The 132,878-nt window shown below is 39.8% G+C and overlaps 6 protein-coding genes across 12 annotated transcripts; 1 reads left to right on the forward strand and 5 right to left on the reverse strand.

Moving 5' to 3' along the window:
* Positions 1 to 372: 372 nt before the first annotated feature.
* On the forward strand, positions 373 to 21,840 carry bicdl1 (BICD family like cargo adaptor 1). 6 transcript variants are annotated; one of them, XM_067519806.1, is made up of 12 exons: positions 373 to 1,836; positions 3,016 to 3,231; positions 9,801 to 9,917; positions 10,466 to 10,477; positions 11,638 to 11,784; positions 11,981 to 12,160; positions 12,255 to 12,473; positions 13,405 to 13,548; positions 15,294 to 15,424; positions 16,850 to 16,995; positions 17,314 to 17,426; positions 18,260 to 21,840. In XM_067519806.1, the coding sequence occupies exons 1-12, from the start codon at positions 1,444 to 1,446 to the stop codon at positions 18,434 to 18,436; spliced, it is 1,995 nt and encodes a 664-aa protein (XP_067375907.1). In that variant the 5' UTR covers positions 373 to 1,443; the 3' UTR covers positions 18,437 to 21,840. The 6 variants fall into 6 exon arrangements, 5 of the variants coding, with proteins under 5 accessions (XP_067375907.1, XP_067375908.1, XP_067375909.1 ...); XR_010915465.1 differs by having other exon boundaries at positions 375 to 1,836; positions 16,850 to 16,970; positions 18,260 to 18,398; XM_067519807.1 differs by lacking the exon at positions 10,466 to 10,477 and having other exon boundaries at positions 374 to 1,836.
* An 866-nt stretch (positions 21,841 to 22,706) lies between these two features.
* Positions 22,707 to 33,569, reverse strand: rab35b (RAB35, member RAS oncogene family b). Of its 2 annotated transcripts, XM_067519811.1 has the most exons (6): positions 33,363 to 33,569; positions 31,029 to 31,079; positions 30,803 to 30,926; positions 25,481 to 25,605; positions 25,186 to 25,310; positions 22,707 to 24,857 (listed from the first exon to the last, which is right to left on the reverse strand). In XM_067519811.1, the coding sequence occupies exons 1-6, from the start codon at positions 33,412 to 33,414 to the stop codon at positions 24,729 to 24,731; spliced, it is 606 nt and encodes a 201-aa protein (XP_067375912.1). In that variant the 5' UTR covers positions 33,415 to 33,569; the 3' UTR covers positions 22,707 to 24,728. The 2 variants fall into 2 exon arrangements, with proteins under 2 accessions (XP_067375912.1, XP_067375913.1); XM_067519812.1 differs by lacking the exon at positions 25,186 to 25,310.
* An 898-nt stretch (positions 33,570 to 34,467) lies between these two features.
* On the reverse strand, positions 34,468 to 59,934 carry gcn1 (GCN1 activator of EIF2AK4). The gene is made up of 57 exons (XM_067519805.1): positions 59,889 to 59,934; positions 58,081 to 58,183; positions 57,923 to 57,986; positions 57,687 to 57,818; positions 57,107 to 57,215; positions 56,887 to 56,985; positions 56,576 to 56,710; positions 55,942 to 56,119; positions 55,773 to 55,847; positions 55,502 to 55,630; positions 54,879 to 54,929; positions 54,694 to 54,792; positions 54,318 to 54,491; positions 54,059 to 54,211; positions 53,865 to 53,957; positions 53,678 to 53,753; positions 53,190 to 53,349; positions 52,817 to 53,006; positions 52,573 to 52,697; positions 52,217 to 52,395; positions 52,018 to 52,111; positions 51,823 to 51,936; positions 51,528 to 51,726; positions 51,285 to 51,437; positions 50,991 to 51,172; positions 50,628 to 50,708; positions 49,784 to 49,927; positions 49,475 to 49,599; positions 49,102 to 49,291; positions 48,912 to 48,982; positions 48,399 to 48,564; positions 48,101 to 48,295; positions 47,686 to 47,932; positions 47,413 to 47,534; positions 46,363 to 46,477; positions 46,080 to 46,259; positions 45,307 to 45,527; positions 45,118 to 45,186; positions 44,885 to 45,023; positions 44,597 to 44,793; positions 44,343 to 44,485; positions 44,132 to 44,249; positions 43,832 to 44,047; positions 43,539 to 43,703; positions 42,397 to 42,558; positions 42,211 to 42,303; positions 41,981 to 42,124; positions 41,580 to 41,849; positions 40,749 to 40,862; positions 39,479 to 39,709; positions 39,157 to 39,350; positions 37,685 to 37,799; positions 37,279 to 37,375; positions 36,857 to 37,005; positions 36,153 to 36,263; positions 35,226 to 35,447; positions 34,468 to 35,122 (listed from the first exon to the last, which is right to left on the reverse strand). The coding sequence occupies exons 1-57, from the start codon at positions 59,904 to 59,906 to the stop codon at positions 34,997 to 34,999; spliced, it is 8,016 nt and encodes a 2,671-aa protein (XP_067375906.1). The 5' UTR covers positions 59,907 to 59,934; the 3' UTR covers positions 34,468 to 34,996.
* Positions 59,935 to 60,720: 786 nt separating this feature from the next.
* vamp5 (vesicle-associated membrane protein 5) lies at positions 60,721 to 65,400 on the reverse strand. The gene is made up of 3 exons (XM_067522002.1): positions 65,165 to 65,400; positions 63,028 to 63,171; positions 60,721 to 62,044 (listed from the first exon to the last, which is right to left on the reverse strand). The coding sequence occupies exons 1-3, from the start codon at positions 65,165 to 65,167 to the stop codon at positions 61,895 to 61,897; spliced, it is 297 nt and encodes a 98-aa protein (XP_067378103.1). The 5' UTR covers positions 65,168 to 65,400; the 3' UTR covers positions 60,721 to 61,894.
* Positions 65,401 to 72,116: 6,716 nt separating this feature from the next.
* vamp8 (vesicle-associated membrane protein 8 (endobrevin)) lies at positions 72,117 to 78,248 on the reverse strand. The gene is made up of 3 exons (XM_067521702.1): positions 78,058 to 78,248; positions 74,538 to 74,705; positions 72,117 to 74,197 (listed from the first exon to the last, which is right to left on the reverse strand). Exons 1-3 carry the CDS (start codon positions 78,070 to 78,072, stop codon positions 74,012 to 74,014), a joined length of 369 nt encoding a protein of 122 aa, XP_067377803.1. The 5' UTR covers positions 78,073 to 78,248; the 3' UTR covers positions 72,117 to 74,011.
* A 1,877-nt stretch (positions 78,249 to 80,125) lies between these two features.
* On the reverse strand, positions 80,126 to 91,107 carry ncaph (non-SMC condensin I complex, subunit H). Its single transcript, XM_067522379.1, has 18 exons — positions 90,970 to 91,107; positions 89,995 to 90,219; positions 89,375 to 89,465; positions 89,062 to 89,154; positions 88,532 to 88,649; positions 88,268 to 88,416; positions 86,365 to 86,554; positions 86,132 to 86,214; positions 85,748 to 85,941; positions 85,128 to 85,273; positions 84,730 to 84,836; positions 82,859 to 82,978; positions 82,350 to 82,457; positions 82,083 to 82,223; positions 81,696 to 81,806; positions 81,407 to 81,483; positions 80,766 to 80,841; positions 80,126 to 80,522 (listed from the first exon to the last, which is right to left on the reverse strand). Exons 2-18 carry the CDS (start codon positions 90,210 to 90,212, stop codon positions 80,463 to 80,465), a joined length of 2,082 nt encoding a protein of 693 aa, XP_067378480.1. The 5' UTR covers positions 90,213 to 90,219; positions 90,970 to 91,107; the 3' UTR covers positions 80,126 to 80,462.
* Positions 91,108 to 132,878: the final 41,771 nt, after the last annotated feature.

A 132,878-nucleotide genomic window follows, 5' to 3' on the forward strand; every position in this document is an offset into this window, starting at 1 on the left:
TATGTTTGAACAAGTAATAACCTTACCAATATGCAGAAAGTAACGTTTTTATACATGTTTTACCTGTTTTACCTACTTTTATTAGATTAAACTTTTGCCACCTTACATACTGTAGTATTTAAATTCCCAGGGTTGGTACTAACGTTAAAAGTGCGCAACAATAAAGCATCGCGATAACTCCCTTTGCGTAAGACTGCGACGCTCATGTGTTTCCGAAATCCCTCCCTCTTTACTTATTCACTATTCCTGATATAACATACACAAAGTTGTTTTCTTATTACTGAGCAATGGGTTGCGCACACTTAGTTACTAACCTTTGTCATACTGCGTCATCACTAACAGCCGTTTCAGCCAGTAAGTTTATCATCTCTACAACGAGGAGCATTGCATTGTGGGACTGTAAGCAGAATATAGTGTATGTGCCATCTACATTATTAGTTTCATATTGAAGTTTTGGCTGCACTATGTAATGGATAGATTTACACATTCAACATTCTACTACTACAAAATGGCGAACCCACTATATTTTATATCATATAGTGATTCGGATGACACAGTCAAGGTTCGGAAAAACGTGGGATTCGTGGCTAAATCTAGGGTAATGTCTATTAAGGATATATTCAAAGAAGTTAAATATTTAAACCATTATGTAAAATGTGTAAATTATTGTCTATTTTTGCACACTTTTTTATCCTTGTTTTTTGCACTAGTTTGTGCAAAATATAAAATCACGGGGTTTCAGAAACATCACATTTTTTTCTGCTTTATCATTTCTGGCGATGCCTGGTGCATCGTTGAGGCATCAGTCTGTTCTTTTTTTTACCTCTTCACGTGCTCATTTTCTGGGTGTCACAGATGTGTGTGTGAAAAACACCAAAATATGGCCCTATCGTTTTCAGCCAATGGGCTGGCCGCTTGTAACAGGTTGCGGTCGGCGTCACTACCGTGGCGCGAACGCGCATTCAACAAGGGAAAAGGATTCAGAAGGTGTCGGGATCGCGCTCATCTCTTGGCTGTCGAATACATGTGGTGTAACAGGCCGATCATTATGGGGGACCCAGGACCACAAGATGGGAAGGACCCTGATCGACCGACCACTGCGTTGAACTCACCGAGGCGATTCATACCGGGCTAAAGACATTTCGTGTGTCCAATAATAAACAGCAACAACAGCAAGTGAGCTGCAGAGGAGGCGGCGTTTGCTGGGATTCAATCAAAGGCAGTGTCGCGGCCGGTAGGTTAACGAGGAGACCAGTGACGTGAGGAACGTGAGAAGACAGCAATTTACAATCCAACCGGATCGAGCATCTGAACTGCGATGATGGCGGATGAATTCCCGATAACGAGCCGCTCCGGTCAGCCCAGCCCAGTCAGAGCAGAGTGGGCTCATCCGGAGTGAAATCATCGGCTCTTATCTGTTGGCTTCTGCTCCACCGGGCGGCGATGTCCGCTTTCTGCTTAGACCTGCAGACGACTGCCGTGGTTTCAGCACCACTGGAGCTGGACAGCGACTGTATGGAGCCCCGGACCAGCGCTGCCGCTCAGGAGCCCGGCGGCTTTCAGGGTCATCCGCTGCGGCATGCCGGCTCCGGAGGCCTCGGCATGGCCTTGGAGGAGGAACTGGCCATGCTTACCGGGGAGCGGGACGGCGAGGAGGAGCTGTCGGACCCAGAGACGCCTGCGGTGGTGCATAACGCAGACTTACTGTCGCTCTTCCGTCAAAAGGAAAAAGACTTGGTTTTAGCTGCTAAACTCGGCAAAGCATTGCTGGAGAGAAACCAAGACTTGACCAAGCAATATGAAAAAATGCACAAAGATCTCAACGAAAAATTAGAGGTAAACTAAGAACGGCAAATATAATGTACTAAGTTTAAAAGCCTCTTTTCTAGTTTGACCTCAAAAGGCCATTATCAAGTTTGGGCCTTGCTAATGTAAACTCCTGTAGGCGATTTCATTTAGCATGGTTCCTTTTTTATGGTATTATATACAGTAATCAGAGGACTGTGCTAGAATGAATTAAAACATGTTGGTCATTCTGATCCAAACATTAAGTCGCTCACTGTTAGTCACTACTGTTAAAGTAGAAGCAGTTTGGACTAAACTCCGTATTTACTATGAAAGATGCACAGCTGAGCTTTTTTTGTTTCACACCAAACCCACACGTGGTCTGAGAAACCCTAAAAACTAATCCTGCGGTATACTGTACATCTGTTCAGCCCTTTGATCCCTAATCATCCACATGTTACAGCTCAGAGAAATAAGCTGCCTCCTAATATCAAGCTCCTGTTATCACGGTTGTTGTTCCTGGAATCCTATGCTAACAGTGCTCAGTGTTGTTTTGCAGGCTTGTTTTGATCCCTCCTTTTGTTACGAGCTTTTACCCAGAGATGAAAATAGTGGGCACACAGATGACAGCTGCTTCAACTTTGGACTTAACCATTACAACAACCCCCCTTCCAAACTCTGGCAGAAACTGGTGGTGCAGTGCATCTGTCCAATATTCACTGAATAGAAAGAAGCATCCAATTATCTCAACTGTCACTGCAGGAGGCAGATTAGTTCAATCTAAAATCACTAGATAAATAATCTAGTGATTTTGCGTCCACCTGACTCAACTTGTGTTTTTATTTTGATGACAGTTTAAGTTGGTGCCACTCTTTATCCCTTTAATTCTTTGTTTTGTGGGAAAAAACTACAGTTTCTGGTTAATGGCACCATATTCAAACTGTCTTCATTGTCAGCTGGCTTTTCACTACAAGGAAAAAAGTTCAGAGTGGCAATCTAGGCCCTTAAAAAATGCACAGTAAAATTCAGTGAAGGGGTCATCTTGAACTTTTTTTGACATTCAGTAAAGTATTTCATTGATTGAGCACAACTTTCTCATTCTACTGAAGCACCAGGATCTTTGTCTCAGCCTTTGTTGTCTAAAATGTAGACAATACTGTAAGTTAAATCCAAACAAATAAAGGTACACAAATCAACCATATCGCCCTCTCTCCCCTCATTCACATGCAGCACTTGGAGCAGGAGAAGCATGAGTTACGCCGACGTCTGGAAAGTCGAGAAGGGGAGTGGGAGGGCCGTGTAGCCGAGCTCGAGACGGATGTCCAGCAGCTGCAGGGTGAGCTGGAGCGCCAGCAGGTCCAGCTGAGAGAAGCTGACAGGGATAAAACCAAGGCCATCAGTGAGCTTTCTGAACAGAACCACAGACTTTTGGAGCAACTCAGTAGGGTGAGAAGCAGTGCGCTTACATGTGTGTACCTTTGTATGTGCTTCAGATGTACTGTAGTGCTTCAGGCCTTCAAGGCCAATCTGCAAGGGACATTTAATTAGTCTGTGCTTTGAGTTGCTGTATCATATGTTCTCAATGCTGCTTTAAACACCTATCCACTTTAACAGGAAAGATTTTTCAAGGAAGTGCCAGTGTGTGCGATGTGTGAGTGGGTGTGTGTGTGCAGTATGTGCTTCTCCCTGACCTGGCCTCAAAGCCACTCAGTCCAGTTCAAGTACGCCTGGCTGACATGACATAAGGTGCTCAGCCAAGTGAGGATTCAACATCCCTTGGGTGGTGGGGGGTGGGAGTGATAGTCTTCCTCTAACATCAATGAATTATGCTAACTCATCAATATAAAAGGATAGCTTTTGGTCCATTATTTAATAATTTAGAATGATTGGACTGCGCACTTACGCAATAGCACTCTGCATATTGACAGGTAATTGTAGTGGAGCTGTTATGACTGGCAGAGATGAAAAAGCGGGATAGATAGAAGATAGATTGATGGACAGACAAACAGAGAAGAAACAGTGGTGTATATATGTGGAGGTTGTCTCTGTTCTGTGGTGTGTTGGAATGTTGTTTCACTGGTAAACAATAACATGTTGTGTTGTGATTTAATTTGAAATTGGAATCGCCATTTTTAACTCGGTAACCTTTAATGAAGTTGAAATTGGTTGTCTCATCTGGCAGGCGCAGGATTTCTGAAGGTCCGTTAATGTGACTCCCAGTCAACTCTAGGATGCTTCCTGGTGGTTGAGAGCACTGTGCTTTTAGGAAGACTAAAAGTTCTTTTGACATGCAGACATGTTTGCTGTGGGATCTTATATACACAGATATGGGCCTTTTTAAACTATGTCCATTTAATTCCATTTGCCACAGGTGGACGTCTGTCAAGTTCCAGACACACGTCAAGGATGATTAATACAAACATGATGATTTAGAGCGCAGTGGCAACAGATGTTAGTACTTTGCGAATGAAAAATTTATAGTTTTTGATTTTTAATAGACTGGCAAAAATGTCTCATAATAAATGTTCACTTACAAAGTGTTGATTGATGGACAAGAATGCCACTGGTGATGATGTGATACATCACATCATCACCAGGAAGCTGGACACCCTTCAGGGTAAACTGAGATTGGCAGTAGATGCAGCTTTATTGAGCTGAGAGTGTGAGTGTGTGTAGCTACTGTACAGTAATCCCTGCTAAGGAGCTCAGTACAATCTTAGTCCACTCGATCTATCTACACCAAAAAAAAAAGACAATATATTCACACACTATATCATGCTTATAGCCATTGTTGTACTAATTTGCCCACACTTCATTCCCGTACTAAAAACAAACATTGAAAACCATAGAGAATGATTGTTAATCATCTTTTCTATCATAGAGATGAACCTGTTTTTCACCAATTGCAGAACTACATGGTGCTGCCTAGCTTGTCAAAGGGATCCTCGGTGAAACAACTCTAGACCCATTATAACAACTTAAGAGCTGTGAATCTAAGTGGTGTTAGCTGTCAGCTAGGCTGCCAGTGGCTGTCCAGTCTACCTTTCATGATGCCCCAATGCTGTTTGTACAAAGACTGACAAGCCCGTACAGGTGCTTGATAACCCCGTCAGCAGTGCTGTCTGTGGTGACACTGACATTTGTGTGTGCTGTTACCCCTCCCAGGAGAAGATAAGATCTGCTGCCAGGCACATGCTGTTCGGGGAGGAGAAGTCTCTGTGTGGATGAGTTTAACCCCTAAGTCACCACAGGTCTCAGTGTTCTCTTGATCAGATTAGATCTGTTTGCTGGCCCTTGGTGTTGTCCCAACACCATAATCATTGCAAGCAAGAGATGTGCGTCAGTCACTATGGATTGTCGCATAACCAGGCACTTAGCACAATTACATTGTAGTTCATTTAACTGAAACCCGGAGCCTAGTATTTCCTGAAAGTGGTTTGCACATTTTTTGGGGTGGGGGGGGGGGATACCTTGTGGTCTTTCTGACTCAGTGAAATTCATTTGACCTAATTGACAGCATCGATCCACATCTAATGATTCAGTGTGTTGGGCTGATAGAGTGAGACCTGCTGGGTAATAGAATAAATTAGATTAGGCACAGTGCTTTCTCACTCTCTCTCTCACTCTTTGTTTCCCCTTTTCTCTCTTTCTGTCTTGCTTTCTTTTCTTTCTCTCTCTGTCTGGGCTCATTACTAAGCAATGGGCTGTGACTAACATTAACTGTTGCAGCTTTGAGTGAATGGAGGCACTAAAACTTCCCTGAAGAAACCCTGCAGTAGTGAGGCCGCTGGAGAGCTGCTATTTTCATCTGGCCTCCCTTTCTCTCATCATGGTTAACTCTTTAACTGGAAAAGAATTGCTATGAACTAAATCAGCTGGTATGCAGCCTCGTTCAAAAAACTATGAAAAAGAACATGTTCCCCTGCCCATCGAGCGATTATGAGCTTGTTAGTGTTGGCATGCCTGCTTGAATTCACAGTGAGCAGTGACTAGACAACAGACACGTCTACTAAGAACCAGTTTGATTGATTATGGAACTCAAAAACTGGCTTGTTAGTCAGTGAATGAATACCTAGCTGCTTCTTTTTTATTAATTTAAAGTATAACACAAAACTACATTTATATCCATAAATGAAAAATTAGGAATTTATATATTTATGTATGTGTTGTTTTTACTAGGTGTTTATAAAGTATACAGTACAATTATAATATTTGTATTTATTTATTCAGTATTTATTTAGTAATTTCTTATTATATATTGTTGTTTTGAAGAATGTAATATTAATTTAAAATACATATAATTGTTAAGGGTATTACATTATCAAAGCAAATCTTCCAAAGCTTAGATTTAGAAAAAAGCCTTCAATTGGCTGCAATGGAGTGACCTTGAGAGGGCAGGTCTTCCATAAGAAGTGATGTAAGTCTTGTGGTAAGATGCAGCACTAAGGGGATTAGGGTCTAATCCGTACTAAAACCCATGCCATATGCATTCAGTTAGGTACCGAAACAACTCCAAACCATACTCTAGTTGATTAATAACAGCAGGTAACTTAGATATTAGGGCTAAAAAATGCCTTATATCTTGAGCTGACACACATACTCCCTGTGGTTGTTCCTCTGGGGATGTGTGTTTGCAATGTCTAATTGAATTTCTGCCAATTGGCAGTAAAACTATATATTATATTTATGTTCGCACTGATTTAGGAGTTTAGGCTCAGAGGTCTGTGCTTGTCTGCATGGGTCTTTTAATATGAGGACAGTCTAATCTGATCAGAGTGAACCAGCCGGAACAGGACCTTTCATTAATTACATTACCACACATGGCCAGAGAAGGATGGGGATGCACTGACTCCAGCTTAAGTGTCTGCATGCTTTACAGCCATGATCAATTTGACTTCCCTCCAGTCTCCAGAATTTACCTAATTAAAAATTGACAACCATCTCCACTGACTCATCAGAGTTGTTTATTTAAGGCCACAGAGGAGGACAAAATATTTCTTTTAATTTCAAACAATTTAACAATCAAGCCATGATTTGAAAACACTTTTAAGAACAAAACTAGAAATTTAGGATCCTATGTTATGTCTGTGCTTCCCCATCACACTCTGCACAGGATTCAGTTTCACTCCTCTTTTTACAACTTCCAGCCAGCGTTGAACAGTGGTCAGCTTTTCAGCCATTCAGTCACTAGAGCCCATAACACCTGCCTCCCATCACTTTAAAGTAGTTGTTTCTCTTAGGATCAGCATTGTCATTGGCTCTGTTTGTCACTCTGTGGGCTTGTTATGCAACATGGGATTGCCGCATCTTCCGTAAGTCTAGACAAGGCAGCGCTCTGTGAAAGCGAACAAGGAAAATACCAGAAACATTGCGACCACAACTTGCAGCTCCACCAATCCGACTTCTCTCTGGTTGCTATGACAACACGAATGACATGCAAATTGAAAGTCCATGTGTTGTTACCATGGGAATGTGCTCTACAAAGTGGCACAAGGATACAGAGTGTTTGATGCTAGGTTGCACCACCACGGAACTGTGATTCACCTGCAGTCACAATTGCTAGATCATCTTCCAAAGTCACAGACTGCAACTGAAAACAGCAGGAGAGTTAGTGATGTTCTACTGTTCTACTGTTCAACCGTCTGCTCTCCTCCTCCTCCTGCAGGAAGGATGTGCAGTGTTTGCTCAGATAAATGTCAGAGCAAAGATGCTGTGAAGGAACACATCTTTCTGCTGAGCCCTACTTTGCTGCCCTGGATTCTGGTCGGAGCACTCTCATTTGCCCTTGTTTGCCATGTTGCGCTGATGACACATGAGCTGGGATAGCTGAGGAATTTATGCATAGATTAAATGACTATCTATAAATCACACAGCCTGCTGTTAAGTCTTTGTTTTTTTTTTCTGACATGATCCTCATCTGTCAGCTCGATGGGCCAGTGGGTCAAATTTCACTTTACCACTGTTTCATGCTGTAACACTGGCCACCACATACCACACATCTGTTTCCCAGGAAGAAGACAGCATGGTGCATCTGTCACACAGAAACCCACATCTGGCCGCTAAGGCTGAAATCCACAGGCTCACACCATTAGCTTGTAGTAGCAGAAGAAGAAGATGGCCTGAGAAACACTGTTGTTGCAATTGATGTTGCTACTTCACGTTCAAATCTAGAAACCAATGTAATAGCAACACAGTATAGTACATCCAAATACTACACATCATCTAAAATGTCAACATTTAGACACAAATTCTTTATTTTTATCTGCTTTTACCTTGTCAAAGTTTTGACAAGTCTACTGCAATTTAGCAGAAAAACAAAAGGGGATTTGGGACTAAAACAATCATTAACTGTGGAAGAAAACTATTTGATTTGATTTACTCAGACTGCTTAAGCCTCATATTGGGTTCCGATAAACTTTTGAATAAATTTTTGCACAAAACAGGAACTGTCGATTTGGTCTCCCATCATTCCATTAGAAGCACCCTTTTAAATGTCACACACAAATTATTATATTTGTGAGTGTAAGTGTATATATATATTTTCCTTTTTTTTTGGAAAGATCATCAGCTAAATTTCAAAAGCCAGTGTAATTATAAGAAGCAAAGTGCATTCAGCTTCTAAATGGGCATATGGGCATCTACATTGCCCCTTTTTCATTATGATGCATCGAACAGTGGTCCTTTGTCTCTTTTTCGCACCATAATGAAACATGCATGACATCAGTCATCGGTTAGGCTCATCATTCAGCTTGTGTTACACACACAGTGAGTGTAAATCAAACTTGTATCTTGTGAATGACAAGTTAACTTGCACCTTTTGACCTCCTCAAAGATCTTCTTGAGAAGATGCAGTAGTGCACAGTGACACCTAGAGGCTGTTTTTCTGTCTTTATTTTCACCTAGCACCAACGGACAAAGAGAAAATCCAGAACAAATTAAGAATTTAAACTCACTGTCCAAACTTAAAGGGATTTTTACTCTCCTCAGTGTTTACTCTGCTCAGTGAGCTGGAGAGATATGTGGTTTTTAGGATTTTCTTGTTGCCATGGCAGTGATGATATTGTGAATGATAGCCTCCTGAGAGCAGCTCTGTGCTAATGAAGCACAGTCTGGCACTGTGTGGCCTGATTCCACCTGTCCAATAAGCTCGACTGATGCACCGAGTCTGCTGGTGCTGCTGCTTCTGTGACTGCACAAAGAACAAACAGAAGACTGTTCAAGGCTTTTAAAAAGGTCCATGACATTTAGGTGAAATTTTCCTTCTAGTCGCACCATTTACAGGAACAGACTGGGGGAAGGGCTGGTTTACAAGTAAAGTAACACTATGCGTCAAGCAATTGCGATGTTATGAACATTTGTGTGATTACATGTCTACATATTTGTATGCTTACAGTATGAGTCAGAGAAAGGGAGCACGAACTAAAGAGTGGCTGTGCAGACCTAATTGAACTGAGCAACACTTTAATGGTGTGTTGTTGAATAAGCATCACCATGAACAATAACTAAAGAAGAATCTACCAATTTTACTAAAAAAAGCTGTTCTGCTGCATATGTGAAAATCTGTGTATAAAGACGTTTGGGATTTTAGAGGTTGCTGATTGTTAAATTTGATGCATTTGTTTGGCCAGCTGAGTCATTGCTGATGGGAACTGAAGACTTATGGGGTGAAGTTTGAAAAGTTATGAAATCTGGAGTGTGAGCCTAGAAAGACAGGACCTTAGCCCACTCCTTGTCTATGTTTGAGGCTCTGGACTAACACACCTGAATGTGCAACTGAACTGTCAGTGGTCAAGTTGCTTTGTGTGTATTTTAAGTGTCAGATTTTAACAAGGGAGGGGAATATGTAAATGAAAGAAAACAGCTATTGCTGTTTCTGCTGCATTGATTTTGATGTTTTTTTTTTTAACCCTTTTGTGATTCATTGGGACTCTGACAGTGTTAAAGGACTGCAGTGTTACTCCTGTACTCCTATACAGTAAAAACAGCTAGATTTAAAGTCATTTGTTTCTGTCTAGGCTGCAGAGGTGGAGAGGCAGCTGTCCACTCAGGTCCATTCATTACGGGATGACTTCAGGGAGAAGAGTATGTCTACAAGCCAGCACATGACACGACTAGAGACTCTACAGGCCGAGGTGAGCCACTATCCAAACAAATTGTACTTTTACAGGGTTCACATATTTACTGTAGCAGTCACCCACCTAAAGCTGAACAAAAAACCTGAGAAAAGCTCAACAGAAAGAATGAGTAGGTTATTTTAATTATTATTGCCTGTTTATAGTAGTTGGTATTTGCAAATAAAAAAAACACACCAAACGTCACCGGGAGACATTTTTGTAGCTTCCTACGAAGTTTCCTGCTTCTGGTTCCATCCTATCCAAAATGATCGGGTCTTTCAAGCAGCTGACTCGACAGAAGCCACGTAAATGAAAGAAAATCCAATGTGCAGTAATGCGGCTGTTGCTGTCTGGCAAAAAGTTACATGAAAAGTGAAGTCAATATTTTATGAAAAGTTACAATAAAGGCAAACGCTGGCTTAGTTTTCACAGAGATGTTCACCTTTGATTTGTGATGATACTGGATGCGGTTATTATGTTAGGGCACTTTTTGTTGTACTTTATCTTCTCCTCTCTTCTTGCCTGTAACTCCTTCTCTCATCTTTCTTCCCTCTTGGATGGAGCAGCAAGGGCTAGAAGTGAGTAGTTGGTAGTTGGTTGGGCTGCATGCTGCATGTTACGTCTTGTAAAATAATAGAAACGAGGATTGCACCATTATCTTCTGTTCAACATGCAAATTGCTTCCACTCTGTTAAATTAAATGACCTGATAAAAGTAGGATTATTTCATAGGATAGATTATTGAATTACTTGCTTTTTATTGAATGGAATGGTGACCTCATATTACCTTAATACTGTAGTATTTTTACATTTAATGTGTAGTACTGTTAAATAAAGTCATATCCTATGTCATCCTGTGACATTTCCACAGCAGTATGGCAATCCCTGTTTCCCGACATCGTGCTTGGTATTCAGAGCATGAGATGTGGTGTGACGTCAGCTGTATCCATGTATAATATCAGCCTGATATATTGTGAACACAGGTGCTTTAAGAGCATAAAAAACAGTTTTGAGATTTCCCTCGTAACTTCCCATCAAAGCCAGACAGAAAACACCCAAACTGCAGAGCCTGTGCTATAATTAGAAGAAAAAGCTACCAGTCTATATTTAGCTGAGATACTGCAATCTCTGGGTGCTCCCACTTTTTTCAATGCATTGCTTGTATTTGACATGTGCTGATGACTAATGGCTTTTTGACCTATTTGAGTAAAGACAGAGACTACGGAGAGTGTAGCCGTCCAGAAACATCCACAAACCGGTAATGTAGATGATCATAGAGTAGTGAAAACAACTGATCCTCGTTTAAGCTCCTGCACTGTGAAGTAGGTTACCAGATGTAGGTCAAAAGCAGGAGGGACACAAATGAAAGAGGGCTGATGTTTGTTTAACAGTTTTAGCCTTCAGTAGAAGGCCACTGCACAGGCACAGCAAGCCAGTATCAACTTTTGTAGAGGCCCTAACATATAACTAAAGACATTCCTTAAGACGAGGGTGGCAACTGACGCATACACCCGTGCTAGGCAACAGACATTCTTTAGAGTGGTGGGAGTTCTTCTTTAATCCTCTTTAGGAGCCCAGCATGCCCCACAGTCGGCAACAAAACAAAAGTTAGCCTTTTTAATCAGGTCCATGGCTGCCTTTCTGTCCTCTACCTACCGCCAGGAAAGTCTGAACAATCCTCAGGTTTAATAGCTGTTTCCCATGGCGTAGTAACTCACCCGTGATGTTTGACACGTTAGATTAAGTTGCTGTCGGAAAGGAAGATGGAGCTGGAGCGCCGGGTGCATGCCATGCTGGAGGAGAACGAGTTGCTGCAGAATACAGCAGACGACCTCAGAGAGAGGACACTGGTTTTGGAGAAGCAGTGCCATGAGAAAGACCTACAGGTATAGAGACAGGCAAAATATTTGTGTGTATCTACTCTGTCTCTAGATACTGTGAGTCTTGTCTTGCTAGTACATTCTACCAAGTCTCTTTTTGTTTACCCACTTACAACATTCAAACACTGCTGTCAGGCCTCGTGCCTGCTGGTTTTCTTACTTCGCACTAAGTTCCAGTTGTGCCTCCATTTTTTGTGTCCAGTTGCGACAGAGCCAGTTAGAGCTCCAGGAGGTTCAGATGTCCCATAGGCAGCTGACTGCTCGGCTGGAGGAGCTGACAGAGGAGCACAGCCTCCACAGCCTCACCCCTCACCCATCCAGCCTCCTGTGTGAGATAGAGCAGAGCATGGAGCAGGAGGAGCAGGAGCAGGAAAGGGAGCAGGTTGTTCGAATTATTGAGTCAATTCCTTGCTTGATCGAACCTGCTGTAAGCACCACAAATATCTGACCATTCTCTCTCCCACCTGTGTGCTTAGCTGCGTCTCCAGCTATGGGAAGCCTACTGTGAGGTCCGCTCACTCTGCTCCCATCTCCGGGGAAATGACGTCACAGACTCAGCGCTGTCCACAGACTCTTCCATGGACGAGTCCTCAGAGACATCCTCAGCCAAGGATGTGCCTACTGGCAGTCTCCACACTAGCCTATTGGAGCTACGGAGGTTAACAAAGAATCTGCTCGATGGCAATGAGTCCACGGTAATAAACAACACGCTCATCAACACTCATCACTGGCATAATAGCCTCTGTTTTAAAATACAATAGAGGTAATGCTTAACTCCTTATGTTCTTCCAAAAAGATCTATGCAATTCTGCACTATTATCATTTAAATGAATACAACAGTACTTGTAAACTTGCATTTTACTATTTAAGAAAGAACCAGAAAATGATAATAGTCACCACCAAAAACTGGAATACAGACTCTGGGAAAAGTCGTTAATCAGGGTTTGGATATTTAGTTAACGTAATTCTCAGTCATAGGATGTAGCTACAGTTAGAGTTTCCACTTTTCCAGTTAGTTTTTATGTCTTTTTCCACTTTCTATCCACTTTTCCACTTTAGTTTTACTTAGCAGATTAGTTTAGGTTTTTCGAAGAAATCTGGCTTGGATTATTTTTCGTCTATAAAAGTTGTTCTATTTTAACATGTGTATATTCATTATAAAAATGCTTAGGAGTAGAAGCAACCTCCTCTATAAACAACCTCCCTTATTCTCATGAAGTGGACTGATGACTAGGATAACTCCCAGGTTTATCTTTTTGTTTTTCGGTCTAAAATGTTTTATTTATTTTATAGTAAAGTTAGTGTTAATGTTAATTTCAGTTTATAAATTCAGGACCTGACTCTGATTTTGCAAAATTTGGGAGCCAATTCACTGTTGTAAGAATGTTGGCTGGAACTAACAAATAACAACAGATTGGCAATATTTCAATTACTCAGATGTATTTCAGGTATTTTAAATAAAGTCTACCTTTTAATCAGATACATTTTAATCAGATACAGTAGTTTACAGCTAACATAATAATACTTTGACAATAAAATCTCCCCGGACCTTTTTAAAACACACAATAATAAGCTTTGTGCATCTAGGCTGCATTGTTGTGAAGTGGTGTGTGTTGTGCATTGAAGGGCTCGCGGCGTAGTGATGAGGAGGCTCTGGAGGAGCAGGTGAGGAAGCTGGGAGAGGAGCTGAGGGAGGTCAGAGAGCTGTATGATGCTGAGCACGAGAAAACACACAGCAATGAACAGGAGCTGCTGCAGCTTCACAATCAGGTGACAATCATCACTGTGTAATATAAATGTATAATATAAATGTGCATGTTATTGAAAGTGTAGGTTAGTCGAGGTGAGGCGACATAAGATTATGCCACAACTTAGTTGGATGTGCATAGTGTTGGAGTGGCTGAGCTCCCTTAAATCGCACTGCAAAAGAGTACTATCATAATCATATAATCAAAAACAATTTCCAATGTATTATGAGCCTATGAAGGATATCTTGCACAAAGCCACAGAAAATGACGTTACACCATAGCTTCACCTGATTGGGAAGTGTGAGCAAGTCTCTTCAGTACCAATTAAGTACTAAGTAATTCAAAACCTTAGATGAAATATGACTGTCAAACATTTAAAGAGAGACATAAAGATGTCTCGGACCAAGTTTGCAAGTACCTCCACCAGACCAACCTCAGCCTCAAGGATGAGAAGTTGGATAATCTCGTACAATCTCCTGAACAAAGCAATTTCTATTACATACTGTTTATTTCCAGCCTGGGGAGGCCTGGTGGCTCAGTGGGAAGAGTACACAGTTCTCTGGGATTTTGGAATAAGGCAATAAAAAAAAAAAAAGGCAATGACCACAATCTTGGAAAGACTATAATTGTGCAAACCAAAGGCAGATAAAAATAAAGAATAAAGTGCCTCTTTCAAAGCTAGCTGAATATTAAATGGAATCCATAAAATATTTACCTCAAATATTTCGAAATAGTTTGAAACTTTTATTCCCAATGGATGAGAACAGATCAGACAGATTTTATCAAGGGATGAAATACTTAATATAGTATTAGGTGCACTCGGTTTTCCAGTTTGAACTCCTATAAGGTAAATAGTTCTCTGGTTGTCATGGGCATTTGGACTGAATGTAGAAAAATTAGAAGACTGGCATTTGATTTGTGTAGAAACACATTTCTAAATCCCCAAGAAATTTGGTTGGAAATTGTTAATTTGCTCATTTAGTCATACGTCACATTACAAATAAATGACTCTGCACTCAGCAGCTGTGGTGATTGTGTGGGCTCATAAATGCTAATCATTCCCACGTTTTCTGTTCATGTGAAAAGATGACCACATTTTGGAAGCATACATCAATCTATTACGCCTTAGAGACATTTTGGTTATGAGATTCCAAAGCAAAATGAGAGATTGTATCCTCTTGATAACTGAGAAAGCTGCACTATAAAGTGATCTGTACCTCTGCTGGCTGCTAACAAATAAAGCAGTAACTGAACATTAGTGTCAAAGTAATGGATGGACCCAGTGAGGGATATATTTGCTATGGAAAAACATAATCCATAAAAGCCAAGGGATAGGCTTGTCATCTCAGTAAATGACTGGATGCTGTCATATGTCAGTGTTGACAGTTAGTAAGTAAAAGATGTTTTCCTCCTTCGTTGTTTGTGTTTTTCTTCTTTGTCCTTCTTTTGTGATCTAGCCACCCTAAACTGGTATTTAAAACTAAGCACGACAGAGAGATAAGGTAACACTAAGGCTGCGTTGTGTCAGACAGCCCTCATTCATTTAACATCACTTCTAATCTTTCCTGGCGGGTTGACGTAGCATTAAGACTAATGACTATCTCTAAGAATAACATTTATATGACCCAATGCTGGAAATGTAGTCCTCACCAGTTTGAGCCAGTGTAAATGTGACGCTTGTGATCATGGCTTGGTACAACTTGCCTGGGAGCAATGTTTCATTTATAAGGCCCATCTCACGCATCTGTTTTTTTTTGTGACCTACAGATGGCACTACTCTCTGTAGAGATGTGCTCTCTCCGAGAGGAAAATGAGCAGATGAGGACGATGGCTGAAGTCCGAGAACCCAGCGAGCAGCTCCAGAGTGCTATCAGAGACAGAGATGATGCCATAGCCAAGTAGGATCACATCACATGATAAATACTGATGCAACTCCAGATAGTACATCAAATAATCATGCTATAGGCAAACCGGAGCAGAGGTTTCATGATAAATATACTACACTTGATAAATACATGTGTTTAAAGGACAGTCGTGGGTTTTTACAGCTTGGCCTACAGCATTGTACTTGCCATATTACATGCTGATTTCCTTAAAAAGAAGTACGATAAGGTAGGACACACACGAAGTTAATTCCTGAGATAAATCTTCTTACTAGGAAGAGAAAATTCAAAAAGTGAACAGTGAAATTAGGCCAAGCATCAAACTTTCCAACCCTCTGGAAATGCCCAAACTATGAAAACTGCAGATGCAGATGCAGAACAACGAGATTATCATTCTCTTTATTTGCTTTGTGCATTTGGACATTTTGGGGAAAATATGTTCAGTAGCAAATTTGGAAAATGAATTAAAAGGTTTTTAATATGTTAACATATGCATTCATAATAATGTGTTTTTACAGTGTTTGTTCAGTGATAGAATACCCAATACGTAACATATATATTTTATGTGGTTTACCATTTTGAAATCCAAATACTAACAAACAGTTGGGGACTATCTGCTTGCAACTACTGCCACCTTCCAATGTGACAAAATACGACTTAAGTGAACATAATAATAAAATATTATGAAAAAAAATCTTTTCAGCTTTTGATTTGGTCAGTTCTCCTGCTTCTTACTGCAGGTGGGTGGCACCTGGGGTGGCCAAAATATGATTGGCCACTTTTCAAATATAAGTAGCCAATAACGCCATACACATTATTACAGGGTTGCTACGGATGTCTTTTGCCTGGAACCATACTTTTAGGTTTTGTATATTTGTCAATTCAAAATATTAAAGCAATGTTAACCTTCAACCCTAACCCATTAGTTACTCACAATAGTCCAGGAGTAGCTGTCATGGTTACACAAACTCAAACAAACATGCATGTATTACAGTACAGTACATCCAGACACAATGACCACAATTAATGACTAAACCAATTAATTTGTTTAACCATTTACAAAACAAGCCAACATGAAATATGTTTGGTGTCCCATTTACCTGAACATGTCCTTGGAGTGAGGTAGAGGTTCCCAAAGATTTAAGTATTTTACTTGGCTACATAACTTCTGGATTGAAATACAGCAAATTGTAAAAGTAAAACAAAAGATATTCTTCAGAACTGTTTGTACTTTTCTTTGTAATCTACCAAAAAGTGTCTCAAATCACCTGACTTACCTGAGACTGGTTTCAACATTCTCATCACGATCAGCTGGAAAGTGAATCAGCGTATTTCTCACAACTAGTGTATGTTTATGACCATTTAAAGTCAACCAAAGCCCTGTTTTCAAAAGGCCTTGATACTAGCAGGACCCCAAAAGTTTCTCTTTGTGTCTTGCAGGAAGAAAGCGGTGGAGATGGAATTGGCCAAGTGTAAAATAGACATCATGTCTCTTAATAGCCAGCTCCTGGACGCCATCCAGCAGAAGCTCAACCTCTCACAGCAGCTGGAGGCCTGGCAGGTGGGTCAAAGGCCACGAGCGACACGTTAGTAAAAACCTCTTTTATTGTATTTTGGTAAAGTGTAAAGGTTGCTGCACAAAGACTGTCCTGTAAATGTAATTTTCGGCACAATTTTGTTCAGCCAACACCTTTAAAAAATGAATAAGAAAACTATTATTTAAGAGTGTATTCACTTTAACTTCCCTTCACTTTAGTGTTTTGTGTCAGAAAGTTTTAACAGTTTTACAATCCATGCTATACACTAAACCACTTTATTACCTTTTGAGGTTCAGTCTTTGTCCCTCTCCCCTCCCTCATCCCTAACTAGCAGCTCTTTCCTCTCTCTTATCTCCCTGCCCACAGTTTGCCTCCTCAGGGCTCTTTACTGTTTGGCTCTTGTGGTTTCTGATCTAGTGGCCTTTCTCAGCTTCTGTACCACCCTTTCTCCCCTGTGGTGCCCCCCTCCTGCCTTAGAGGTGAGCCAGAGCTGCGCCATCTAGTCCATCCCAACCATTAACCATCACAGAAACCCATCCCACCTCACACTCTTTCTCCACCTGCCTCTCTCTCCCTCTCTCCATATACCTGCGTCTACTAAAGGACAGATACTGGATAAGGATATTGGCACACTGCTGAGCCTGTCTGTTGAGAGACACAAACACAACAAACCCATGGTGTCCACCTCAGGGTTAAATGATATTAGATGACATTAAAATTCAAAAACTCAAATATCTAAACACGTTAGTTTAGATATTTGGCCTGTATTTTAGATGGTAGTATAATGAACTAAGTATTGATTTAGAAACAATTTAAAGAAGCAGCCATGATTCAGCAGCTTGTCAGAGCCCCCTGGTGGTGTGTGGTGCAACTTACTGTAGCCGAGATCCCACTAAATCTCAGGGGCTGCATGCTTCTGCGGCAGAAAATTGTTTTTTGATACTTTGCTCGAACATTTTCTTGAGCTACTAAATAATTTTACCCCCTTGTGCCTCGTAAATTCTTTGCCGTAATCTTAGAGGAAATCCTTATCCAACATACAGACATACCATAAATATATTTCTTTGCTTTTTTTAAGCCATCACAAGCTCACCCACTGCTTTATCTTTTAATGGATAACAGTTGTCATTCATTACAGTGCAGTTTAAAAGATAGCAACTAATTGTGGGTGAAAGGTGATTGTGGTGACTTTGTAATTATTGATAAATGAGCCCATTTTGCACAAAATGTCCAATCACATCCAACCATTTGGCCTGTTTGTGTGTCATTCCACTCCTTTCCCCCTCATTCACCTCTCTGTCCTTGGCTATAGGATGACATGCACAGAGTGATTGACCAGCAGTTGATGGACAAGCACCAGGACGAGTGGCTTGTGGCCCCTTCTGCCCTGTCAGGGTCGTTGAAGGCCCACGGCGGTCAGTCCTCCAGACGAGCTCATCGCATCTCTGACCGGGACAAGAGACTTTTCTCTTTCTTTAAAAAGAACTGAGTGTTATTGTACTGGCCCTGAGCATAGCAGACAGAGACAGACAAGGCGAGGGACCAGGAGGGAGTGACATCACAGTACGGGGGTAACCACACAGCCAAAGACGGGCGGTGGCACATGCTAAAGTTTGTAGGGGGGAGGGGGGGTCATTTTGCACTTTATCTGTCCCATCACTCTTCTCCTTACTATAAATCGGTGATTCCTGACAGTGAGAGATAGAAATATAAGAATATGACTTCCCCAGAGGCTTTGGCCTCAGCCCCTCTCATTGAAAGCTACAGTATCAGTATGACAGAACATGAACAGGGTCCCAAAGTTTACCTCCAGACAGGAAGGTTTCCTTGTAGTGCCTACAACCATCTCTACTTGCCCACTGCCAACTCTGTAGAGGGGGAACACTATGTAGAAACTCTTATTGTATGCATACCACTTATCAGGCCGAGGATTCTGGGGAAAGACGTATGGATATATGGGACACTGCGGGATCATGGGAAAAATATAAGAAAGGGACAAAGCAGGACACTGACAATGACGCTTCAGCCAAGTCCGATGGTCTCTCAGGTTTATTCATTTTTCAGGGGATGTTCAAAATGGGAGGCGATGACTTTATGCATCAGGATGATAGCAGACTGCTTATTTTCTTCCTAATAATCACTTTTTGTTTTTACGTTTTGAGATCAAAACTTACAGTGAGAGAGCAATGAACTTCCATAAAGCTGATGGGCTCAGAAAAGAGATACTAAAGGTGCATAAATTAATATTTTCTATATTATAACAATGTACAATGTGTAAAGTATTGTTCTCAGCATTAAAATCTCTCAGCTCTATGGAGGGTTCTTGTTTAAATTTGTTTTGTTTTATTTTTAGGGCTACAAATTGCTGTAATTTGCCTGTGGGGGTAAAGAATAAAACTTAGGACAAATGGAGTGAGTCATCTACCAATCACAGGGTCAGCTGTTAGATCCCCAACTCTTGCTGTTCACATGCCAAAGCAAATGCACCACTGAGCACTTTCTAGAATGGGTGCTGTGCTTTGTATCTGGTTCTGATCCAGAGAATTGTCCTGTAGCACCTGAAATGGCAGTTACACCTTCTTCAGGGTGCCCCAAGTTTCAAGTATGAAGAAAACACTTAACATTACAAACAAATAAAGAAAGTTAAAACCTTCTGCCACCACAAATGACAGACCCAGTTTGTGACTTGCTGGTGAATATACCCTCCATGGCCACTGCATTATGTCCACCTTTACCATTCAATGCAAAACCAATGCAGCAGCTCGGTCAGGATTTTTACTTTTACAATGTCACAATTTCACAGTTTTTAATTTGAAACTATCAGAAAGGTTATAATTGAGGTCATAGTGGGTAGTGGAGTCGTACTGGTGGGCATTTATCTAAAAGGTGGTTCTAATCCTTTGGCCACCCTATTTAAAATGCATGAGGAGGCCAAAACATCAGAAGCCCTTATTATATAGTGCAGTCCAGTACGACTCCACTATGACCTCACAGTTTAACAGGGTGGGAGGTTCTCCAGTGACTAGTGATAGGTCCCCCCTTTAAATTTGTTCTCCAGTTTGTCCCTCTAAGTGGTACATTTCATCATGTTTAAATTTCATGTCTTATATTGAAATAAAATAAACTCAAGCTTGAGCAGGGCAAAGGGATCCAGGGCAAATTAGCTGAATGTGCTAAAAAAAAATCAGCAGCACTTTTTATTTGGGTCTGCTTCACATTACCATCTGCTCATCTCTGATACCTGAATAAACCTTTGATTGGCTGAAGTTGTTGATCCTGTTGGTCCAGGTGGTATGTTCTTCTACATGTCATCATATTTTTAATATTTAAAATATTTCCCGAAGACATTGTCCCTCATGATGTCAATCATCTTCCTAGTTGACCAAATTCTTAAAATGTTTACATCAGCTTCAGAAGGAGGAAGGACTACGTAGAATGTTAATCTCCAGGTCAGTCAATCCAGCTCAACAATAACCCGTTGAATTTCACATGTCTTCAAGGGTGTGTTGGTGTAAAGAAACAAACTTCCTGCTGCTTTGTTTCACCACTAATAGAAAAGGTCTACCTCCGTTCTCATTGCATCCATTCATGGGCACTTTGATCACTTTGATTTCTTAGCTGTTGGGCTTCCTTTTTACGTCACATATCTGTAACTCCACAGGTAAAACAGTATGTGTTGACCCTCAGACCAGTGTGGCACAGTGATGTTTCATGTCTGTCTGTGTTCGGACTCACGTCTAATGCAGCTGTGCAAACCTATGCAGATGTCTTCTTGTCATCTCAGCTGGTTGTTGGGAAGGATCAACCCAAAGAATGATTTTTATAACAAGCTGAACAGGTTTGGATGAAATCAATATATTTGTAACAAGAAAATAAGATGCATACCTTTTGAATGACAACGTTTTTTAGAGAGATATATACATGTACATTGTTTTTTGTAGGCTCTATTTTCATGTGTGTGCATACAGTGAGTAAGAAATCCACTGGTGAGCTGGAAGTTATCATTCATACATGTTTATATGACTGTCTGGGCATTACGTGCATTTGAGATGTTATTCATTTTTTCTTCTGTCCAAACAATCCCAATGCCCCCCAGATTGGTAGTTCTTCACCTAGTTTAGTCTAGTTGGCAGTCCCCTGTACCTCTTTCTGATAAGTCACCCTTTATAAACAATTTCTAAGTGGCTTACTGATTGCTAATAAATTGTTTAGGAATTTTATTTAAGGGTCCGTTAGAAAACCTTTAGGTTGCCAGCTTTTACAGAGTTGGCTAACCTGCCTTTGTTCAAACATTGAAAAGGGACTATTTTTAAATAATCCATTTAAAAATCTAGTTTAAATACAAATGGATCACAGATAACGGGCCATAATACACATTATAAATCTTAAACAGAAAATGTCAATAAGTAATTTATTAGGGGTTCTTACCAAAGGCTAAACGGAAATCTGCATTTGTAAATAACTTAGAATTTATTCATTTTGGTCTGCGAACTTCAGGATGTGATCTATTAATGAGCTAAAAAAAGGCAAATTAAGTGTACTGCTGGAGGATAAACAGCAGATTTTTTGAGTTTTGTCAACTTAATATCCTCAAACTTGTTAATATTTTTTTGACCTCATTGAGATTAAAAATCTCTTCCGTGTATCCTGGCAGCACCAACAATGAATAACAAATTAAACGGTGATACCAGAATTAGAATTGAACAGAAATGCCCCACCCCGCTAAAATACCCTAAAACATATATAAATAACTAAAAAAATACCAAACAATCAATGTCAAGATTTTTAAATCTTCACAGGAGCCAAAAAGGGAGTGTCCACCTTCAGCACTCACAAACAGATCATTTGGATAAGAGTCCAGGCATTCATAACATCTATTTAAAAAAAATAAAATTATATATATATATATATATATATATATATATATATATATATATATATATATATATATATATATATATATATATATATATAAATAAATAAAGGGTGCCTTATTCAAAAGTTTAATAATTCTGCCTGAAGGGAAATGTTTCCTCCCCAGGCAGAAATAAACGAAGTGTGAAAATGGGTTAGATAAAAAACAATCTGAAATTTGTTTTGCGTATTTGTAGTGTGGGACTGAGTGGTTCCTGTTCCGTTGGCTGATTGACAGGTGAGGAAAAACTTGAATTTAACATCAGTCACTCCTGCCATGGCCATAGACTATAATTCGTCTCTTTTCATGCCACATTACTTTAGAGAAATATTTCAGTGTAATGTTTCTGTCCACATTTATGTCCTAATTGCTGTTTTGTGTTTTGTTGTTTTTATTGTTTGAGTCTGGCGCTCGAAGACTGTAGACTGTACTGAATCCATTTTCAAAACACCGTCTGCCGTTTTCCTTTTGTGGTAAACATCCTGATGCCTGCAGTGACAGACACGCCATTGAGTTTGTGTTTTTCCTTTCTTTTTTGTTTGTCTCCACTCAGTCAGATGCTTTGGAATTCAGTGCTTTCAGTGGACTCACTGTGCTCCATGTGAGTGCTTCCATTCACCCCTGACTAAAGGCACTGTTTCAGTTACAGAATGCTTAAAACTATTCAAAATATTTATCATGCAATTTTCTTAACATTTTTGGGATTTTTCTTTGTACAAATAAATACTTTACAATCCGTTTGTCTCCTTTGTCTGAGCCTAAAAGTCCACATACTTGATAGCTGTCACTAGTTTAAGACATGTCTTTCCAGTTTGTAAAAAACATCCCAAAGAGCAACGCACACTTCCTCCCAGTATAATTTTATTCACAGAAAGCAAAAAAACAAAACAGGTTCAATGTGAAGTTAAGCTGACAAATGAAATCAGTCATGTGTGTCAAATATTTATTCCTTTAAACGGTTTATTACTGATTAATTTCATGTCGGGAAAAATTAATAGTACATCTCTTTTTTTCTCCAGTGTACAGCAAACCACAGCTGACGAGTGTGTTTCAACCACAGCACACGCGGCATGTTGAACACATGCACAGTTCGTTTTGCTAATTATGTGTATGTGTTCTATGTTGAATATAAACACACATATATTTTTATATACATACACATAATTAATAGAAATCAAAGTGAGATACCATTTCTGCATCACAGTGACCCATCAAGATCTCAAACGGAGGATGACAGGTAAATGTTTGCAACAGAATCTAAGTTCGAGCTCTCTCCATTAATTACTCTCCCAATGCAATTGGTGATGCTTCCACCTCTGCATCAAATCCTCGCAGTGCACATGGAGAAGGAGACAAGCTCAGGTCCAAATGCACTTGGATCCATTCTCTTTGTTCTTCCTTTAACAGTGCCACTATCTGCCACACTCACTACGGATGCCAAAAAAAATAAAAAAATCAAAAACACTGTGTGGTAACACGTCCGTTGAACATGTGTTGGGGGGGGGGGGGGGGGGTAATTATAGAGAAGAGCAAAACGAAAAAATAACAAAAAAAAGAACAAGACATGTCAGACCGTCTACATACCCCTTCAAAAGAAGTGTTGCATGCTCAGAAAGCAATGAAAGTCACTTGACTATAATAAGCCAGTTTCCAGAGAAAGAACGGCTGAACTTTTATGACCAAATGTAGGTGCTGAATCGGTCCATGTGAGAGATGCTGGGGGTGGGCAGAGGCTGCGTGAATATATGAGTGCGCCTGAGCACTTCCTGGAGACCAAAAGTCCACTCAGACCCTGATTAACCCTGCTTCTCGACTAACCGGAGTACACTATGGAAACAGTCCAACGAGAGGAGCAACAGAGCTCCTACGTTTCTGTTTTTCTCCTTTATCATATTGGCAGTATTGTTGTTTAAAAAAGTATGGAAGAAAGGGTTAAAAAAAAACGTTGAGAGTTTTAAGACTGTAGCAAACAGTGCTACAGAGAGAGAGAGAGAGAGAGAGAGAAAAATAAAATAACATCAATAGTTTTTGGCTCAGCACTAATGGAAGTTACGGGGGTGAGGGTGTGAAGCTTGGCAAAACAAACAAAAGAAAAAAAAAAACCTGAAGTCACCAGTTCTGTCCATTGGATTAGTTTCTATAGGTCATCTACCAATTACCATCATTTGTGTGATTCCCACCCATCAAGTCAAATAAAACAACATCTAGCAGTTCATGATCTGCTGACGTGAGACATGGTAACGTGGTGTCATGGTTCTGAAATTTTGAAACTGTAGAGAGGCTTTACAGTAGGACCTCTGCTCTTGGTCAGATCCCATATTAACAATAATAACAATTAAAAACAACAACAACAACAAAAAATAATCCTGGGCAACCCTTCCCAAAAGACAAAACTAAAAATAAAAGAATAAATCCAGAAAGAAAAATTGCGAGCCCTCCTCCTCCTCAGGCATCGAGTCTAACATGACTCTGAATGTCCTGTGTGCAGTTGAATGAGAAGGAGAGATGAGATACTGATGAAAGATTAAGGGATTTTGTGGATATTAATCTGAGCATTATGGCGATCAGTTGTCAGCTTGCAAATCCTTTAAGAAAGGAGGACCTCGGATCAATAGTGCCCATTTGTTGAATTCCAAATAAAACTCGATCTGACGTCTAATAAAATCTGTACATTTTTAAAGTCTTCACGATGCATTTGTCCAAAAGGGATTTTTTTTTTTTTAAATCTTTCAACGTTTATATTTATTAAATCTTTATCTGCTCTTTAATTTAGATGCTCTCAGTCCCTTGGTGTATGTGTGTGTGTGCAATTATGTGTGTATGAAGAAAAGATGCCTCCGGCCTTCTGTGGATGGCTTCCAGTTTGCTAGCAGCACTTTTTCTTTCGTTTACTGTTCCGGGTGAGTTTGACCACGTCGTTCTGTTGCTGCTGCTGCTGCTTGGCTATCACCTCTTTCTTGGCTCTTAGCACTAGCTCTGTAATGCAGTTGAACATCTGCAGGAGAAGCACAGAAACAAGGAAGCGTTGTGAGCATAGCAATGGCTCATTTTCGACAGCCACAAAAAGTCTATATCACTCTCATATCTGTCCACTGAAAATGACGCTACAGCCAGTAACCTTAGCATGAATTTAGCCAGTTGAACGGTGACAATAACAATAAGACACTATTGGCACATTTAGCCCTACTGATCAGCATGTGTTACGTAAAAATTCACTCCACTTAAACTGCTCCACATTCCAGGGATGTCCCAGAAACTACTCCACACAAACGTGTCTGTCTGCAAACAGTCTAAGGTCAGAGACAACACAAATAATGAGATACCTCTTCAACGTTGATGTTCTCTTTTGCACTTGTTTCAAACAGGTTAATTCCCATCTGTTCGGCAAACTTCTGCGCGTCAGTCGTCTCGACCACCTTTGAGTTGGGGTCGTCGTTCTTGTTTCCCACTGAAAACAGAATACATTGCCAAAGGTGTAAAAAAAAAAAAATGGGCTGCCTCCAGTCTAAACAAAATTTTTTACACTGCTTCTTGAAAAAAAAAAAAAAAGGGGTAGCGGTTTCTTGCAAAACAAGTCAAGGTGGTAACATTGTCTGGACTGGACAGGAGCATTCTTACCTAATATTCGGCAAACATCGTCGCAGTTCTGGTTGATTTCATGTAACCATCGTTTGACGTTGACAAACGACTCTGCACTTGTGACGTCGTAGACTACTATGACCCCATGCGTTCCCCTGTAGTATCTGAACACAGAGAGGGTGAGAGGCAAAAGTCACCTTTTTTTTTTTAAACTCGAGTAGCTCAATGAGTTCAAGAAAGTCCAATTTTATTACACAAAATATATTCACAGTGTTGAAAAACTAAAAGCTAAAAGTAATAGAAAGTTCAAAGATAAAAATTAAAAACTTCATAAAATAATGAATAAATTGCTTATCTAGGTAAATGTAGTAAGACATTGTTTCAGTAGTTAAATGGATAAAAAAGTGACTTAGAAGTAGCTGAAATTGTTATACCAGATTTCAAAATATTAGATTAATAAATAGATAGGGGGCCTAGTGACTCAATGGGTAGAGCATTGGGTTGGGATGCAGAAGCCACACGATCGAATCCCACCCCAGAAGGTGTGGCCAAAAGTAGTTGAAACAGCTCAAAAGAAATTACAGTGTAGACATAAAATTACATAAAAAGTTAATATTGTAAATGGTTGAAAAATGGCTGCAATGTCCAGCTTTTACATCTCCACCAGGAAGCAATAGGATTCTAAACTCCAAAGCTGTAGTAACGACTATGCAGTGTTTGGGAATTAAACTAGCTGTAGCATGACACTATATAAAAGGAGTCCACTCATAGACACAAATATTAGTGCTGCATCAAAGTATCCTCCTCTGATGAATTATATCTTACAGAAAATATCTGTATAGATTATGTTAGTGCTGCTGCAAGGTGGCAGTGGCTCAGTTGGTAGAGTGGCAGCCTGCCGACCACGAAGTCCGAGGTTGTTGCCCAGCACCTTCCAACCACATGTCGAACTGTCCCTGGGCAAGACCCTGAACCCCCAACAGCCCATCCTCACCCCCCAGCCGTGCAGTGTTGGTCTCAAGCCAGAAATAAGAAACTGTTATTCAAACCGTAGAAACTGATCATTGAATTTTTTTTTTTAAATCTGGGAAGGATTTCTGAAAAAAGTCGGCGTTAAGAGATACGGATTCTGGTGACCCAATTTCCTCAGGCAGTTCACTCCAGTGCTTTGAAGCTCACACTATTCAGGGACAAAATGCCTCTGCCTGATGTTCACAAGTTACATATGTAGGTTCATATGGAACTAAGGGGTCAAATATATAGTTTGGGAGGACGTCATCTGTTTCGTCGCATGCTGGGGACCTATTACAACAATCTCTGTTTTCATTCTATCTAGCAGCAAAAATGTGACGGTTTTATGTGAGACACCATTTCTAATAACTCAGGTAGGGAAATGAGAGACCCCCCCCAAAAAAACAAACAAACAAACAAACAAAAAACAAGTACTCTGTACTGATTGGCGAACATTAGTACGTTTGACAGATAACTGATTTATGATTTTATTGTTCAAATAGGATTAAAATGTTCAGAATTCCTTTCAGCTGGAGGAGCAACAGTATAGAATAAAAATCTGGGGTTGTGCTAATGGGCAGCTATAAGATCAGGAACATGTTGTGCTCTAGTGTTGTTGAGTTTAATAGTGTAGCAGTTGTTGTAGCATCATAATCAATCTGGAGCCCAAATTTCTTCCATCTTTGCCGGCCTTTCCCTACATTCAGTCCTAATGCCATGAATATTACAGTTTATCCAAGGTTGAGGCCTATGTGTAGGCTTGTACCTGCCTTTACATGGAACAGTTGCTTCTTGTGCAAATACAGTATGTACATGAATCACTGGTGGTTAACAAGGTCATCAATATGTGACGAGGATGATCCACCTTGATTAAACACTGCAAAAGGTAGGAAGAGAATATAGCTAGTGACTGGCTAATAAAAAGATGTTTCCCAGGGTGTTTTTGAGTTAAAATGGTGGGATGTAGATAATGACTCAATGCACTTTACTTAAAAGCAACAGTATATTCCGTTTAAACGATTCCTACAAAAACACTAAAATACCTAAGTCTTTGAACGCTTGAGTGGGGTCCACAGAAAGGACAGCAGCATCTTTCCTCCACAGATGACTAAAGCAGGGTGACAGCTGGACAGTTCCAACCGTAAACCTGCAAGCTTCAGACAAGAGCCAGGCCCCAGGAAGGGAGCATCACCACTGTAGCTGGCTGCACTGCACCAAACACAAAGACCCTTTTGTCATGTTTGCTTTGTGCATGTGTGTGTCAGTGTTGCCGCCTGGTGTGATAGTGTGGAGATATGGTGTTGTCCCAAATGTCCAGCAGTAATGGGCTAACAGACAGCAGGCGTGGATCTTTGTGCGTGTGTGTGTGCTGATCACACGTGAATAGAGAACCAAAAACTGCCAAACACACACAGCGAGCATGTGGGCCCAAATCTGCAGGAAAACTCTGCCCAAACAGGGTAATGAACTGTTAATACAGTGGACTTCTCACTCAGAAATCATCAATCAGGATGAACCGTGGTGGCTTAAGTGTTTGAGGCACTGACCATTTGTCCACACTCCTCCTGGTATGAACTGAGTGGAGAAACACTGTACGTTTCCTGGTATCTCTTAAATCTATATCTATGGTCTGCACCTGTTAATTCTTTCCTACATTTTTGGGGATAAATATTTATAAGTACTTGGTGTTAAATGAGTGGTGATACTACAGTTCAAATAAAATTGGGAATATAAATGAGCAGTAAACTCACCAGAAGGGGAAAATTGTCTTTTAGAACATTAACGTTTGAAGATTTGGATAAATGGACCAAGCAGTTTTCAGCCCGTTAACCATCTCAACAGCAAAATTAACGTAGAACCTAAGGAGTTATCATGCAGGAGGGATTCCTGCAGAACCACTAGCAGCCTCACTTCTAAACTAGGCCGGTCATAATCCTCAGGGGAAGAAGCGTCAGCACTGCAGAAGACTTCAATCCTTTTGAATAATTTTTGGTGATCTGATCGTCCTCGTTGCAGTGTGGTGCTGGGGGGCTTATTTCCTAAGTACAGCCTTTTTCTTGCCCAGTCAAGGTCAGAAAGGATTGACAAGGTAAGATGATGGCGGTTTGGGCTGTAGGTCTTAGCCTTTTTTTCCTGTTTGTGCTGCCAAGATGCGGTCTTCTCCTTGGGAGAGTGTGGCAGAATGCACGGCTCTTATTTATTGCGCACCCAGTGTCAATTCTGTAATGTTATGTCAGGCCTGTCCATGTTAATTGCAAAGTAATTGTGATCGGCCAGGCACTTTATACGAAAAACGAAATCAGTCTGACAACTGGCATTAGTGCAAGACATATGAACACAAGTAATTGGTTGTCAGACACAGTGGGGAAGGGGAGGGGGGAGACTGGGACCATTGGTAAAAGGACAGGAGCAGAAGCAAACCATCCATTTAGCTATCGAGTTTCTCTAACTTAATCTCAAGCGACACTGAACAAACTAAATGCTGATTCATCACCACTGACTGTTGTTTAAACGTTTTGGATGTTGGACTTCTTTAGCTTGTTGTGTTATGTCAATCAGTGCAATCTTACAACAGTTTAGTTACTGGGATGAGACCATTTTTAAGCTGCTATAATACATATTCTCATATTTGTAATTACTTTGTGTTATGTAAATAAGGTTGTTTGTGGTGACAAACGCATAATTATTACCCTGCAAAATTGCAATTTCTTCTGTCTCTGCAAAGTTACCAGTGTCTGTGAGCTCACGTTTTGGTTTTACAGCGCTCAGCTGTACTGCTCATTCATGACATATGGAGAAAATATCAATTATAGACTGGACACGTTCCACAAAGAAAAACCCATGGGGTCTAACTACTGCCGCTTCTTCCAACGTCCCATTAAGACCTTACACGAATGTGATGTAATCCCATTTCATTTATTAGCCTTATGCTGTGAGCTGCACAGGTGGTGCCAAATGAAACGCTGTGTTTTGATAAGATTTCCCAACGGGAAAGAATGTCTGCATATGAGTGAAGGGAGCAGCTTTGCTTTTGATGAGCGCTGCGACTTTGCTGAGACCAAAGTGATCAGTAAAAAAAAAAAAAAGAAGACGACAAAATCAATTCATTTTAGCCATTTGAGCACAGAATACTGCTCAAATCAAATTTACATTTTAAACTTTATTTTGACAAAAAAACTGCCCTTTGCAGTAGTAGCTGCCTGACAAACCCAGGACATTCTGCAGATCTGTTTTTTTTTCTTCTAGAAATTCAGATGTGATTTTCTTCCAGGCCTTCTGCAAAACTTCTCAAAGATCTGCTGTGCTGGTTGGGCTGTGTTCCCAAACTATTTGATCCAGCTTCTCCCACATAGGCCTAATGAGGTTCAGAGCTAGCGACTGAGCTGGCCAAGCCATCACCAAGATTATTCCAGCACCTACTTTCTTCTACTTTTACACAACTGGGAAAAATGCATGGGGATCACCGTCTTCCGGCAAACAGAAGTTTTCCCCTATTAGTTGTTGACCAAAGGTAATGGCATGCTTCTTCAATATGGAGGGGTATCCATGCCGGTTGAGAAAGATTTTCCACTCTTCCATTGCCAAAGCATCGCCGGACCATGTTTTCACCTGCATGCTTCTTCGTCTTTTCGGCAGCTCTACATCTGACACATTCTTTCACAATTATTCTGTGCTCAAACAAGCTTAAGCATTAAGTGTTTTTCTTTCTTTGTGCGTTTTGCGACCCATTCACAGCTATGCAATTGAATAAACCCACTAAAGATAATAGAATTACAAAAGTGTATAGGTGTTTCCTGCCATTTTCCTACCAACTTGGCAATTAGATTTAGCTCACAGGTTTTGTGATACACATGCTTTAAAGTTGTGTTTCTACAAGGGGGAACTCCGGCTTTTGTGGTGCATCATAAAACAATTTATCTGTAGTGACAAAGATTGCGAGGATGATCTGTATGTTCGATACGGTCTCTCAAAAAATACTGAAGGCAGAATCCATCTCTGTCATCTCAGTGGGAGCCCAGAGCCACATGGATGCTACGGAAACACTCAACAAAAGTGTGACACACACCGCAAGCGTAAGCGGGTAAAGCTGCCCAGCCCTTGCCGGCGTGTAGCACTACAATATGAGACCAGGAGCCTCCCTCTCACATCTGTAATTAGGATCTGTGGGGAATTCCACCCAGTTTCACAGAGAAGCACTGATTTAGTCTAGCTGTCTACAAACTGCTTCCTCAAATAATACTGAATCTGAGGACGCATAGAGCCTTCTTGGTTTCAGATTCATTAAATAAAATGAAAACAACCTTAAAAGCTCATGCGGATGTGTGTTTGAGTGTGTATGGATCTACTTACGTGGAAGTGATGGTGCGAAAGCGCTCCTGCCCTGCTGTATCCCAGATCTGCAGCTTCACCTTCTCCCCGTTGATCTCCACTGTCCGGATCTTAAAGTCGACCCCAATTGTGGTGATGTAGCTACCTGTGAACATGCAAATGAACACAACAATCAGTTGAACGACCTTCAACGAAAACATGTAAAGCTGTAAAATACTAGTGCAGTCGTTGAGGTAGAACCACGCACCGGAAAATGTGTTGTCTGCAAATCGCAGGAGGAGACTGCTCTTCCCCACTCCTGAGGACGACAAACAAGAACAGAATGAGGTTCAGAAGTAGTTAAAATTATTGCAATAAATGAGTGAAATATTTTGTGCACCACAAAAAAAGCACTCCAGTTACCCAAATGTAAAACCACGTTAACTGATGTAGTCCTCATATATCTAAGGATTAAGCACTTTAAACTATACAAAGTTGTACCTGTTGCACAGTATACAAGGTGCAGGATTCAAAATACTCTTCATTTATAGCATTCAGATTCAGTATAACTGAAAAGAACAGCAACTGAAAAGGCTTACATCGACAGAAGCAAGACTTCAAAAAGGAACAAACATATTTAACTGGGTTCCTAAAATAATCTTGCTCAATGAATACATTTTTGGAAGCCATAACAGTTACGCAACAGATTAAAAGGAGAGGGGGAAAAACAGACAGAGAAAGGGAACGAGATTTAAAAGGGGAGGTGAGATGAGAAGGGTCAGCACTGTGTTTTCAGCACATCAATTGTCAGAGAACAACTTGAAGTTAGAAGGTGACTCTGCTACCCAGCCTGGGATAGGACTCAACCTGCAACTGTGTTCCTTAGCATACCTATTTTGTTATTGTCATTTTATGTATGACTGACGGCAACATACTCTCAGGAACCTGAAGAACTTTCAGGTACCTGTGGTCCCAACATTACAGTTTTTTTCAAACAAAAACAAACGCTTCAAAGCAGAAGAGGCACATACATCTGTGTGTGAACTTCTGCACCACTAATATGCTGTACCCTTCCTAGTGTTTGGCCAAAAACACACAAACACCTCACAATTATAGTCGTGCGTGTGTGTTTAATAAAATCCTTTACAGAACATTGTGTTAAACAGCTAAGCTAGTGTCACCCAACTCTACTTGACCAAATATTTCATTTGCTACTGTGACATGCCAAAGGTTAAACAAGGTCAGCTAACTCAGCCTACATGCAGCTCTAAGATCCAGTGTGTTAGACATGTCTGATTCTCGGCAGCTGCTGAACAAGGGGCAGAAGGTCACAGCATCTTTCCTAAGTAACGTCAATGCAGCACTACAGACAGTTGCATTTCCATGCTGCAGCTGAGGCGCACACTGGCCTCTGTGTGCGAGTGGTAGTAAAGGCATCGCTGTGCTGCCTGGGCCTCCAATGTGAGCATCCAGCTGATGGGGCAGTGCCAGGATCTGAGGGGTCAATGAATGCAAAGGCCACAAAGAGGTTCTGCTTGGTGAGGCTCAACTCTTACAAAGGGTCGGACCGTCTTAAAATGTTTTCACCTTAACAGGGAGATACAAGAAGAACCAATGTTTGTATGGAGCGAACACAAGCACTTCAGACATCTACATTGTTTTCCACAGCTTTTAAGATATTACTCCTCTTCAAATAATGGTCATATTTCAGACTTTTTCAATAGAACTGAAAAAACTGAACGAAAGAGTGTAAAATATTATTTAGGCAAGAATAAATCACTTTTTTGTTTTGTTTTTTTTTAAATCGGCCATCATTTTAAGAGGGTGACTATACTCAGCTGCTTGACAGGCACATGCACTGAATTAAGTTTCGGTGCATGTTATACTTTCCACTTAGCAAATGAGCTCAATGACAACAAAAGGTTGTTCTTTAGTCTCACTTCACTATAAGTTTGCCTGGATCGATGCAAACCAGACTGCAGTGCAGCCTTCGTCCACTGTAAAGCAGCTAGCAATATCATGCTAGCGGGCTAAATAACAAAATGCATTTCAAGACGTTCACCGAGCTCAGCTGATTTTAACACTGTGCAGCAAGCTGAAGAAATGCTTTGGGTTTTTTTTTTTTTTAGCTCATGTAGACAAATCTCAACTTCTTAAAATACCAGCTTCTCAATTCAGCTGTTAGCTTAACGTTATACCGTTAGCTAACATCACCAAGGCGTCAAAGTAAGATGTAACGTTAGCCGAACTTCAGGTTTGGGCACGCAGCTAGAAAAGGATACAAACACAGTATGTGGAACCGTGTAACGTTATAGTTATTCGGTTTCCAGTGCGCGTTTCTCCTTTGAACTGGAGGCGATATCCGGCCCGATCGGCTGACATGCCCAGCCCGGACACACAACCCCCCACCCTGTCACCGCCACAAAAATATGGCGGATTTGTACAGTTCAAATTCTTTCCATGCAGAAAATGTAAAAAGACAATAAGTTGTAAACGCGTCGGAGAAGTGCACTGCAGACCCGGAGCAGCGTTTCTGCTTCTCGCTCTGGAAAAAAAGACGGCAGGGCCCACTTCCCGTCCCGCATCCCCGGCGTCGCCTTACCGCTGTCACCGATGATGAGCAGCTTGAAGAGGTAATCGTAGTCCCTGGCCATGCCGGTAGCTGGTGGCTCACCCCCGCCTTGTGCCGCTTCTGTGCTTGCTTTGCTATCCGACCCCCTCGGCCAGGAAAAACTAACCAGCCCCCAGATCCCCCCGCTACGAAAGAAAACGACCGCTACAAAGGCTACAAAATATTAGCCCCCGAACCCGGCGGCGTTTTTCTCGGTGTCAGCAATCCTTTCCCTCCGTTGCAAACAGCCGGAAACGCCGCTTCCTTCTCTGGTGGAGCTGCGCCCAACTCTGACCCGGCCTCACTGCGCAGGCTCCTGCTACAGCGCAGCCATCCAGTCCCATTGATGAACGCTGGATTCATGCTACTAGAGGAGCAGTAGCTCCACGGTACTCGGTGGATTTACATGTACAGTCAGTGCCAATAAATAACAGGCTCTTTCACACTGCTTTAACAATAATAACAGCAACCTCTCAATTACTACTAATCAGCGTTATTGAAACCTCAGAAAATGTTGGGGTATAACATTTTTGTCTCGGTATAAAACTGTTTAACATAACCTAAAATGCATTTTTGTTTGGGAAACTTAAACATTAAACTCAAATCCTGTTTTCACGAAGTTCCTTTGGCAACAATAACAACTCTGCACCTTCGGACCAAGATTCCACGGGGGTCATTCAAGGGATGACCTTTGGGTCACTTGCCTGGTTACTCAGTTTGGACAGACGGTCAACCCTGGTAAGACACCTGAAGGTTCCAAACTTGAAGAACAATTACAGCAAGTGGGTTGAACCTGACCACAGTTTGGAGTTAGACCAGGTCTGTACTTTTGTAAAAGATACTCAGGTTTTTTAAAAATATGTCAAAACAGGTTTTTATTTTGCCATTGTGGATTATTGAGCGTTTGGGCTGCAGAGCAATTTTATCTACTTAAATAAATCTACAGCTTGCAAAAAGTGAAGGGGTCAGAATACTTTCTGAAATGGGTGTATTCCTCACCTATACAAGTACCAACATCTGGTGTGCGAGTTATAGTAAAACATGATTAAAGTCACACCAGCCTGAAAAAAGCATTTCCAACATTTCACACACTACATTATCAAATCAAAATCTTTTTTATTTTGTTTTGCCTTTTTTACAACCATAATAACTGACATAAGAATACTTTTTTATTCTTACAAGAGGTTGCCTTCTCCCCCAAACAACTCTCACACAAAGTCCAAATAAAAAATTAGAAACAGGGGTGTCACCTTATTACAGTAATGTCTTAAATGCTTGAAATCATTTCGGTAAAATAAGTAGCAAAAAGACTGAAACGTCAAAACCGATTTGGACTTGTGTCTTCCTAACGTAGATCAGCACAGGAAAATAACCTGCACACTGTTAAATAAAATAAAAGTTATAAATTGGCCACTAAAACAAGGATGCAAAGTGGGGGGGAAAAAAAAGTGTTGGGAAAATTAAGTAAGTAGTCAAAACATTGTCACTATCAGTCTTGGTCCATGAGGGGCAACATGGGCATGTGTGGTGAGTGTGTCTGGGGTTCTCAAACAGTACAGTTTTAGATGTTTTCTTTTTCCAGATGATTTCTGCAGGTACTATTTTCATTTCTCAGTCCTGCTCCATCATGTTAAGATGGTATCATCTATCTCTTCATTGTAATCTGGCAGGCTGGCGATTTTCTTCAAAGACCGGCGATGACACTCTGCCAGCAGGTCATTACTTGCAGAGTCCAGAATGGCAGTTATAGCCTGAATTGCAGAATGAGTGAAGAGTAAAATGAGAAATAATTGCCTTTTCCTATGTACATAATGTTCTTTTGTAAATTGTACTACTGAGTATTTGTAGTCTGACCTGCATGGTTTCCTCTCCCTGGCGGAGTCTTAGCAGGTTGACAATGGTGTGTTCGCTCTGGGCTCGGACGCTGGTGTTTTTGTCTTTGGTGTTGTCCAGCAGACTCTTCAGCAGGGGCTTGATGAAACTGTCCTCCATTGTGGGTGTAGTTGGGTCTTTGAAGACCCACCACAGTGCCCTCTCTGCCACCAGTCTGATATCACTGGATTGATTCTGAAGACACTGGGTGATTACAGAGACAGACATCACAACACAAAATCTCCATCACAATACAATACACAGTGGATACAGGTAATAGCTTTCTATATACACACTTATGGCCCCCTCGCCTTATTTATATAAACAGTAAATGGCCACCTATATAGCGCTTTTATCCAAAGCGCTTTACAATGTTGATTCCCATTCATACACACACTCACACATCGATGGCGGTGGCTGCCATGCAGGGTGCTCACCTGACGCACCGGGACCAAACTGGGGTTCAGTGTCTTGCCCAAGGACACTTCAACATGTAGCTTGATCCATGACCCCTGTGGTCCATGGACGACTGCCTTGCCAAATGAGCTACAGCCGCCCCGTATATCTCTTATATCTACTCCTTATCTGATATCGAGCAGCGTCATATTGAAAACACTGTGTGCACTGTACTTTTCTTTGGTCATGTGACAGAGTTTTTAATATTCAAGAGTAACAATTAGTGCAGCTTTAATATTTAGAGCAAAGGACCTAGTGAATTCTGCAGCAAGAAAATGAATTGATAGTGCTTTGTTAGACTCCAACAACTGCTCAAAGAAAATGAAAGGAAATTATAGCACTGGTAACTGCCCTTTTCTTTTAATGATGTACCATTTCCTCACATGCACAGATATAGAAAAAGGAAGTGAATAGCCCGTAATCACCAGCTTAGGTAAATGGTTCTAGTTTTACCTTAACAAACTGTGTGATTAGTTGCTGGGGAATACTACTGCCTCCTTCCGTTTTGAGATGATGCCTCATCAGGTATCCCATTGCTCTGATTCCACTAGTGGCAATGGGGATCTGGAAAGGGAGCAGAGTAACAACATGTCCTGACACAGAGGAAACCAGGATGGCCATACAAAGTAAGTGAACAGTAGAGGACATAGGAGTATAGCCTATACTAATTATGCTATATTTATATGTATATTACAGACATTGGAAGTTTTTGTATTTTAGAATATAAATGAATTGTTCAAATGCTGATTACTTAATGTTTCATTATCTTGTGATTCTTGAATGGTGTAATGTAATTTTTTGGTGAATACTAAACATCAGGTTAGGAAAACCCTGCCCACCGGCATCTCTGAAACTCACTAATCAATTTGTTATATCTTGTTTAACGTGCTGTGGGTTACGGGCTGGCGTGTCTCTCAGCTTAAAGCAGCAACTCCCCTAGAGTCTCTGCTGGTTGCCTGGCAACATTAGGACTGCAGCCAAGAAATTCTTATAACATGTAGCTCCTAACAGAAATCACAAAATGCGTATGCATATTTCTCGTGTCAATCAATGTTTATTAGGTAACTTTTAGAGTATATTCATTGCTGCCATGTGTATCAGTTTATGAGAAATGTATTGTTACAGAGCAGAGCGCCACAAGCAAACTCTCTCCTCACCCTGTCAGCAGTGGCATTGGCCAAAATGGTTTCTGTCACAGTATCACAGTATTCCTTCCCACACAGCTTCTCAGGAGCGGACTTGACAGCTATAGCAAGGGCCAAGCTGCGACCATGACGCACCATCCAGTCCACACCAGACACGTCCGCTAAAGACAGAAAAAAACTGTTAGTTTATTAGCTCATGCTTACTCATGAACAGATAGCAGCAGAAAAACATACCAACATATTAATACAAAAGCAAAATCACAGTAAAACTGTTCTGGTGAACAAAAAAAACATCGGAACGTGTTAAAAAGTAGTTCAGATAAAAATACTTTACACCATGCTAGCTGTTTAAGACAGTGAAATGTGTGCCCATTTAATATCCATTATATTCAGAGAAGGGAATGTAGTAACTGGGTATATAAATAAATACCAACCCAAGACGTGCTGAAGTAACACACTCCTTAGCTCCTCCTCTGACAGGAAGGCACACAGCTCACCAACACAGCCTGCTGAAGCCATTCGAGTTGCATCCTACATGTATAGACAGACAGACAGACACACACGCACACACACACCACACACCAGACCCAGACAGGTTCAGTGTCATTTATTCTCAAAATGACATGAAGGTTCAAAACCACAGTTTTAGAAAACCACATCCTCTGCCTGACTTCCGTTTTTCTAATGTGATGACAGGGGAAACTACACAACTGAACAACTCTCCCAGCACTCACATTTTATTTAATTGTTAATTACTTTGTGTTTTCAATAGCCTTGGGGTCTGGGGTTGAATAACTGTTGCCGCAGATTGAAAAAAATATTATGCTCCTTCTGTCATACCTCATCATGTCCCAGCATGCTTAGTAATGTTGTAGTGATGTTCTTGCGAATAGTTGGGTCCACCTTAGACCCAGCGCCTTGGATGACAAACCTTAAGGCTTGAAGCATAGTCTCCCTGTGAGGGGGTAAAGGGCAGAACACAACATGAGAACAACAACTTTACACAACAGAGTTAAACCAGTTATTTAAAAGTAGCTGCATTTTTGAAGAAGATACAAGTTTTATTATTTGAACCTTTAAAAGTTCCCAGCCAGACCTTCGACAGAACACAACATCAGCATCAACATTGGATCTACAGTAATTGTCCCCACTAAGTCGGCCAGAAATACAGGGGTCATCATCTACGACCAACTGAGCTTTAAGGACCACATCTCCTAAGTCTCTAGAGAATGCAGATTTTTCCTCTACAACATCAGAAAGATCAGACCCTACCTCACGGAATATACAACCCAAGTCATTGTACAGACGCTGGTTGTATCTCGTCTTGATTACTGCAACGCTTTGTTAATGGGGTTACTGGTATCCACAGTCAAACCCTTGCAGAATATCCAAAATGTGGCAGCAAGCCTCATTTTTAATCAGCCAAAAAGAACTCATGTCACACCACTCTTCAGATCTCTACACTGGCTTCCTGTAGCTGCTCGCATTAGGTTCAGAGCTCTGTCTCTTGCCTACAGGGTGATCAACTCAACAGCCCCTGCTTACCTCAAATCCGTCATTCTGGTCTCCAATCCCTCCCAACCGCTGCGCTCTACCAATGAACAATGTTTGGTGGTCCCAGCTCCACACACAAGACACGAAGCAAAAACTCGATGGGGGAATGAGCTACCAAACTCTGCACGCTCAGCCAACTCACTCCCAATAATCAAAAAGCGGCTGAAAACAGAACTCTTCTACACCTTCCTATGAACTTAAATCTATGTAAAAAATAATTAGATTGCTCTTTCTTGCACTTGCATCTTATGAAATGTAAACACGTTTCTGATAGGACTTTGCTTTGATGTTTTCTCTTTGACTTAGATTTTTGCTTGCCTTGTACCTCACTTGTAAGTCGCTTTGGATAAAAGCATCTGCTAAATGACTAAATATAAAAAAACACCACTCACATAATGTTAAACTAAACATGGGCAGTGTTCAAAGTGGGACAGTTGAAGACTAAATTTGTCAGTGCTCTCTGGTGGACAAATGGCAGTATGTCATGGAGACATTTTAAATAAACCTAAAACATTACTGACATTTTTTGTTATTCATCAAAACCAATCATTTTATACTGATGGTAAGAAGAGGAAGATAAAATTTGAGACATGTTAAATCACACAAATGTTTTGTGGTTTGTTGGTTTTTAGGGGTAGACCCATTTTGTGCTTGTGATCTCTTAAATAACTTCAATGTCACTTACAACCACATTCAAAGTAATAGTCGTGTCTGTGTTATGAAGAACTCAATAAAACTACTACTGTAAAAGCACTAACCGGACTCCAGAGTCCTCAGCGTTGCAGATGGCAGAGAGCTGCTCAGTGAAGAGTGGGTCCACCTTTGTGTGGATTGAAACTAGTTGGCCCAAGGCCTCAGCTGCCTTCAGCCGGACTGCACGGCTTGAATCCTGCAGGGCTTTCAGGAAGGTGGTCTGCAGCTGAGGCAGGAATGGCTTTAAGGCAATGCCAACCTAGACAAGGAATACAATTAACTGGTTAGGGCCAAACATTGTGGCATAAGATTCCTAACTGAATTATTGTATGTTCAAAACAGTATTTAATCCCTTTTTGTGTTCTATAGGGTGATGAAGATACAGACTTTGGCCAGCAGCAGGGTGAGAGTCTCCAGCAGAGCAGTCTTCACTGTCCAAGCAAAACGATCTCCCAAAATACGAATAAGGGGCCCAGTAATGTTGACAACAGAGGGCCGCAGTGCCTCAGGCGAAGTTAGTTTGATGACCCCTCCTAATGCTTTAGCTGCCTCTTCTTTCTGCTCAGGGCTACCAGTGAGAACCCCCTCCCTCAGGACAGGCAGGATACAAGTGACACCCTGAAAACACCACATATAAAATTTAAATCCATATATAAGAGGACTGAAATTTATCATTGCTGATTAATGTTCAAATCGTGTTAACTGCTTATTGAACACCTATTATGGTTTCAGAGAGCTAAAAGGTGAAATCTTTTTTACAAACGTTAAGCCAAAGATTTTTAATTAACAAAGATATAAACCAGACAATAGTTAGACAATCTTATATTAGTGAAGTTGGAGCCACTGAAGTTTTGATTTTTGAAGGATAAAAGCTTGAACTACAGTCCCTGGAGTCCACAAATTTCTACCTGGCAGATGTGGATTTGAGAAATGTTCATGAGTCTCAAAATGCAAGGCTGCTAGGAGCTGCATGGTGTCCAAGTCACGTTTCAAGTTCAGGGTTTCCGTTGACCATTTCAACAATATTCCCTCGGTTTGAATAAAATCCAGTCTACAAACTAGCAAGACTTCCTAGTAGACTAATGCTACTATTTCCCTATGAGATGTTACAGTTAATCCAACTTCTTCCTTGTGAATCTCGATGAAAAATAGGGAAGCTGAATGGAATACTATATGTACTTCATGGAAAAATTGAAAACTTTTAATCTTTTTGCAACCCTGTGATAAGAAACAATATTGATTTAGAAAATTATGAGGCGGCTTCCTTTGTCAAATTTTGTTACATTTTAAATTACAAGGGTAATGAGATTTGGGCTGATATCCGCATTCCGTGGCTTTGCACTACTATTAAAAAGTGCAACGTCAATGTCTTTACCCATTGTAATTTGTAAAAAAAAAAAAAAAGTATGTACATGTGATTATATATTGACTTTAATTTTTCTTTTCTTCTAATGTACATTGGCTTTTAAAAGTGTTTGCTTGAGACAGTACACAAACACGTATGTGCATGGTTTCTTAAAGTGACACTACCAGAACCAGAATATGAACCTGAACCAGAACCTTGCCCACAGTAGTGTAAAAGCAAAGCTGCCATATAACGATATGAGAGCTCAGAGAGAAAAAGAGTGTGGTAAATGGCAGAAATACATCTCCTTACCTTCTTTGGCAGACAGAAACCGGGCAGGTGCTGACCTTTCACCTCTGCAGCTGCTGATTTAATATCTCGATGCAGGTCATCAATTAGAGCCAGCTGGCTGCTCGCATCCAGTTTCTATAAAACAGGAACAAACAACACTTACTCTGGGTTACAAAATGATAAACAGGGTTCATACACATTTTTGACTTTTCAATGACTTGGGCTGTTGCATGACAGGATTTAAAAATAATGTTTTTACAAATCATGCTTATCATCTGTGATGTTTATGAAACATATAATAAAATTGAAACATGAATATTAATAAAAGAACTATTTACTATTATTATTCTTAACAGTAAATTCCATGATAGGTTTCTATACAGTTACAGTCCACTATAATTTTTATTAGTTAGGAGTGGAAGTATGTAGTCTTTATAGCACAAAAAAAAAAAAAAATTATCATACACTTACTGGCCACTTCATTAGGTACACCTGTACAATCCAATGTAATGCAATACAGCAGTACTGCCATTAATTCTACTTTTACAATGGTATAATTTCTCAGTTTTTTAATTCAAATTGGCAAAAAGGTCATAATTCACTATGCGTTTACTTTATTGATGTGACATTCTATATATTCTGACACCTGTGTTTTTTTTTTCAAGCTAACCTTATCTTGGTAAAGGTATACATTTAAATAATGGAAAAAGAGAAAAATGCCTGTTATCTGACTGTTAGAGAACAACTTAAACAAAAGCCCCACACAATATGATCAACTGTCAGTAATTAGTTTTTGGATATGCTATGCATCAAAGACATTTTTTGTCCAGTTAACTGCATTTTTAAACGCACCTTGGTGATAGAATTAATGGTGTCCCAGCTCTGAGACAGGACCTCTGGGTTGGAGTCATTAAGAAGGCGAATAAGGCCTGACAGCAGTGAGCGTGTATGGTTACTGTAATCAAGGCGTGTACGAGCAAAGTAGCCGTTGAGCATTGTGACAGCGGCCTGTCTGAGGCTTGGGACAGTCCCTCTTGAAGCCTCCAGCAGGTACTCTATGATGATGCGCTGACCCACTTCATCTTCTACTGAAAGGATCACTGTTTGGCAGCTGCACAGCTCCTGTGGTAATAAGAAGCACATATTGAAGAAATCAATAAGCACGGTACAAAAGGAAAAATTATTATCTTTTCAGAAGGTTATAATGAATAGAAGGAGCAGTATGCCTTATGGCTGGTAAAGGCCAGCATTACCTGGGCTTCATCCTCTGTTCCCAGTTTTTCTTTAAGCGAAGAGAGCACGGCTGGGAGGATGACCCCTAGATGGCGTGTCAGAGCATCTCCCGCCACAGCAGACAGGAAGGCCAGCACCCGGGTGTTCACAGGAGGAGCAGTTAACTTGAAAAACCAAACAGGACATTTAGTCAAACATACAGGCAGGCACAACAAGAAGCCTAAAAGGAAGCCCATGACCATAACAGTACCTTTGGAACTAAGTAAGGCAGCACAGAGCGACTCTTCACTGCCATGACCTGCTTCAGACCATCCAGAGCAAACTCAGCTGTGTCCTCATCATCCTGGGAAAAACATTCAGTGTATAAATGGCTACATTAATACACTTTTTACTGCAGTGTGGATTTTACACTTTGTTTGGGACCTCTCTCCCTTACCAGCTGTTTGAGCAGGGTGGGCAGGATATCATCCAGGGCCTGGTGACCGATTGTGCTATGGAGCTGCTCAAACGTTTTAGCTGCAGCCTCTCGAACTTCCTCCAGAGGGTCACACAGAGCTTTCCTTACTGTGGGAACCAGTGACTCAGAGAAGACAAGCACCTGCAGGAGAGAAATAAGAATTCATGTCCAACTCACACTGACAAAAAGGAAAACACATTTACATTTGTAATTTTCAAGCTGATGTTATCTTTGTTTTACTTTACAGATCTTGTGGTAGTGGCAGTTTTGAATGGTAATGAGCACAAGAGGCCACATGACCCTTTAGGGCTTTCTTTCCATTGATGGGAAAAACAAACAACAGCTTAACAGCATCTGGGCCTCAAAGAAAGACACTGCAGTGACATCTGGTACTTGGTAATAGTTACAGAAGCTTTTGGAAAGCAGATTTTAGCCCTGGTCTCACATAGCAAAGTCATCTAAAACGTAATTGTCCAAAAGGTCCAAAAAAATTAAATGTTGCAGACAAAAAAAAATCTTATTCTACCTCTTTAATCCTAGTTAACTGGTCACTCATGGGTTTTGATTTCATGGTTGAAACATGACTGGCAATGCATTTATTAAAACATTACTTGTGTTCTTATGAAACAGTAGCATCTGAAGCTTTCAGTCTTCCCTTGAAACAAACTCTAAAGCTTGTTTTTACAGGTAACAGTAGATTTCAAAATGTAATTTGTAAATCAATACTTACAACAACGGGCGAATAACACAAGAATTAATATTTTACCCTATTAAGTAGCTAAACTGTAAATGCTCTGTGTTTATTGTAAATAGTGCTAATTAGAGGGTTTACAGAGTAAAAATTACACTAACATTTGAAAGACAAATTCGTAGACTCCAGGCAAAAATCCTTTAAGCCATCTGTGTTATGTATTGTGCTAAAATCTTAAAACATGTCATTAATTTGGGTTGTAAGGATTGTAACTTTAAACACTGGGAGTGACTTTGTGGTCCTGTGTTTGAGTAATTCTAATAGTGTTTGTGGTGTCTCTGTGGGCATTAAAATAATCTTATTTATTATGATGCTACAAGCTTGTATAGTGGCAGAGAAATACGAGCGTTATAGAGTTTCTGTAACTTACTGCATCTTTGCTGGTGGACTTCATAATCTCACTTAGGCCAATGCAGACACCCTGTCTCTCATCACTCTTGTCCGATCGCAGTCCCTCTTCCAAGATAGGAATAATCTCAGGCAGAATCTTTTCTCCCAGCTTTCTTACAAGGTCACCCAGCGTCCGAGCTGCAATCTAAAAACAATGTGGAAACACAGTATCAGTACAATGACACTGCAAGGTTTCTGTTTTACAGTGTCAGAAATAAACTAATAATTGTTACCAGCAAGTACACTGCAACAAGAAGTAAAAAGCATTATTACCGTTCTCTTGTCAGGGCAAGTGGAGGCCAGGAAGCCTAGCAGCAGACTGAAGAGTGTTGGGAGGATCTCTCGAAGAGTTCTTGGGGTGTTGGACACCACAATCTTCCACACATGGAGGGACGCCTGTCGAACTACCAGCTGTGTGTCTGAACGGCCCATGTAGAGGCCAGAGAGGACACGGTTACGCCGCTCAGCACCCAGAGCACCAATGATAGCCTGGGAGAGAAAAGGTCAAAGGTTACTCTTTGACAATGCAATGTATGAATACCTTTAAGATCAACACCACACTGCTCTTCATACTTTATTGGATGCAGCTGTGCCAAAGTTATCATCCTCAGAAGCAGTCTCTGTGGTCATCTTTCCTGTTACTCCAGAGATATGGAACAGCAGATCCCCAAGTAGCTGCACAGAGCTGAATCTGCAAACCAACAGCAGCACAATGCCACAGTTATCCATTAGAGGAGTGACATTTATTCAATCCCTAATTTGTTGCAGTGAATGTGAATCTCACCTGATTCTCCAGAGGTCATCAAATAGGCCCTGCTCCAGCTCAGGAAGCAGCAGTGCAATGGCAGTCTCAGCATACATGCTGATGATTCGCTGTCCAGCTCGCAGTGCTGTGTCTCTCACATACTCATTCTCATCAGCCAGAGCCTACACACCAACACAAAAAGCGTAAAATATACTTATCTGCTATAGTACAATCTAAAGACTTAAACTATGTGTGATGACAGTTCTTGTGACCTACAACAGAGGAGCCACTACCTTGAGAATGCAAGGGATGATGGGCCCAACATAGGGAGTGAACTTGTCTCCAAAGGTTACGGGCAAGTAGATGAACATCATTATATAGCCATCTCTGACATGGGATGCAATGTCCACCTTGCTGGCTGTCTGCACCACATCTGGCATCAGCTTGTCCAGTTTCTCAACTCCCAATCCAGCCATTACCTCAGCCAGACCTGAGGACAACAACAAAACAACCATTCAGTGCCTCTGTGGAGAAATTATTTTTAGCACTGACAAAGCAAAGTTAGTGTGGAAAGAACAGACCTTGTGCAGCTCCAGAACGATCCACAGAGCTCTGCTCAGAGGCCAGCGTCTCCATCAGCCAGGGCAAGAGGTCGTCAAAACAGGATTCCCCCATCCCCTTCACCATGGCACCCAGGGCCTTGGCTGACACTGTACGAACCTAAAAAAGGAGAAGTAGTGGTGCAGCTACAGCATCAGCTTTACATGCACAGAGCACACATTACTGTAGAAGTGTTTATCATCAGTAAACACACCTCAGGTACTGGGTCCAACAGAGAGGCCTTCAGTCCAGGAATAACACTAGGCAGGTAGGGTGACAGATCCTAAAAAACAACACCACATTTTAACACAACCATGTCATCAAATTCCAATTTTCTGAAGAACTTGTAGAAATTATATTAGAAAAAGTTCATTGTAACGTTTAGTAATTATTGTTGGTGTACCTTCTGGTCAGTGAGGGAGTACATGTTGCCAATAATCTGAGCAGCCATCTTACGAGTGTCAGTGGAGCGATCCTGGAAGGCTCTCTGGACAACGGGCATAATGAGGGCCAGGGAGGGGGCATCAATAAAGTGTACAAACTTAGTGTCCAGCAGTGTCTGCAGACATGTCTGGGTCTTCCTGGATGGATCAGTGAGAGCGTCCAGCAGGATGGGGGTGATGGCTTAAAGAAGAACAATGGCAACTGTTAACATACTAGTATTAGTGGTAAGCAAAAGCAATCCTCAAAACATACTCTTACATAGCAAGTCTCATTTCTATGTTGTATTTAAAACTACAATACTATGTAATACATTTCTGTTTCTATTTCTAAGACAACTCATTTACATTCATTCGTAAATGAATGTAAATGAAATCCAAATGGCAATTAAAATAATTCCTAATCTTTAAAATAAGTTAAACCTTTTTCAGATTTGCAACAGTACTTCCCATTTGCAACAGTACTTCCCATTTGCAACAGTACTTCCCATTTGCAACAGTACTTCCCAGTACTGCTCTAACACCTTGCATGGCTGTCAACGCCATCAGTATGTTAGCGTTTGTGTAAATGGTTGAGAGAGAAGCAAAATTGTAAAAGCGTTTTGGATAAAAATGCTATTCAAGTAGACCATTTAGTTTAACAGCCACTTTTAATCAGTGCCTTCAGACATATTTAGGAAATTAGCAACAAGACTTATCTAAGTTGGCAGCTTAGTTTCATGACTGAATCACTTACCCAGGATTTCAGGGTTGCGGATGACTGAGCCAATCTGTCGAAGGGCCTGCTGACCGGCTTTCTGCACTTTTACATGGGAGTCAGTCAGCACCTCGGTCAGTTTTGGCACAATGCTGGGCAAGCAGGAGGACAACTGCTTGGGTGCACAATAGGCCATGGCACCCAGCAACTCAACTGAGCCTGGATGAAAGAAGAGGGGATTGAAAAGAAGCTAAAGTTCGAGTGAAGAATTGATTTGATTGTGTCCCCAAAATTAATATGTCTGGATGTGGGGCTTTCTTACCAGCTTTAGTTCTCCAGGACTCTTCCTCAAGGGCCACAAGCAAGGAGGGGAGGACCAGTTTTACTCCGTGGGCACTGAGGTTTCTCATTACAGCCTTGGCACAGTCATCTGCAGCCTGGGGGAGAAGAGAATGGGTAGGTTAAAAGAGAAAGCCCCCCCAAAGAGATATAAAGTGCCTTGCAAAAGTCTTTATACCCCTTGAAATTTTCCACATTTTGTCACTTTACAACCACAAATGTTAATGTATTTTATGTAATAAACCATCACAAAGTGGCAAATGATGCATGGTTTTCAAAAGTTTTTACAAATAAATATCTGGATACTGTGGCATCCATTTGTATTCCGTCCCCTTTATTATTAACTCTGGAGGGGCTCCAGAGATCCACAGCTCAGGTAGGAGAATTTGTCCACCGGACAACTATTAATTGTGCCCTTCACAAATCTGGCCCTGATGGAAAAGTGGCAAGAAGAAAGCCATTGTTCAAAGAAAGTCATAAGAAGTCCAGTTTGCAGTTTGTAACAAGCCACACGGGGGACACGGCAAACGTGGAAGAAGGTGCTCTGGTCCGGCAAAAACGTTACGTTTTTCAAAACGTACACACATGCAAAACCCCTTTGTGCGGCGGAAACCTAACACTGCCCATCAGCCTGAACACACCATCCCCAACGTGAAACATGGTGTGGGGATGCAGGGAAAAATGGATGGAGGAAAATACAGAGCAATCTTTGAAGTAAACCTGCAAGGTGGAGGTTCACCTTCCAGCAGGACAACAACCATAAACCTACAGCTAGAGCTACTATGGTTTAGATCAAAGCATATTCATGTGTTAGAATGACCCAGTTGAATTCCAAACCTCAGAGGGGCTGAATACAAATGTACGCCACACTTTTCAGCTATTTATTTGTAAATAATATTTAAAACCATTTATCATTTTTATTCCACTTCACAATTATGTACCACTGTTTGTTGGTATATCACATAAAATGCATTTACATTTTGGGTTGTAGTGTGACAAAATGTTGCAGTGGCATTTGATCTGGCCTGCTTACCTCTCTGACATACTGGTTTCCATCTCCAAAGCAGAGCAGGAGGTGGGGAAGGACATGAACCACGTATGGCTCAAACAGCTTCCCCAACATGTTACACAGCATCTCAAAGGCAAACAGTGCTCCTGCAAGAGACGAACAGCTCAATTAGCTGGTTTTTATCTATTTATTTTTACATACAAATACTTTGGGGGTGAAGTTTTGAATCCCAGCGTGATGGCATCTGGTAGACATAACAGACAGAAAAATGTCCGTGGTTAGATAATGCTCACTGACCTTCCCTCCGTCTAAAGTTTTTTTTATCCTGGATGGCATCTGTTAGTGTGGTCATAATGTCCTGCTGTTTGAGTGCCAGGATACCGAGTCCTTTGACCAGTCCAGCCAGGCCATATGCTGCTCCCTTCCTCTCTGCATACTTGTCGCTCTCCAGCAGCAACTGAAGCAGGTTTTTTACGATCCCTGCAGCGTCCTCTTTTATGGCAGGGACTAAAGGAGGTAAACAGCTGGCCACAGACTCCTGGACCTGATAAGGGATGCAAAACCATATGCGGATATGAATTTTTAATTTATGTCCAAAAGGAAAAGCTAAAATAAGAATAATTGGAGTGTCAACAAAGTGGTCATTTGCATAACCAAAAGTAATGAATATACTATTGTATTTATAACTATGTAAACAGGAGGAGTTGCTTACCTGCTGTGAAGGTGTAGAGAGTGCAGTAATAAGCTTGGCCATAATGGGTTTGACCTTGGGGTCATTTTTGTCGAGATGTTTAGCCAAGGAGCCCATAAGAATAACCACACTCTGACGAACTGAGTCATAGCTGGCATCCTGGGGGGCGTTCTTCAGGAACTCCTCAAATACTGGCAACAGGGAGCTCACGTTGTCCTGTTACATGAGGTACAGAGCAATATATAAATGGACTTGTTTATTTATTGCTGACTACAAAAATTGGATGGAGACAAAAAAAAAAAAAAATTGAATTCTTTACCTTTCCGTGAGTGTTGAGAGCTGAGAGAGCAGCATCCAGCATGCAGCGCCGCACTTCAGTGTGGCGGTCATTCAGAGCATCAGGCACAAAGAACAGAAAGAGAGGGGTGACCTGAGATTCATTCAGGTACTGGGACAGCTTGTTCAGAGCCAAAGCAATTCCAGACCTGAGAATGAAGTGTGTGATAAGTAAGAAACACTTAAAATTTATGGTATTTAATACTTGAAAAAACATTTACGTTTTTGATATATACATGTGTTACTCAAACTAAAACTGCATAAAGTAGGGTTACACTGATAAAAAGCTTTGAATTAGTTACAAAGGCTGGACAACATTATTATTTCTAGACATTATATGTTTCTCCTCGCAAAACTAACCAAAATGTTTCTGCCTTGATTATAACAGGCTAGCGTATATATTATGGTGTATAACAGTGCACTCCTGAACTTGGCTCAGAAGATAAAAAAACATTGAATAAATGTAAATCCTAGCTTATCAAACGTTAAGATTTACCTGGCCTCCCATTGGTCAGGTGGGGCTTCAGAGATGACTCTACCCAGAGCATCCAGCACAGGAGGTGGTCTCTTTAAAGATAAAAATACTTAAATGTCATACTTTGGTTTCTGAACTAAAATTCACCCACTACTTGTAGCCAGAGCTGTAAATGTAATAATGTGATCGCATTGTTAGCACAGGGTCTCACATAGAGTTTCTGGTGGTAGAGCTCAGTCAGCTGGCCTAGCACTGTAGCAGACTGGTCTCTGTATTGTGAGACGGCACTAGACAAGGCCTCAGCAGCAGCAGAACGGACGGCCTCTTCGTGGTGGGTGACATCTCCAATGAGCAGGGGGCAGAGCTCAGGGACCAACTCCAGATCGAGAGACTCCCAGAGTCTGAGGAAGATGAACAGATAATGCAAACATTAAACATAAAACAAGGTTTCAATAAAAAAAAAAGATTTACTATTCAGATAATGGTATGTTTGTATGTTATAATGATGCACTGAGAGGGAACAGCCAAGTTGAAACATTTTTAAAACGTTGAACCATGCATGGAAGAAGACCCATTATTCATACTTTTCAGCCAAGGTTCGTCCCTCCTCCTCAACATCAAACCTGGAAACCCAAAGCCTACGCAGCAAGCTCATGCCACTGGCCTCTGTGCTGTCGGTGGGCAGGGCAAACTCCATCTCCAATAACCCCTAAGCAAAGATAGAGTAGGTGTAAAAAATATATATAAGCCATATAATGTTACTACTAAATATGTTTTAAACGTACGTGTGTGTGTGTGCGTGTGTGTGTGGGAGTGAGTGAGAGAGAGTGTGTGTGTAATAAACTTGTTCACTCTTCAATGGGACACGCCATCTTCCAGAAATAAAAGCTCACCCTGAGTGCAGCATCTCGGACAGAGAAGCAGGGTGACAGCAGGGCATTGAGCAGAACATCTATTTCTGGTTGCTCTGCCACAGTACACCCCTCTTCTCCTCCAGCACTGGCACAGAGAGCTGTCAAACATTGAGAAGCCAATACCTGAAACAGAACGGGCAAATCTCACAATACAAGCCTAAGCAGTAATTCTCATATACATGTGGGTAGATCATTTCAATAAGAAATAAAAAAAAAAAAAAAGGGTTTAACAAACCAACCATATGCTTGGAAAAATGTATACTGCAAATGAGGGCTTTACTCTTTAACAACCAAACAAGGCTACTCTAAGCTTTTTCTACTTTTTCTTTTTAACTTGCCCCATAGCTGAATTTACTTCTCTAAAACAGAAAAAGTGGGTCTATTCAAAATATATAATAAGTAAATAAGGATTTTGACATTTTACAATGATTATTGATAATATTTTATTTATATGCATTGCTAAATGATCAGTAAAATGTACAGCTACTCCATCAATATCTGTCTAAAAATATGTTCAAGGAAACTTGAAGAGTCTTCAGAAAGCTGATGTAAGTTGCATTTCTATGACAATCTAAACAGTGAAGAAATAACGTTATTAAGGCTACATGACGTTATGGTGACTTTAGGAAACAGGTGTAAGAGAGAAGGAAGTGAAAAATAAAAAGACCCAGTCTCTGAACATAAATGAGAGATTGTGAACACTTATATAAGATTTTAACCAATTAAAATTGTTACATCAACAATGTTGAGCCCTGACAAAAAACTAACAATTTAAGAAATAGAAAATCAATTAGGCAGTAAATTAATTTAAATTTTTGTGTACCTGGAGTCTTGGCGTCGCTGTGGAAATAATTCTGGTCAGCAGCAGCAACATATTGACACGTGGAAGCAGTTCAGGGCCGTTCTGAAAAAAGTAAAGACCAGTTACTAAATAAATACATTAAACTACAAAAAAAATACAAATAAAATAAAAGGAACACTCACAGATGGCTCTCTCAATTTGCTTTACCATTTACTTTTACAGAGCAATAACTTTGCTGAGGCAAATAGGGTACAGTACATGGCAACAATTACTATTTCCTTACTCATCATTTATGGTTTTCTTCACTGATGACTTCTTATTTTTCCTCATAAATAATATATATTTCCCACTCAGATTTCTGGGCAGGTCACAGACATAAAATACCTCATCAATAACAATGTCACTGCTCTCTGTGCTGGCTCGAAGCTGGCAGTGTTCATTGATAACTTGTAATACTCTGGTCATCATGTTCTCTGTCTCCTCTGTGCAGCCTGAAGATTCCCTGAGTGTGGCATTCAGGAGGGGGAAGCAAAAGGAGAAAGCTGGAGCAGACAGTGGGCTCACATCTAGGGGAAAAAAAAAGATTCAATTTGCAGTCAGTATGGCAGCGCTGAGTGGATAGAGATTAAGGATTAGAGGTCTAGTCTGTGATAGTCAAGTGTCTGTGATAGTCCTTACCGCCAGTCTTTCCATCTCTCTGCGGGACAGTGTGATTGTGCAGCAGCAGTACAGTGCGGTAGGCTGCTGTGTCCAGGTCCTCCTGTCCCCAGGCCTCATCCAGATCACACTCTGGCTTTAGCAAGCGTAAGGTCACATGTCCCACAAGCACAGCTGGAAGAGAAAAAGGCAGAGTGATACTGACTTGAGATACTGAGAAAAAGTTGTTTTTTTTTCAATACAACAATGAGGCAGGCCATGTACCTAGATAATGTAGGGCTTTGGGCATAAGGCACACTCCAATGTCCAAGAAGACCTTCTGGATGCGTGGAGCAGCCAGAGGTGAGTGTAGTAGGGGCATTAAGACCTGGAGGACAGCAGGGAGCTCTCTGGTGATCTGATCGGGTTTCTCTTTCAGAACTGCCTCCAGCAGACCCACAACATTCTGTAACTCCACATCCAGCTGCTCACAACAAGAGGTAAGCCAAGGGTGAACAAGACGACCTTTAGAATCACATGCTTCATATGTAAAGACAATTTTAATTATTTGTTTCCATACCCCTTGAAGTCTCTTGCGAATGGCAGCCTCCTTGTCAAGTTGGATTTGAATCATTTCCTTCTGTTTGCTCGTAAGCTGCACCTCCTCTTTGATGCCCTTTTTCTTCTTTAACTCCTGAAAAAACAAACAGAATGAAAAATTTGTTCCAGACTTTAAATCTACCAAAGAATACAAATAGTGTCACGTGCACATTACCTCCTGTAACTCTAGTTCAATGATCTGCTCCTTGTAAGAGTAGGCTTTGTTCTCTCTTTTCATGTTGACTTTCTTGGTGCTTTCCTTCTGAGCACTGCAGCAAGTGTAGACATGGAAGTGAATACAAAAATAAATATCAAAAGATAGTTCTCGAGACCTCTGTCGGAAGGTTGACAGGAGGTGGGATGAGGTGTATTACCTCTGGATGATGCTGTTGTCATATAGTTGTCCCTCAGGTGTCAGCATGATGGCATACTCTTCCTTGGTCACTTGAAGCAGAGCAGGTTGGGAAAGTCCCTTAGTGACATGACAGATTACTCGCGGCAACAGCTTGTTGGGGGAGAGAGAGGAGAGGGCACCGGCAGCATTTTTCACTGCCTGGGGGGAAAAAAAAACAAAGCCACAACACATCAACAAGTGTCTATAACCAATATCTTGCAAGATATTCTGCACATTGCTTAAACACTTTAGATGATATCATTTATTTATATTAATTTGTTATCATTAATAATTAAAGCTAATGTAAATGCAAGCAGGTATGCATTATTGTCAGACCTGGTTGTCAGCATTGACCTCCAATAGATGTGGCAGAATAGCCTCCAGATTCTTTTCTATATAGTCTTCTGCTTTTATGTTCATGGAAGAGAGCAGGAAAGGCCAGAGACCATGACGTGCTTCAACTGAGAGAGACATACGTGGAACGGATTAGATGTCACACATGAGATAGAGCACCAATACAGTATTGAACTAGAAAATGGTTGGCAGCAGATTAAGTCTGGAGAACAACTCACTCACATACCTATGGATGGATGGTGAGTGACTATGAGGATCTCCATGGCCAAATTCTCTACTTCGTTGGGGTCGCCCCATTGGCTAGCAGAGGAGCAAATAACACACAGCGCATCCAGCAGAACACGAGGGGGAACGTAGCTGCGACCCAGCTCAGTCAACTCTCCTGACTCTGACACTAGGACATCCTGGGGTAAAACCTGATAGTTTACAGCATACAGTCTGTGAGTCAAGTAAAAGACTGTAGTGTTTATATAATTCACAAAACAGATTTAAAAACACTTGGCAACTGAAGCGAGGCCTTTACAAGACATAAAAACTAACTATTAGATGCTGCTTGCAGATTGCATTCTTGAGGTCTTTGGGAAATCCTTATTCTGTACCTTGTGTTTGTTGATAAATGCATGCAGTTCACCGAGAAGACCGTGGGCAAGGCTGGATCCTCCCAGAGAGGAAAGCAGTTTCCTGATGGTTTGCTGTGCCCTCTTTCTCACACGCCAGCTCCGAGACAGCAGAACTGCAACAGTGGCATGATGGTACATCCTACAGGAGGACACGCAGGGCCAAACATTTCACATGCAGTGTTATTATGACAAAAGTGCTATAGTAGTATTCTAGAGTACTATAGCAAGCATATGTCAGCAATTAGAATGCTGGTGTATACAGATTTCAGAACAGATTTAAAAAAAAGTGATGTTGAAGTCTTTTTTCGTATGTTTCAACTTGCAAGGTCAAACAGAATCCACACGACATTGGTTGAAGTAAATGTTGAAATTGCAACAAATCTGCAAATTCCTGTTGGGTGAGATTGCTAAATGCTCTAGATCATTATGATGTGAAGACGTAGAGGTTTAAAAGAGGACAGACTTACTGTGATTTACTGGTGTTAAGTCTGTGGGCATGATCCAAAAAGATCCTTTCACAGAGCAGCAGCACTGTGAGCAGAGCTAGAGCACAAGAGACAGAAAGAAGTCATCATTTTATCACTTCTTTCTTCTTTCATAGTCGAACACATATGAGCAACTTCTATGGTGATAGTAAAAAAAAATGTGCCTTACTTTCCTCATTGGCTTGGGAGAGGAACTTCTCTGTGCTGAACAGTGGCTTCTTCTCATCCAAGACCAGGTTCCAAAAGCTGGAGAATTTCGCCTCTGCAGAGATATATCTCCATCATTCTCTATCTTTATGTGCTCAGAGTTTTTTTTCTCTATAAATTAACGAGAAAAGGTAACTGTGGGGATGTCAGCCTCACCTGTCTGTGTCTCCAGCAGAGTCAGACGACTCAAAAGGACTGAAGCTGCCACTCCTTCGGCAAGCAGGGCATGCTGTGAGTTTTGTGCCGCGGCCTTCTCAACAGTTTGGAGGAGCAAGGGCATGAGGTCTGAGGCATGGGCCAGAGTGTCACCTAAACATAAATAAATGTGATAAGACAGCAGTATGGTTAAAGTTCAGTTCGGTTTTGTACTGCACATTCACATGTACTATAGCATTAAGTCCCTTGTGCGTCAGACCTTTAAAAGCCCCCAGCATTGCCTGAAGGTAGGCCTGTCGAACAGGAGAAGTGGAGGTTTTAAGGGTGAAAGCCTTTTTCAACCAATCCAGCAGGGCGGTGGGAACTTCAACTGTGAGGCGACTGCTCCACTGAGCGAGCACAGACACTGCGTGGACCAAGGTTCCCTCGTGCACTAAATAAAACAAAACAAGCAACAAACACGTTTATACTACACTGGAAAACTGCACTGTGGGCTTACCACAAATTTCTAGGTCTAAAGCATAAACACGTATTTAGAGATTTTTTTGGCTTCTCTCCAATAAATAAGAGTCAATAAATCTGTATTCTGCACATTGGGTCAGGTAAGAGATGGAGAACATAAAGAACAACAATACCTTCTTGTTGTAAGTAAGGGATAAACATCACAGTGACTGCAGAACTGAGAGACTGGCCAGACGTTCCTGACACGGCATGATGGCTGCAGCTAGCAATTCCTATAAAAGGAAGATGAAAATTCACTGGATGAAAAGAATTTATGTTTTCTATTCCTGTCTCATATATATTCAATAATTCTTCTTACCTGACAACACACTCATCTTTTGGGCAACAACTGTGAGCTTTCCCTCAGATCCTGGAATCACAAGAATTACGCATCAGATTCAGTTCAATTTAATTTCAATTCCAGTTTATTTATATAGCGCCATTTCACAAAGTCATCTTAAAGCACTTTACAGAATAAAGTCAAGACTATACAAGTATGTAGAGGAAACCCAACAAATCCCCCTTGAGCAAGCCCTAGGCAAAAGTGGAGACGAAAAACTCCCTTTAACGGAAGAAACCCCAGGCTCAGGGTGGGCGGGCATCTGCCTTGACCGGTCGGGGTGAGTGGAAAGTGGAGCAAGAAAAAAAAGAGCAACACAAAGCAAAAACAAAACATCAAGCAGGTTGGTAGGACCAGTAACTGCACACTGGAAAACACATAGCTTCAAAGCCGGGGACACCTGCAGAAAGGGACAGAGACAGGGAGGCCGAGAAGGAGAAAGACAACTACCGGAAAGAACACACCCAATTAAACTCATACAGTGGTGACAATTGTGGGGTGAGCGGTGAGGAGAGAGGGTCAAGAGGAGGTAAGGAACTCAGTGCAGTATATGAATTAATTGTATACAGTATAAAACCAAATTATTGTCTTAATCAGTTCACCTCCAAGGATTTTGAACAGGTGTGTGACAATGTCCTGCAGAGCAGTGGGATCACTGCACTGCTGGACCAGGTTCTGCATGGCCTGCACCGCCTCCTCCATCAGCTGGGTGTTATTAGCTTTCAGCTGACCTGTAACACAGAGCATACCAGTAATTATTTACACCATTATGCTAAACTGAGTATCCAGTCTCTCAGTCAACAAATGTTATGACAGAATAACATTTAAAAAACATTTTAAAACTAAAATAGTGAGCATCCACTGAGCACTTACTTGCTATGGCCTTTCCAATATCCATGGCATATGGACTGAGGTCAAGAGTCACACCAGAAAGCAGGCAGATAACGGCTGCAAAGAGACCAGAAAATGTTTTAATCCGGTGTCTGAAAGCTGTCTGAGCATTATGCATGTTTAGTACTATACATTATCATCAGGGTCTCACTCTGCATAGCGTTCTCTGGACTGCGTAGCATTGCCTTTTGCACAGCAGGGAGCAGCAACTCCTTGAACTCAGAGTGGGACACATGTCGAAGTAGGGAGCTACTTTTCTGCAATATGTGTTGTTGCGGTTTTGTCTTGCACATAATAACAGATTTGATGTACAGGTCCAGTGCCGCACTCTGAAAAACAGCAAACATGAGATTATGTGTAGTATGCAATGTTGAAAAATAAGATGAGGTGGGCACACACCTAACGACTGCACAGACAATTCTGAATGCGATTTTGATGTGACGACCGGTTGGACTTAGTTCGTCCTCACCTTTACATGCATGATTTTGCTGCTTTTTATCTTTTACACAGAAATTTTTACATTAAAAAGTCCTAAGTTCACGGATGCCGCTATATTTGTTTTGGCACAGGAACACAGAATATGTTCCTGGTCTCGAAGGATTTGGGGTGTGTGTGTCCATCTCCCTTCATGCTGTCATAGATTAGAAATATGTGATAGTTGGTGAAAGCAGTCTATATACTGGACTGTACTGTCCAGTCTTTTCTATCCTTCAGGTGCGCCCCTACTTTAAGACTGTAAGTTGATAAATCAGGATTGAGAATCAAATATAAAAAAAATAACTCACCTTATGCTTTTCTATTGTAGCTTTGTCTTTCTGGGCAGCACAGAAATCCAAACACACCCCTAACATGACCAGAGTTGTAGGGCTCTGGTCCAAACTCAATAGAATACTGATGTATTGGTCAACCAGTCCAAGGTTCTGTTAAAGATAGACAAGCCTGTGTCAGCCTGCACAGTTGTTAAAACAAACTAACATTTAGCAACTGGGGTTATGACTATTACTCAGGTGACAGTTCAAATCATTGTATGAACCATCTGCAGGATTTAATCGATGAGTCAAATAAGAAATTTCATTTTAGCATGTTCTATACTCACGTCCCGCCAAAGGTGACCGAAATTCTTTAGAATTGATTTCTGAGTTGTGGTCTTGGCTCCACCAACCACCTCAGCCATCAGAAGGCTCTGAACCTCCACCTAACAGAGCACAAAGTGATACAAACAGGCAAAATAAGACGTGGGCCACAGTTAATTTCCTGGGACTCCGACACAGTCAATGTATACTTCAATCTTTTAAAAATCTAATTCATTTACTGACCATTTTCTTCCAGATTGGTCCTTCTCTTTTCTCTGGCACGGAAAAAACACTTGGGACTAAAAGGCAGGTCCAGGACAAGCCGATAAAAGCAGCAGAGCCTGTGCTTTTACTGCAAATATAATGAGACAAGCATGAGACGGTAATAAGACATTTAAATATACAGTCAATGAGAGGTTCCTAGACACAGTCATGTATATTATTTGTATCCAATCTCAAGATGGAATGGGGGAGAAAGCCTGATGTTCAGATGTTCTCCTGTGTGTGTAGGCAGGTGTTAACTTAGTGCGTAATATTGTAATGAAGTAGTGGGTTTGTTTGAGGTGCAAGGAGGAAGAGACGGAGCTTGAAAGCGCTTGTATGACGCTAAAAACAGAAACCAATAAATTGACAACAAAAAAATAATAATAACGAGCATTGGAAAGCATGAAGTAAGTAAGTTTGCATGGTGAAGTAACCTGCCCCTGCCTTATTTTCTGGTCTCTAGCCCTGGCTCTGTTTGTTATTTAAAAAAAAAAAAAGAATTAACCAATGCCTTTATAGTCTGTAAATAAAATGTGCAATATAAACTTCAGAGCAGTACCTGGGCTGTCCATTTTTGCTGATGACTCCACTGTTCAGCAGGCAATGGAGGAGGCTGCTCACTAGGATGTCAGGCTGATTGTCAGCCAGCTGTGCAATGACAGAGAGCAACTCTCTTCGTGATGCAGCATCCCTGAGAAACACGCACAACCATGTAAACAGTCCCACAAAAAGACAATTGAGAAGATCCACTACAACAACAACACTATATGAACATAGCCTTGTGCCTACATATACCTATATCTGTGTGGTGTGAGGCAGAAGAGCTTGCATAGTCCTTTAATGGCAGGCTCTGGTAACTCTAAAAGAGATAATATAAAGATGCACAGGTGTTAATAACAGTAACTATTTTTAACATCTTAGCAGAGGAGATTAGATGACACAAAATCTCTCACCTTTGCCCTTTATACACTGCTTCAGCTCTCCAAATATCTCCTTGCGCTCTTTTACACTGGCTGTAGTCACCTTTACAGCAAATTTCTTCAGTGTGTCAGAAACCTGAAGTAATAAAATCACACTTAGTGTAAGGATGGGTTCAGTGAAATACATGGCAACAATGCCAGACCTACAGTGTAGGACCAAAAGATGTTTATTTATTCACCTGTTCATAATGCATGGCAGGGAAGGGCAGCTTATTCTTACATTTCAATTCAGGAAGTAGGGAGTACTTTTCCCTGATGAAGGCAGTGTGTAACTGGCTGACTAACTGACAAACTTCTGACAAACTGACTAATCAATCTAGATGTTAATAGTCTGTACACTTTTAACAGTGACACTACCAATGCTTTAAATAATCAATTATTGAAAACCTGAAAAACAACACACATTTATCAAGTGAGTAGGCCCTTACTCATACAAACGACAAAGTAGGATGTTGCATTGGGTAGAGTGGGGGTTGAAACATGTCAGTACAGTTGGAAAGATAGATTTGTGTTTAAAAGCTCCTTAAACACCCAACACAGCACAGTAATATGATAAATGGTCTGCATTTATATAGCACTTTTCTACCTACAATTTTTTTCTCTTGTTATTGTCACTTTGTTTGTGTATACCGAGAGCCACTTTAAACCACCCACAACAAATTATTCTAAAATTGTTCTGAGTGGGAAAAAGTATAGGAGTGCATAAGAATCCGCAATCCTAATGGGCATCACTCCAGGCTGAGGCATATCATTCCCACCCAGCGACAACTGACTGGGAATATCTTAAATTTGCAGCAGAACAATAACCCTAAGCATTCCTCCCAGGTGTGTAAGAAAAATCTGAAAAACAAAGTGGGTGCTGGATTACTCTCAGTGTAGGCTTGGCCAGGTCAATTACCAAAATGGAACAAGCTGGTGTGGGAGAATCCTGAACATGGGGTCCAGGTACACTGCCCAACCAGCACAGACCTTTCAGAAGTATGTTACTGCAAAAAGCCTAGAAGGGAATCACACCTTAAAATGTGCAAAATCTGATGCCTCAGATTCATCAGGCAGTTATTGCTGCAGGGGTTTTTCTTTTATATAAAATTAATGTTTAACAAGCGAAAAATAAATTGCTGCTGATTTGAAAGTCAACTGAAGACAGCAAAAATACATAGGTCTGAAGGTGTTTCCAAAAGTTTTAGTGCCAGTGTGTATACAGACACCCCTCCGAATCAAAAATGAAGACCTCGCTGCAAAATCAACTAGTGCTCCAAGTACCTTTCGGCAACAATATCACTGTGTATTTACATATGCACAGTGTGTTTATTAAACATTAAACGTCTCAGATCACTAATTACTACTTAGACTCCTACGTATAGAGGTCTTAGCTTAATTTTAGTTATTACCACAGAACATGCTTGTCTATTTAACGTGGACAATTCAGTCCAACTGATATTAATGGCACTCCCTAACGAGTACGTTTAAAATAGGCTGGCATCGGGGTAAAGCGTCAGTTAAATTCAGACTGTGTTCAGAAACCAGGTTAATTAGGTTCTCGTTACCAGCACCTCAGTCTCCTCAAGTAACACTGAGGCTAGCGATACGTTGCACTGCACTAATAGCCTGCTAGCTAGCTGCTACCACTTACTGCCCGAGTTTCTCGTAGTACATCAAAGCACGCCAAGTGTTTTTACAGCAGCAGTGAACATGCCACAATATAGCTTCAACAGTGCTTATTAACGGTTGTGTAAGCGAATAGTTTAGTATAAAAAAAAACAAAAAACTGCCATGCAAACCTGCGTGTCCGCTGCCATCTTGCCGGTCTCGTTGCAGGAAGAACTTTGTGATGTCACTTCCAGGTCAGAAGAGATACAATTTTTTTTAAATTAAATATCAAGAATATTTTCCAAATTATTATTTATTAGATTTTAACGTAAAATCTGAGGTATTCCTAACTAATTCCCGTATATGAATAATATTCTACGATAATTTTACAGTTCTGCCAGGCTTCAAGAAGAGCACACTGGATCTAAAACAAAACACTAAAAACATACTTTAATTGTTTGTTTGTATCGTTGTTATGATTTTTTAATTTAAATTTTAATATTATTTAATATGATATTATATAATATCATATTATATTCTTAGAAAGATAAATATAAAGAAAATATTTTAGGCCCGTGTACTGGGTAAAAACAGGGCAGTAATATTACTTTCTTTGAGTATGAGACAGTGATTTTCTGTTTATAATATTTCTAAAAGCCAGGGTATGGAAAACTCGAGTTTGCTGAAGATAACTGCAGCATTTTGGTGCTCAGAGGTAGTAAATAGCTAAGTAAATTTAATGAAATGCTTACGAAATGTTTAATTTACTATATAAAACTTACAGTTGTTGTAACTGCACAATGTCTCATTTACAAATAAATTGTAAATCCATAAAACAATAAACTTTAACTAGGAAACTGTTGCCTGACTTTGTTGAACAATCCAATACAGTGGAGCTAAAATGCACCTAGAGCGTGAAGGTGACACAATAAAAGGTACTGGGTTAAAATCAGCTAGATTCAGTAGGCCAGTGGATAGGCCAACCTTCCATTCACATATATTAATAAAAATGATTTCATTACATGTTGATTACAATTTTATTTACAAATAATAATATAGCTTTTAAAAAACATCTTCACCTCGTTTTGTGGCAATACACTTTACAGCATCAGATTTATTTTCAAAGATCTTATAACATGGCTTAAACAGTTTAGCAGTTTAGATAAATACAGTTTTATTTTGTGTCAAATCGTTAAATATACATTATTAGTTTAAATGTGCTATATACATAGAACATATTATTCTTCTGCAGTGTATATTTATCTGAATTACAAATACTAGCCACCAGTGGTCATTCTGATAGTCTTTGTAAACACAGATTTCAGAAGCAAACCTTTCCTTTGATTTTCAAGTTTTATTGAACATATTTGCTCCAAAACATCTGTTGCATGTGAATTATGATTACAAATAAACAGCTTGGCTGGTGGTTTGGCTATTGGTTTGTGTTAACCCTCCAAAATGCACATTATACTGATGTACAGATCAGCTCCAAATAAGGAGAACCCCTAATCTCCGTTTTAGTAATGATATGAACAAATAAGATTACATATAACAAAACAAATCTGGAGTAATTACATTTCTAATAAATTATATAAAGATTTTTAAAAAAGCAACACACATTGATGCAACTTTGAGGACATTTCATATTTAAAACTTGAAATGTTCATTCCATCCAATCTGAAGCTCTCTGAAACGTGCACATATTTACCAAGTTTAGCCTGTTTTGTTTTTTTCTCTTCTACCTTCTTGGCAGTGATGCTCAACTCTTCTCCAAGTGTCAATGGAATCATGGGTGTAATGGATTCTGGCTTCGGTTTAGGGACCAGTGAATTGTCGGTTTCTCTTACTCCTCTTATTGACTGTGCATTAAAAGGATAAAAATTGGCTTTGAAGGCATTCACTTCTTATGTGAGTTGGTGTGCCTTACCAGTATGTTCCACACAGAGTAAAAACCCTTTAAAAGCAATAAAAAGTGAAAGAAGAAGCAGCTGTACAATCAGTGGTACCATATAAATTGAATACTGACACTAATAAAGCGTGAGACTGATACCCACATAAGTATCTCTATTCACAGAAATAACACAGACTGAGGAGTTCAAGTGAGACACTACTCCCACAGTTTGGACAGCTCGGTTCCTGGACTTATTATCCTCATCCACTTCATGTTCCTCGGTTTGAGTATTTTTTCTTTTTTTCATTAACTGTTCCAAGTGATAACACCTATTATAAGTCCAATAATGATAACTGCTGCTACCACTCCAATGCTAATAAACACCACTTTCATCTTCTTGTTCTCCCACCGTTTCTTTTGCTTCAGGTGGTTAGATGTCTTTTCAAATCCTTTGCTCTGGGGAAAAAACACAGACACAAACATCATGTCAAATTGTGGTATCGAGTAATAAACTGCTTTCTAAAGTCTAACAGTCTTGAATAGATGGCAAGGTAGGACAACATTAGCCCAAAGCCTAGAGCCTGCTTAAAAAACAAATGTATTTAAGAGATGTTTCCCTCAGCAGTTTCACTCAATACCTTTATATCAACAATGAATCACATGACTCCTTTAGGATCCTTCAGAACACAATGCTGAGGTGTTCTCAGAGAACTAAAAATAAAACTAACCACTACCACTACAGGATAGAATTTTGAGATAGCATAACCAGGAAAACTGGGAAAACACCTTTCAAGCTTGAGTTTAGGACCTACAGTATAGAGGTTCTCCGTGGTAAGACTGTTGGATAAGACCATAGTTAACTTAAAGCTGCACTGATCTCTCTCGCTATATTTTTTAACAATGTCAAATCAATATCACAGGTCTAAAGAGCAGCGTGGTATCTTTAAAGCAGCTTAAGTTCTGGATCACCTTCACGGTTTTGGTCACTTGGGAGCAGGAGTAAATTGGAGTTGTATATTGACAAATTATCACTATGGACATAAACTTATTACAATGAACAACACAATACTTTAGCATTTATTTGGAGATTTAACCAAGTAAAATGTTGTACCCAGGGAGAGCAACTCATGTAATGCAACAATACTACATACCTTTCTAAATATAGTACCTTAGAGCACAATCAGGATGTAAATTGTACGTTTCTTTCCTCTCCACCTCCACCTAAGATATATTTATAGACTGCAATATAAAATTTCCCAGTGTCAGTCCCTATAGACCTAACTGAAATGTCTGCCCATTGGCTCCAGCCATCCACGTTATCCATCTAACTCAGATACTCAGATCCACATGGTTAAATTAGTGTGGTAGGACAATAAACAGCAATGTTAGTCTACTTTGAACAGCTTTCCTGCTCCCAGCTTTCCCCACCCCCCCCTTACCTTTTCCAGCAGCTCTTCAGCCCTATCCTCCAGGTCATTCAGTTTGTCAGATCTCTCACTAGCCTTGTTCAGGTTGTCCATCATAATCACCTTCACCTCCTCCACCTCCTCCTTGGTCTTCTCCAGGCGACTCTTTCCATTCTCCTGTCCAAGCAATACACACAGAAGACATGGCATGGACTCATTTAGTCATCTGACACTTTTCCTGGAAACCGATGTGATCACAATCTTTTGACTATCTTACACTGAAACAAAGATAAATAATTTTTTGTTGTAAACAACATGTGACAGTTTTTAGTTTCTTGGGAGAAATCCCTAGGCACATGGGATGGGCTGCTTTTTATGTAAACAGAATTAGCTAGCATGGGCTATCAGGAAACCCAAATATGGATTGTGTAGCCCAGAAAGGCATGTAAATGACTTAAAACAAGAACTGCTCATCCTGACTACTAATTAAAAATACAAGGATGTAGTCATAACCTATATGTAACGTTGAAGACCCCATGTTAGCATTTAGATAAGTCTCAGGATAGCCAGCTTTCCCAGTTGGAACTCAGTATGACTGCAGCTATAACTGCTGCAGCTTTTAGGAGTTTATATTTGTTTTGCTAAAAAAAAGTTGAACAGAACTCTACAGGTTATGAATATTATTTAAATGAAGGTTGTTTGCAGGGAGAACTTAATGAAAAGCTATAAATTATTGCATTATGGAAAATGTAGGATCCAGAGGCCTTTAAGATTGGTTCCATATTTCAGACTAATAAGACATCTCTGCCTTAGCTGCTTTGGGTATCAAGTGCCTTCAAGTGTATTTTAAAACAAGGCATTGTACTCATATAAATTAAAGTAAATGCATAAAACTGTAACTTTATAACTAAAATAAAAATGTTATAAAAAATTACCCAGCAGTGAAAGAAATCCAGTGCTTCATGGAAAAGAAAAAAAGCAATTATGAGAAGTGAAACTAGTATAATCAAGCAAGACAGGTTTCCCAGTTTATGACAATTTTATTTTTGCACCTGTTTACAAATACATGTCAACTGCAAAGACACAGCTCCCAAAGCCAAGCAACATAGCAAATACGCAAAAGCCTGTCTAACTACAGATTAATGAAAACCCTGGTGAAGGACAGAGTAGTTTGACCTCGGAGAAATTAATATACTAGGCGCTTTCTCCTTCACCTTAGCACTCCATGACAGGAAGCATGCACCTCAGAAGTTAACAGGATGAGGAAGTCGACAGATAGCAAAAAAACAAGCACACTCTCAGCATCTTGATTTTCTTCATTATTCAATGTTGTTTCCTGTAAAGACTTGCCATCAGAGCCTGTTGTGACAGCAAGCCTGCTTCTTGCTGCTCACTTCTCACGACTCACTGGTGAAAACTCATTCAAAGATGCCTTGTAAAGGTGTCTTATTGTGAGCACACCATTTAGCAGTCGAACAATAGTCTGCTTAACATTCAGCTGTTTAACTTAACACAGGAACTGCTGCCATTCCAATTTCCCTCCTTGCTTCCTTCCTACCCTCCCTCCCTCCTGCCAGTGTGAATATGCTTGGCATTTGAAATTCATGTAAAATCATGTTCCTGCCCGCACTTCATCCAAATTGTACAACAAAAGCAGGTGCTGTTTTGCGACCCAGCAATAACAACCTTGTGTTTTCAATAACAGAGCCCATTCAGGCTTACATGTGTGAAAGTTAGCGAGATGGAACCAATGCTGTTCATGATGCCAAAAATACAGTTCCAATTTCATAACCTGAAATTGCTTAATCAGACATTTAGTAGCATTATATAATTTACAGCTATCTCATCTATCCCTGCCAAACTCACATTGTGTAGTTTCTAAGCATTCGTGAAATTTCGACCTAGCACGCAGTTTTCACAGCATAAAAACACAGTTTGCTTCTCATGTGTTGTATCCATTTTAGGCAGTTCAAATTATTAGGTTTATATACACGTTATAACATTGGGTTAATGACACTCGGCACGACAATGATTTTGCACAAAACGTATGCAGGCTCATAGTGTACAATAAAAAACAAAAAGAGGCTTCCTGTCTTTGGTTTCATTTTCTTGTGCAGTGTGTTAGCCATTATCAAAAGGACTTTAAGCCCGTGCATGGAAATTCACTCACCATGTCTCTCGAGTCTTTCTGCTTTCTGTCGTTGCTGTCACCGGAGTCCACTCAAGTGTAAAAGCAGGAAACTCAGTGGAGAAGCGTCTGCTTTAAAATGTGCGAGTTAAAGACGCCTATGAGAAACGTTGGGCAGTTTTTCCTTTGTCTTTATGCTCTTTGATTTATCCCCTCTGATACTTTCGCTTCTCGCAACCCGCGGTGTCAACTCCTCTCACAGACGGACTGGCTGGTTTTATGAGGCGTTCACTGAGTTCCCGGAAACCGACCACGTGACTCAAGCTAAAACGATCTAATTAATTCAACATTAGTGCGGAGTTTCCATAATTTTCCTATTTGTTATGAAAGGGAAAATCCCCGCATTCTTATCTTTAGATAGTAGAGATGTGACTCCAATCACTTATTATTTTTAAGAATAAGAATAAGTTAAAAAACAATAGAAATATATTTTATATTATATTACTAAAAATATTTTTATATGAGTACTAATAGTGTTTATTCTATTTTTTTTAGTTAATATAACTATTAACATTATTAATTTTTAGAACTGTTGCCAATTTTCGCTTGTATGTTCTAACGTGCATGGATTAAATGAAGCTGCAATTTTGTGTGTGTGTGTGTGTGTGTGTGTGTGTGTGTGTGTTGGATTCATGTCAGGCTGTGAAAAAACATGTGAATGTTTCAAAGAAGGTGAGTCTTTACTTACCCCCTGTACCTTTAGTCACGTGACAAATTCTTTTATCCAGAGTGACTTGCAAGTGAGGGGAGGAGCAGACTGGGATTTAAGGACACTTTAACATGTGGACTGGAGGAGCTGAGGACTGAACTACTGACCCTGCGGTGTCCACCCTCTTCTTTTGCACAGTCTTGAAATACTAGAACATCACATCAGTCTGCTCATTATATGTTACTTTAAAATGCTGCTTTATTACTTTTCAGAAGAAAGATGTACAGATTTGTCACACTGTGATGACATTGAGTTTATTTCTTTTTAGTAAAACTTTTTACTTAGAACCTTTTACTAAGTTAGCATTGGTAAACTTTTGTGTTACTACTACTTCTTTATTCTCTTGTATATTAGAGTAAAAAAGTCTGAGTGATGTCATAAGTTGAATGTTAGTAAAGTTATTCACTTTGCTGTGGACACTGAAGGACTGAAGATGTGCATTGCCAAAGATGCTGGAGCTGGTTTTGTATGAGTGTTTAGTATGCCCAGGCAAACTGGACATTAGTTAGGATATGTATGGCACAATGATAAAACATTCTTTTACATTTGTTTGTGCAAACTCTCATTGATGACTTATACATAAACATGTAATGCAATTTTACTGTGTTATTCATTTATAAATGTCTTTTCATGTTAACTGGTCTTGAAATTACAAGGGCCGTCAGAATGCACCACTAACAATACACAGCATCATTCTTATCTCATTCTTGCAAACACAAAAAACTGGAGGAATGGCATAACAGATATCATTAACATACCTACATTTCTTACTGTTATTTTAAAAGTGGTTATGTCCAACCTTTGCCCTTTTTAAAGTTTTTTTTTAATTACATGTATTTAACATACAGCCAATGCATCTCTGGCAAACCTATGCAGGCTGCAGACTGCTGAAGAACATTGTGCACCCTGTGGCCAAGACGGGCGTTGTCTAAAAAGTTAAAGACGGTGACAGCTGGTCCACCCTTTTGACAAATATGTCTAATATTCATACAGCATAATGTCCCCCTAAGGGACAGTCAGAGTTTCTGTGGTACTTGCATTGACTGTGGTAATGCTTTTGACTTTGCTGCCCTTAATGGTCCTTTCTTTTTTCCTTAAGAATTCTATCATCCAAGTAGTAGCTTATTGTTCTGAGATCTCAAAAATATCCCCTGTTATACCTGCAGGTATAATTTCAAAACAACGGTGCTCTTGTCGTGCAAAGTCCCTGTCATGATGTGTCACTGAGATCAAAGCCTCTTTGCGGGTTTTCGGACGCATGGCCTTTGCACAACAGTTGGTCTTCAGCTACTTACAGTAAAACAGTGTGCTGCAGAATACACTGACTCTTAACCATGATTGCCACTGCCTGTATCACTGTGAGCTTATGATAAGGAGCTGACGGGCATATGACAGCTCAACTGCGTCACTCACATTGTAGTTTGAATTCTTTCCAACAGTCTTCTTTTCATCTGGTGTGAGTTAGTACGCTTTAGAAAACACATTAAGACAGACCTAACCACTGCCTCTGTTTATGGAAATGATCAGAACATAACTAAGAAGATGAGGACATATGAACTTACGTCACAAGAAATTGTTGCATCAAAGGATGCAAAATGAGGAAGAAAACAATTTAAGAGCCATGCATGTTTGAAAGGTCTCAGAACAAGGGAAGCCAATACTTTCCTATATTGAACCTAATGCAATTGGGGAAATCTACAGTATATTTAGCTTATTTGCTACAGAAATTTCACTATACTAGAATCCACCTTTTTACACACCGGCAGCTGCTGTGCAAGACACTTGCCTGACCATCAGGAGCAATTTAGTTAACAGGGACGAGATTTGCAGACTGGTATATTAATGCTCAACTAAAAACTTAATGCTCGGTGTCTCTAAAACAAGAGAGATGGCAATTCATTCAATGAATCAGAGGCCAGGGCTGTCCTGCCAACACAGATAGAGCCCTGATTGTGCTTCTGGAACTTTTTTCCCAGTGTTGCTGATTGTTGAATAGATTTTTGGAGTTCCCCCAGGCTGTCGAGACTATTAGACTATTCTTCTCTCCAGCCTTATGTTTAGGAAACATTTAAATACTGTCCTCTGTTATCTATTAAACTTTTCCTTCACAGCCTCAAAGTAATAAGACAGATGACAATTTTATTTTTATACAACTTTACTTTACACATTTTCCAATTAGGTTTCTTTAACATACCAGGACAATAATTAACCAGCAAATTATTTACTTATTAACTTTTACCCATACAAACATTCCTCAACAACACCAAATCAATTTATGGACTTTACCTCCAGTCTTTTCCTCCCTAAAGTCATTCAGCAGAAGTAGGAAACAGATGAAATGTTTTCAGTTGGTCTTATCTGCTTAGGACTGGTGTTGTGAATCTCCCCATCTCATTGTTGCCATTTCCTCAGTGCAAGTAGTTTGTAGTTCACAAGAAAAACAGTTTAAAACACCCTTTTAGTTATTTACATTTTAACATTTTAAAACCTAAATGTTGTAAAATTAAAACCATCGGGGGCACTGGATTTTCCAGATCTAATCAATTACTACAATGCTGCCTTTATTCACCTGTTTCAGATGGTACGATTCTCACAATGAAATGGCCATTGTCCTGTCTTTTCCTTATTCACAGTAAAGTAGGTACCTGCTAGCTGGGTACTAGCTTCTCTCCATTGGTTTTCCATTAAATTTAGAATAGAATTTAAAACGCTGCTTCTTACATATAAAGCTCTGAATGGTCAGGCTCCATCATATATAGAAGTCATCATAGTTCCATATCATCCATATCTTTTTGTTGCTCTTTTCTTTTCTCTCTTCACTTTCCACTCACCCCAACCGGTAAATTAGGCAGATGGCCGCCCACCCTGAGCCTGGTTCTGCTGGAGGTTTCTTCCGTTAAAGGAAGAAGAAGAGTTTTTCCTCTCCACTGTTGCCTAGGGCTTGCTCCAGGGGTATTTGTTGGGTTCTCTCTAAACAACTTAATAATCATAAAAGTGCCCTGAGATGACTTTGTTGTGAATTGGCGCTGTATAAATAAAGTTGAATTGAATTGAATTGCTCCACATACTAGTGAACTCACTCAGTCATGATCTCACACACACACACACACACACACACGCACACATTTTTGAATAGTATCGCATTGTACCCATCTACATTGCTGCATACCACATGATACAGTACGGTTTTGTACAACATTACAGCATAATGTATCACCACAACATGGAGAACAGAGTATTAGATTTTCCCAAGTGTTACAGCACATGAGACTTTTGTGAAGTCAGAGCTGGCAGGGACAAAGATCTGCCAACAAATACCAATTCTGGGAAAAGCTTCACAACCACAAAACCCATATTGATGATGCTGACCACCCTCCCGTCACCCTTTTGTTTAGCAGTGGTTCATGATGGCAGACTTGCATCTGCACCGCTACAACAGTCTGAGTCCCATCAGTGACAAATGAGTTGCAGTGCAGTTTTTTTGTTCTTTGTCTAAAAAGCTGTTGTTTCAGAAATCACGCCTTTTGTCACGAGGACAAAACTTTAACACTTTAGTCACTTGTTGACAAAACACAGATGTCATTCAGAGAGTCACTATTGTTGAGCCAACAGCAGAGGTAAGCCGATTATAGTCTGTTCAGTCAGATGTGTTTTTTCGTAAATGTTGTAGCATAGTCCATTTTACTTTCTTCATTCTTTAAATTACTCAGACTCAAATGACCCACTTTCGTTTCATTGTTTGCAAAATTAAAATTGCTTTCCTGTGATGTCATTGCAGCATTTCAAATAGTCTGCAAACATGTTGCTTTTTTGCTACTTTAAAATTCTGTTTGCATGACTAAAACCTGTGATTCAACTGAATAGAAATTAAAAGTGAGAGAATGTGTCAGCTGCCCTGTATCCCTTCACCAATGACTTGACCAACAAAGCTAAGCTCTGGGAAATCCCTTTTATTTTCACATCTGAGAGCTATATGTCTCATCATCTCCATCTGGTGTCAATTCCACAAACAACAAAAGTAAACACTGTGCTTTTCCAGTAAAGCTGCGTGATGTTCGTTTTTATTAAACAGTTAAAAAATGTGGAAATGTCTCCAGTACAGTGACAGACTTGACAGTGACAGGCTATGGCTGGTGATCAAGGCCTCACACAGCACGGATCAGCTCAGTGTGTAAAAGAGCAACAGGATCAATATTACTGTGCCCACAAATTATTACTGTGCTCTCTGTGAACACCCGCATTCAGTTATAAAGAAATCAAAGGTTTATTACAAAAGAACAGCATCTGAATAACAAATTCTTTCACTGACAAACTGGTTAAAGGCTGTATACATCAACGGTGACTATATGATGAGACACATAAGATCTTCAGACTATTCTAAATAATAACTATGGCTATATGGGCTTAAAGACTGACATGGGCCAAGCTGGGGGCATCATCAAGGGGGCTGTAAGTGATCCGTCTCTGCTGGTTGGCTGGAACAACCCTGTTCCAAAAGTTCCAAAGCCACAAATTTAAATGGGGAAATCTATACCTGGTTTTGTTATTCAGCTCTTCAGTGCCCTCTAAATCGTGCGTAACTTGTTTTACCCAAGTTTAATTAATTTTAATTGTGTACTATTGACATTTGTACGTTTGTACTCCCATCCCATTAATTATCCAATTAATTAATTAAAGAGGAAATTCGAACAGTGCAAACATTTTACATCCAGTAAACAACCTCAAGATGTTAATCTATACAACAACATTTTGAGTCACAATGCATAAGGCCACATGCATGTTAAGTGTTTAGAAAATGTAGGTAATAAACGTGTGAAACGAATGGAAATGTATTAACACACTTACAAGAGAACACTTCTGATTAAACACATCTTGGATAAAATCAGATGATCAGATGATGAATTGTCCCATTCTTATTCCAGTTGAGTTAAAAGATTATTTTTCAACACTTTTAGATTAAATTTAACCTACAACTCTTATCTCATGGTCTGGATATGCACTCTGCTGCAGCTGGATCACCTTTACTGCCCATATGTATATTTTCCATCTCCCCGGAAACCTTGCTTAAGTATTCATCTCCCCTTCCTAATAACTCCTATTAACTATTGCTTAGCAACGACCTGTTCTGTGTAGTTTTCTATCTTATTTGTCCCATTTTAGGTTAACATTACTTCCTTCCAAGTCCTCACAACATTATCTGAACTCCTAATGATGTAAAACTCTTCCGGGGGATGTTGTGATTGCTGTGTGAATTTTAATCAGGAACCGAGACTAACAACAAGAAGTCAGACAGGTTTCCCCAGATTATGTTAACAGAAATCTGAGAAAAGAGGCAACACCCGAGGGTAATTAAACGAAACAACAATGTATGTAACACAGAACAAGTACAGTCTCTTGGTGTGATTTGTACTAGTTGTAGTTATAGGAACACTGTATTCGAAGCATGCAACACAGTTCAGTCAGAGTAGGTTATAATTTTAAACACAAATTCTGTTAGCAGCCCTAAAAGCCAAAATATGTTTTGCATCACTTGTGAGAACATCAGAAACTGGTTTCCTCAGAGCAGACGTTCTAATCTTTTATTTTTTTGCTTAATATCTGAAGCCACTGCTGATATGACCCTTGTCTTGGGTCATATATGGTTTGGTTTAAGTGGTCTAAATTTGAAATGTACCAATACATTATAAGATGCTTTCACAGACTGACTTTATTTGTGCTGTTGCTTAGTTGTGTATCTACTCTGGGGGAGAGTGGGGTAATATGTGTGTGCTTATAACAAAGGTGAGTTTTCAAGAAACCAGGAGAATTGAAAAGTGCAATTTTATGGTTCAATTAACCCCACAGTAATGGGTAAATACTTTTTATAGGAAAATTGCCTCTCGTGGGAAACCCAGGTTAAGCTTTAGCTAAGTAAATGAAAAAATGTATAAAATTTGTTCTATTTTACCTGACATGGTAACAATGTACACAAAAAACAGTATTTTGTTGGTAAGGTAAAGAAAATCTTTGTTACTTCTGCCATGTGTTTCTCTTCTTCATAGCAAGTTAGAAATGATGGGTGCTTCCTAAATGTATGGTCATATGACAAAACATGTACACAGTTGCCCAGCTAGAGGGTGTAGACCAGCTGACCCACTGGCTGCCACCTGCCTTTTGTCTGCAAGCAAGCAGGAGATGAGCTGGACTCTTATGGCAGTTCAACAAACAGCAAATGAAGAGAAGCCATTGCAAGTAAATTCTATTTATTACAGATTCAGACAATTAAAATAGTTTATTAACACCAACCATCAAAATAAGACCACTGGGAAACCAGCTAATAAAAATCTTACTTACAGGCCAGCGGGTACTGGTAGATGTTTTACAGTATTCAAATCAAAAACATTGGGGAAAAAAAGCCTTTAACAGACCTGCTGTAACTGAAGCCTGCAAGAACAGAATGTAGCCTAATGCATCAATCAGGAAGTTATCAGCCTGTTGGGCATTTAAATTAGAACTACTGCACTCAGGTACATGTTAAATAAACCCAATAGTAATTTAGTTCCAAGACAGCCTTACATGATTTTTTACTTTAAGAAAATCATCATGTCTTCATGACAAATCCCTCTGGATGATCCGTTTGTACAGCAAACACATACTACTTTTATTAGTTCTTTTTGATTAAAAAAAAAGAAAGAACACAAATCTTTAAGCGTTAAATAAATACCCGCTAAAGAACAGATACATGTAGTAACACATTGGTCCAAGAGTGTGGCAGATACACATATAGGCGAGAACGGGCTGAATATACATAGTTCATCATAATTTTAATTTTGACCTCTCTGAAGCAAAACTAGTGATGTAACAGAAGGGTTAATAGACACGTGAGATCGTTGTTTCACATGTGCATTTTGAAACATGCACACTATGCTTTGGAATATTCATTTCAGGCTGTAATGTGGGACTGTGTGGGCCTGTTGGATGACATGGGCCCAGCAGGTGGTGCTACAGGATCTGTGATTCATCTCTCCCAGCTGATTGGCTTGTGAAGACTGATCCTGATCTCTGTAGAGAATAAAAAGCTGTAACAGCTGACCCTGGTGGGCTGCTGGTAAATTAAGTAACAAAGCCTGTGAGGGACATAAATCAGCATATCGGCTAAACAAAGCTGCTGATACTGCACAGCATTATCTGCACAAATCTACAATTCTGTGTTAAATTCCATTTTAGAAAAGGCTGCGCATTTCTGCCTCACATAACTGTAAATGGCGTGCTGCTTTTCTGAGGTCCCGTCGTTACTTTCAAAGCACAAATAACAAATTTAAAGGTTAATTTCTCTGTTCTGCTGATCATTTGAATCGCACCAAGACAAACAGATGTTATTTGTGCATTGAAACAGCTGTTTAATTATGTGCACTATGTACATGCTGCCTCAAACACCAATTAAGGAGATAAAGAACCAAAGCAGTACTAATAAACCCTTTTTTTTATATTGCTTGAAAACGAGGAAAATGGAAGCACTTTTAAAGGGACTAAGGCCACATATGGTAACATACATATACAATACATAATTCAGCTTTTCACTAAATATATAAGACCTAAAAATTAGTTCTGTGGTTGGTGCAATTAAGCCAGAGGTCTTTTAGACACTGCATTTATCATTTTTAAAAACTACAGAAACTTTCCCTATAAAGATGTACATAGGTGAGTTACAACACTCAAGATAAGGAATACATGATGATTATTTCCATCTACAAATTAGAAGTAACCTCCTCGTTGTGACAATGAAACAACAGGGAAAAACATTCAAGTGAGCCGATGGTGGTGGTTATACGAAGAGCCCTTTAGGAACAGTGTTTTTCTGTGGTCAGACCTTGTTATTTTATTTCATTTGTCACATTCAAGACTGGTTAGGGTGCAATTGTGCCTGACAATTTAAAAAAAACCTTTGTATCCTTAAAGTTCCTTAAACCAAAGCATAAAGTCTGTGAAATCCAATAGAAGCTCCCCAGAAGAAACTAACTCAGAAAAAGTTAAGGTTTTGCAACACAGCTGATTAGCTTTAGTCTATATATTACTGTATATACTGTGCAATAGGAATATGTTGGTTTCCGATTTGATTCTATGTACATATGTGCGTCTGTTTATGGCTTAGAGGAGGGAGGGACTACAGGGGGCGGGGAGGAACTGACAGGGATAACTCCGGTGGCCAGCAGAATGATGATCAGGACGACGATGAGGACGATCACTATGATGACCACGATCAGCTTGACGTTCTTCCACCAATAGGAACGAGCTACTTTCTGAGACGTCTGTTTGAAGTGCTGAGCCTAAACAGGGAGAGGGGCAGAGGTGGTGTTAGCATCAAGAATGTCACTTATATCAAGTAGGCTCATTCACTTTCTTTTCACCTCCCTGTCAAAATAACATGTTTTTTTGCTTTTTAAAAATGTATTAACAATTTTACACAAAATTAAAAAAAAAATCTATAATAAAATATTATTCAGTGAGCTTTGGTTAACTGAAAGTTAACTCACTTTTTCTTTTTCTAAATTTCATAATTGTTTTGTTGTTTTAATGCAAAAAATATACTAAGTTCTCAAACACACACACACACAAAATCAACATCAAAGGGAAAGAAGAAAAAAAAACTTCTTTGGTTTGACTGACCCCTGCCTGCAGGTCCTCTGACTTGCCCATGAGATCGTCCAGTCTCTCTCCTCGGGCCAAGATCCGGTCTACATTCTGTGTCATAATGTTTTTCACTCCATCTACCTGATCCTTCAGAGTCTGTACTTTGTCCTGTGGCTCCGGTGCTGCGGCCATTCCACCCCGCTCCTGGGATTGGAAACAAAAGCACGTTGTAAGACATTCAAACTTCATTTTAATGCACCTATTAAACTGAAGTCTTTGTCAGGTCCTTTTTTTTACTTTGTATATAATATCTGGATCACAAAATCACAACAGATTAAGGTCTAAGTGATTGGCCTGTACATGTTTTCTGTGGCCAAACTATTCTAGGCTATGTTTCCGTTACTCATTCTAACCGAAAAATCGATAAAATAACAGAAACATTACAAAATGACTATCAACCTCAATCCACACCTCTTCAAAAACAAAAATGGAGTTTTATTATGACTGTGTGTTATTATTGTGAATGAAACTATATGCACTGTAAGGCAGATATGGACCAAATCCAAACTGAATATTTCTCCATGAGTGTCTTCTGTTGCATGAGGTAAATGGAAGCCAAGAGAACATTAGAGGAATTTACAGTACTGTCGATGTTGGAATCTGAGTAGAGAAAAGAGCAGCAACATTAGATGCCTTAGCTGGACAAGCTCTGCAACTTTCCAATACTGTTGTAGTGATCCAACACTGCTGCTGACATTGATTTGTGCCTCCGGAATTGCTAAATCTTACCTTGCAGAATGGTCATTGATGGCTTGAGTTAGTTGAGTTAGCTGAGTTAGTTTAGCTAATGGTACCCAACCACCACTACTATTACTACTACCAACAGATGAACTCCTGTTTGATCCTAGCACAAAAAATCTTCTTTAATGCTGGATATTGCCTGACCTATGCATGTATTGTTGGTTGGATGCATCTTTCTGGTGCCACCACGATCTAAAAATCATTCTGGTGGTAGCTTAGAAGGACCTTTCAGTCCCTCAGGCCCGACTGGTTTCACATCTCGGGGAACGCCTGCTATAGTTGGTCTACATTCAACAGAAAGATAAGCTGTGATCTCACAGTCATAGGTGTCATTTTAGAGCAGAAATGCTTTATACATTTTTGTGTGTGTGTGCGCGGTGTGAGTCTCATAAGTGTATTTACAGTAACTTAAAAGCCTTACGAGCCAGCAGGAGACTGTAAACTAAACTGTCTCTAGGAAACAAAGGAGGTTTTTCCACGCGTCACGTGCTGTCTACCTTCTCTCCAGTTGTTCCCTCCTGTCTTTAGTGAAGCCTGCTTTGGTAAACACTGCTATTGGTCATGTATAATTCATGTTGTCGTTAGTGTTTCACTTGACATAGTTTTGTTCCTTATCTCCACATTACATCACACATTTCAACATTCGAGTCAGATCCCTTTGCTGTGCATCCTGTTTAACTCTGCTTTTATTCGCCTGCCATATAAGCCAGGTTGGTTTTCCTTTTCCTGTGCCAGTGCTGGCAGTTCAGGGAACCACACTGAATGGCTGACAACTATCGAGTATCAACTTTCACAGAAAGAAGGAGGCAGAAACATGCCCTGTGCAGGATGTTCATGCACTGACGGCTACAAATAATTATGCTTTTCAACTATGTGAGCTGTTGTAAGACTTGTTGAGGGTTCACCCCAAAACGTCTGTGAGACAGAAACTGACTCCAATAAAACTCGACAGCTCAAAAGCCTGGAAAAGAAAACACCTGTAAGACACATTCAGCTAATGGATAAGGAATAAGTATGACACATTAAGAAGTGCTTTCTAAAATGTGAATGAGATAAATCTAATATTTCCTGTTAAAGTGTTTGACTGCAGCTGTAAATGCAAAGCACACGAAATCCTGGTTGCTCAAACACTAATCTAGTCAAATGCATAATGAGCCTTATCTGTGAGTGCACATGACAAGGTTTGAAAGATCTGAATACTACATGCAGACACTGACGTTTTTTAATGTTAAATAAATACTGACCCACAGTAAAAGTGCCTAATAATGCTGCATAAGACAGGACCACACTGTTTGTGGGTTTAGTTCTTGCCATCAGTCCAGCTGAGTTAAACACAGCAGACTGAAATTCAAAGCTTTCCCTGACCCTTCAAAAAGAAGGAAGGCAATGTCAAAAACCCACAGAAGCCACGGTTATTAACTGTTTAGCAGAGGAAGCTACAGTTTCATACCGATAGTCTATGCAACCAGAAAACGGACTTTAACATCTAGAACTGAAAATACTAAAACAAAGTCTCAGCTTTAAAACATTTGCACTGACACTACTTCTGTAAATATAGATAACATGGCTAATCTCATTTACTTTTTATATTTATGTATTCTTTTGTGTTTCTTAATGACATTCCAGAAGTTAGTGTTGTTATCCGAGAGGATTTTATTTATTTTTTAACATTGACGAAATCAGACGTGATAAAACATAGATTTCACATTTGTGCCAGTCGCAAAACATGAATACTACTAGGATTAACCAGCAGTTCATTAGATTTACTTTTTTATTCAAAGCTTGTATTTTTTATATTTGTGTTTAAGGATTTTGTGCAGCTTTTCTGTACTAATACTTTACTTCAGTGCCAACACGAAACTTTTTTTTTTTTCATACAACTGCTTTAATGTGATTGATGAAATTTTTAGTTTAGGTTTTGTTTTCAATGCTACATTTTATTTTCAATACCAAACATTAAAGTTACATTAATAATAAGTGATCTGTGCTTAGTATCGGACTTAAGGGAAATCACAGAACTGTGGGAAGAGAAATAATGAGTTAAGACTTTGAATTCAGGTTTCTATCATCTCACCTTTGCATGTTGTTGTTATTCTATTCATTTTCTGTTTACATTATGAATCACTCGTGTCCTTAATGAGACTTTTTGAATAAACTCGAACTTCCTCAAGGGCTGAGGTGATCCAGAAATGATCTACCACGTTTCTAATTTAAAACATTGGGTGCACAGTGATGCTGTGGTGGGGTTTTATCCCAAAGTGAGTTGGCTGGCTTCTTTCAGTGGAATGTGGCTTCATGCCCCAGACTCAAACGACAGTAAAGGAGACAGCTTTAGGAACTATATGACAGTCAGGTACTCAATGCAATACGTGTTTATATGAAAGCTTTCATGTGAGATGGTTTGCTTAGCTTAAGTGGAAAATTGTTGGCATGACTCAGAAAAAAAAACAAGGTTTCCACCTTAAGTGGACTACAGGTTCCAGCAGTGCCGAATGAGCGTTAGGCCATTTGATGTAGGCTAACGTTAACGCTAACCTTTACTTTTAGGGGACTTTTGCTCTCCAACCAAAAGTTACATTCATGTGTCGACTTCTTCCCGTGGTTTTCAGAGATGCTGCAATACTTTTAAGTCGACTGTAACTTCTTCTATGTGGAAATACACCAGTTGCTCGTCGGCTCGTCTGACGTTCAGCGCAGTGAGGTCGGAGCGACTTTCTGAACAATAAAAACACAAGCTTCAGCTATTAGCACCTACCGGATCGGTGTCCATGATGGTGCAAACAGTGTCCTCTGGGCGTAGGCTAAACGAATCAACTCACTTTTGAGTTGACGTTATTATTTAAAACCTTCTAAAACTTTTCTTTCTAAGACCTGAGAGTCCGACGTTCCACCGAAGCAAAAATGTTTCCTGTCTGTTCAACTTCCTGGTTGTGTTTATCCGGCAATCTGAATTCTATCGCTTCGCTTCACTTTAACATAAAACGGACACAACTTCCGGATTTTTCTCTTTGTAAATAAAGCACTTGTAAAGCTCCTTTTCTTGAGGAACGTTGTGTTCAGTTGTAAGTGCAATTGCACAAAAGCCTGTAAAAGTATTACCGAGAACGTTTGCATAGAAATACTTTCTACTTAATACAAGAGCAAACACTTGAGTCTAAGACAGTTATTATTATTTCAGTGTATTTTATAGACCATGGATTTTCCCAGGCCAATATTTCTATTATATGTTCACTAAAATAAATGAATTGACAGTATTTTCTTAAGCCAACACGCGCTTTTATTTTGAAGGCGGCTACCTGTATTTTCTTTGCTCCTGTAAAAAGCATCAACTTGACACGTGTACCTGTTTTTACCTCGGGATGGCGTCTCATGCCCACTTAGTGAATCACTGAGATAAACCTATCCAACAATTTATGGAATTTTGTTTTTTTGTGTGCGGAACAAAAGGCTCTAAGGTGCGTAAATCTTAATTCTTTTGTTTTCATAATCATAATCTTTGGTGCCTTTATATCCTAATAAAAAAGTTAGATTTAAGTACATTTCCTGATTTCACACTTTTACTCCTATATTCAGCAAGTGATATTTTGTTTGTTACACAAGAAAAAAAAATGAAATAATTAGCACATTTGCCCAGTGGTTACAATTTTAGCATGTTTTGTAAATTCATGTTTTGTAAACTCTTATGGTTGCAAGGAATTTTCTTTCTACTTATTAATGATGCTCTTGGAAGCTGCTCTGTCCACTTCTGGAAAATGACACAAGCAGTGCTCATATTTCCTTGATGGTCTTTTCTCAGTATGTTGCATTGCTAGTGGGAGTTGAGAAACATAAAATGATGAGTGCCTATGAGTGCCTCCCCGCAGCTCAAACCTAGTTGTGGGGAAGAAGGATGGAGCCAAATACAGGGCAATCTTCGAAGAAAAAACCTGTCTGCGGGACTTGAGACTTGGACGGAGGTTCACCTTCCATCAGGACAACGAACATAAACATATAGCCAGAGCTACAATGGTTTAGATCAAAGCATATTCATGTGTTAGAATGGCCCAAAGTCCAAACCTAAATCCAACTAAGAATATTTGGCAAGCCTTAAAAATTGCTGCTCTCCATCCAATTTAACTGAGCTTGAGCTATTTTGCAAAGAAGAATGGGCAAAGATGTGCAAAGCTGGTAGAGACAAACCCCAAGACTTGCAGGGAAAGGTGGTTCTACAAAGTATTGACTCTGGGTCTGAATACAAAATACATGCCACACTTTTCAGATATTTATTTTTAAGAAATTGTGAAAACTGTTTATCATTTTCTTTTCACTTCACAATTATGTGTGACTTTGTGTTGGCCTATCACATTTAATTGAAATAAAATACATGTTTGTGGTGGTAATAGGACAAAATGTGAAAAAAGTATAAGGGGTTTGAATACTTTTGCAAGGCATCATAAAAAAAAGTCCCATGTCACTGACCTATTTTCATAAAGATACAATTTCTGTTTCTACACCCACTTGAGAAACACAATTACTATAAAAATTTTACAAACTGTCATGAAATCCTTAAGGCTGTTCAGATGTGTATCTCCCACCCCTACTGTAGGTACTTGAGGTACTGATGGCATACTGAGCTCCACCCAGCCAGTAGAACCAGTCAGGCCAACTGGTTTCACTGGTGAGAACAAAATGCACAATAGCTGCTGACACATCTCAGGATAGCCCCTGGCTGCTCTGAATCAGAGATATTAATAATCCACCACATGCTCATTCTAGACATATTAGCCCATCAGGCATTTGTAATTGTGCTAAAAATACTGTTCATTGTCTTTTTGGCAGTAGGAGTCGAAGGCAAGCGTTTTAGAAAAGGGGTTTATTTCTTTAGACAATATATATGTTTTGTGCAGTGATTGAGCAGTTAATTTATCTACAAAAAGGATAAACATTAATAGCACAGAATAAGAAGTAATATTTTTATCACTACTCAAGGAGCAATTCCTTATTACATATTTGCAACAACAGGATAAAAACATTATTAAAATCCAAATGAGAGAAACATTTGACATGAAGTAAAACGAGATGGAAAGGTAGAGAATAGCAGAGAAGAATAGCAGAAAAAAACAGCACTTATTCTCACTTCATCATTCATTTCCCCCCCAAAACAACACAAAACTCATTGGCTCAGTGGCCTTGACGAATGATGATATCGGACATGTCGTCAACTTTCACCAGCTCTAAATTCTGTAACAAACACACACACACACACACACACACAAAAGTACAGATTACCAGTTAACAATGGGTAGGGCGTGTGGAAGGGATGTGCAGGGCTCTGGGATGAATTAATTTCACTCGACATGTCCAACAGGTTTATTTAATGTGATGTGGCTACGGGGGAAAATGGCTAAAGAAACTACTTATGCACATCAGAACAAAAAGACCAAAGCTACTTACAATTGCTGTGAATGAATGCAGTGCACTCACCTTTTCATTGGCAAGATGCAGCAGTGCTACAAATGCCAGAGGCACTGAGAGGTTCTGAGCCATCGTGTTTGGCAATCTGGACCAGCACAATGAGAGAAAGACAACAGAATTTCATGTTAGGAGCTGTGAAGGAAATTGTAGTTTTTAACATATGCAGTCAGCTGGTTTAATCAGCTTAGTGGGATTTCAAGCATGTTGGTGTTGTAGTGATGCATGACTAAATGTATTAATGTCGCCCATCATAATCATCCCAGTCGTGTCCTTTATATCCTTCAACAAAATGTAATGAAATTCCTAGTTTAAAAGGGCAGTGCAAAAAATAAACAAACAAACTTTGCAAATTTTTTTTTTCTTCGTCATAATTTGCATACGGTCTTGTTTCCATTTAAAGATACAATAAACTCTCATTTAGGAACAATTACAGTGATAATATGGTCATAGTGGCAACATCAATATAACACTATACATGATGTTCATAGGAATATGGACAGCGTCCATATCAAATCACCAACTCCAACAGTGGAAAAAGGTGGTAAAATCTACCATGTCCACGTAGAATTGCATGCTGTGTTATTCATTAGTCATTATGATTCCTCATTAGTGCCGTGCACTGGCTGGCATGGTAGGAGGTCTGCTGGTACCTTTGAAGAAGTGTCTTCGTTGTCTGACTGAAGACTTTCTCCCCACACACCTCTGGGTTCTCCGCAGTCTCCACCACCTGCAGTGAACATGAAATCATAATAAAAATGGACCTCTACACACAGAACCAACCAGATCAACAGCTACAACTCTGGCTACATGTCTGCTCTACCTACCAAATGTGAGCAGTGACAGAACACACGTGTTTTAAAAACTCAAGCTGATCAACTGACTATCTTGTGTATCTAGAGATGTAAAAAAAAAAAATGCTACTCTGTTGGTGCCCTTTACCTCGGTGGGTTTTATTGGGCTGTCAGTCAGGAGATTCCACATGCTGTTCTTGAGTCTCTTCATGTCCATTTTCTTTGCTGTCTTAGCATAGTTGATCTCAATCTTGTTGACCTAAAGAACAAGCAGTGACTTCAGTATAAAACAAAGTAAAGAATTTAATTATTTAAAAACATGAAATTCATGATGATTTGAGGGTTCCCAAGTGTATTTTACATTTAGAATCACTTATTGTAAATTATGTCAGTGAGTACAAATCCACTAAAAGGAGCTTTAGTCACAGCCATATATTATTCAAGGTTGTCTCATGTGTCTTAAAAGTATTAGACATACTGCTTAGAAAAAGAGCCACATATGGTATAAACTGCACTTAAACCTTTTGTTACTAACCCTGTGTGGTTCAGGCACCAGATCGTCCTCCCCATAGGTGGAGACACCCTCTAGATCTTGAGAGGGTGGGGGTCTGTCACTTGAAGCCTGTGTGTCGTCTGACCCGGGAAACCCTTCAACATCGTCATCGCTGTCGCTGCCCTGAGGAGGAAGATGGATAAAGACACGTCCAAAAATTCCTCAGGATATTAGAAGTTTTCACAGTACAGTGTTTGGTTCGGAGGCAGTACATCAGCCTGGTGCCATATAAAAAAATGTGTTTCAGACCTGAAGACCTGGACAGAAGTTGGCTGTGTCATTGGCGTTGTTATAGTCATAGTCTCCAATGCCTTCTCCAAGCTCTCCAGACAACCTCTTCTGGCATTCTTGACTCAACTAGGACAAACAATATCAAACACATTCTTCTTAATAATATACCAATGATCTTTATTTAGTTAGGGTATGTCTCACTTTTGAAAAAGGCCTAATTTACCATAAAGTTCATTACCTTGAGTCATGCTCATACAGCTGTGACTGCTGTACATTTTCGGAACAATAACCCAGAAATCAAATACTTCTGCTCTTCTTGTTTTAAGTTGACCTCTCACTTGCCTTTGTGCATGGCTAGACAGAAATGTCTCATTTATATCCAATGATCCCACACAAACTCAGATTTTCTGTTGGTCTGCTTAAAAAAATTGCCCACATTGATCCAGGATCATCTGGATCTTTATTGCATATTTATTTTCAAGCATATCAACTAGGGCTGTCAGCTGACAGGAGCACTGAAGCCTTACCGAGCTGGAGGGTTTGAGGCTAAGCTGGGAGAGCGTCTCTGGGGGAAACTGGAAGTCGGCTGGCAGAGTCGTCCTCTTATTGCTGGCACTGAGCGCAGACTTGCTGTTAGTGGTGGCAGCCTGTGAAGGGACAGCAGGGGCAGTCAGATTCAGTTCAGACAGACAACTTCATGATTTGACTGAATGTATAGATTCTGGTCAATCTCGACAATCCCTACAGACAGTGTCATCATTAAGTAAAGCGATTTTATGATTTCTTTTATGTCAAGTTTCATTGACCCGAATTACATGAATTAAAATTGCAGAGATGTGTTTCAAGAGAACACTGTTCTCAGATCAACAAATGGAGGTTTCCTGACAGGTTTATGACCGAAACTATCAGTGATTTAAATTTTGCAATGTTCATAAACAATTCATGAGAAGAGCAATGTCAGCATTATAAACAAAGGGCTGGTTTATTAGTAACTGCCATGCTGCTCTTGTGCTGTCATCTGCTCCGAGGAAGCTTAGAATTTTCCTTTTATGGTCAAGTCACATAAAAAATACAAAAGTTGGTCTAACGTTTCAATAGTAGGTAATGCTAATGATTATAAATTCCTTTGTAGTTGATAAGATAATCATGCAGACTAACTAACAGCTAAAACCAGATATCCTGAGGTGAGACATAAAAGAGGAGATTTCCCGAGCTGATGACTGACACCAGCTGCATCGGAAATGATCCCCCAAGTGCTGAATGATGCGTTGCCATGGCTACTACACGACAAAGGGTTATGTTATAGCCTTAATGCCTCCACATTTTCATAGATGAAACACATTGAGACAGACCACCTCTGACTCTGTTGTTAGGTGTCATAGCTGTACACTGAACTGCAGAACATAAACACACCACAAAATATTGCCTGCCGTGTATAGAACCATACTGTTATGATCTCACTCATTTATTATTTAGCTCCTAAATTTTACTTGCATGTACAGTCATATCTATATTTTACTTTTTATAAAGTCAATATGCAAACAGCCCACCCACACTACACAGACTCTGAATAACCCTGGCACCACCGTTTAGGTCTAATTTATTGTCATTATTATGTTTATTATTATTGTTGGATCTTGTTGCGTATGCTGTTCAGGCTGGACCACAATGAATTCCATGCATGAATCCCATTTCCAGAAAAGTTGTGTTACAATTTATGTATTATGGGTGTATATACAAAATATTTAAGTTAATACATTATAATAATTGGCATGTAACTGTGTATCATGGTGCTTTTCTAATTGCCATATTAGGCTGAAGCCACATTTACAAGAAAAACCTTTTAACATAAAATAGCTAAGAATCTGACATTTTTTCATCTACTGTTCATAATATCAATGAGACATTCAGTGAATCCAGAAATCTACTGTACGTCCACAAGATACAAGGCCAAAGCCACTAGTGAATGGTTGTGATCTTTGAGCCCTCAGGCAGCAGTGCATTAACACAGCTGTGATTCTATAGTGGAATCACTGCATGGACTCGGGAAAACCTCTAAAGCCATTGTAAGTGAATACAGCTTGTTCCTGCATTCACAAACAAACAACCCTTTATGAACAAGATCTACAAACACAGCAGTCTTCTCTGAGCCAAATAGTGTACTTTTCAATATATTGTTTTATTAAATAAAGAAAACCTCAAAATATAAAAGAAACTCTACTGCCTCAAGTTATACCTTTATTGTGCAGATATGAGAGTGTTATTGATCTTTTCATCTGTTGGCAAGAATAGGAATTAACACATTTCTCTATGTGTTGCTGTGTTTCTTTAATTCTAAGCACTGAATTAACATTAGACACTGATGTGCTTAGAATTAAAAAAGAAAAAAAGGTTTTACCCTTGTGGTGCGAAAGTAGGTGTCAAAGTTGACGTCATCAGTGAAGTCTATTTCAAAGGTCTTCTTGGGCTTTCTTTTACGTGTCTCCTTGTCAGGCAAATGGTCCACTGTGCAAGATTAAAAACATAAAAACACACAGACTCTGATAAGACAGATAATGGTTAATCTACACATGTTTAGCAGCATGATTAGAAAATCATCATAACTGCTGGCGTAAATGTGAAAGTCACTTTTATCCCCAGACATATTCCAATACTCAAAAAGCAAAAGTATGTTTATTAAATGTGTATATTGAGTATACAAAAGTATATGGATAAATATAAGAGGTAGTAGCATGTCATCCTCAAGTACAGCTTATATCTACTCTGACATCATGGTAGGCCATTACTTTTACTCACACTTGTGCTTTGGCTTGAACTGCCAGTAGCCTGGTCCAGCCCATGTGGCCATAGTTCTGGGGCTGAAGTATGAATACTCTCTGGGCTGAGAGGACAGCTGCAAACACATAGTGGCAATGTCCCCCTCTCCAATGGGAATCACATCCCTGTACAACCAACACAAGAATTTGTTCAATCCAGTATGCATACGAACTAATTTTCACCGTCTATCAACAGAGTCTTAAAGAGTTGGATTTGACATATTTAGTATGCTCTAATGAATTTAATGGTTACTCTCCTGGTGATAATGGACAAAGCAATTACTTTGCCCCCCCACTCCCCCACTACCTCCCACCCACGTTTAAGTAACTGTAAGCTTACATATAAATTCATGAAAGGACTCTTTTTTTCTAGAAGTTAATGGAGGCTATTCTTTCCTCCTAAAACAGGGTTCAAACAAACATTAGTAGAAGCAGGGGGGTGGGGGGAATTAAAAAAATGCATCATCCCCGTGGGAATATAAAAACAATCCCAGGACCAAATCAATTAATCAAGAGGTCTGTGCTAAAAGTATCAGCGCTTCTATAGCTGAATGGAAAATAATCCTCCCTGTTCAACTGCATCACAATCCATTATCTTACCTTGCTTTACCAGAGCCAGAGGCTTCACAGCCCTCTTTGTGCTCCTTGGATCCATCCTCACCGTAACCAACTTCCTCCTCATAGTCAGCATCAAAATCAGGACAGTCATCTTCTTCACGATCGGGCTCAGGCTCAGCATTTACATCAAACACGTGTTCACCCTGTTTCATCTTCTCTAAGAGCTGATTCATAGTCTGAAAGAAGTTGTGCAGGCAGTCAGTAAGGATTGATATAGACCCTATGAATGTTGACAGTGAAGTCAGCCTAATGTGCTATGGCCCCAACAACTGTGTCCTCAGAGACCAGATGTTAGTAATTAGGCACTAGGATTGCAGGCTGGGCATCCAGGTTCGTGTATTTGTGGTATTGGATGGTTTATCTGACCTGGTCGGGGTTCCAGCTAGTGAATGAGAAGTCCTGCAGTGAAGGGCAGATGGAGCTTTTCTCCTGGGAACGCTGCAGCCCAGCTAGCAGAAACAGAGTACAGAAAGATGCGTTACTGTTGGGTGAAACTCAAACATTTAAAAAAAAAAAAAAAAAAAAGGTACAGTGATCAATGAATGCTTCTTTTTTTGTTTTGGTAAAATAAAGAAAAGAAAAAAAAAAAAGCTTTTCACCCATGAATGGTGATGCGGGTACTGTCTGCTTGGGTGGAGGAGAGTAGGAGGGTCTGGACTGGAGAAGGCTCATATAGGAGGGAAACAGCAGCTCACAACGACAGTCCTCACTAAAGAGAACAGACAGGAAGACGCCGGCCGTGCTACTCTCATCGAAGGATGAGGCCATCCTCTGAAACATGGGGTCCACCTGGGCAGGAAAAAAAAATGACCGATGACCATGGTCACAGCCACACGATGAGAAAACCGAAGTCAAAAATACTTAATACACTAGAAGTGACTGAACAATCATCATGTAAACAAAAATGCCCCTACACAAAACAATGACCACTTCACCTCACTCACACCTAATATGCAGTGCTTAAAGTGGAACAAAAGAGAGTGTAAGTACAATTTTGGGAGGGACTGGTCAGGTTCCAGTGATCACTAGTAGGCTACTCTAATGACACTTTAACTAGTTATGGTAATAAATATAAATGATGGATTGAGGTGTTTTGACCTAATGAGCTCACACTTTTTCAGTTTTATTTATACACTACTCATGTTCTAACATTGCAGAGTTACAGTAAGAGCCTACAGCAGCCTTTATCAAGTAAGTTCAAGAATAAAACACTGAGGGCCACTGAGACAATGTCAAGATAGCTGGAAATAAGGTCAGGATGCACAGAATCAGAAAGACACAGAAATCCCATGACAAGAAAGAAACATCAGTGTAAAGCTAGGTTGTCACCTTGTAGCACTATTTTGTTACTTGCACCTGACTTAATCAAGGTAAACACACTGGATGGTCACATATAATCACAGCACACAAGCCTTCAGGAGAGGAGAAAAAACAAATCGTGGCAGTCAATCATCAATTTTTTAAATTAACAGGAACCACTTTGCACTGCATTATTTTTATAGTCTTTCTGTATGCATGGCACATTGAGTTGGACAGCTAGGCGAAGACAATTTCAAGCTCAGGAAACGTTTGGAGTGCTGGTCATTGATCGGCTGACATAGCACAGTGAATTTGACACTGCATTCAACGATCCCCACATTTTCTTCAGTAACTTTGTCTGAAAATAGACCATTAGTCAGAAAGCAGGACTAACAAGTGCCTTGTAGAATTCTAAATAAGTCACTTTCCCTCACTGGAAAATTCACTCTCCATACAGTCTCCACAATTAATAGCGGTACAGGGCTGAAAGTAAAAGACAGGCACCACTTTACATATTATTCTTGTAACCTACATCACTTTTACATGTTACTAGGTTGTTGTTGTGCTTGTACTTGCTCTGGAAATATCCTGAGAATATACAAATAAACCACTGTCAACATCAGTCAACATGCAATCGTAGTGCCAGCAAGGATGTTTAATTTGTTACATCTTTTGCCTCCATTATCCTGCATTTTTGCCACATCTTTACCATAAATTCTTTACTGCTGTTCTGCCAGAGTCAAATATGCACTCTGTATCTTTTATCATTAATACAGAACCATTGGGTAACATGCTGATCATGGTTTAGCTGCAGTTAAATGCATTTCTTTTTTGTTACACCACGGGATTCATTTATTTTTATACATTTATTTTGTCAAACCGGGTGAAAAACACCCATTTAACCTAACCCATCATTTTGGCCAAGAGGTTAAAGAAACTATAGAAACAGAAGAAACAATCTGGGAATTATTATTCCAATTGTTATTATTTTTGTGCACATTTTATTCCCTTGTTGAACCTCATATGAGTGCAAGGTTCCTTCAATGTGGAGCATATCACACCCAACTCTAATGTGCTAAAAGAAACATTAAATCCTTCGAGCAAAAGATTATTATTACTTTTATCATTTTTATCATATTATTAGTATCATCCTATTGGAACAGAGTAAGTTTCATATTAACGTAAATTGTTCTGACATTTTACCTCACACTTCCTCTCAGAATCTGTGCTGTTTATATTGCTCAGGTTCTGCTCGACTGTCCTCTTTGGAGGTCTCTTTTTCTTTGGCTGCTTGGCAGTCACCTCAACTCCTGCAACCCCTTCTTCACCACCCTCTTCCTTGTGACCATGGTCTACACATACACACAAAAAATAAATATATCAAATAATGTAAATCACATTTTACATTCTGCAGGACAAAGTTGCAGCACAATTCACTGTACAGTATACAGATGAAAAGGTTCTCACCCTCTCCGGGTTTGGTTTCGGCCCCCAAGCCACCCAGAACCCTGTAGGCATCAGCATGAACAGCATCTACCCTCACAGCGTAGATCTTTGTGCTGGCATCCAAAGTGCCAGCTGCCACCTTGAGGAGGACACACACAAAATTACAACAATTCCATCAAAGCAGCGTAATAGTGTGTCTGCAGCTTTGAACAGCTTAACTCTGGTGGTTGCAGACTTTATCAGAGGAGGTGGATCAATTTCCTATCAGATAAATCACTGTGCTAGTCAGTGCAATCTATCAAGACTTTAATACTTGAAAGTTCTACTTTTAAGACATCTGAGCAACCCAGTTTATTTGAAGTAAATCACCCATCTGATTTGATGAAAAACATTCCAAAATGCATCTTTGACACACTTGGCAAACCGTTACAAAGCTTGTTTCTGTATTCTCCATGACTGCAATCTTAAAACAGGGAAATGACTAAAACAGTATTAGAAATAAAGGGAGTCGCCAAAGGCTCATAAAGTGGATTACGAAACAACCCTCATACCTTGAAATTTGTGAGCTCAGAATCCTTTTGCTTGAGAATATCAGCCATGTAATCAATCAGGTGCAGACCAAAGGCATTTTTGGTAGTGATTTTCTGCCATAAAGAAAAAGACACGATTCTAACTTTTAACACTAGAATTCAAAAGTAATAAATCTTAACCACATGAAAAACATAAAAGACCAAGTGAAAACATTACTTTTCCAGAGTAATTATCAATTTGAAACCCTGGGAAATTTTTCTGGGATCCAGACAACTGAATTAAGAGAGGGATTAAGAAACTATCCATCCATCCATGCAGTACACATATACTCACATTCTCAGTGGAGAGTTTTATACAGGTGGAGTAATGCTCTGAGATTTGTGCATTTGACAACTTGGGCACGGCAGCAGGAGTCCCCGCAGCACTGCATAAAACACGAGATTGCCTTTAAGGTCTGAATATACATATTAGGAAGGTAGACAGCATTGCAACGGAAGACAAAATATGCTAAAATTTACACAACAAGAATTGCATGACTAGCTTTCGCCACAGTTATGCTTGAAACACATGATGATCTCCTTTCGGCTTATCCCGTGAGTTCGGGGTCGCCACAGCGGATCATTGTCCGCATGTTGATTTGGCACAGTTTTTACGCCGGATGCCCTTCCTGACGCAACCCTCCCCAATTTCTACCGGGCTTGGATCGGCACTGCATCGCTGGGGAGGGGGAATGGGCTGTTAGGGGTTCAGGGTCTTGCCCAGGGACACTTCGACATATAGCCAGGGCCGGGGATCGAACCACTCACCCTGTGGTCCGTAAGCAACTGCCTTTACCAACTGAGCTATAGCCGCCCCTCCAACTGAGCTATAGCCGCCCCTCCAACTGAGCTATAGCCGCCCCTAAGGGCCTTGAAACACAATCGGAAGAAAATTTTACAAAATCTCCATTCTACCTGTGAGACGCAGAATCATTGAAGGAGGAGTCAGGGCCAGTTTGAAGGTCCATGACTCTCGACCTTCGGCGCTGACGACGCTCCTTCTCATCATCGTTGCCGGGAAAGGCTGCCAGCAGCGGGGTGCTGCAAGCTGCAGGGGACAGACCCTCGTTTTTCAAGGAGGACGATGTCCATCCTGCACGTACCCGAGAGACGGGTGTAGAGGATGCGCTCATCTTATAGCTGCATTTAGAAAAACAATCACAATCACAGAGTTTTCATGTTAAATAAGGTCCAAAATTTACCTTCTATTTAAATGTTTTGAAAGACAAATATAAAGTAGGTTTCATGCAATAAAGTGTTTAATTCAATTACTGAAATTATAAATATAAATGTGTGCACATAGGAAGAAAACCTACTTGAATTACAACTTGCAGTATTTAATATTTACTAACGTTACACATATTAATGCTTTAGTACGGGTTGAAGTGTAAGACGCTACCAGGCTTTGAGAAGTGTAAACAAAGTTTTTCCCCCTTCCTTTGGAAAAAGCCAACATGTAACATTTGGTCACATCTTAAATAATTTAGGTGCAAACAACCATTTATACTAAAGTGGTGAATTACATGACGTAAGCTGCATTTCTACAGCCATTGTGTAAAAGGATGCTCAGCTTAACTAGGAAATAGATCTATATACGTTCTAAACGTATATTACGTCCTAGACATAAGGTAAATATACGTTTGGAGACACCAAACGCTATCTTATTACTGGACATTTGGCTAGTAAATGATTGAGCTCATCACTAACTGAACGTGAAGATAACAACAAGAAAACCTTTAACGGTACATACAACCTAGCATAACAACACTAGCCTCACTTAGCATAAGCTAACAAAAAAACGTGTTCTGACATAAATTCTCATTCTCGGCTAGATATTTTACGGACACACAAACCCTTTTCTACAAGATGTCATTCACCCACTCAACATACCTCTAATTGTCTGAAATCCGGTGTGACAGTATTTCGACCTGTTATAATTTACAATTTATGAAAGAGCAGGCTGTAGTTTTCGCGGAGACCAACGTTTGAATATTTGCGCCTGACGGTTTACGTAACAAAATAACACGTCATGACGTTCAGACCACGCCCATGTTTTTTTGCCACTTCTAAGAAAAAGCATTTGAAACCTGCCAAACGCGAGAAGTAATGTCGTAAAGACGAGATTCCTATTTCTGTATCTCGATTTTACAAAGAAGGTTTCTAATGTACAGTTTTACCACTGTAAAGGAACTTTTCTCGTTGTTTGGCGCTATTTTTCAGCATATATTTTGTTTTGTTGTTCTTTTTTTCCTTTTGGCAGAGATACGGCTCCATGCAGCCGCCTTTGCAGGATTGTTGATAGCTCTAATCTGCATGTGCATTTCCGCCTTCTTTGTTGCATTAGGTTAATTTGGTTGTCATGAACAGGTTTACGATCTCTGACAATTTGATGAGTCCTATGATTTCCTGACTGCTCTGTTCCATAATCAGAACAATTACTGCAACACCACCTGGAGGTAATGCATGTATATCCAATTAGAAGACACATCAGAGTTTGCTGAACTCCGGCCAGTTGAGGCACAGTAACACAGGCTGGGACTTGGAGAGCACTCAGCAGTGATTCTGTAAAAAAACAAACAAACACAAAAAAACCCCAAATATTTTATATCACTGTCGAACAGAATGCATGAATGGAGGTCAGTGCCTGAATGTGGATCCATTTCTTCTTTTGGATCTATTTTATGTTTTTACTAATAATAAATAACAATTAGATGGCAGCATATTACTAATATGCCACAGCTGTAGTTTGACCGTGGCCTGTCTGCCTGATGGGAATTACCTACCTTGGCCTATGGGCAGTCTTGCGTATTCTCATTCTTTTGTGTGATAGTGTGGGGAAAAAAGCAGGAACCAGTAGGATTTGGGACATTGTTTTGATATTTCCTATGTTTCTTTCCTAGGCATTTTTAAACATAGTGACTTTTCCAGCAGGGACCACTTTACATATCTTTGGTCATTGGTCTTTACAAACTGCCATAGGCTCCATAATATCTGACAATTTCTGGGAACTTATAGTAGAATAATTAAAATATATAATGTTTGCCTGTATAAAATGTGCAGAAAAGCCCAGAGTGAGGAGAGAAGAGTATTATGAAGCCTTTTGATTGGATTCCCTCAAGACTTATGTATGTATATGATGGTGAAATAACCTAAAGATCTTTTTTTTTGTCTGACACTTCATGGTGTTTATACTGTACATCCTAACCAACAGGATCAGACGCAAATCCCTGACTAATATGTAGTTAATACATCAATCCCTAAATATTCACACTCCTAATTTTCTGGTAGACGACTGTCAGTGTCTGGCCCTTTTAGCTACAACACAGGAAAACCTCTAAAGTGTGTGTGAATATGCTGTGAACTCCTTGCTTCCCCCAAGGAGAGGCACTTCAGGAAGATGTACTATATGGTTATGGCATTAAAAATGAAATGACAACATGGAAGAGCTACACCTAATACACACTGTCACATACATTTCACACAATCACCAACAATGACAATTAGTTCTCTACGACAGAAGCCTCAGCTTGTTTTAACCAACAAAGGATGTTTGCTTGATTTCCACTGGTCATTAGTGGAGGATGATGATGATTATTAATAGCATTATCATTTCTTCTGCCTTCTGCCTACCTGCTTCTCTAATTCTTTTTATTACATGATGGTAACATTTAATGCCTGAAGGTATTTTTAAAAATGTGCCATAGTGGGGTCTCCATGTTAACATTTTTTTTACACAAGCACATACTCTCTGAGGCCTTAGACACTATAATCTTGTTAGCTCAGAGATAATGGGATACTTACCTTTAATGACACTCAAACAGTGCACAGAGCAGGGAGGCTCCACATATAGTTTTGTTCTGCCTGGTCGAAGAAGGCAAGGACAGGCTGAGGTGCAAGTCAATGAAGGAGGTATATGCTCTGCACTGCTCCAGTGCTTTTAATAAAATTAATAAAAAAAGAGGAGAGCTGCGAATGGGTAGATGGGGATGTTAAAACAAAAGCAAACAGAATCAATCGACCAAGGGCAGGATTCGTCGTGTCATTTGTTTTAACAGGCTTGGACTGTCAAGAGGGCCAGGGTCAGGACGAAAACGTGGCATAGTGGAAAAGATAATAAAATTCAAAAAGAAATGCAGGATATATTCGTATTTTACTGTCCGAACAAACCCTCTTGCTACCGCAACGAATGTCCTCATCACTGTAACAGCAACGGCCTGAGGTGCTTCTAGCAGTACAACTGTGCTGTTTTAAGAACACGAATTGGCAACTTAGCAAACATTTAAGTTTTCTAAACAACAACCAATAGCTCCATATTCTCTTCATGTCAAAAAATATTTTTTATGGTAAATGGCAAATGCAATAGAAAACATAGCAATGCACAAAAGAAAGCTAGAAATATAAAACTGCCAACTACAAAGCACAAACAGATCTCGTTGTATATCTCACTGTAGAATACAGCAAATGTGTGTGTTGAGGAGCAAAGTGTGTGTTTTTCAAGCTTCCTACTGTACTTAAGTACAAATTGTGTGAAAGACACATGTAGAACAAATGTCTATTTATGTTTAAAAGATGTAATTTTTAAAATATTACAATTAAATATTTGTAGATTTTTACTTATACTTCGAGTTGAGTAAAGACTTCAAAGTGGTACTTGTGGTAGAGTACTTTATTATACAAGTTCTTGCAGTTTTACTTGAGTATTGAGGTTGTGGACGTCTGCCACTTCTGCATTGTTTACCAGACTCCACAGGGCACCTCTAATGTCCAGAGAAGAAGAGGAATAACGCTGAGTGGCACAGTCAGTTGAAATATTAAATGTAAACATCAGTTTTGCCCCAGGCAAACATTTTTACCATGGTTTTTGACTTGGACTCTGAGTGACTGAGTGCTGAGGTCACAAATGGGACATCGGAGGAATAAAGACAAGACAGTGGCTGTAACATAACACACTTTCCACAAAATGAAACCAATTTTTTTTCAGCAAGCCTTTGGAGCATTTAACCATTAGTGGTGCATTTGAAGCAAATCCCTGTTCGTACTTTAGGGTGCATTTGAACATTTAAGAGAGCGTCATTTCTACCAGAACATTTGCAAGTTGAATACAAATGCAAAATACGTTAGTATGTAGAAGCCATATGCCTGCACTCTACAATTTTACCTAGGCCGATGTTTTTTTTTTTTATACAGCCTTCTACACCCTTTCTTTTTATGGTTTCAAAGTAGCTGATAAAGGGCACCACACCAAGAACTAGTAAAGAGGTGCATAATTGACTTGTAATTGTAATTGAAAAATAATCATACATTGACTTTGTATTGTGAATATTTACTTGAGAGTGAGAAACAGACAAAAGAGTGTTTTTTTAAAACTAAATTCCATATGATGTCTTTCACATATTGAACTGAAAGAGAATTTCAAAAGGACACCATTGTTCTTACTTTTCCATCCTGAGGCAATATAATAGCAGAGGAATTGTGAAGCGTCTGGGAGAGCTTCACTCTCTGGGAGAGAGATGCTAATTCCCTAAGCTCCACTGTGTCTGTGTCTTCCATTTTCAATCTGAAAACAGCACAGACCTGGGATTGTCAAATAAGCAGCTGAAGGAGTTTCATCGATCTGTGGAGATGGACACGTGTGTGACAGAGGATGTTCCCTTTTCTTCGGCTGCAAATCGGTCCGTCTCATAGATGCTCACGTCAGTGCAATATGTTTCCACATTTATGGTGTGTTTACTTGGGATGCGGCTTAAATGCATAAAAAATTCAGTAAACAGTTATGAATTCCACATTCATAACATCCTTCCAAATATTTTTCTAAATACCAAGGGGAAGATAAATTGACCAAACCCTGTAATGCACCCCTGAAATTTCGATCATCTACATTAGAATAACCTCAGAGTGATTCCATGAATACTGATGGCTCATATTAGGAAAGCAGGTGGTGGCAGTCCAAATATTGATTTGATTTCTAGATCCGTTGATTATTAAGTAAAAATTATGATTAACGAGAATGACGGGAGCTTATCCTGCGTTTTAGGCTTTCCTGCATCTGATCACAAAGGAAACTGTCGATTTATGTGACAGCCATGCAGTTCGGATCAATGACGTATCTGTGTGCATTGTGAAGTTCTTTTAATCAAGCAAGTAATACCTGGTATTTATTGATATCATTTGTTTTTTAAGAAAACACATGCAACATTTTCTAAGCACCTGCATTTTAGCTTGTGGGGTATATGCCTGTAATTTACTTTCCCCCAGAGAACTATAGGGTGGACCTGTTCTATTGCTGCTGATACTTGTGGCCATTCTGAAAATGAGACATAAAGGAAGCTGTACATGTAAAATAATATAAATGTAAGCATAAATTACATCTCCTATAGAAGTCTCTCTTTAATGCAGTATGTAGCAGAGGGATGATTTTGTTCCCAGGCAACAGAGCAGGATGAATAAAGCCCTTTCCATTTTCCACAGTGTGTGGGATAGGCCAGTGATGGAGCGTCCACAATTTCACATGGGAGGGGGAATGGGGGGAGATAAAGACAAGCCCTATAGCCACAGCCTTGGATGTAATGATGCAGAGGGAGAGAGAGAAAGGGAGAGAGTTGTACACCTCTTACCGCAAACCTGTTCAGCACATTTGTACAGTTCATCTTGCACAACATGATTGGCCCCCGAGTAATGAATCAACCCTGCTGTGTTGTGCTTTTAATTAACATTTTTTGACTTAGAACAAAAAAAAAAAAAAAACATAGATAGACATTTGATTAAGCTGAGAATGCATTAAATTGTTCAGGTGTGACTTCCCCTTCGGGATGTGGTGAGCTAATCTTCTCGCCTCGTTGGGGAGCATGATCTTCAGGGCAGATAGGGCTGTGGAGAAGTTAGAGGTTGGTATGAGAAAAAAAATGGAAATTAATTCATTGACAATAGTCAGTGAAGTGAAGATGCCAATCAGGAGCATTGCACACTTGTCATGCAGTTGTTACCATCATGACAGGGCAGTGTGACAGAGGGGGTTTGCGGTTTGAGCACAGTTTGGAGAGAAGACCTGTTCTTAGAGACCCAGGAGTTTTAGTCAGTCGTCTGCAGAAAAAGCTCATGCAGTATTCCTGTTTTTTCATTATTGTTTTATCCTAGAAACAAATGAAGTCTGAATCCACACAGGTGAAAACTTCATCTTGAGTTAAAGAAGCTTGAGGCAATACATTTTCAGTCATGCTAGTTTGTTTGTACTTCAACAAATGCACAGCTCCCAAGAAGATAAGACTGTAGAAAAATAAACCCTCCTTTGTTGTGCAAAAGTCACCCCTAATCCTAAAATGTGACTTGTCATAAAGTAAGATGTCTGGTGCATATACACTTCTGGCGTTTGTGTTTTAGGCATTGGTTTTATTTGTAGGCATTGGGTGCAGTGCAGGATTGAAATTTCCAATTTGCACATAGAAAAACTTGAGTGGAAAAGGCTGGAAATTCAACAGTTGGCTGAGCTGGATGAGATTCTGTATTGATAAGTGTATACAGCCCCTCTGTGATGGCAGGTGAACTTGACCTTCCACAATCACCTGCTAACTGATCACATAACTGCTGCTAGAGTTTTGTCCTATTGTATGACATGTTGCTGTTGGTATCAGGACAGAAATCTGCTGGCCCAAAGGACATAAGGACTTGTTTTCATAAAAGCACAGTATCAAATTATTAGCTTCTTAGCTTTCAGGCTGAGAGTTAGATGGGAATATGGACATTACACTGATGTCTGTATTCTAAATACGACGCTGCAATAGCATGTTAGCTTAGCTTAGCTTCAAGTAAAGAAAATGATGTGGACAAGCTAGTGTGGCCCTGTCAAGAAGGGACAAAACTAGAAATTTTGGTTTTTAGTGGCCAGACTGGGGCATCCACTGAAAATAGACTGTTTTGATAGCTAACTATATATTAATAGACCAATAGAGTGTTTATAAAGTGTTCAGTGTCAGAAACGTCAAATATGTAGCTACCATTTTCAACTCCGACAAACAAATGATAATAAAGAGAATGTAAAAACATATCTGACTGTAACTGCTTCAAAATTCTATACATTTATAAAATGTTATCTATTTATAATGAAAGTCATTCATTTCACCTTCATAACTCGTCATTTCAAGTCTCAAGTCTTGACTACAAAGTCCTAAGTCATATTCCGCGTCAAAAAACACAAGTCCAAGTCAAGTCCAAATTCAAGACCGGACGGTCCTGATTGGCTCAGGCACTTTAACTGGTAACAAGTGCAAGATGAATGTAATCCATTTCAATCCTAATCAGTCGCACATGATGACTTGTTTATGACACAAGACATACAGTAAGATTCAGGACTTGACTTAAGAATTTCTGGTCCTGACTTGACTTTAGACATGCATAAGAAAAAAGTTGTCCCACCTCTGGCAAGTACTACGTGACAGTTCTGATTTCACTACAGCCACTAGATGTCACCAAACAGCAATATTTATCAGTTGGTTATTTTGGTAAAAATGACATATGTGAAAGGATACTGTCACATTATATGCCCATTTATGCCCAAGAAACTTGTAAAAACACTATTCAAAAAGAACAGAAATAATTAAACTAAAGTGTAGGAGAGTTACATAAATTAAAAAAAAATGTAAGCAGTATTCTGGTAAATCTGGTAAATCAAAAAGTACACAACATTAAAGTAAATATAGTCTACAAATTAACCGTCAAAGTATAAAAATATGTTTTAAGTGTCAACCTGAATACTACTAATATTATAAGATTATTCCACAAAAAACGTGCCCTATAGAAAAAAAGCCCAGCCACCAGCAGAATTCTTTTGAACTCTGTGAACACAGAACAGCCCCACAAATTGAGTGTGAAAGGATCAACCAGAAAAGAAAGCTTCAATTCAATTCAAGAATTTTACAGTCAGTAAAGGGACTTTAAAATCAGATCTGACATGAATAGGAAGACACTACTTAGGACTGGTGTGATATGACCAAGAATCATGGATTTGGCTAGAACCCTGGCTGTGGCATTCTGGACCATCTGTAGTCTACACGTATTTGAAAACTAGTCTAATCTAGAGGAAAAAACTGTGAATCACTGAAGGTTTCTTAGACAGGGCTTAAAGCCCGGAGTAGCCATTAATCCATAACATGGCTTTCTGAAACACAGGTAATAGTACCTTAATACCTGGACTATGGACTACAGAGCTGAAGTAAACAGAAGTAACTGAAAACCACCTGTGCCAGTCTGAATGAACCAGACCGAGGTTGCCTATAAAACACTGAGTGGATTCAGAAAAGCCTAAAATTGGATGGAATTGGAGAAGCAAATTGGAAGGAAAGGGTGGCAGCAAACTTATCTACAGACCAGTTAAATAAATCCCGGCAGGAATGATAGAGAACTTCAACCTTTGGACGAGACAGTGGATGATGGTTTTATAGACACGTCACATAAGGAATTACACACATACACATGTGGGTATATTTCACTTTGCCATTTCTCCTTTTTGCTCCCTTTCCTTTGACGTGAAACATCTTCTAATTTAATTTGAATTTATTTGACTATACATATAAACATACATATGTTATTGTTTGAAGGAGAAAATTATGCGAAAAACAAAACAGGTTGACAGGTGGTTTACGCTCCACACTGTCAGATATGAGGGGGGCAGTGTCTGCCAAAGCTGGTCAGCAGAAAAAAACTCACTGAAAAAGCTGCCAACTGAAAATGTACCTTCAGGAAAAGTGTGAAATGAAATTGAAGCTACTGCAAAGTGACCTGGAAATGCAGATGAAGGAGAGACAAACCTTTCATTCTTGAAAAAAATACTCTGTCATTGCATTATATGCCTGTCTCTGTAACATATCAGACAATATGTACTTTTATGTGTGAGATATATTTTATTTGCTCACTACATCTGAAAACATCGGATCATAAGGATGCAAAGATAAATGTTGCTAATAAAAGTGGTACAATGCCAAAATTAGTATGTGAATCCTTCTCTGTCTACTGTGGTGCCTTTTATATGAATTCCTCTTCAGTTGAAGGATCTTCAGCTCACTGCTGCTTCAGGTAGTTGTGATGAACAGCCGTTAAAATGATGCAGCATCTTCTTACATTGCTTCGCCTCTGTCAGCAAATATTTTTCTAACATGTTTCCCAGCTGAGCTTCATTAACACAGTCTTGGCAAACAATGCATCTTCTTTGACAAATGTCATTGATCTTAAATTAAACCTGCCTCTTGAGATTTTTACTTTAAGCATTGATTTAGTCCTGGAGTAGGTTTAATCTTCCTTCACTAAATTAGTCCAGTTAACTCAGGACTAGACTAAATATATGACTACAGTATTACAAACCATGACTCAGAGAGCAGATTTTTGTTTATCTGGTTTAAAAGGCCATTTTAGTCTAGTATCATACCTAATATCTTTGGGGAAACCACCATTACAGTCTCTGCATTCCCCACTGTCAGTTGTTGTGGTGTGTAGTGCACCGTCGGCGCTAGTTGAGGCTCAACCGACAGCTTTTCAATAGACTCAGCATGTGGAATTGGCGATAGTGCCATCGGTGAATGACATGGCATTGATTGGTTGTTCGGCTTAGTAAATTAGTGCATGAGAAGAGACCATGGTATTAACAACCTCAGTACAGTTCAAAACGTCTGATCAGACGTAGAACTTAATAACACCACTATGAATTATGTTAAAGATAGGAACAACATGGAGGAGACTGAAATAGCCATGGCTTCATCAGTAATACAACGAAACAAATGAGGGGTTACTGGCTGAAATGAGCTCAGCATTTATATTTGATATCATGACAGATTTACTGTCTGCCAGTAAACAAATTGAGGTTTTTTTTATTTTGTGAAGCTTACCGTGTCTAGCCTTGTCTTTCTCTTTTACAGATGAAAAGATTTAGAGAGAGGTTCGAAAAAAGTGCCGTCATTCCAAATCATTGTTTGACATACAGCTGAACAGCTTTGAAAAAAGCCCTCTGCTGACACCTTTCTGACACTGGAACGGTTATAACCACCTTTGCCTTCCAATGAGGATGGAATGATTTCTTTTGATTATTCCTTTTCAAGCACATTTGAACTTACTTGCTCTAAGGTGTGGGAAGATAGAATGTCATGCATCTGAATGTATAGATGACTGTGTCATGATGAGCTCACAATACTTGTTACTGAGTCTGCATTTAGGTGCAAGCTTTTTTTCAAAAATGAAGAGTGTGAGAAACCTATGGCTTCACTAATAGGATGAGACTAGTGTGATGCTTGGCTACTAGTTTTCTACATGTGAGTGACAGCTTTAGAACTGTAATAATTAGTGGACCACGCACTGGTCCCGGAAGCATCCCAAATTTCAACAGTATATAAAGTGGTATATAAAGTTTATAAACAGTATATAAAGTTGTCATTATTCATAACAAATTATACTTTGTCTGGCCGACCAGCTGACCCTTTGCACATACTTGCTCACACTTCCGTCAAGTCGTGGTAGAGCAGTGACAGCACTGGGAGACTGAGACCCAGCAGGAGACTTGGCAAGTTGAAGGTGAAAGACAGGTGATCTCTTATTTCTCATCAACTCCTGCTAAAAGGAACACGACCTTGCTGCTCTCAGGTGTAGGATCTGTGTTTATGACCCTCTCTCCTGCTCTGCACCACTTCTTTCACAATGTTGTTTCCATAAATAATAACAATTCTTGGTCGTTCATGTCTGGGTTTTCTCCAGGGCCTCAGCTTTCCTCCCACAGTCCAAAGACATGCATGTTAGGTAATTGCCCCGTAGGTGTGAATGTGAATGTGCATGGTCATCTGTCTGTGTATGTCTCTCTGTGTTAGTCCTGAGATAGACTGGAGGCTTGGCCCATGGTGAACCCCCTGCTTCTGCCCAATGACGGCTGGGATAGACCGTTGTGACCTTGAACAGACAAAGTGGTTAAATATAATGAATGAACTGATGTTTTTCTTACCTTTCTCTCAACCTCCTTGTGTTCAACTGCTTTTTGCCACTTTATCACGGTCTGTTGCAGACTCACATTGTGCCTCGGTTATTAATTGGAGAATGTTGAGCCCCCTCCCTTTTGACATTTAAGCAGTCTTCGCGAAAGCAAAATCATTATCCATCAAGTTCTTATCTCTACAAGAACAATGAAACATAAATCCTTTATGTTTATTATGGCCTATTACAAACTAAATTCTTGCATGTTTTTGTTTCTTATTAAGACTTATTAGTTTCTTATTAGACTAGAAATATGCTAGACCAGCATCATGTCTTTGTTTTTCTGATTAGTGTGGATACAATCACATTGACGTGTTTTTCACACACTAAACTTATTCGTTTTGCATAAGACACATCTTTTTATACAATAAGTCAAAAACTGCTTAAAACAGAAAAGAGTCACCACCAACTTTCTGGTTATATATTTGTTTATACATTGCTGGATTTCATTACTTCATTTACCAGGAAGCTATGATCAGTTTCTGCTGTGATGAGACAGACACATGATGACCAGAAGATGCTGCTGAAGCTAATGATGATGGATGTCAAGGCTGATTGCCAGTTCATTCTGACCTCCAGCCCTCCTTTTCTGTCTGACTCCCATAATTGTCTCTTAGGCTCTTAGACCTAAAGTCACAATCGGGAAACGATCAAAAGATCTGTACTGCAGCATTCAGCTTCACAAGTAACATATGATCTATTCATAGTTCAGTCTCATGTGGTTTCCTGGCTCAGTTGAAGCTGCACTAAACATTATTTTCCCATGAACAGTAATACATAAAAATTAGTGTGAACATTGCCATTTGTGATGAATCCACAGAAAATTATCAAACAACTTCAGGGCTTTCTTTAGTTCCACAGAGATTTTTACCTGATAACACTTTTTCAATTCCCTGGAGGGGAAAATCACATGGTACAGCAGCAGAGCTAAAATTACATCGAAAATCAAAAACAGCAGAACAGAAGAAGTTCAGAATAAATAAAAATACACAACAAGCAGTCCTCCACACACCACAGGAGATCAAGCAGCCTATCGCTGCACTGCTCAGGGTACATTCCTTCATTCCTATTTGCCTGTCGGCCTCAAAAAGCTGGAAACCACCCAGTTCCAAGTGACTGAGTTCCTTCAGCCAGTCGAGCTCGTGATCAACGTTAATGATCATCCACTTCAACTACTTAAGTGCAATAGACATAAATAATAAGTTGATGCTGCTTAGGCTACTGCAAATGATCTGATGCTTTGTCAGTTTAATATCTACACCGCTGATTTAACATCCCATTGTGACAATTAGAGCTACATTTATGGAAACAAGCCTGTCATATATTTTACAGCCAAAATCTACCATCATTTACTGAGTGACGGCACTGGTGAGCCACTAAATTAACACTAGGATTTATGGCACCATGCACTGTACGGTCTGCACATTATATCAACTTTATGTAATGACAATAATCTGTAGTGTGCTTTCAGATTGTTCCAATTCATCAAATACAGGTAAATTAAATAGCACAAATGACGGGTCTGTTCTATTCAGATAGTTCACTCAAAGTGTAATAGTGAGCCAGTAGGCTACAAGCCAGAGGGAACCAAGCCATTATTAGTGTTATTGATTCCACCTACTTTTCCTGCCAAACTGGAATAATCCGTCTCAGTACTTTGACTTTAATTGACATGTACTGTCCTTGACATCAGCACAGCCTTGTGCTGCTTCTGTCATAGCCCTGAAGTTTGAGAAAACAAGCATTCAGCTAAATAGTACTTGAATCCATCCTTCACTCTCTTAAGACAAAGTACAGACCCGGACCACATTATGAACATACACAACAGAAATTCAGTCATCTATTTTAACCATTTACCCTGTTCAGGTGAATACGTCTATCACAGGGCCAACGCAGAGAGATACACAGACAGACAACCATTCGCACGGTCACACATTAAACTAACATGCATGTCTTTTGACTGTAGGAGGAAACCAGAGTCAAAAAAGATCAACGCCTTTCGGCTTGTCCCTTCAGGTGTCGCCACAGCGAAACGTGTTCTGAACGTTGATTTGGCATGAGCTTTTAAGCCAGATGCCCTTCCTGCCACAACCCTCCCATTTTTATCCCAGCTCAGGACTGGCATCAATGTAGCCCTTGTTGGATGGGCAGGGCCACACCTGGTGGGGTGGTATTCGATCCTGTGACCTTCTGTATCCCGACCCAATGCCCTACCCATTGAGCCACCAAAGTGAGGTATCCAGAGAAAACCCCCGCAAGCACAAGGAGAATACGCACAGAACTCCACACAGAAAGGCCACAGCCAACATCCCTGGTGGATTCAAACCAGGGACGTTTCTGCTGCTGTCACACATCAAGCAATGCTATATACTGTATTTGAGCTTTGAATGAACTGTGTGAGATTGTTCCACTTACATTCAGTTCGGTTCCACCTGCTTTTTCTTTTTAAAAAGAGAATTTCGTATTTGAGCATATTTCAGATCAAACACTTAATTAGAGAAAAGATGAATGCTGTCAATTTATTTATCATTAGTCTGGGCCTCCGCATTATACTCGCAATGTTTCGTTTGTCCATGCATGACTTTTTCACTTGCTTTCTACTGCACTAAATTATATGCAGTTTTTCTGCCCACATACTCAAAAACAAAACCCATTTTCAGTCCTGGTTAAGCTTTGTGCTGCTGCATTTCTTTGGGGTTAAGATTTGGATAAGCCACAGGTCTGACTCTCCATCACTTAACTCGTGTTAGCCCCTAGACCTCAAGTCAATTGCATCAACTTTCCCTGCACTCTGTGTGCTTCACTGTGGCCTTTGGTGAGTCAGATGCAATTAACATTAGCTCATGTAATGGCTTACGTGACCTTCTCTTGAGAAGTGCACTGCAAAGATTTGCACATCTTGACAAGTTCTACATTTTTTTAAGAGAAACACCTGACATAAGGATAACCTTTTTTAAACAAAAAGTATCTTGAAATAAAAATATACCTTAAAATACAGTTGAAGAAATACAATTGTATACATTTATTATATTTTGGGGAGCTCACTCTTGAGCTGATGTAATGGCTTAACCAAATGCAACCAAACAAAACAATGCAAAAAGCAGAAGAATGATGGCTGACATGGACACAGGGTGGTAAACTTAAATAATAGCTGCACACATTTCCAAATGTAACTGAAATTAAAAGTGTACTGAAGCCGTTTTTTAAATTTTTTTTTTGCTGAATGATTCCTACTGCTCATTCTGACCATTAAAAGACCCCCCACCCCATGTGCTCGCTCTATTGAATAAATGCCTTCATTCAGGTCTACAATCACTTCCACCCACTGCACCCTGCCAGCTGATTACGTCTGGTGGTCCTTACATCACACAGCAGTTCTGTGGTCTACGACAGTGAAAGACCTACAGATAGAAAAAAAAAACCATTCTGGTTGTGACAGTTTCTTGCACCTGTATATAGCACTGTGCTTTTTTTCTTGCTTTATGCCTCACTTGTAAGTCGATTTGGATAAAAACGTTCCTTGCTCAAATGAAAATGTAGGTAATGAGGTATAAAATTCACAGTTATTTGTGCAAATTATCTATTAAGTTAATCTCCAAAAAAGATCATCCATTCTAGATTCGATTTATAATGTTTTATAAATCAGTGTTAGTAGTGTGTTAGTAGTTTTAAAGTAAATCGACTGGCTACATTTAAAACCCTAACACATTAACAATAACTAAACATTTAAGATGACAATTAGGTCAAACTTCGAACTTAAATAAAGCAGCTACACATGCAACGCCAGCAGTGCCGGCCCAATTTCAGGATGCAAACATGTGCAAAGTGTAGAATGCAGCTGAGGTTGATGATGGCTGTAGCTCAGTTGCTAATGCAGTCGTCCCCGGACCACAGGGTCAGTGGTTCTATCCCCGGTCCTGGCTATAAGTTGAAGTGTCTCTGGGCAAGACACTGAATCCCTAACAGCCCATTCCCCTCCCCAGCTGTGCAGTGCCGGTCCAAGCCCGGTACAAAGTGAGGAGAGTTGCGTCAGGAAGGGCATCAGGCGTAAAAACTGTGCCAAATCAACATGCGGACAATGATCATTGAGAGAAAGACAGAAAAGAAAAGAGCAACACGAAGCAGCATGGCTAACTCAACTATCACAGGTGATAACTATCATATGATTGTAAAAAATGCATGACCCTCTGCTCTGCTGTCCCCATCAGTGTTCAATAGTTTTTACCATCACTCAGCCTGCTGCAGCAGCACTCGATGTGGGCTGGTGGAGCCTCCTCTTATTAAGCAGAGGCCTGCAGAGGAGTGGCAATTAGCTTCAGCATGCTGACTGATAATGACTAGCAGCACTTTGGTGACATCTTGAGTCATAGAGTTGGTGTGTGTACACGTGTTGAGGTTGTTGTTCGGGTCTGACGCTCTTCATAATATGTTAACCCGCAGCCCCTCGCAGTGATAATCACTGGTGCAGTAAATGCCATGGAGAGTAAACCCGACCATAATAATGTGCCTAGAGGTGATAGTTATGTGGCGTGTCACAGTGTACTGCTCTCTATTCAGCACTGATAAGAAAGTGGGTTAGAATTGTTTTACACTGTGTTTAAGTGAATGTGATTTATCCTGCACTGACCTGGAACGGTTGGAAGAAAACTGTCTGAATTTCCATAATAGCTGTTACAAACTGGAAACTGACAGATTCTGTTCTTCTTCTATGGACTTTGTGAGCTTTTAGGGTCATTATGAGGGAAGAAGAACCTCCTGTTTCTGGGCTAGGTGGTGTTTTTGCATGTAGGGATACACACAGCAGGTTTTTTTATTTATTTCACTGAAAAGCGGATGCATGATAATGATTAAGAACTCAGGAGGACACAACCAAATGGCCCTCAGGAGTCAAACTCAGCTGAATATCAAGTCAAACCTCTACAATAGAGGCAGCAATAGCAAATACATACAAAAACCACAGACTTTTAACTTTTTAATTAATAAGGAATGAATGATCAGCTGTGAATGTGGTGTTTCCAGTTCTTCTTACATTCTTAACAATTTTCTGCAAGAAAGGGAGCAGAATAAAATGAGGCCTTTTCGCACGCTGGGTTCCAAACCTGAGTTTGATTGTGCCATCTACCCAGCTCCTCAAAGACATTTCCTCTTTTCCATTTGACGACTTCGCTGACGAATTCTTCTCTTCTCCTGAATGGACACTATCTGAGATCACCACAGCTAGACTCAGATATGCCAATGATTGTGTTTAGGGTGGAAGGAGGGTCAGAAAAGGCTGAGGATTATGTATGCTGGGCACCTCATTAATTAGGAAAAGTGAGAAAAAGGGGAGCTTTAATCTGTATCTTACAGTCTTAATCAGTGCATGGAGTTGTCAGCATGTGGTCTAGTATTAACCACATCTTGTCTTTTTAGCTTGACCCTGAAAACAGACAGGGTCAGTGTCGTCTACCAGGAGCCAGTGGACCACTTGAGAAAGATTGTGCAGCAAATTTACGTCGGATGCAAAAGACCACTTCTACTATTAAGTGGGAATATAAACGAGACGAGTGTGAAAGCCATGTGTTAGGGCACAACTAAAGCAAGACGTTTTCCTACATGCAGAGAAAAGGCCACATTTTAGTGTCAGAGTTGTGTGTTGGATGCAGCAAGTGACAAGATTCAGCACAAAACAGAATTTAATATGGTTCCGTGTTTACTGGAGACATGCCGAGCGGAGATAACATTCTAGGGGTGTATTGGATAAGACCTCAGGCTACTGCTCGACACCCAGAGGACCTAAACACACTTTCGCACAACCATTTCTGGTGCTATCTGCTCCTCCCGAGAGTTTATAAACGAAGAGGTCCTGAGAGACTCGGTCAGCTTTCTGAGGATGGCTGCCCCACACTATTCCTTTAAAAGAAGCATGATTCATACTGAGGGAAATGTCACTAAAAGACAACACTCAATACTAATACTTCATAATGGCAAGGAATACAGGCAGGCTGACAATCAGGTAACAGAGAAGAATGCGAAGGTGAATAATGAACTACAGGGCCTGATAATGATAGTTCCTTTGTATAGTAAGTGCAAATAAAAATATCCAACAGATACACAAGTATAGGACTGATTAGAGGAAACTAATCCAAGACTTTGTACAAATCTGTTTGTTGATTAATGTTTTCCCTGTGCTCTTCTGGAACCATGTACTACATGTGTACATGTACTTTATACACGTCTTGGCTGTCATAATGAGACAAAGAGGAAAAGAAAAGGTGGAAAAATCTACCTTAAGACATAACCATTGGAGCTTACCAGGATTCAAATGTAATTTGTGAGTTAAAGTTTTGATTTGGCTCAATGTAAAGTAAATTTTATAGACATTAATTGAGACACAGAGACACAAGTAGAAATGACCTGATGTGGAGAGAAAATGAAAGAGAAGACAATAAACACACCGTACAGGGTTTTTTTCCTATGGAGCTTTCAAACAAACAATGCACATGATATAAACATGTTTCATGCTTTTAAATAGAGCCTGTCTGCAACACATACTCTATGTCCTTGTTCAGTTACATTCTACTTCCTCTTCATACACAGTATAAACAGTAGGATGTGTAATAAGTCTCAGTTTAAATACGATCATTCAGACTGTTGACGTCCAGTATGTGGGTGATTGAAACCATTTCTACTTAGGTAATTTGTGCGTCATAGGCTGATTGGGTACAATACCTATAGTAAATGCATCCTTGAAGCATCAAATGTGAATTGCCATCTGGTGATTAAAATCTCTTGAGGAAGTTAGAGGATTCTAGTGATCAGATGACGTTGTGAATTACTTCATTTATTGTGTATCCCTCATTATACTGCACACATTCTTTACTAGTCCCTTAGTACTTGTAAGGAAACATCTTCTCACTGTTTGATTTTTTTTGATGCATCCATGGTCTGTCTCCTTCGGCACCTGAAGTTCTACTAAAATGACACTGAAGTTAGTCATTGTTATCGTCTAATTAAAGGACAAAAATAGCTGCTGTCATTTTTACACATAATGTAAAGACACATCGCACTGCTGCACTTGTTTGATTCGTGATCTGAGTTTAAATGAAATTGTCTTAAACATTTCATCTGGATACAAGACACTTAAAATGCAATGGCTGTCTTTTTCGATGGCTTTACCTTTGTAACATGCATAGGAGGTCTATCTGCATAACTGACTCTCCTTCACAACTCTTCACAACTTAAAATTAATTAAATGACACCACCATTTCAATGGAGAGGAGAAACAGAAAGCCCAGGAGAGGGCAAGCAAGAGAGGGAGCGTGAATATGAACAGACAGAAGGGTTGAACCAACTTTTTTCTGATAAGTTATTCTATGCAATTCAAATGAAATCTCGGGTTTAACAGTGATATGAACTTTATTTCTCATCAGTGGGTCCAACTCAACTGTAATAAACTCACGCTGTACACATGTCTGTTTTTTGTAAGTAGTTTAGAGATAAAGGAAAGTCCAGAAGGTTGTGTAAATGCATTCATTGTTGTAGTTCCCTTAGCTTACCTGCACAGGAAACAGAGTTACGTCTTTTTGTGTGTGCAGCAGATGGAATATTTTTTTATCCAGCTGGTTAGAAAAGTCCAGGATTCTGAAAATCCATTAGAACAATGTTAATGTGCACATGCAAAATGGGCTTTTGTTGTCTGTTTATTACCTTCAGAGAAACTGATGGCTATGACAGTATCATTGTAATGCATCTGAGCTGAGCTGAGGCCTGAAATACTGTACTTCTCCTAAGCACATTAAAGAAAAACTTTAATAAAAGAGAGCAGCTGACAGAGATGTATGTGAGTATGTGTTAAGTCATACCCACATGGAAACTTGTGTGACTGACACTGGAGTTATAGTCTTAGTCTTCCTCAATATGTTGCTACAGTTTTAGTTTGTTCGCCTGTCAAAGCTTTTCACAGCAAGTGCAGTGGTGGTTAACACACATATACCCTCATGATATTACATGCAAGTTACATCATGGTAGTCGTAATCAATACCCACACATAGCACCCCCCAAAATCTCTATGAGCCGAAATATTTACCTAGAAACTTGATGTTTTTATTAGCCAGTGTGATGCCATAAATTTTCACACAGGTAGGTGTCTGTATATCTATTCATCATGGGTGTAACAGAAAATATCTTTCAGATAAATACATGAGGTGTTTTATTGCTTTTGTGTATGAGTATAGTATATACACAAAAAGCATCAAACAGGAATATATATGAAAAGTATATTAACAGTACTTTTTAATAGTATAGTATAGTAACAAAATAGTTCAAAAATAATAAGTCATATATTATATGATTGTGAATATATATTATTTTGTAAATTGAAGTAAATTTAGAGTTTGAGGTCTACAACACTCTCAAAAACATTTGGGGCAGCTGGGATGTAGCCTTAATGGCAGCATACACTTGTGAAACGAGTATTTTTTCCGCACTCAACAGACTGTCAAGCCAACACAATCTCATCCCACAGCGTCAGCAGCTTGTTAGCCTTGAAAGCTCCAGGAGCTCCACCATGTGATGACACAGGAATGATAAAAAAACTGCATTAGGGTTAAGTTGCAAGATAGATTACATACTGATATGGACTGATTTCAGACTTTCATATTTTTATCTAAGGCAGAATGATTGACAGACTTTGAAAGACGTGGTATAATTTACTCGAGGTTTTCAATCAATACAGGCTTTAAGTTATACACTCAGGGTCATTTACACCACACATAAAGAATACCTAATATCCCTTATTATATTTCACCTATAGCAGACTCATTTTGTAGCCCTCAGCAAGACCTCTAGTAAGATATTTGACCTGTTTTTCTATGCAGAATTGGTGGAATTGAATTAAATTAGTTGGTTCTTTTAACATATTTTTTTATTTCCACATGGTTTTCATATGGTTGAGGTCAAGGCTTTGGAATCCCCCCCATGACAAGTGTATGCAGATGTGTTTTCGCAGCTATAGAGAACCTGGCACTGTTTCTGCACAGAACGAAGGCTTGGTTCCCTCCTGGGGTATGTGTGAGATTTTTTTTTAATGGGGTAATTGTTACAGCAGATGTTTGCACAATACACAATACTGTAGACGTTTTTGAAAAAAAGTTCACAAAGTGCTTTACACACATGAAATAAGATATTTCTTCTCAATGTGCTCACAGTCTACTGTCAGCCAGTGCCTGTAATCAAGACGGTCAGAGGAAGGCGTTTAATACATAAAAGCTGACTTGTAAGTCAGTGTCTAACTGAGAAGTACACTTCTCTTGCATCTAGCTATGTTAATAATCCCCAGTTTTAAATTAACATATTGAGTAGCTGTTGAAAATCTAATCTTTCTGCCACTTGTTCACTTTGAGAGGCATTTTTGTTGAGAGGCGTGGAAAGCTGATGATCAATCAGAACGTACTTCTTCTGACTTTATCAACGCATTTCTTATGCCGCCTCTCTTTTAACTTGTACAGCTGATTGTGGCATCTCACTTTAAACAATATGTTTTTCATGTCTGCTGCTTTGAGATTGTTCAGGTCATGATTCTGTTGAACAAATCTAGGGAAGAAAATCTTTACATCCTGTCTGTATGATTACATCAGGACGGACACAGTTTATGACTCACCTTCATCTTGATCAATTGTGGATTAATTCTATCCATTTTTTATCTAACCACTGATAAGGTGCCCTTGAGCATGGTGGTCAACCCCTGGTTCATCTAGTGCAGTTGGTCTGTGGCCAACAGTTAATGTGATTAAATGGTTTCAGTGTGACGTGATTCAAAAGAATTAAATTGATGTCTTCACTGATATATTGTACTTTTATTGTAAGTAGTTTCTTGTTTTTTGTTTTTTTACAATCTTTGCTGACCTTAGTGTGAAACCTCACAGTTGCAATGGTAAAACTGTGCCAAAGTCGGCCACCTACAGTATATGTTTAGCCTCTTGCCCCTTTACAGACTAAGCACTATGGAGGCACTTTGTTCACAGTTACTGTACTCTGATGAAGCCACTCTGTCGAAACACATTGGCATAATAAAGAAGATCCTTCCATTGTTCAGCCGGTGTTGCTGAGCTCTTTTCATTTCTGTTTTTAACCACTTGAGCACCTCATCGAGTGGTGAAGTGGTGACGGCACAGCTCTTGTTCCAGCTTGATGTGTGAAAACTTTTGAAATTCAAGCAAAGCCCTGCTTAAAAGTTACTTTAAACACACACTATACAGTTCCTCGAAAAAGTTTTTTCTCCCCTTAGACGATTTCACCATTTATTCAAATTTTTTACAACATTGAATGAAAGTTTAGTAATTTGGATTTTTTTGTCAAAAAGTCTCTTTCAAGTCAGAGTGAAAAGAGATCTCTGCAAAGTAATCTAATTAAATCAAATATTTAAAAATGAAAATAAGCAATTGCATACGTATTTTTCCACTTTAAAACCTTAACCAAATAATCCTCACTGGAGCACAAACAGTTCATGACAAAATAGGCAAAGACAGGGAAAGGGTCTCCCACCCTTTGATTTGGGTCATTTTGTTTTTTTCTCGGTCTCCTGGATTTTTTGTGCCTCTCCTTGATAGCTTTAGACCTTGTTCATTGTTGTGGGGTCGTTTTGTGTATTTGTGCTGGTAGTGCCATTCAGTAATCAATCCATGCTGGTGCAGCCAATTGGTTTTAGAAGTCACACAATTAGTGAAATGGAGCTCACCGACACTTAGTATTAAGTGAATGTGTCCTATAAAGCTTCTACTGGTGAAGAACCCACTAAAGAAATCTCGCTGTAATAATCAACTTTGACACTTGTTTGAAAATTGTTTGGAATGTTCAGAAGAAACATTACTCAATGTATTGAGTATTTACTCAGTGTATTTCAATGTAACCTTGGCCTGTTGTCGCCTCGTAAAGACTAATAAATCAATAACACAAATTTAATATGAAGAGTTGTTTATGTAGCAGGGGCATCTTTATTTACATTTTTAACTGGTGGAGTTTTCAGCTGTTGTTGCCTTGTGATGTCTGCTCTGTGGTTTAGAAAACAATAAGCCTTTAATGGCATTAATTAATTATCCTAATAGGCATTAACCTAAGACTCAGCAGGATTTTCAGTCAGCATGATGCTCATTCCTAACTCCATGTAGCTTATATTTGTGTGAATGTCAGGCTCTCTACATGATTCAGCAAACCTAAAAATATCAGGACTAGAATAGATATATTACACTGTTATGCATAAGGGAGGATACAGAATGTTAGAATGAGAGATGACGTGTGTGGTTGATTGAAGGCTGCTCTTCTTAAGAAGGTTTACACAATGTGAACATGACATTACTTGACCATAAAAATGATGCCTCCATAGAGATTTTGAGCAAGCAATAATTTATGAAGAGAGATTGTGCATCTTCATACAAAAAAAAATGTTCAGTTATCGTTTGTGGACATTAAACTAAACTGAACTTGGGCTATAAACTAATTTTGGACTCAAGTGACTGACATGTGAATACAGAATGCAGTTAAAAAATCAGTTATTGTAACAGCTAGTGACACAGGAACTAGATCCAAAAAGCATTTGACCAAAAGAGGAAAAAACTGAGGCAAAGGTCCATAAGGCAAACAGAAGGTCAATAAAGACAAAGAGAAGGCAGAAAAAAATGAGGCTACAGCAATCAAGGTACCATACACAATCAGGCAAAGAGCCAGTGTAAGTGAGAGTGGGCCGGTTTATCAATGGTGTTCTCATTCCCAAAGCACAGAAGAAGTGATTATTTAACAAGTGAGTAGCTGGGTAGTGCAGAGTCAGGTGGCTGAAGTGGCAGGAGCACTGGGTTGCATCCACAAGGGGAAGGGAGAGACAGGGTCTGCAACAAGAGGAGAGTTGGTGACAACACCCAAGCAACAGTAAATCACTGAATCTATCTATCAATTCATCAATCATTACATTACTGTAATGGTGAGTTGTCTCTTTTAAATATGCGATAATTTGTCGTCTTCAGATGTCATTTGCATTTTCTGAAAGGTCCTCGGCCTTTTTTAGACTAATTAAATAAACAAACAAATTAAAATTGAGGCTAATGGGCCTCTCAGTTCAATTCAATTCAATTTAGAAATAAGCTAATGGACAAAGGTTGAGAAAGTTTTATCTGCGCATGGGGACAATGATTCAGATTAGGAAACCACAGTCTTTGGGGCGACTGTGGCACAGGAAGGTTGTCCACCAATCTCGCAGTTGTTGGTTCGACCCTGGTTCCTCCGGTCACATGTCGAAGTGTCCTTCAGCAAGTACTGAACCCCAGTTTAGTTGGTCCCAGTGAGCGTTGGCCAGCTGGCCAATCGTTGTGTGAGTGTGTGTGTGATTGTGAGTGCATGGTGGTTGAATGAGAAGCAGTGTAAAGCACTTTGAGCGCCAATAGGTAGAAAAGTGCTATGTAAAGTGCAGACCGTTTACCATTTAGTCAGAGTGTTGCAGTCAATGATAAGGCAGGGAGAAAAAAAAAGCAATTTAATGATGATATTGAAGTGTAAAATTGTGAGGTGACAGAAGCAAAGCAAAAAACAATTATTCAATTTACATTGAATATTCAGTGATATTGACAATCTGTAGCCAGAATGTATAGGGACTATTGGTCTTGCACACTGACATGACAAAGGAGATGCTGGCTAATCGATTAGATGTCATTATTCTAAATTGCTTGGTACACAGAAAAGATGGCACGAGTAGAGGAGGGACGTCTAGGGCTTTGTTAGAAGCTTGCATGTTTGGTGTGTGTGTGTGTGTGTATGTGTTTGCTTGCAGTTGCAAATTAAATATGCATAAAGCCACATAATCACCATACAAACACACATACACACACACACACACGCCCATGCACACACAGTGTATACAGACACATTTGATAGTAGCTTTATTGATGCCTCCCTTACTGCACATTCGAAACTTTGCTTCTCAATTAGCCTAATGGACTTGTTTATTACTGAAGAACAGATTTTAATCTCCGCAGTTCAACTCAGTTGTTTTGAAGTGGTGAAAATAAGCCTTGCGATGGCGAGATGCCCACATGTACCTGCATAAAAAAGGTTTGATTGTTTAAATAAATTGTTTCCGAACACCTGCTGAAAATGCTATGAATTCATGTCTTCATTTAAATATATTTCCTGGGTGAAAAAGACAAGAGTGGAGGAGACATAAAGCAGCCAATTTAAATCTCAGTGACTCATACCATGGGTGTTTTTGTGAGTCCACTGACTAATAAATATGAAGTATAATCAATGCTCTTTAATTATATCTAACATTGATGATCTGGAAATTGTTTCTCAGTTTCTCAGGGTTTATGATGCTAAAACAATGGAATTATTCGTAGTCCTTTAATCAAATGTACCTCTAAATCTTTACATATTTTCAATCTGGTTCTCAGGGTGCAGCCTTTTTGGCACATTCTGCTAGCAGCAGAAATGCTGGTTGAATCCATAAACAATTAATAAACAATGAACATTGCATGTATGTTGCTCATTTTAAGCTTTGATTAAAGAGTTTCTTCACTGGGGAAAATTCTTCAGTGATACAAACATTCATCTTAAGATGTAATTTGTTCTCATTTTCAGCTCATCTTAATTTCTGCAACACAATGAGAATAATCATGATTACTCCATTAGTAGAGAGATCATTCTTCTTGAGTCAAGCTCTTGAAATAAATCAATTTAAAAGTGCAGTCAAACAAGCCTCACCCTCTTGGCCATACAGTTTGTCGAAAATACAATTATGAATATTGTTTTTATGCAATTAATACCACATAATGTGACTTAATGTGATTGCATTGAGGAAAAGAAAGGAACTAGAATGCATGGATATTTTCTTGGGACTAGGGTCTAACAGCTTTACACATAATAACAAAACAAATCAAACTAAACAGCTGTGTGTGTGTGTGTACTGTGATCAGAGGCCCATTTTTTCCCATTTTGTGTATATTACCTGCCTGACTGTTATTTGGGCTTCATTCTTTCTCAGCTGACACTTTAATTAAACATTTTTAACATTTTTAATACAAACACGTACAGTAAATATTGTTGCAGAGCACATATTCATGGATCTTGGTTGTTCCATCCTGGATAGTGGCTCTGATGCTCAATAATCCTCGGCCTCCTTACTTCCGCTTAGTGTGCAGTCTCAGGATGATGGATTTGGGGCGAAACCCTCCATGCATTGTAAGGAGTTCCCTGTCTCTGTCCCTGCCTCTATGTCCTCTTTTGGCCGGCTTATTATGGCAGCGGGGTACCTGATGACTGGGAGGGCATAGGTGTGAATCACCTGGCTGTATATCCTGGTGGTATGGATCGGTGAGTCAATGTCTCGTTCACTCCTGGCAGCTTGATGTCACCCACGTAGAGGAGGTGGCTGATGGTCGCTCTATTCTGTAGTCGATATCTGTAACCCCTCTTGGTGATGATCTGGCTGAGGAGGTTCAGGCCTATGCAGAACAGCAGCGGGGACAGAGCATCTCCTTGGTATATGCCGCACTTGATGTTGGCTTGTGGAATTGGATTGATGTCGGCCTCTAGGGTTGTTTTCCACTTCCCCATTGAGTTCTTGATAAAAGCTCCTAGAGTTCGGTTGATCTCATATAGTTCCAAGCATTCCAGGATCCATGCCTGAGGCATTGAGTCATAGGCTTTCTTGTGGTCCATCCAGGCAGTGCAGAGGCTGGTATGTCTGGTCTTACAGTCTCGTCTGACTGCTTTATCTACCAGTAGCTGGTGCTTTGTGTTACAACAGATTCCTTTCTGGGTTCTGCTCAAGTATTGATCCATGTGCCTGCTCATTTTAGCCACTATGATGCCTGACAGGAGTTCAACGTTGTGCATTGGCATGTTATTGGGGAGTGGTTGGATGGGACTACTCCCTTCTCGGGAGTCCTTCAGGATCAGGACAGTGCAGCCTTCAGTTAACCCTTCAGGGTGGGTTCCATCCACTAGTAGCTTGTTCATTTGTGCGACCAGGTGCTCAGGGAGTGAGCTTCTTTAACCAGTAGGCAGGAATCATGTCAGCGCCTGATGCTGTCCAGCTCTTCATACTTGAGACCCTCTCTTGGATCTCTGTCATTGTGATGGTTACTGGATCTCGTCCTGGCTCCCTCTTGCTGTAGCATTTGTGTTGTAACTCATCAATCTCTAGTTGTGATAGCAGGTATTTCTTGTAGATATTAAACACTGAGCTAGTAGTTGTTTCGGTGTTAGTCTAGATGGTGGGTTTCGAAGTATCCAAGGGTCCCACATCCTCTGCATGTAACCCATCTCGCTAGGGTTACTTGTATAGTAGCATCCAAATAACTCCCTGTTCTAATCTCGTGTCCATGAATGTCTTCTTCTTGTTTCAGCAGGCCACTTCTCATCATGTTGGCAAACAAAATGCATTACATTGAGTTTTAATAGGGTCTTACAATTTGTGGAAAAGAATAAGTTCTACTGATAACTCAATATTTTTTTGTTTTGCCATTAACATTCTCAAAAGGTGGCAATATAATGAGCTGGCAGGTTGGCCAAGACATAACTGGAGGGAGCCAAGCGGAAAATCAGCTTCCACTAGGAATTTGTAATCAAATGAGATAGAAAATAGCAGTCATATCCTCGCAAAGTCTTTTTGTATCAACAGTACCTGCCTTACAGTATGTATAATGTGAAAATTGCTGGACTGAATGGCCAGACAAATTTTTTTTTGCATCAAATTAACCTCTGGATAATACAGTTATTGGTCTGTACTGAAAGCTCTTTTGTAATAATTTGAAAAACAAATGGCTCTTGTTTGCCAGAACTATAAGAATAGTCAATGTAGTGGAAATGAAACATGATTTATTAACTGCAGAATTAATTTGGAACAAAATAATGAAATCTAATGATGTAATTTGTCAGTATTTTCTCCTCTTATATTTGTACATGAATAGGTCTTTCCTTTAGCGATTGTAGTCTTTCCAGGTGTCTATGGAGTGAATCTGGTCAATGATACATCTTTGGTTAACATGTAGCAGCAGCTGCTCATCTGGCCGTGAAAAAATCTGAGACAAGTAGAACAAAGGAAGTTGACAGGAAACAGTAAGTGGTTTGTGTTTTGACAAGGCTTCCAGGAGAGCTTTGACTTACTCTACAGTAAAAAGAACGGTCTTTTCAACACATGCTCTTTGAATTCTGAAAAGAGACAGACATGCAAGCACTGAGCAAATAAAAAAAGAAAGAGAGACTGAAAGAAAGTAAGGAAGAGCAAGTATCTCCAGGCAGACAGATCCCATCACTGCTTTTCAATCTGAGCTTGTGAGAAGAAGGACTAAGGGATGAGTATGATGGGTAGAAATTGGCAGCCATGTGGCTTCAGTCCCCCTGTCTTTGCTCCGTTCCCTTTTTAAAAATTGTCTTCCTGGCTTTGTGCCTGCTGCCACCCCTCCCATCCCTAATCCTCCCAGCAAAGTGTGGACGCCAAACCAAGACTGTGTCACATCTTTAAACAGACTGTCTGCCAAAGCTCGTCCGCATGAATACATCGTTAACTCTTTCAGATAGAAGTTCCTGGAAGTTCTGTAAGTCTGTTGCCTGTTGATTGCATACTGTCACCTGCGAATAAATTCAAATTCATGCAGGTCATTCAGTTAAGTGTCCTGCGGCATTGCGTCAGAGACGCCAGGAGTCAAAGTGAAATTAGGTTTTTCTGGCTCAAACATCTGTGCAGGTTGCAGCGATAAATGCTGCAGATTTCTCAAAATTTACAGGAATAATTTAAACTATGTGTTTTCAAATCGAATGTTTTTTTTTTTTTTACAGCAGCCCTCTCGTTAGCTAAGTGGTGACCATGGATTTGGATGGCTACATTATAACAAATTAAGAATTCTCTTCATAAGCTAACCTTGAGAACATTTAACCCAAATGTCCAAGAGGATAAAAAAATGATCTGATGACAGTTTATATCCAAACAGGTCAAAGCTAAATTTTCTCTGCAAAATTAATCTCTAATTTAAAGATCAACGGCTTTCGGCCTGTCCCTTCGGGCGTCGCTACAGCGGAACGTGTTCCGCACGTTGATTTGGCATGCATTTTTGGATGCCTTTCCTGCCATAACTCTTTTTTGTCCGGGCTCGGGACCGGCGCCAGGGTGGCCCTTGGTGGCTTGGCGGGGCCATTCAATTACATCTGGTACGAGGTCCACTTGAACTTATTAGTAAATGAAACCGGAAAGACAGGTTGGCTGCAACATGGCAGACAAGCAGGAGGCTTTAATTCTCGTTGGTTCTGTAAAGCACAAGACATCACATCCCGCTTTATGTGCTCCTATGGGAGCTAGTGCACAGCATTCACAGTTCAGTGGTGGGTTTAGCAAATGTACAGTTACTTTGTTAAATTAGATTTCACATAATCTCACATATCCAATATTTACATATTGGGGGGTTTACAGGGGGGGTTAAAACATTTGGTTGTGTAGTGAAAAATATTTACTGCTGGATTATTCCCTGTTTGCAGAAGAACATTTGCAGCAGCACAGCCAACGGTTTGTTTCAAGGCCAATGCAAAAATATTTATAACAGGAGATTGTCAGCATTCTGTATGTTTGACACTATTTCCTGCCTGACAAATTGTCTTTTGTAGCAGTATAAGTCACAAACAATGACAGAAATGGTTTTATGAGTGACACACTGTGAAATGAAGAATGAAGCCTTGGCAAGACACCACCAGCCCTATTTCCCCTCTGCTGGACGTCGAATACTGACTTCTTCTCTCTACTTCACTTTTGCAAAATGGAGTTGAGATGTGCACTTTTTAACTTTTATAAACAAAAAAGAAAGCTCATGTAAAACAAATTTGCATTTGCATTTTGTTTTCAGTACTCTAAGTAAATGAGTACTTTACTAATTACCAATCATAAATGTAGTTATTTACATTTATGCATTGTTTTGTAAGGAAATATGGAAAATAAGTTACATTTATGGGCAAACCAGACACATACAGACATTCATGTTTCTGACGAAGGTTTATCTTAATCTTAATCTTATCCTAATCTAAATCTTAATGTGAAGCGCCTTTCAGACGTGCAGTGGAATTCCGACATTATCCTGACTTTTTCAGGAGTGGTTGTATGTAAGAATGAAAATGTCAAAGTAAAACGCTGCCAACATTATCCGGATTATTTCCTTCGATTATTTCCTTTCCTTTCCTATTATGCACGTGAGCTTGTGCGTTTAGCACGCTGCTATCTGCCGAATCCCTTGGAGGATTAAATGTGGTCAAGTGGGCGTGTTTATGATGTTTGTATGAACTTTTTTTTATTAGTTGCATGAATCCGATGTGCTGTAAACAAAACAACAAAACACAGCCTCGGACACACCGGATACTGTCCGAGGCTGAGTTCTCTTAATATTGTCTGGAGTTTATATCTGAAATGAATCCGTTGTTGTTGCTGTTACGTTTGGTGTGTTGCCTAGTGAAGGGCTGAAATTAAACGCGTCAACTGAGCTGCTGACCTCATTCAATAAATGAGATGATGAACTCTTATTTATTTAGCCTTGGTTTACATCTTTTTTACAAGCCTTTAAAACTTCTCAGTAGTGTATAAGATTGTGCCATAAAAATCATTAGTGACCCATTACTGATCCAAATGTAAACACAAACCATGTCATAAAACTTCAAATGAATACTAATGTAATAAACGATTATGTCTGTGGAATGTGAAAAAAGTTTGCCAACACGTTACATTCATCACATTTTAATATGCAGTTATTGTGTTATCATGTGGGGGCCTGGTGGCTCAGTGGTAGAGCATTGGGTTGGGATGCAGAAGGGAGTTGGTTAAAATTCCACCCCACCAGGCGTGGCCCCACCCCGCCACCAAGGGCAACCTTGGTGGCGGTTCCAAGCCCAGCAGTAGCCTAAACTTAACAACCAGCCTAACAACTATATTCGGAGTTTTTTTGTGTATACAAAGTTGGTCCTGTGGCGTCAAATGGTGGTGTCAATACCAGGTGCCATTGTTGCTATGTAGCCAGGTTTTCTATTAAATAAGATCGCTGACTAAGGCTACATTATATTTAATTTGCTCCTGTGGTCATGGACAAGAACATTTACAGTTTGATGATGATCATAGTGTGAACTCACGCAGCCAAAGAGAAAATAGTGCTGTCTGTAGGATTCCAGCTGTTCTGATATGAGACACTTTTCAGCATAACTTAACCATTATTAAGACTGGGGCCTTCACCTCCTGCGCACTCCCATGACCTGATCATTTGATTCCTCTTAAGCATCATCTTTTTCTGTGATCTTTTATCTCTGTGCCAAGCTGCTCAGTTCTCTCACTGTGCTGACCTGCTGCTTTGGCCTTGACTCTCTCTGTACTTACAGTAGGAATGTGAGTCATCCATTTTGCAGTGTAATTATACACACTGGGTACATTCATGCTTGCCCACATGGTTGACAGCTAAATAGACTTTACTTATAGTGTTTTCTACCATCTTGGTACTTTTAGGCTTTACAGTTGCTTCTCAATAACACTCATGCACCAATGGCAGCAGCCGCCATGCACGATTACCACAGCTGTCCCACAGGCTAGATGATCAGGAATTGAGACTTTGAATGACTTCTTGGGCAAATTCCATCAATTGTGGTTTCAGTGGTTTCAAATCTTGTTCGGTGTTCACTCTGACACTGGATGTCAGGATTTTAGCACCAGCACCTCGTTTGCTGACTGTCAGATTTCTGAAAGCTATATACAGACTAAGCAAGTCAGTCTCCATTATAATTATAGTGAAATTCCTCTTCTCTTAGTAACAGTGGCCCGATCCAGTTGTCTGTCATAGCTGTCACAGACAATTGGGTGTCTTAGGGCATTGCATGACTGACTGGTAGGTCTGACTACAACCCAAAGTGCCTAATACACATCTGTTATGCCACGTCATGCCAACAATAAAAAAAGATTCGGGGCCTTTTTTTTTTTTTTTTATAAACTACAAACACAATGTTAGGACACTGTCGAAAATTTAAATAAAAAGAGAATGCAATCATCTGCAAATTAGTTGTTCATTGTAAATAGTACAAGGACACATTTGATGCCAGTAATACAATATAAAAAAAGTTAAAACCGCACAATGTGAAAGCTGTGTCATATTAAAAAACAAAACAAACCACAACAATAAAACAGCACCTTACTACCAACGAATTTAAAATGCACCATGCAAACAAACAACCATATGTAAACAAGATCTAGAAACAGCGCCACTTCCTCAGAGCCTAAACTCATTTAAACTGTACCGAGAGAGAAGTGGAAAACTGCCCTATGGGGCCTGACAAGTCAACATCGAAAATTCTTCTTGGGAATCATTGATGCAGCACCCTCTGGTCTAAATATATGATGCGAGCATCACTCAGAAGTGAAAGAATCTGGCTGCCCAACTGACCTGCCTGCCAGTCTAGACTTGACTTACACTGAAATTTTGATGCATTATGAAGTGAAAAAAATGACAAAGGTGTCCCTGAACTGTTGAGCAGATGAAATCCTATATCAAGCAAGAAGAAAACACAAATAGCTCTCAAAATTAAAGCAATTAGTCTCCTCAGTTCCCAATTTACAGAGTGTTGGTAAAACAAGGGACATTAGTGGTAAACATTCTCCCAGCTTTTCTAAAATTGGTACTGACCTAAAACTCAAAATGAGAAAATATTTCAAACAACAAATGAAATGAAATTTCATTGTCATGATCCTGGACTTTTGGTTTGTTTTCATTTCTGCCATGGACTTTTATTTTGTAGCACCTTAGCCCCTGTTCCTGTGAGTCTTTTTGGTTTCTTCACTCAACTTGTTGATCTTCATTTCTTTTACCAGTTCCCTCTTTTGTTCCTCTGTTCTCACCCATGCAGACTCCACTTATGGACATTAAATCTTCTTGTTTGGACTCATATGTTGGTCTAAGGTGTGGCCATCATTTGTCCCAGTTTATTTATCTGTGTTCCACTGTTTGTTTTAGTATTTGTTTGTCTTTTTTACTCTTTCTATGTTTAGGCATGAGTTTGCTTTTCTCTATGCCTCTGTCCAGGCATTAAGTTGGTTTTCTGTGCTTCCTAGTTAGTTAGCTTCTGTTGTAGACATTCTGTTCTATATTCTGTTTTTTCCCTGTCCGTTAATCCTTGTTAAGTCTTTGGTTTAGTTGTTCATCTACCACCCACTTGTTGATCTGTTTCAGTGCTCAGTTTTGTATTTTGTTTTTCCTTGTCTCTTCAACCCTACATGCATGGTTAATTATATATATATATATATATATATATATATATATATATATATATATATATATATATAAAACAAGCCTTTTTAATGAATATTCTGCTCTGACTTGCTTCTACATCTGCTTTGCTGTGTCTGCAGAAGCTGGTGTCCTCGTCCTCCTCTCCCACATCATTAGCTACAGCCATCTCTTCCTGACCCTATCCTGCTGCTTCAGCAGTGCCCTTTGGGATTTTGGAGGAGATGACAATAGGACTGCAGTTTTCTTTTATTCTGCAGCCCTACTGAACCTGTAGCCACAACTGCTGACTCTCTGGCAGACATCTCAATGTTCACAGGCCTCTGAGCGAGCTTGGGAAACTTAGTTTCACCATCATGCCTGTCTCCCTTGTCTTCCTTGTCTCTTGAGAGGAAGTGGCACAAGTCCAAGATCTCATCTGCTCTGGCTGAATATCAAAACCTGCCTGTGTCTCTCCTCACTGCATTGCCAAGGCGAAAACAAAGTACTACCAGGAAAATGTTAGAAACACCATGAAGGTGTTTTCCATTTTAAATTACTCTTCTACACCCCTCCACCTCATTTGACTTTGCCTGCTTCTACACCAATAAGGTTGCAGCGATTAGCTCAGAGATCTCCCCACTAGATGGAGGAATTCTGCTAATTTCATCATATTACTCTCCTCAGTGGGACTGAGGATGCCACATTCACACTCATCCCTTAACCACCCTGTCCCCTGTTCTCTACAACACATTCTCTCCATACTACAAGCAACTGCACCAATACAAATCCCAGACATTAGACAAATTATTATTACATGTCTTACAACAGGTACTTCCCCCACCATATTAAACAGGCCCAAATTACCCCGCTGCTTAAGAAGCCTACCGTCGACCCCACCCATAAGGGACATTACAGACCTGTCAGTGTTCTTACTTTTCTGGCCAAGACCCTTGAATGAGCAGTGTCTTAGATTTACATCCTTTGAACAATCTCCTTGATGTCAACTAGTCCGGCTTCAGTCCTTCAGAAATGACAATCGTGACAGTTGTGGAATCCTTGTGGACTTGAAAGCTGCACCTCAGTCTTTAGTCCTAATCCTATTTGATCTTTCTGCAGTCTTTGATATTGTGAACCACCAGACTGCCCTGTTTGCACTCTCTGACTTGGGCATCTCTGGTACAGCTCTGGGCCCGACTACTGCAATGCCCTGCCGATGGGGCTACCACCAGTAAAACTCTTCCAGATGATCCAAAATGCAGCAGCATCGAGGTCAACAATCCATCCCACCCACTGTACTCTGTGACCCACCCATTAGGACTGGTGGTCCCTTCACCACACAGCAAAAGATCCCAAAGATCCCAAAATTCACCTCGTCTTTTTTCATGTGGTCCCTGCATCCACCTAATGCCTCCTGCACTCTTTCCAGATTTTTCTCTCATCCCGGTTTGTCAAGTTCTATATCCTGTCACCACTTCTGGTTCTCACATATCTCTGGGCACCCTTGCAGGCATGCTGTCAGCATAAACTATGCCTCTCATTGTTTATGCTGGGCATTATACAGCTGACCCTGCAGTCAGTGAAAAGCTCAATTCTGAGTCACATCTGCTACACTAGTTTGAGCATTGTTTTACGCTTTTAACCCTTATTACTGTAATGATGGAGCAGACGACTCAGTATCAGTTCATTGTCTCCAGTCCCCTACCTGTGTACTACCAATCAGAGGTGGAAAAAGTGTTAAATAATTTTACTCAAGAAGAAGTACTGTTACTGTTGGGAAATTTCACTTAAGAATAAGTAAAAATACTTGTCTGTAAATCGAGTAAATGTTAGTTATTTTATCGTCTATGACATTTTTTAGCCAATGGAGACAGTGCAGGAACATTTATGTATATTTTTTTAATTTCAGATCACAAATTAAAACATGACATGGTTTAAAAAATTATCATGCATTATGCATTCACAGTGACATTTTGCTGATTTAAGTTGATCTCATGTTTTTACGGTATTCTCAGCCTCTAATAGATTGACCAACAAATTGATCATTGTTGTCATTGTTTATTCTAGTTAGTTATCATTAGGTGTATACATTTGTAGTGTGTATCTAGGTCTATAGGACTGCAATGTTACATTTTTCGTTTAGCGGAATTTTACATTTTCTTGCTTACATGAAAAAATAATTAGAAGTGTATCATTAGGGTATAAGTAATGAAAAGAGAATTTATGGTAGCAAAGAAATCTGTCGGAGGAAAACCTATATGTTGTCAAATACATCCTTTCAAAAAATCTAAAGTCAAACCAATTTACTTGCAGGAGTCCACAATGGAATAAGTACCACTTTCATGGTACTCAAAGTATTTAGCTTTAATTGCCAAAACAGAACATTGTGGACTGAAATATTCAGACACCATATCAACTTCGATATTGGTTTACTTTCCACATTCAACATAATAGTTCAAAGTCTGCAGTGTACAGTGAAGTGTATTGTCACATGGAAGCCACGCTGAGACAAACACAGCATGACGTGAGTGTTGACTCACCTGTTGGTGGCTTGCACTCAAATCAAGTACTTTATGTGCCAGACTCATATTAATCATTATTGTTGACAAATTCACCAATGGAGGAAGTAACTACATACAAGTAACTACATACACAACTATTTCAAGGTATACTTATGTCTTTACTACTCTGAATCCACTTTTTTGCAATATGCTTGGTAATCAGAGTGACATGCTGAGTAAAACAGTTCTTATCACTATCACACTGGATTCCCACAGCGTTGTGGAGAGAACCATTTCAGGCCAGCCAGAATTTGAAGCACTTGTATTTTGCATTTTTGTGCATGTACTTTTACTTAAGCAAAGGGTCTGTCTACCTACACCACTTGCTGTCTCTAAATCTCTGGAGATAAAATATTTAATTCATGTATTGGGCCACTGCTTTTAAAAAGTCACCAAGTTTCTGTCTATTTACTTCTCCCAGTTGATGCACCAGATTTGACCTTTACCATACTGCTGTAGCAGCACACTGTTTCCCCTTTTAAAAATTCACCCAAGCACTCTGAATGACAAGCCAATAAGACCACACAGCCTGACACTTTAAGAGGTGCTTCTGCTGAGCACCTAATATCTGCAGTTGGCTTCATAAACCCTGGCCTAGGCATTTTTCTCTTCCAATCAAGCACCGTGTAATCCCTGGAATTACAATGCAAATGAACAAAAGAACCAAATTTGAGAGCTGTGCGCCTCACCTGACAGCAGCAGGAGACGTCCTCGTCTCGGGCAGTTTCTGCACAGTTAAGTGCGATGATGCATTAGTCACAGCAGTAACTGTCAGCAGGCATGATGCATTTCCATAAATCCATAAAGCTTTTGATTAATGTAATTGGCTTGTCTTCAGTCACTGCAGTTTTTCAATTTCTAATTACATCATAGGGGCACCTGCTATTTGCCCCAAACCTTTATTTAGGCTTTACCGTGGAGGACTTTATGTACATAGTTGTTTTTATAATGGGGTATTTAATGGGTTTTTGTATATACATAATGAAACATCGGGAGACACAATAAGTAAGATGCGAGTAACATCAAAAGCCAAGAGCTGAATTTAAATATAGGTTGACATATTGGAAGACATGACTGATTTTCAGAAGACTGATACAACTCTCATCACTAAATATGAAGCTAGAAAGGTAGCAGTTTATTAGGAGTAATAAATTAACATGGCCAAACAATTACACCCCCAATTTATGCTAAGCTAAGTAACATATTTATATTACAGGCATTAAGATATATAGTTTTTGGCCCCATAGCTATATTATTAGATGTCTGCACCTTTGCAGATCCACCATGTTAATCACAGATGTTTCAGCTCTGTCACTGAGCGTTTGCTTTGTCCTTCTGGCATTTAGCTCTATATATCTATAGAGCCCTGGAATATTTTTCATAGATCACAACTATTTACACTCAGCCCAAACGAAAGCTGCTGCGAGTTACATTTTCTGTCACTGTCAAAGAGCAAATAATTTGTCTTAAATTCCTCAGACATGTAGTGGTAGGACACTCGCCCTTCATAAAATAAAAAGCCATATATTATAAATATAATTGGTATAAATTGGTAAATTTGTTGCTTTAGTCTTGTTGTAATCACCAGACCAGGATATTACACTTGCTGCCTAACTGTTTTTTTAGACTGAAAAGTCAGTGGGTCTGGACAAATGCAGCCATGTGGGTTCGCAGCAATGCTAATGTTATGCCTGCCAGCAAATCAAATGACAGGAAAGATGATATGAAATTATTGATGCAATGAAATGTAAGAAGGGTAAGTGGCATTTTACACCAAGTAATAAAAAACAGAATGTTTAGCAGGGTGTGTATTGTGAAAGTTTGTATGATCCAATTAATTATTTCCTGTGGGTTGACCGGGAGCCACCCGACATCTTCATCCAGACAAATAAAAGATTGTTTTGAATTAATAATTAAAGGAACTGGTCGAAATTTCAGAGCCAGGGAATGTCTTTGGTAAAGTACTTTAAGCCTGTGTTTATCAACCAAAGCTTATAATCTTTTAAATGACTCCTTTAATTCCCTCTAACCTTCAAACTCATTGCTTCCATTACCACAAAGATCAATTCAATGGGAAATTACACAAATTCAGTTTGTTTTTTTAAATGTTTACCACATTGTACAACATGCATTAAAAACCCAAATCAGTATTCATTTACCTACTGTACTTTGAGAGATGCTACATCTACAACCCCAATTCCAAAAAAGTATAATCATTTGCAAATCTCGTCAACTCATATTTTATTCAAAATAGAACATAAGCAACATATTTCAACGATATTTTACCATTTCTTGGAAAACATTAGCTTATTTCGAATTTGATGGCAGCAACACATCTCAAAAAAGTTGGAAGAGGGGCAACAAAAGACTGAAGAAATTATTGCTGCACATAAAAACAAAACGGAGGAGCATTTGACAACTAATTAGGTTAATTTGCAACACGTCAGTAACATGACTGGGTATAAAAGGAGCATTTTAGAGTGGCACAGCCTCTTTGAATGTAAAGATGGGCAGAGGTTCACCAATTTGTAACAAACTGCGACAAGAAATTCTCACGTGTAGGTCACTTTGGATAAAAGCATCTGCTAAATATAAATGTAAAAATTGTGAAACAATTTCAGAAAAATGTTTCTCAATGCAAAATGTGAAGACTTGGAAGATCCCACCATCTACAGTAATAATATCATCTAAAGATTGAGAGAATCAGACGGGATCTCTTTGTGCAAGGCACAAGGTTGAAGGTCAAAACTGGATGTGCAGGATCTTTGTCCCTGCAATCCTAAAATTTAAGTTAAAGCTGTATCATGCAAAGAAGAAGTAATATGTGAACACGATCCAGAAACACAATCGTTTTCTCTGGGCCAAAGCTCATTTAAAATGGTCTGAGGCAAAATGGAAAACTGTTCTGGGGTCAGATGAATGAAATTATGGTATGGGGGTGCATTAGTGCCTCTGGCGGGGGCAGCTTACACATGTGGAAATGTACCATCATGTACCATCACACAGTACACAAAGGCTTTAGAGCAACGTATGCTCCCATCCAAACAACGTCTCTTTCAGGAAAGGCCTGGCATATTTCAACAAGACCATGCTAAACCACATACTGCATCCATCACAACAGCATGGCTTTGCAGGAGAAGAGTCCGAGTGGTGAACTGGCCTGCCTGCAGTCCAGACCTTACACATATTGAAAACATTTGGAGCATCATAACACAAAAAAAACCTGGCAACAAAGGCCCAGGACTGTTGAGCAGCTGGCATCCTGCATCAGACAACAAGGAGACAACATTCCTCTCCAGATATTGGTCTGCCCACTTCCCAGAAATTTACAGACAGTTGTTAAAAGAAGAGGGGATGCTACACAATGGTAAACATCACCCTGTTCCAACTTTTTAGTGATGTGTTGCTGCTATCAAATTCATAATGAGCTCATATTTTCCATTAATTGGTAAAATGTCTCCGTTTCAACATCTGATCTAAAGAATGGGTTGATGACTGCTTCCTTCTTCAGTCAGTGCTGAAATATATCAGAGATATATTTATATATCAAGAGACTGATGCGTTATCTTTTGGTTTTAGTGAAATGTTTCAATTACTGGCTGCATCTACACAGCAGGGCCCTTTTGCACACACATTTTGTGGTATTTGTGGTAAGGAAACAAAATGTTTGTTTGGGAGCAGACTTCCCACAGTGTTGTATTTTTTCTCCTAAAAAAACAGGTTGTGAGATTCACAGGGATTCAAGCGCAAGAGCCAACATGAGACAGGAAGTGCAGAAGAAGATTTATTAACACAAAATATAAACGTACAGCAGGCAGGCAAAGGAAATAAAACAAACAGAAAACGCAGGAGGAAACAAACAATTTAAAAAACAAAATCAAACAAAACTCACTCCGGATGGGTCACTAAGTAACAAGATAAACTTGAAGACTGACTTATGCACTGACAAGGTTCTAAAGCTGGTGGTCAAGAAACCAAACAAGAACAGGGAAAAACAGGATACATGGGGAGACACACTAGCAAGAAATCATGAAAGTCCTTCTAAAACAAGAAGAGATCGATGATGTGAATGAAGGTGTGTTGACCTGTGCCAAGAGGGAACTGAGTGGTGGGAAGCCTCAGCTGATGGGGAGGAGAACTGCAGGGAGAAACACAGGCACAAGGTGAAAAAACAAAAGACACAGGAACAAATTACATCTAACCAATGAAACAAAAAACCTAACTTCTGACACAGGTCAAGGATGGGTGTATAAGTTGAGGGAGTAAGAATTATTAAATAAAAAAATATATCTACAAATCAAGTTAAATTTGAATGTTATGCTTGCAATTTTATGGTAAGTTATTCAATTCAATTCAACTCAAGTCATCTCAGGGCACTTTACAGAATAAAGTCAAGATTATAAAGATATATAAAGAGAACCCAACAATTCCCCCTGGAGCAAGCCATAGGCAACAGTGGAGAGGAAAAACTCCCTTTAACGGAAGAAACCTCCAGCAGAACCAGGCTCAGGGTGGACGGCCATCTGCCTCGACCGGTTGGGGTGAGTGGAAAGGGGAGAGAGAAAAGAACAGAGCAACAAAAAGCAACAACAAAACATCGGGCAGATTGGTAGGACCAGTAGCTTCACGCTGGAAGACACACAGCTTCAAAGCCGGGGGACACCTGCAGAAAGGGACAGAGAGAAGGGGACAGAGGAGGACAAAGACAACTACGGGAGAGAACACACAGAGTTAATGACATACAGTGGTGACAATTGCGGGATGAGAGGAGAGGAGAGATGGTCAAGAGGAGGAAAGGAGCTCAGTGCATTGGGGGGTGGGTCCCCCAGCAGTCTAAGCCTATGGCAGCATAACTATAACTAACTATATGCTTTATTAAAAAGGAAGGTTTTAAGCCTAGACTTAAAAGTAGAGAGGGTGTCTGCTTCCGGAATCTGAACTGGGAGCTGGTTCCACAAGAGAGGAGCTTGATAGCTAAAGGCTCTACCTCCCATTCTACTTTTGGAAATTCTGGGAACCACAAGTAGGCCTGCATTCTGAGAGCGTGGAAGTGGTCTACTGGGATGATATGGTGCTATGAGGTCTTCTAAATATGATGGAGCCTGACTATTCAGAGCTTTATATGTAAGAAGCAGGGTTTTAAATTCTATTCTACATTTAATTGGAAGCCAATGGAGAGAAGCTAGTGAAGGTGAAATATGATCTCTCTTGCTGGTTCCAGTCAGCACTCTTGCTGCAGCATTTTGGATTAATTGCAGGCTCTTTAGGGAGTTACTGGGGCATCCTGAAAGTAGGGAATTACAGTAGTCCAACCTAGAGGTAACAAATGCATGGACCAGTTTTTCGGCATCACTTTGAGACAGGATGCTCCTAATTTTGGCAATGTTCCGTAGGTGGAAGAAGGCTGTTCTAGAGATTTGTTTTATATGTGAGTTAAAGGACAGATCCTGATCAAACATAACTCCAAGGTTCCTTGCAGTAGTACTGGAGGCCAGACTTATGCCATCTAGTGTAACAATATGGTTGGAGTTATCAATTGTTTTCAAAAGCATTGTTATGGTTCAATGGGTTTCCTACTACCTACCACCATTATTATAATCAACAAGATGTTTGGTAAATTGGCAACATCTTGCTGTCGTGATAAATATGGGAGCAGTTAGTGACGTAATTTGAAATCCAAATTCGAGCATCCAAGGCTCGGTTCCCCACCACCTGTGTTCTAGCTGCATTTCAAATTTGACTGTATTAACACACTCATCTTACTGAGATGCTTAATAATCTCAGAGATAAATGTGTACATACCTGTTTTGTGGACTCACACTGACTGCATTCTTTAGGCAGAATGGTTAAAGCATTTAAAATGCAGAAGTTTTATTTCCATTGGAGTAAATGCTCTCAATGGATTTTCCTAGGGGACAAAGTAGAACATGCAACTTTTTTACATTAAACCTTTGTGAATTAATCAACAACATGTGCATCTCGACAGTACTGATGTTTTCAGGGAAAAGAGAGCTGGGGATTCCAAAATGAAGTAGGGTATTGTAGCTGATTTGCTGTACTGCACATCCACTTTAATTTAACCTCCTGTGTCAGAATGTAGACAGCTTCCCAAAGGAGGAATTTCAGCTTTTAATGCTCCATGTTCACATAACACTTGTGAATAAATTCATAATTTATTCAAACTCTCAGTAAATTGTATTACATGAATGAATGTACAGTCTTAGTGTATATAAATGTCTACTCCAGAGAAAATGGTAAGAAGCTTGGAGATCTCTGATAATTAGTGTAGCTCTTGGTGTTTATTTATTTATTTATTTTCGTAATTAATACCCACTGTCTTTATGACAGCTGCTGCATAAACATTTGCCCTTTGGGGACATTCGCAGGGTGTATTAGAGCTGCAGATCTGCAGGTCCTATTGACAAATCCTCCAACACTAATGCCCTAAGCCATGTGTCCCTACCCTCGTCTACAATCCACTGAGCCTTTTGTGGGAATATTTCAGCCATGTGGGAATATACCTGTCACTGTTGCTTCCAATCAAGCCAAAATGGCTTCCAGTGTTATGTTTTTTAAAAAAAAAAATCTAAATACTAAATAAATGCTTCATTAAAACTGTGCAAAAAAGCTGTTTGGTTACAGTTAGGCACGAAAACATTAAGGTATAGGCTTAGGTGATAAATAACGATTTAAGGGTTGGTAAAAAGTTATGGTTTGCTTTAAAAATCACTGCTTCCTTAGCATTACATCACACATCACATGACGTTTGCCATGTAACTGATTACAAAAAGTTTTCACACTAGACTCAAACTGCAGATTCCTGTTGGAAAATCCTTTTTTGACACATCCACCCACCCCAACCTCCTACTGACAAACCTTTTAGAGTTTAAGTACTATGTGATGGTTGTAAGTTCACTACAGCTGATATAGAAGTCACCAAACTATAACTGGTTTTTTGGCTGCTGATACAAACGACCTACTGTGTCATATTTTAAAGGACATTCTCAGTCCTATCCAGGCACTGAAAGAACGCCTGAGACGTGATAATCATCTTTAATGAATGTTCCACAGCCTCATTTTCCATTCACTTACTTTCTCTTTCCTTGTTTTTTCCCAATTCATTGGGCCTCTGTTATCTCAATCTTGAACCTTTACGCTTGTTTCTCTCCAACAGTGCACCAGCAACAAAAAGCAACCCAGGAACTGGGTGTCAGGCAGTTGTGGTATGTCAGAAATGTCTTATCAAGTTTACAATAACAGGAAGACAGAATATTCACACTATATTTGCACAAACTTTTACACAAAGCAGAGTTTTTGTGTGCACACTTTGTGGCCTTTTTCATTTTCTGCCGCTTTATCTCGGCAGTTCTAGCTGAGTGTCAGATCCTTTGCAGCTGTGAGTCCAAAAGTCCTCACTGCTATTCCAGGTTCCAGCAGCGATGGTGCTGCTGCAAAGACGGTCTTTACATTTATACATTTTGAATTTGAATATTTTTTTGAATTTGTATAAATTTGTATATTTGTATAGCTTAGACCTTGTTCCGGGGATGTGGGGAAATAACAAACCGGCCCTCTCAAGTAAACACAAAACAGTTTCTCTTAAAGTTCTCACTCTGTCTCTTTTGTGGCTTTTGTTTTTCACCTCCCCACTGTATTTCTACAGCAGGGCCTACCAATTTATTCCTACATACATCCTTCTTTTGTGCTTCAAAAACTGTGTCTCAGTTCCTGTTTTTATTATTAGTCTGTCATGCTCCTGTCATTCCAACGACATCATCTCATTGAGCTGTTGGCTCTATTTAAGAGTGATTTTTATTTTTTTTAATTCTTTTTTCCTTCTTTCCTCTAGTCTAAAAAGAGGTAGTTGTAGGTGAACCCATATCAATTTAACATCCAAATTTGCAGGCGATGCATATATTAAAGTAGTTGTATAGAGACTTTCTGTGTCTCCAAAAGGACCCGTTAAAAGTCTGATAAATGTCCCTGTTTGATGTTCTGC

Source organism: Channa argus, chromosome 11 (assembly GCF_033026475.1).
Source record: "Channa argus isolate prfri chromosome 11, Channa argus male v1.0, whole genome shotgun sequence".
Taxonomy (NCBI): domain Eukaryota; kingdom Metazoa; phylum Chordata; class Actinopteri; order Anabantiformes; family Channidae; genus Channa; species Channa argus.

Bases quoted from the DNA above. Each gene is read 5' to 3' on its own strand.
- bicdl1 (XM_067519806.1), top strand. From the start codon at position 1,444: ATGTCCGCTTTCTGCTTAGACCTGCAGACGACTGCCGTGGTTTCAGCA. The intron at 11,785-11,980 runs GTATAGAGACAG...TTTTGTGTCCAG, and splicing joins GCCATGAGAAAGACCTACAG to TTGCGACAGAGCCAGTTAGA. The intron at 17,427-18,259 runs GTGAGCCAGAGC...CCTTGGCTATAG, and splicing joins GCCCCCCTCCTGCCTTAGAG to GATGACATGCACAGAGTGAT.
- rab35b (XM_067519811.1), bottom strand. From the start codon at position 33,414: ATGGCCAGGGACTACGATTACCTCTTCAAGCTGCTCATCATCGGTGAC. The intron at 30,927-31,028 runs GTGCGTGGTTCT...GCATGTTCACAG, and splicing joins TGCAGACAACACATTTTCCG to GTAGCTACATCACCACAATT. The intron at 24,858-25,185 runs GTATCTCATTAT...CTTCTCCTGCAG, and splicing joins AGAACATCAACGTTGAAGAG to ATGTTCAACTGCATTACAGA.
- gcn1 (XM_067519805.1), bottom strand. The intron at 56,711-56,886 runs GTGAGTATAGAA...TATCTTTAACAG, and splicing joins TCGGTCACCTTTGGCGGGAC to AACCTTGGACTGGTTGACCA. The intron at 42,559-43,538 runs GTAAGTTACAGA...TCTCTCCTGCAG, and splicing joins AGTCCACCAGCAAAGATGCA to GTGCTTGTCTTCTCTGAGTC.
- vamp5 (XM_067522002.1), bottom strand. The intron at 62,045-63,027 runs GTAAGGGGGGGG...TTTTTTCCCCAG, and splicing joins CTGAAGAGCTGCTGGAAAAG to AGCAAAGGATTTGAAAAGAC.
- vamp8 (XM_067521702.1), bottom strand. The intron at 74,198-74,537 runs GTCAGTCAAACC...CTCCCTGTTTAG, and splicing joins CAGAGGACCTGCAGGCAGGG to GCTCAGCACTTCAAACAGAC.
- ncaph (XM_067522379.1), bottom strand. From the start codon at position 90,212: ATGAGCGCATCCTCTACACCCGTCTCTCGGGTACGTGCAGGATGGACA. The intron at 89,155-89,374 runs GTGAGTATATGT...TCTTTATGGCAG, and splicing joins TAAAACTCTCCACTGAGAAT to AAAATCACTACCAAAAATGC. The intron at 80,523-80,765 runs GTGAGTGCACTG...TGTTTGTTACAG, and splicing joins TGCATCTTGCCAATGAAAAG to AATTTAGAGCTGGTGAAAGT.